The following is a 127,500-nucleotide window of genomic DNA, read 5'->3' on the forward strand; positions in this document are numbered from 1 at the left end:
ATTATACTTTGACACGCCTACATCACTGTGTGTGTGTGTGTGTGTGTGTGTGTGTGTGTGTGTGTGTGTGTGTGTGTGTGTGTGTGTGTGTGTGTGTGTGTTATCCTCGGAAACTTCACAATCAATTTCTCTCGTGTAAAAGTAGCGGGCTGAGGGTTGTCAACTGATTTGACCCCGAATGCATCACCGTGGCCTCGCTTTAGTTTCCTGTTCTGTGAGGAGAAAGAGGCTAACGCTGGGAGACAGGAGAAGCTCTTCACATGTGTTTAAGAGCAGAGTGCTGAGCTGGCTGTGATAGTAGCCATTATAAGTTGAATAAAAAATAGCTTTTCTTTTTGTAGTGGGAGTTGAAGATTATGCACTGCAGCTCCAGTCACTTGGCGAAGGTAAGAAATCCCATATGATGCCTTTTTACAAAGAGACATAATCAGTGAGAATGACACCTGGCTTTTCCTTAATTCTAGCATTTAACATACAACACATCTTAAACTGTCCGTGTTTGCTGATTCTTCAGGAAACACGTTCCCTCATGGGTTAATAAATGCATGTATGAATAACTCTTCTCCTCACATCTCTACAGATTCTTGTTCTAATGACCACAGCCTTTATCTCCCTCATACCATCTGAAGGAAACAACTTTCTCAAGGGCAGCTGTGTTTTTATGCCTAAGGCGACATGAAACCTGCATGTGTGGGAAAACATTCCTTCGCGTCAATAGCATAAGTTTCCATGGATATAATTTCCTCCATGTTGTTGCTGATGGAGTGTGTTTCCCATGCGTAAGTGGTACTGTGAACCCCCCCGGTGTGCTGAGTGGACACCTGTCATCCACAGCTGAATCTGCAGTCTGGAGCTTTAAGTCTTTATCTCTGCCTTTCCCTGTAATATTTAGCAGCTTGGAGCTTTTAGTTTACAACCCGTCATCCAGCTAAACCCATAAAACAATCCAATCAAACGCCCAGCACAACACTGAGGCTTAGAGAAATCCAATGGCTTTCCTGGGCTATTGATCTTGCCCTCCAGAGCAAGGCCTCTCTATTGCTCAGAGGCTTTACAAGAGAGAAAGAAACACATCTTCACTGGTAAAAACAAAATGATGTTGATTTAGCTCTTTAAGAGGCATAAATGACCTTGTGATTATTAGATCATGAAGGGTCATGTAGCTCTGTGTGGGCCTGGAGAGATCTGGATATGAGACCTTCTTAAATCTAAAGGACTTATCTGTCTGTCAAAACATGTCATTGGCACAAGGAGGAGTTCAGCCTGCAGAAACGCTATGAAGACCGACCGGCTGTCCATCTATGACTTTTGCATCCTGGATTCACTGCATGCCAAGTGACACATGCACAACCAATAAAGATGCTCTGGATGTGTCCATGTGATAGCAGCAAATTGGAATTGTAGAAAACATGTTGTGTTGTTATTCACAGGGGCCTCAGTGGTGAACACTCATTTGCATGAAATTAATATGTGGACGGGGGAAGAAAATGGCTGAGCACTCAAATTAAACTCATTAGCAAGCCCAGCAGGGGCATTTGTTCCACAGCTATCAAGGAGTCCGAGGCTGCTTTTCATTATGTATTCTCTCCTAATGCTTCCAGTCTCTGTGTGGTTGCATGCGGAGCATTTAACTGGGACAGATGGGGAGAACGAAGCTTGAGATGAAAGTTCAAACCACATGCTTTAAGTGTTTGCTACATTGCTTTGTTTTCTGGACAAGAGAAATTGATTCAGAAATTGTGTCAATTTAGTAATTAGAAAAATACAAAGTGTAATTAGTGCTTTAAATGATAAGCTCTTTAATTGCTCAGCGATAAGTAGGATGTGGACCAGTGTGAGATATTTAAAAATCCAAGTATCCTTTTCATTTATTCTGCTTCCTTTCGTCATCCTAAGGCTGTGTGCTTAAGTTATACTTCACTGACAGATCAGTAGAAAGAAATCCTAACTTCAAGGACACCCTCAGCTTTCTTTGAACTCCCAAGACAGACAGGTGGTTGCTATTTAACACAAGTAATGTATGACATAAAGTCTGAGTGCTGTTATATTTCTCCCTGCTTATAATGATGATGCATGCATTTTATGGAGACCTGAGCTGCCTCTCTGCATCACTCTGAGCACCGCAGAGGAATGTCTGTATCAAAGTGTAAAAGGATCTCGGGCTCAGTTTGACAAATGTCTTGGCAGGATGCGCCCGCACGTTCTCAGCACATTCCTGTAAGGACAATGTCACTGTGAGAAGAGGAGAGTGATGTGCAAAGACAAGCACCTCTTTGCAGGCTGTGATACTCAGGGGATCGATCAAGGGCAACGCAGTCTTTTTTTTGGCTTTGGCTGCACTCTCGTCCACAGATCAATATTTATTTGTTTATGATGCTATGAAAGAAGCATTTTAACTTAGTGGTTCTTGTGGCCAAGGACCCAGTTCATCCATTTAAACAGTTTTATTCACTGATACAAATTAAATTACATGTGAGCTGTCTCCTGAATGTTCACTTGCTATAGTTCATTATATGGTTTAATGCAGAGTATCCTTTACAGCTCTAATCCCCCAAATGTTCTAACTGGCATATCAAAAAGGTTAGGCATATGTTCTGGTACCTATACCTGCACCTTTCAACTGTATATGTTTATGGAGACGCTTGAAAAACAAGTACAATAAATGTTTTTAGTGCAATTGTTGCAATCAGTGCAATCACGTGCAGGAATCAAGTCCAGTTAAACTTTTGTGAACTTTGAGATGCACATTTGCCCCGTTGACTCCAAAACAGAGGAAGCTATCAGAGCTTATGAGCTTATTAGCTGTGTTCTATCATTTCTTTGATGTTCCCAGAGTACAAACTGAAGCTCCACTAAAGAAGCACGTTCTGCAGACCAGTCCATGCTCCAACAGAAAATAATTAACTGTATGAATGTATTGTTTCGTTAGCAACCGAGCTAATGGGACGGTGAGTTCTTGCTAGCTGACAGCTTGAATCAAGAGGGGAGCAAATGACCAACACAGAGAAAATATAAAGAGGCTTGGAGGGCTTTGTGTGACGTCTATGTGACTGTGTTAGCTGGTAGATGTTTTAGCTACATTAATCAACCAGGTACCAGTCGTCCCTACGTCACAATGTGTTGTAAGATCATGTGGATGAACTTCGCTGTGACACTTTCTGCTCTGTCTTTACTCTGAACTGTAATTGTGGATTTAAATTGTGGCTACCACGGCTGCACAGGGACTTTAATCTTAGTTTAATCAGACCAAGAGCTGCGCTCTGCACTCTCTGCAATGAGTCAAATACATTCTCAGTGTCTACAAAACCATGCTGTGCTTTTCATTAGCAAGACTTCTACTGAGAAGTGTTCACTTTGGTCGCTTCTTGGTGGCTATTTGGTGGAGTTGTTTACTGGCAAATGTAAAAGCAGTTGGCAGGAGGGATGGCACTTTAAATATGAGACTATAATAACCATTGGCCCCCAGGGGATCGCATTGGGAGTGAGTTGTGGAAGTTCACTTTAAGTATCTCAGTATTTCTTTTGTTCGGGAATGAGTGTAAGATGGAGTGCGAGACATTGAGGCAGATGGGAACAGCCACTGTAGAAGGTGTTGAAGTTAAACCATATGGTAGAGTCGAGGAAGCTGGAGCTTAAAGTGAAACTGTCCATTTACTGTACATTCCCACTCTTACCATATGGACACAACATTTGGGTAGTGGCCACAAGGAAACATCAGGGACACAAGCAGCTAAATGTATTGCTTTCCTAAAAGGCATGTTCTGTCATGGAGGAGCTCAGTTAGCAGGGAGTTCTTTAAAGTGTAAAGCTCCGGAGGTCTATTACAAAAAGTGCTATGTGCAAATTTGGCAAATATGAATGTGCAAATTCAGCGAGGGGTGGGTGGAGGGGGTCGCCCTGTACGATTAACTATGTATTGAATAATTTAACTGCGCCTGGGGACAAATGATTTCTTGTAGATATTTCTGGTGGCTCGTGGCTGTGTGACGTGTGAAGCCCTCCTGAAGGAAGCAATTCACACTGTGGGTACAATGGATGGGACGGGTCACTTGTTATATCCAGAGGTATCCAGCACATCCCTGCAACACATCTGTGGTTTTCTTATCATTGTACTTGCTGTGCTAACCTCTCTTGACACTTTCCCATGTGACCATATCATAATACATCACTTCAAGAAGATTGTGGCTCATTAAGTCATTAAGCTTCCTGCGCAGGCATAACCTTTACATAGCGAAGAACTTAGTATGTGTTATCTATGACATTAAACACATGACATTTGATTAAAATGACTCCTGAATACGATCTTAGTGTGGGAAGACCCAGAACACACAGGATGTAAAAGCTACAGAATAGCTGTGCATGATATGTGCAAGATGACTCTTATAGCCACGAGTGAATTCAGTTGTATTTATGCCTTGAATATTATACATTGTTCCCTCAAAGGTCATATTATCTCCTCTATACATTCAGTTGATCAACACTAGCCACAGCAGGAACGACACAACAGTTTCATGACAATGTTAAGTTAATCTGCTTAAAAGAGACGCCGGCGACATCAAGGTTCAACGATAAAAAGGGCCTGGGTGAAATTCAATTGGATGAGATGAGTTGAGACGGTTGATATAGAGAGCTGTTGCACTGATGAAATGGATTCACTGTGACGGTTGAAGATAATGAGCTTTACTCAATCAGCTTGAGAGGGCATCCAGCGGCTGTTTCAATCGCTACCTCGCTGACGTTCGGGGGTCTATCGGGAATATTACAGACGGGCGGAGAGCTACCACAGTGTGCTGATGATTCCTTCCCTGGGAGACACAGCGCACACAGCGCACACAGCTCCGCTCCCCTCGGTGACATTTTGATGCTGTAATTGAGAAACCTTTGTGTTAATTCATTGTGGAGACGCTCAATATGTGTACAATATCAACACACAGACAGATTCAGCTCGACATTCTAACAACTACATTTTAAATAATGCCTGAATTCTACGTCACAACCTAGAACAACCTACAGTAATGTACATTTACACGCAGTCGGTTCAGCAATAGTCAGTTCCGTATTGCTTAATCTGATTTTGCAACACAGTGGAGCTTCAGGGTAATTTATTTCAGTCACATCCACTGCTATTTGTGTCCCAAGTGTGTTTGGTAGTTTGCAGTGCTAAATACATTCATGAAAAGATACTTTTTAAACATTAGATTTAGACTTCTTTGTGTGTTATAGACGCAATTTACAACGTCTCAAGCCTATTCCACGTATAGAACAAGCACGTCATACCAACATGTAGGCCACTCGTGCTCGCTGCACAGTGTGGGTGCACAGGATTAGCAGCAAATGCAAAACCTATCAAAGTGCGTCTCAGTGTTCTGACAGTGCAGAGAGCATATCTGTCACAAACGTTCATCCATGTGTGGGATGTGCAGCATCACAACAAGCAAACACAATAACACAACCTTAAGTTTGGGAGGAGACGACACATTTGGTTACCTTGTGATGAGCCAACTGGCTGCAGAACACCCACCATCCCTGAGACAAACCCCATCAATGCACTCAAACAGACCACAGATGGGAAATGATCTGGTAGTTCAATCTGGTACAAAGCATTTTAAGTCTTTTTTGGGATTAATGTATTTTTATACACTGTCACGACTGCAAACTCATTTAATAAAGTAAACCAAACTAAATCTGTGAAGTGTTTTAAGACTCATATTTAAAGCCCTGGTTCTTGGCAAGAATACATTGTACAATACTAATAATAACAATATGTATTCAGTGTAATAAAAGACAACTTTGAATATTCTATAATATCAATAAATAGCTGCTCTGTGTAACTCTTAGCAGCCCGTAGCCATGGACACAGACACGTAAGAGAATAAAGGAACACGAGGGATGCACAACAACGACCTGAGTCGTCTCTCTGCGGACCTTCTTACTCACTTTATTGTCATTTTGTGTTACTTTGTGTTCGTTTTGTGTCTCTTTCCAACAATAAATGTTAGGAATCACTTCATACTGATGTTCTGCTCCTAACCACCTCTCACCTTCTTCCTCTAGCAGGGGCAGCAGCGGTGCACAATCAGATTTGAAGGGGGGCCTGTGCCAGCCCCGGCCTCCCCTCTGGCCCGGCCGCTCATCTGTAAAGTTATTCTGTGAGTAAATCTACTTCTTCTCAAATGATTCTTACTTCCCTGTGATACACGACACTCGTATCCAGAGTAATCAAGCCGTAATTCCAGAGAAACATTTGAAGGTAATCTAATTGTAACTAAGTTATTCATGCTGAGATAAATGCGACATTTGCTAAACGGGCACAACAAAGCTCTTTCTTTTGGGTTTGAACGCCTACATTATTTACAGCTCTGCTTTTAAAGTATTCTGTTTGCCCACGGTGGTAGCAGCAAACAATTACCCTCTAAACATCCTGCACTCCTCCACAGAGAGGTAGCTGCACCGCGGCCATGATTTATACTGCATGCGAGGAGGTCATTTAAGGTTTTGCACAGTTTAATACAAACAGGACAGAGCCTGTTGATAGAATATACACCACACTGCTAATACATGCACTTAATGTCAGGTTCTACATATGCATTACATTGATCCATAATGCTTTATTATGGAAGAGGAAGCTTATTATAAATGTGTTTCTAATGTTTATGTGTGTGTGATGAACTACAGTAAGAGTGTAATCAGCTGCTTTTATAGGGTAACAACTCTATACAGTGAGCTAGTGGCACACTATAAATATATTGTAACTGTGTTGATAGTACTTTATGATTTTAAATGAACTCCCATAATGTCAGTGGCAAAATGATAGCCTTATTTTATTATCATTTATACTCACATTCTCTATTAAAGCCTGGTTTGACCACACGAGCTCCGTGCACTAAAAGCAGACTGTGGGCTGGAAAGAGCCAGAAAGGTTGTGTGGCGGTGTGAACCAGGCACACGCGGTGAAACAGAGTTTTTTGGAGTTTGGTGAGTAAAGCCAATCTGACCTGATCCTTCCCCAAGGGACTCATTCATCTCCACTTCAATTAGATCACTTCGTAGGGATAAAAAAAGATCAGTTCATGTGTTTCGTTATCATTTTAAATAGCATTTGCAAACCAAATGATTGAATTAAATAGAATTCAGGTCACTCGCTCGTAAGACCATCGAGCAGTCCTCCACATAAACTCTTCTTCAGGAGGCTCGCGAGCACTCAGCTGTACATGCTCCACCAATCAGTGTTGGCCTGCACGCTGCTCTTTGCAGTAGTGCTGGGCTGGAAACATCCAGGCCAGGGAAGCAGACAGGATTAGCAAACTGGTGAAAAAGACATGGCTCTGTTGGAGAGCTGAGCCAGGACACCCTGGAGGATGTGAACTGAACTGAACTCCATCTCAAAGTAAATAAGATGCACATGTGCACACCAAGCACGGCTCTAAATCCACAGATTCTTGTGTGCATGAAACAATCACAGTGAGACACATCCTGTCAGCAGCGCCACATGGTACGTTGATGCTTCGTGCAACAGAAAAGGTTTGTAACTTGTGTTCCACCGACATACGGCTGGTGTGCCGCTCTTGTTTTACTGTCATATGCTGATTTTTTAGCGACTGCTGTTCGGCACATTAAATCGTTACGATCACAGCCAGCTAATGATGATATCGATAATGAAATGTTTGTTGTAGCATTCAGTTTATTGATGAATTTTAAAATGTATTTGACCTTTTTGATCTGTAATGAAATAGCGTATTTTTTTTTATATATAATATTTTGTCAGGACGTACTTATTATATAGAAATGACATCTTTGCGATTGCTGACGCCGTTGCAGCCGGGGGTAAAAATGAACCCCCTGCCGGTTCTATTAGAACCACGATCCAACCACAGGACGTTCCAGGTAATGCTGGTTCTGTTATCTCTGGATTAAAGATTAAGGCCTTCACCATACCACCTCTCAACGAAAGTGACTCTTGGTTCCTGTTACTTTTATGTTGCTCATTGTTTTGAGCTCAATGACAAATTAAGATCTATCCTTCTATCACTTAATTTCGGCTGGGTACAAGCGGCTTCTCAGACGGGTGGCGTCTCCCTTAGAGATAGGGTGAGAAGCTCAGCCATCAGGAGAGACTCGGAGTAGAGCCGCTGCTGCTTTACATTGAAAGGATCCAGTTGAGTTGGGTTCATCTAGTAAGGAGCCACCTGGGCGCCTCCCTAGGGAGGTGTTCCAGGCACGTCCAGCTGGGAAGAGACCCCGGGGAAGACCCAGGACTCTGTGGAGAGATGATATCTCCTCACTGGGAACGCCTCGGGATCCCCCAGTGGGAGCTGGAGGATGTGGCCCGGAGAAGGGAAGATTGGGGTTCCTTACTGGAGCTGCTGCCCCCGCGACCCGACCCCGGATAAGAGCTAGACGATGGATGGATATCAGTTAGTTGCTCAGTGGGACATATAAATAATAATGGTGTTTGACATTCTGTGACATTTGCTTACCTCTCCAGTCATGATCTGTTCGCCGGTCCGAACACCTGAAGAGATAAAGAAGTCCAACCAGCACAGCGAAGTTCATTGTTACTTTTCTGTCAGCCAACACATTTGTTATTTCACTATAAAATATGACAGGATAGCAGGTCACACATGGACAAATCAATTATCTGTCATTCAATTTGACTCACATAACACATGGAACCTGCAAAATTACAGTTTTACCAACTGTGAATTAAGAAAGACTAAATCAACACCTGCAGCTTGTTGACAGCTAAAATTAATTTGAATCTTTCTGCGTGAAGTTTGCCCCCATTTCATAATTATACTGGAATAAAAACACAGTAGACCGGCAGCAGCACATTACTCTGCATTCTTTGGAAGCAAGACAACCTGTTTCAGAGGACGGGAACGTGCAACAGAAACATTTACTCCAGGATGAAGCAGCGAATAACGACCTGGAAGCAGTTGAACAGTGAACAGATTAGAGTGCATCCTCCGTAGGCTGTTAATCAAACACATTGGAATTAACTTACAATTGACTTTCTCAGCCTTCCGCATAAAATAAATGCCACTGCTGAAAAATGGAGTAAGCAACCAATCTGTAGTTCAAACATGGTTTGTCAGTCTGGGTGAAAAAAGAAACAACAGAAGAAGAAGCTTCATTTGGGTTTCAAGTAATGAGAGTCCATCTGAAACTATGATGATTCTCAACAACAATGGACGGCACATACACGGGACTCAATACCAGCAAAGATTGTTTGTGATTTCCTTTCATTGACGCCCTCCTTTAATAAACCCTTTTGGGTGCTGTGTATTTCAGATACAAAATAATTAGATTTTCACGACTAAAGCAAGTAATACTTGAATACTTCAAAATTCTTCAATGGCGTTAATTTTAATGGGGTTGTAAAGCAATTGTTATTCAAGAGCTCGTGTGATGATTCTCTTATTGAGCTTTTTACCACACCTGCAAAAGTGCTACACTTTTATTAGTTAGTCAATTAGGCACTTTTAGTGCCTAATTGACTATTATTGATTGATTGATTATTATTGCTGTGCGCCCGGGGATTTAAAGCAATAGTTTGACATGTTTTTTGCTGAGAGGTAAATAATAAGATCAATATCACTCTCATATCTGTGCAGTAAATATATGGCTACAGCCAGGTCTGCTTAATTTAGCATACGATCTAGGGACGGCAGAAACAGCTAGCCTGGCTCGTTCAGGTAACAATTAACAAACCCGCCAGCATCTTCCTGAAGTCTCGTCCTGTCTGAGGTTCCCAGGAAACCAGTAGGGATTTCAAGAAGTCCCCGCTCTTGTGCAAAATATAGCCTAGCATGTAAACCCTGTAACCATTTTTAGGTCGGGTCACACCAGAAAATGCCAAAGTGAAATGTATCCCGGCACCGTTAGCCATAGTTACGTCGGGACTATTCTCAGGGCTAGAAGTTGTTGAGCTATCTGCTAACATGCTAGTTAGCTGGGATATGCTAGCGCTAGTCACTCCCAAAGCGTCTTTCTATTTGTTCTGTACTTTGTAGTGTCTCTGCATGTTTTTTCTCAGGATTATACATCAATGTAATCAATAAAGTTTCATTGAAAAGGAACAAAGCTCTGGCCTTTACACTTCAGTTTGTGTATGGATATGATGTTTTATTGAGCTTTAGAAGTGCTGGCAAGCTGTTTTCTTCCGTTTCCAGTCTTAATGCTAAACTAATGCTTGTTCATCTGTCATGGAATAATCTGAAACATTAAGTCAAGTCAGAACAACAACAATCAGGGGAAGATTTTAGAACAAGATTTGCAGAGATGATGACATATTACACAGAAACATGTCAGACAAAAGTATTCCAGTAGTACAACCTGTAACGACTTACAGTACAGTTACACCACAGTACCCAATTACCTAATGTGCAAATCACAGCACATTAGAAGTGGAATACGCAGGCAATACTATTTATTATCGTATGTTTACAATGTCTTATGTTCATTTCTAGTGCGCAACATGAAGTGCACCAGCTTTAATGTCTACTGATTCTGGCTGGATGTTGTCTGCCTGATGGATCACCATCCGACTCCACTGGCTCACTGGTTACCATCATGGATCACTATCTGGCTACATTCTCATTATGGGTACTGTCATGGACCACTATCTTGTAATGCTCCAAAGACATCCACTGACAAATCAAAGCCACGAGCACATGAAATTAGCTTCAGTGTGTGTGTTGTGATTCTACATGATGCTGATGCCAAATAGACAAATTCCTGCTCGCTGATTTAGTTTTTAGAAGATAAAAAAACTTGTAGAGTTCGGATCCACAACTGCATTATCTGCCCCTCCACACACACCCAACCCCCAACCTCACTTTCTCTCTCGTTCTCTTTTTATGCCCTCTAATCAGCCATCAGGGAGGATGTGTGTGTGTGTGTGTGTGTGTGTGTGTGTGTGTGTGTGTGTGTGAGTGTGTGTGTGTGTGTGTGTGTGTGTGTGTGTGTGTGTGTGTGTGTGTGTGTGTGTGTGTGTGAGTGTGTGTGTGTGTGTGTGTGTGTGTGTGTGTGTGAGTGTGTGTGTGTGTGTGTGAGTGTGTGTGTTGAGGGAGTAGGAATGGAGCAATGCGAAGACGAGCAATAACCCGCAGTCCTTTGCACCCTCTTCAACCTCAGCCACCGCAATCCCCTGTGGCTTCTCCTCCCTCCAGACACACCTCCGCCACCCCATGGCCTTACATTCATTCAATCACCAGCACTCCCTCCCCTCCACTATACACCCACCCACATGCCCTCTCCACTGGCAGAGCCACATAATTATTTTCTCTGGTAGACATGCGTGCGTTTCTATCTTTAATTACAATTGGGCAAAAGTGGGCTTTAAGAGGAGGGACCTGCTGTGCTGCTTTGATGTCTGTTCCCTTCACTTTCCTCTTTGTCTTTCCTGGTAAACAGCAGAATGCTTACATGTCAAACCCCATTCTGACCACACAGCATCATATTCTCTCTGGCTATGAAGGGATGTAAAGCATCCAAAGCAGCTTGCAAATGCTTAGATCCGGGGCTGGTTCTCGGGCGGCATCGTTAGCTTAACGACGGTCAGCGTGTTGTTCTGCTGCGATCCAGGCTGGCCATCTGCATGCTTTGATCCCTGCTGCCAAAGACGACTTTGTTCTTTTTGGAGTGAACACTGGCTGCAGGGTTAAGTAAGTGTGTGAGAGAGTGTGGGCGTCAGTCTGCTCACACTGTATGTTTTGAGGAGTTTCTTCACTTAATGCATGCATGCTAAATTGCATTGTCTGAATAATACAGACAGTATTATAAGATCAAAGCTGCCATTACACAACACATGTATCTTGTTTTTCTAAATGTTCATGTAAAATATTCAGTGTTTCACTTAGAATGTTCTCCTGTCAGCATATGAAACAGCAATTAGATGTTCTTGAATAACGAACTGATAAAAATCTACCATAAATGAGCCACTCATTGATTTTGTGTATGCATGGTGGCTTGTTTGTGTGTGCGTGTCTGAGCTGACTGATTAGCAGCTCGCTCTTTGATTGCTGCTACGAGCCTGTGATTAGAGCATAGATGTTGGCTGCTGGCTCTTTTTGGCAAGAAAAAGATGAAAGAAAACTGGACTGAATCAGCGGCTTTGCGTCTGCCACCTTCTAGTGAGCGAGACCGTCCGAGTTCTGTCGCCGTCTCATCCCAACGAACACTTTGTTGTGTAAATAAAGCATCATAAGTGAGAGCTGAAACTTTTATTGACATCTATAGCTATTGTGTGAGTCGTGTCATGAAAACGAGGCCCTAATATCCTCCTGGTATTGGATATGGAAACAAAACAATTGAAATGTTGTCGACTACACTGGAAATAAGAGTCATTTTCAAATTCAGTTAAAAAGAAAAGTTTTTTGGGGAATAATAAGAACACAGTAGAGTCAGGCCCTAACTGTGTCTTTGTGCTCAGCTGAGCCAACTGTTTCCTGGCATTACCTTCATATTTGGCACACAAACATGAGAGTAGTATCAATCTTCTCATCTAGCTTTCAACAAGAAAACAAATAAGCTTATTTTCCAAAATGTCAAACTACAATTGATTCAATGGAAATCATATACAGGGCTTTTAACAAGTTTCAGAATTCCAGGAAGAAAATTAGTTGTCTCTGCAGCAGAGATATGGTGCGGGAGAAGGCCTACCTTGAGATGCAACCAAACAGTCGAGAACTGAGCCGAGGATTTGCTTGTAATTACAGCTGATTCCGCTTTAAAGGGTTTAACGTTGAGAGTGTAGAAATCTTAACAACGGTTCCATCAATTCACTTTAATGCGCCGATTTAATTAGCCAACGCATAGAGCTCCATGTATTTGTTTGTGTGTGTGTGTGTGTGTGTGTGTGTGTGTGTGTGCCTCTGACTGAGCTTGAATGTATGCTTCTGGGTGCATTTTAATAACATTTCTCTATTCTTTTGTAAATCCATCAATAGCTATTTTTTTCTCAGCATGAAATATCCGCATCCATTGTCTGTCCCAGAAATGGAAAACATAAACTGGAGGAAGGCTCAGAAGCCACGGAATATCAATCAGTCTGCAAACAAGTCGGAGGTGTCAGCAGAGTAATGTCTTTTGTTCGAGAAAGAGTCCATAGCTGGTGCACACAGGGATTTAAAACAATAATCTTTCCGGCATAATGACTAGGTAATATGGATAGTCCATTTATCTTTGATTAGATTTTTTGATGCAGGGATTCAGTCCCTTGACTCCCTGTTTCATTATTCTTTCTAATTACCTGCACCGATTCGCCCATCAAGCATCGGTACACTGGCAAGATGTAATTGCTTCTGCCATAAATCAAGAAACATTTGGGGGTGTCTCTGGAGAGCTCCTTCTCCATTAAAACAAACACATTGAAAAGCCAGGCTTATGTTCATATTGATAAATCCAATCATTCATTTTGACATTTTATATTTGATGTGCTCGGTCTCCAGCCTGATGTTTGGTAGTCCTTACACTGTTTGACAACATGTGTATGGAAGCGAAGCTGCTTCTGTCTTCGTCTCATTAACATCAAGATTAGACTTGTCCCCACTTGAGAAAAAAGCACTTTGCATTTGTGATTTGGTTTCCAGTGAGTGATGCGTTACGAGTCACAGATGTCTGCCAAGGTCAAGGATCACAGTTGTGTCTCAATGAGGCCTCGGCAAAAACAAAAACATGTACCAATCTGCCCGGAGCCACATATTCCAGTTTTCAGGGTTATTATTCTAATTTAGTTAAGACATTAGGCAAATCAACAGCTCCCGCAGCAGCACAGTGGGATAAAAGTGGCTGGAGGTGGAATGTGAATGAGCTAAGTTAAGGCAGACAGAACTGGGACTTAGCTGTTAGCCTGGGGGTCAAAGTGATAATGCATGAACTTAGCTGAGGCAGGCGAGCAGACAGCACTACATTAGTGACCATTGAGTGTCTTAGAGTGGGTGGTTTCTTCTGAAAGCGACACAGCTGATCAGGCACAAACATGGATTATTATCAGCTACACGGGTACCACTGTTCCCGCTGCATCATATTTGTCAGGAAGCTTTTTCCTTTCTTTTCACAAAGTTGACAGGGACCTTGATATATCTTGTGTGAATTAGATTGTTTGTGTTTATGCCAAACCGTTATGCATATTAGGCAGTGTGAATACAAATGCAATTTTTTCTCTGAGGAACAAACAACCTTGTGTTCTTTGGATGAAAGCTGCTGCGACCAAAGGTTGCTTTTATAATAACATTTTTAGGTGTTGCATTTGTTTTTGGGCTAGCAACTCTTAGTTTGCCTTATAGCCTACTGAATAGAAATTACTTTACTTTTAAAGACACCACAAAGTCTTTTTTTCATTAGATCCAATGAACACAGGAGGACATTTTATATTCTAATAGAATGGCAAGGGCACAAGTTGGCATTCGATTGCTTGAAACTTGCATGAAATGTTAAAAGAACACGATACTACTGCAGCGAAACAACTGATGAGAAGTTATTTTGATCTCTCAGTCCGCTGATAAATGTAGTTCTGCATAGCGGTGGATGTGTGTGTGATCTGTTGACTTCTGGCTGTCCTTGCTTAATAGCATCTTGTCTGAACAAATTCACTCTGCCCGGCCACTTCGGCCTCTTGTGAACCGAACAGTGAAGAGTGGCTTCAACTGATGAGAACGCCCTGTGTACTGAAATCACTGGAGTGTAGCAAAGTAAGTGGTCCCCAAAAAAAGCACTCACTACCTTGTTTTTCTTTACAGTAGTTAATATTCTCTTTGGGGTCAAGGCTTGTCTAGGTATTCTACCTTCCTGTATTTACTGCATGTGTAGTATATCAAGTTTTAAAGCGGCACCAATCAATATTCTTCAGTGCAAACTGTGGTGAACATAGTGGAGGCTTTAGCTGCGGATGAGCCAGACATGTTTCCAAAACAGAGCCACAAGAGTGAATATTGCACATTCATCAGGTGTCCTGAAACACAACTCCAAATTAATTCATATGGTGCCCCATATCTGATCTTATGTGTAAGATGCTAACACCAGCCAATAACCCAAAAGGAGAATCTTTTATTTCCTCTCATTAATTTTCTCTTATGTGGAACAACTTCCTGAGACATCATGACTCCTTCTCCTTCTCGTCTTCTAACATGGGCCCATGTCCCGCACCTTGGCTTGCTGTCCCAGCTAGCACACATCTACTGAGCGAAAGGTTCAGTGCTAATTTGATTTTGCAGGCTACATAGCAAATACGCTAGTTAGCTAGCACATTTAGCATCTTAAAATCTTACAGAAAAATGTCAGGATGTGTTTGTCTCCATGATAAATGTAATGGTCTTTATTCTTCAATAGAAGAAGAAGACGGTACTTGTCCTTGGCTTATAAGCTACACAGTTCACGTTTGCACTCAGAGGCTGGCAAGCTAAAGGAGCGTTTTGGATTTATGTCCAAATGCCTTTCTATGATAAGAACATTTACTTATTTCTGACTGCAGAAAGGAACATATGTTATCATGATGAACAGAACTACTTTAGGTACATCTGTTAACATTATCAACACGCTCATATTTGTGGTTAATACATGGCACACTTATTCATACACACATTGTGAGTGTCTTCCACTCCAGGGTAGTCAGTGTGGAAGCTACTACTTAATGTTTCCTGCGAGCACAGATCTGGTGAACTCATGGCTGTAGATGCTGCAGCAGTACTCGACTCCCACAGTTCCATCCAGCCTGCGTCCTCCCACTGAATATGTTCAAGTGGCTTATGTGGAAACACTCAGTGGGATGACTAAGGTGCGCTGGCAGTGACCCAGGTTAATATGGTTAAAACACTTGAGTGTCTGCAGTGACAGGGGCAGGCAGCAGGGTGCTGGATGCAGAAAGCAGAACAGAAGTCTTCTGAGTGTTATAGAGGAGCGCGGTGGGGGGGCAGTGATACTGTGGCTGCTGTACAAGCAGCTGTGCTGAGGCCTGCATGGTGGCTGAGGTGGCTCTAACAGTCATTTCCCCACAGTCAGTCTGTTTCTGCAGACCTTGGATTAAATCAGCAACTTTTGTAATGGGGCTCATGTGCAGCAGGAATCCTAATTAAACACTTCACACAAAGCCACTTATTTCAAACGTAATTGTCATACAGAGCGGAGGGCTGGAGACGAGGCACATGGGCTACAATCAGTAAAACACAAAGGGTTGATGATAAATGCAGAGTATCATCACATCACAGAGAACAGTATGGTGTTTGGGTGGAACGTAAAAGTCACATTTAACCATGTGTGTGATTGCAGAGACTTTGTACAATGTTTGGACCACAGACGCTCTCAATGCTCGAGCATGTTAAGTTTGTGTTTTGATATAAATGATAGGTTTGTGCACTTTGCATGTAGCACACTCAACATCACAGTGCACTACTTCGCTCCAACAATAATAAAGACTCTTTGAACCTGCTCTCAGAAAAGCAGAATTGACTTGAAGACGTACACCATCAAGGCATTTAAAGAGATACCAGGATTCTTACAAGATCACGTTTGTACCAGACGCCCTCTGACAAAGACCTGCGCAGTCTAAAAAGGTTTTTGACAGTTACAGCCAGCGTCTGGAGCAGCAAACAAAATAAAGAGTATAAACCTGAGCTCCTCTGGTGGGTGTGAAGTGGGATCAAAGTGCTTTGGGAAGCCTGTGCCATGTCTGGGTTTGCTTAATCAAGTAAAAGTACACAGCGAGAATAAATCACTTTGTACGTGATTTATATATTTCATTTGGAATTGGAGAAGTGATTTGAAGTGGCTGCTCATGTTTTAAACTATTAGTACATGGCTATCTATGCTCTATACCTCCCATGTCCTTAAAGATATTTGCTTTTAGTTGTGGGGTTTCTGCTGCACTTCACAGAGACCAGTCACCACCAGTCACCAGCGTGGGCTGCAATGTGAGGCGGATTGTCTGTAGAAAAGTTCAACTTCTGTTCTGAAGGTGGTTCAAACAGAAATATAAAGTAATGCTTCCTCTTTTCCCAATGGGTTTGATTAAAAATAGGCTATTTAGTCAGTGCAGAATAGATTTCTTAGTTCTAATGTGATGGAGTTGAAGCTCCATCCAAGCATGTGATGAGTGAAACGATGATTACACTCCTGAGGTTGACCATGCATGTATGCAGGGCCAGTTGCACAGCATGCAAATTAAATCCTATATGCGACATACATGTGCAGCGCTAAAGCTGTAAACTGCTCCTGGCAGTGGCGTTCGAGTTGAGATGGAAACTGTTAACCTTCACATTACGGATCAAATAGCAAAGAAATATGTTAACACATTTTCACAGTTCACTAACTGATACGGGGGAGAAGGCTGCTCTACCAACTGGAAGTATTAGCTGCGTTCATAGTCGTGCTGTTTTTTTTATCCTGCCCAACACAGCTCCTGAATATTCATGATTGAGACTCTAAACGTCAGGACGCAGCGGCGGCGCTTCCTTCCCTAACAGAGAGTGGAGAGGCGGGGAGGAGAGACAGCATGCCAGAGCCCGGCTGCATCTCCGCATCTGAGGGCAAATCTGCTCTCACCATAATTAGCCAACGCATAGAGCTCCATGTATTTGTTTGTGTGTGTGTGTGTGTGTGTGTGTGTGTGTGTGCCTCTGACTGAGCTTGAATGTATGCTTCTGGGTGCATTTTAATAACATTTCTCTATTCTTTGTAAATCCATCAATAGCTATTTTTTTCTCAGCATGAAATATCCGCATCCATTGTCTGTCCCAGAAATGGAAAACATAAACTGGAGGAAGGCTCAGAAGCCACGGAATATCAATCAGTCTGCAAACAAGTCGGAGGTGTCAGCAGAGTAATGTCTTTTGTTCGAGAAAGAGTCCATAGCTGGTGCACACAGGGATTTAAAACAATAATCTTTCGGCATAATGACTAGGTAATATGGATAGTCCATTTATCTTTGATTAGATTTTTTGATGCAGGGATTCAGTCCCTTGACTCCCTGTTTCATTATTCTTTCTAATTACCTCACCATTCGCCCATCAAGCATCGGTACACTGGCAAGATGTAATTGCTTCTGCCATAAATCAAAAACATTGGGGGTGTCTCTGGAGAGCTCCTTCTCCATTAAAACAAACACATTGAAAAGCCAGGCTTATGTTCATATTGAAAATCCAATCATTCATTTTGACATTTTATATTTGATGTGCTCGGTCTCCAGCCTGATGTTTGGTAGTCCTTACACTGTTTGACAACATGTGTATGGAACGAAGCTGCTTCTGTCTTCGTCTCATTAACATCAGATTAGACTTGTCCCCACTTGAGAAAAAAGCACTTTGCATTTGTGATTTGGTTTCCAGTGAGTGATGCGTTACGAGTCACAGATGTCTGCCAAGGTCAAGGATCACGTTGTGTCTCAATGAGGCCTCGGCAAAAACAAAAACATGTACCAATCTGCCCGGAGCCACATATTCCAGTTTTCAGGGTTATTATTCTAATTTAGTTAAGACATTAGGCAAATCAACACTCCCGCAGCAGCACAGTGGGATAAAAGTGGCTGGAGGTGGAATGTGAATGAGCTAAGTTAAGGCAGACAGAACTGGGACTTAGCTGTTCCTGGGGGCAAAGTGATAATGCATGAACTTAGCTGAGGCAGGCGAGCAGCACAGCACTACATTAGTGACCATTGAGTGTGTCTTAGAGTGGTGGTTTCTTCTGAAAGCGACACAGCTGACAGGCACAAACATGGATTATTATCAGCTACACGGGTACCACTGTTCCCGCTGCATCATATTTGTCAGGAAGCTTTTTCCTTTCTTTTCACAAAGTTGACAGGGACCTTGATATATCTTGTGTGAATTAATTGTTTGTGTTTATGCCAAACCGTTATGCATATTAGGCAGTGTGAATACAAATGCAATTTTTTCTCTGAGGAACAAACAACCTTGTGTTCTTTGGATGAAAGCTGCTGCGACCAAAGTTTGTTTTTATAATAACATTTTTAGGTGTTGCATTGTTTTGGGCTAGCAACTCTTAGTTTGCCTTATAGCCTACTGAATAAAATTACTTTACTTTTAAAGACACCACAAAGTCTTTTTTTCATTAGATCCAATGAACACAGGAGGACATTTTATATTCAATAGAATGGCAAGGGCACAAGTTGGCATTCGATTGCTTGAAACTTGCATGAAATGTTAAAAGAACACGATACTACTGCAGCGAAACAACTGATGAGAATTTATTTTGATCTCTCAGTCCGCTGATAAATGTAGTCTGCATAGCGGTGGATGTGTGTGTGATCTGTTGACTTCTGGCTGTCCTTGCTTAATAGCATCTTGTCTGAACAAATTCACTCTGCCCCCACTTCGGCCTCTTGTGAACCGAACGAGTGAAGAGTGGCTTCAACTGATGAGAACGCCCTGTGTACTGAAATCACTGGAGTGTAGCAAAGTAAGTGGTCCCCAAAAAAGCACTCACTCCCTGTTTTTCTTTACAGTAGTTAATATTCTCTTTGGGGTCAAGGCTTGTCTAGGTATTCTACCTTCCTGTATTTACTGCATGTGTAGTATATCAAGTTTTAAGGCGGCACCAATCAATATTCTTCATGCAAACTGTGGTGAACATAGTGGAGGCTTTAGCTGCGGATGAGCCAGACATTTTTCCAAAACAGAGCCACAAGAGTGAATATTGCACATTCATCAGGTGTCCTGAAACACAACTCCAAATTAATTCATATGGTGCCCATATCTGATCTTATGTGAAGATGCTAACACCAGCCAATAACCCAAAAGGAGAATCTTTTAGTCAGAACAACAACAATCAGGGGAAGATTTTAGAACAAGATTTGCATAGATGATGACATATTACACAGAAACATGTCAGACAAAAGTATTCCAGTAGTACAACCTGTAACGACTTACAGTACAGTTACACCACAGTACCCAATTACCTAATGTGCAAATCACAGCACATTAGAAGTGGAATACGCAGGCAATACTATTTATTATCGTATGTTTACAATGTCTTATGTTCATTTCTAGTGCGCAACATGAAGTGCACCAGCTTTAATGTCTACTGATTCTGGCTGGATGTTGTCTGCCTGATGGATCACCATCCGACTCCACTGGCTCACTGGTTACCATCATGGATCACTATCTGGCTACATTCTCATTATGGGTACTGTCATGGACCACTATCTTGTAATGCTCCAAAGACATCCACTGACAAATCAAAGCCACGAGCACATGAAATTAGCTTCAGTGTGTGTGTTGTGATTCTACATGATGCTGATGCCAAATAGACAAATTCCTGCTCGCTGATTTAGTTTTTAGAAGATAAAAAAACTTGTAGAGTTCGGATCCACAACTGCATTATCTGCCCCTCCACACACACCCAACCCCCAACCTCACTTTCTCTCTCGTTCTCTTTTTATGCCCTCTAATCAGCCATCAGGGAGGATGTGTGTGTGTGTGTGTGTGTGTGTGTGTGTGTGTGTGTGTGAGTGTGTGTGTGTGTGTGTGTGTGTGTGTGTGTGTGTGTGTGTGTGTGTGTGTGTGTGTGTGTGTGAGTGTGTGTGTGTGTGTGTGTGTGTGTGTGTGTGAGTGTGTGTGTGTGTGTGTGAGTGTGTGTGTTGAGGGAGTAGGAATGGAGCAATGCGAAGACGAGCAATAACCCGCAGTCCTTTGCACCCCTCTTCAACCTCAGCCACCGCAATCCCCTGTGGCTTCTCCTCCCTCCAGACACACCTCCGCCACCCCATGGCCTTACATTCATTCAATCACCAGCACTCCCTCCCCTCCACTATACACCCACCCACATGCCCTCTCCACTGGCAGAGCCACATAATTATTTTCTCTGGTAGACATGCGTGCGTTTCTATCTTTAATTACAATTGGGCAAAAGTGGGCTTTAAGAGGAGGGACCTGCTGTGCTGCTTTGATGTCTGTTCCCTTCACTTTCCTCTTTGTCTTTCCTGGTAAACAGCAGAATGCTTACATGTCAAACCCCATTCTGACCACACAGCATCATATTCTCTCTGGCTATGAAGGGATGTAAAGCATCCAAAGCAGCTTGCAAATGCTTAGATCCGGGGCTGGTTCTCGGGCGGCATCGTTAGCTTAACGACGGTCAGCGTGTTGTTCTGCTGCGATCCAGGCTGGCCATCTGCATGCTTTGATCCCTGCTGCCAAAGACGACTTTGTTCTTTTTGGAGTGAACACTGGCTGCAGGGTTAAGTAAGTGTGTGAGAGAGTGTGGGCGTCAGTCTGCTCACACTGTATGTTTTGAGGAGTTTCTTCACTTAATGCATGCATGCTAAATTGCATTGTCTGAATAATACAGACAGTATTATAAGATCAAAGCTGCCATTACACAACACATGTATCTTGTTTTTCTAAATGTTCATGTAAAATATTCAGTGTTTCACTTAGAATGTTCTCCTGTCAGCATATGAAACAGCAATTAGATGTTCTTGAATAACGAACTGATAAAAATCTACCATAAATGAGCCACTCATTGATTTTGTGTATGCATGGTGGCTTGTTTGTGTGTGCGTGTCTGAGCTGACTGATTAGCAGCTCGCTCTTTGATTGCTGCTACGAGCCTGTGATTAGAGCATAGATGTTGGCTGCTGGCTCTTTTTGGCAAGAAAAAGATGAAAGAAAACTGGACTGAATCAGCGGCTTTGCGTCTGCCACCTTCTAGTGAGCGAGACCGTCCGAGTTCTGTCGCCGTCTCATCCCAACGAACACTTTGTTGTGTAAATAAAGCATCATAAGTGAGAGCTGAAACTTTTATTGACATCTATAGCTATTGTGTGAGTCGTGTCATGAAAACGAGGCCCTAATATCCTCCTGGTATTGGATATGGAAACAAAACAATTGAAATGTTGTCGACTACACTGGAAATAAGAGTCATTTTCAAATTCAGTTAAAAAGAAAAGTTTTTTGGGGAATAATAAGAACACAGTAGAGTCAGGCCCTAACTGTGTCTTTGTGCTCAGCTGAGCCAACTGTTTCCTGGCATTACCTTCATATTTGGCACACAAACATGAGAGTAGTATCAATCTTCTCATCTAGCTTTCAACAAGAAAACAAATAAGCTTATTTTCCAAAATGTCAAACTACAATTGATTCAATGGAAATCATATACAGGGCTTTTAACAAGTTTCAGAATTCCAGGAAGAAAATTAGTTGTCTCTGCAGCAGAGATATGGTGCGGGAGAAGGCCTACCTTGAGATGCAACCAAACAGTCGAGAACTGAGCCGAGGATTTGCTTGTAATTACAGCTGATTCCGCTTTAAAGGGTTTAACGTTGAGAGTGTAGAAATCTTAACAACGGTTCCATCAATTCACTTTAATGCGCCGATTTAATTAGCCAACGCATAGAGCTCCATGTATTTGTTTGTGTGTGTGTGTGTGTGTGTGTGTGTGTGTGTGTGCCTCTGACTGAGCTTGAATGTATGCTTCTGGGTGCATTTTAATAACATTTCTCTATTCTTTTGTAAATCCATCAATAGCTATTTTTTTCTCAGCATGAAATATCCGCATCCATTGTCTGTCCCAGAAATGGAAAACATAAACTGGAGGAAGGCTCAGAAGCCACGGAATATCAATCAGTCTGCAAACAAGTCGGAGGTGTCAGCAGAGTAATGTCTTTTGTTCGAGAAAGAGTCCATAGCTGGTGCACACAGGGATTTAAAACAATAATCTTTCCGGCATAATGACTAGGTAATATGGATAGTCCATTTATCTTTGATTAGATTTTTTGATGCAGGGATTCAGTCCCTTGACTCCCTGTTTCATTATTCTTTCTAATTACCTGCACCGATTCGCCCATCAAGCATCGGTACACTGGCAAGATGTAATTGCTTCTGCCATAAATCAAGAAACATTTGGGGGTGTCTCTGGAGAGCTCCTTCTCCATTAAAACAAACACATTGAAAAGCCAGGCTTATGTTCATATTGATAAATCCAATCATTCATTTTGACATTTTATATTTGATGTGCTCGGTCTCCAGCCTGATGTTTGGTAGTCCTTACACTGTTTGACAACATGTGTATGGAAGCGAAGCTGCTTCTGTCTTCGTCTCATTAACATCAAGATTAGACTTGTCCCCACTTGAGAAAAAAGCACTTTGCATTTGTGATTTGGTTTCCAGTGAGTGATGCGTTACGAGTCACAGATGTCTGCCAAGGTCAAGGATCACATTGTGTCTCAATGAGGCCTCGGCAAAAACAAAAACATGTACCAATCTGCCCGGAGCCACATATTCCAGTTTTCAGGGTTATTATTCTAATTTAGTTAAGACATTAGGCAAATCAACAGCTCCCGCAGCAGCACAGTGGGATAAAAGTGGCTGGAGGTGGAATGTGAATGAGCTAAGTTAAGGCAGACAGAACTGGGACTTAGCTGTTAGCCTGGGGGTCAAAGTGATAATGCATGAACTTAGCTGAGGCAGGCGAGCAGACAGCACTACATTAGTGACCATTGCGTGTCTTAGAGTGGGTGGTTTCTTCTGAAAGCGACACAGCTGATCAGGCACAAACATGGATTATTATCAGCTACACGGGTACCACTGTTCCCGCTGCATCATATTTGTCAGGAAGCTTTTTCCTTTCTTTTCACAAAGTTGACAGGGACCTTGATATATCTTGTGTGAATTAGATTGTTTGTGTTTATGCCAAACCGTTATGCATATTAGGCAGTGTGAATACAAATGCAATTTTTTCTCTGAGGAACAAACAACCTTGTGTTCTTTGGATGAAAGCTGCTGCGACCAAAGGTTGCTTTTATAATAACATTTTTAGGTGTTGCATTTGTTTTTGGGCTAGCAACTCTTAGTTTGCCTTATAGCCTACTGAATAGAAATTACTTTACTTTTAAAGACACCACAAAGTCTTTTTTTCATTAGATCCAATGAACACAGGAGGACATTTTATATTCTAATAGAATGGCAAGGGCACAAGTTGGCATTCGATTGCTTGAAACTTGCATGAAATGTTAAAAGAACACGATACTACTGCAGCGAAACAACTGATGAGAAGTTATTTTGATCTCTCAGTCCGCTGATAAATGTAGTTCTGCATAGCGGTGGATGTGTGTGTGATCTGTTGACTTCTGGCTGTCCTTGCTTAATAGCATCTTGTCTGAACAAATTCACTCTGCCCGGCCACTTCGGCCTCTTGTGAACCGAACAGTGAAGAGTGGCTTCAACTGATGAGAACGCCCTGTGTACTGAAATCACTGGAGTGTAGCAAAGTAAGTGGTCCCCAAAAAAAGCACTCACTACCTTGTTTTTCTTTACAGTAGTTAATATTCTCTTTGGGGTCAAGGCTTGTCTAGGTATTCTACCTTCCTGTATTTACTGCATGTGTAGTATATCAAGTTTTAAAGCGGCACCAATCAATATTCTTCAGTGCAAACTGTGGTGAACATAGTGGAGGCTTTAGCTGCGGATGAGCCAGACATGTTTCCAAAACAGAGCCACAAGAGTGAATATTGCACATTCATCAGGTGTCCTGAAACACAACTCCAAATTAATTCATATGGTGCCCCATATCTGATCTTATGTGTAAGATGCTAACACCAGCCAATAACCCAAAAGGAGAATCTTTTATTTCCTCTCATTAATTTTCTCTTATGTGGAACAACTTCCTGAGACATCATGACTCCTTCTCCTTCTCGTCTTCTAACATGGGCCCATGTCCCGCACCTTGGCTTGCTGTCCCAGCTAGCACACATCTACTGAGCGAAAGGTTCAGTGCTAATTTGATTTTGCAGGCTACATAGCAAATACGCTAGTTAGCTAGCACATTTAGCATCTTAAAATCTTACAGAAAAATGTCAGGATGTGTTTGTCTCCATGATAAATGTAATGGTCTTTATTCTTCAATAGAAGAAGAAGACGGTACTTGTCCTTGGCTTATAAGCTACACAGTTCACGTTTGCACTCAGAGGCTGGCAAGCTAAAGGAGCGTTTTGGATTTATGTCCAAATGCCTTTCTATGATAAGAACATTTACTTATTTCTGACTGCAGAAAGGAACATATGTTATCATGATGAACAGAACTACTTTAGGTACATCTGTTAACATTATCAACACGCTCATATTTGTGGTTAATACATGGCACACTTATTCATACACACATTGTGAGTGTCTTCCACTCCAGGGTAGTCAGTGTGGAAGCTACTACTTAATGTTTCCTGCGAGCACAGATCTGGTGAACTCATGGCTGTAGATGCTGCAGCAGTACTCGACTCCCACAGTTCCATCCAGCCTGCGTCCTCCCACTGAATATGTTCAAGTGGCTTATGTGGAAACACTCAGTGGGATGACTAAGGTGCGCTGGCAGTGACCCAGGTTAATATGGTTAAAACACTTGAGTGTCTGCAGTGACAGGGGCAGGCAGCAGGGTGCTGGATGCAGAAAGCAGAACAGAAGTCTTCTGAGTGTTATAGAGGAGCGCGGTGGGGGGGCAGTGATACTGTGGCTGCTGTACAAGCAGCTGTGCTGAGGCCTGCATGGTGGCTGAGGTGGCTCTAACAGTCATTTCCCCACAGTCAGTCTGTTTCTGCAGACCTTGGATTAAATCAGCAACTTTTGTAATGGGGCTCATGTGCAGCAGGAATCCTAATTAAACACTTCACACAAAGCCACTTATTTCAAACGTAATTGTCATACAGAGCGGAGGGCTGGAGACGAGGCACATGGGCTACAATCAGTAAAACACAAAGGGTTGATGATAAATGCAGAGTATCATCACATCACAGAGAACAGTATGGTGTTTGGGTGGAACGTAAAAGTCACATTTAACCATGTGTGTGATTGCAGAGACTTTGTACAATGTTTGGACCACAGACGCTCTCAATGCTCGAGCATGTTAAGTTTGTGTTTTGATATAAATGATAGGTTTGTGCACTTTGCATGTAGCACACTCAACATCACAGTGCACTACTTCGCTCCAACAATAATAAAGACTCTTTGAACCTGCTCTCAGAAAAGCAGAATTGACTTGAAGACGTACACCATCAAGGCATTTAAAGAGATACCAGGATTCTTACAAGATCACGTTTGTACCAGACGCCCTCTGACAAAGACCTGCGCAGTCTAAAAAGGTTTTTGACAGTTACAGCCAGCGTCTGGAGCAGCAAACAAAATAAAGAGTATAAACCTGAGCTCCTCTGGTGGGTGTGAAGTGGGATCAAAGTGCTTTGGGAAGCCTGTGCCATGTCTGGGTTTGCTTAATCAAGTAAAAGTACACAGCGAGAATAAATCACTTTGTACGTGATTTATATATTTCATTTGGAATTGGAGAAGTGATTTGAAGTGGCTGCTCATGTTTTAAACTATTAGTACATGGCTATCTATGCTCTATACCTCCCATGTCCTTAAAGATATTTGCTTTTAGTTGTGGGGTTTCTGCTGCACTTCACAGAGACCAGTCACCACCAGTCACCAGCGTGGGCTGCAATGTGAGGCGGATTGTCTGTAGAAAAGTTCAACTTCTGTTCTGAAGGTGGTTCAAACAGAAATATAAAGTAATGCTTCCTCTTTTCCCAATGGGTTTGATTAAAAATAGGCTATTTAGTCAGTGCAGAATAGATTTCTTAGTTCTAATGTGATGGAGTTGAAGCTCCATCCAAGCATGTGATGAGTGAAACGATGATTACACTCCTGAGGTTGACCATGCATGTATGCAGGGCCAGTTGCACAGCATGCAAATTAAATCCTATATGCGACATACATGTGCAGCGCTAAAGCTGTAAACTGCTCCTGGCAGTGGCGTTCGAGTTGAGATGGAAACTGTTAACCTTCACATTACGGATCAAATAGCAAAGAAATATGTTAACACATTTTCACAGTTCACTAACTGATACGGGGGAGAAGGCTGCTCTACCAACTGGAAGTATTAGCTGCGTTCATAGTCGTGCTGTTTTTTTTATCCTGCCCAACACAGCTCCTGAATATTCATGATTGAGACTCTAAACGTCAGGACGCAGCGGCGGCGCTTCCTTCCCTAACAGAGAGTGGAGAGGCGGGGAGGAGAGACAGCATGCCAGAGCCCGGCTGCATCTCCGCATCTGAGGGCAAATCTGCTCTCAACTCATCCTGCCCTGCACCGCCGACCAGAGAAACAACAATGGACTGACGGAACACAAACACAGCACGAGAGAGACGGAGGAAGAGAGAAAGGGAAAGAGAGAGCGAGAGAAACGCCGCCTTGTTTTTGAAGCATGCACATATTCTCTGGACATAAACTCCTCGGGTTCATATTTGCAGAGCGGGACGGATCGAGTGACCACAACGCCTTTGGAAAGGGGGATGCCACAGCAAAGCAGTGATAGCAGGAGGATGCTTCGATGCGAGCGGTTATTGCAGTGCATCTCCTGTAAGATGGACGAGACATTTTGGGGCTAAAGAACTGGCGACTTATCACGTTGCGAAGGAAATATGTTTTGCAACTGCCGTGGGCTGTTCTAGAGGATCAATCTTCCCTGGCGTCATTCCTCGCTTGTAATATGTAGCTCAAACGACCGCAGAGCGCGTGCAGCTGTTTCTCGGCTTGTGAAGCCCATAAAAACATCCCTCATCACCGGCTGGAGCAGAGCGCCGTGGCAGCCAGCAACCTTCCCCACCTTGAGTCTCGATGTGACGGGACAGATGCCCCGCTAAGAAGTGAGCGCAGCCTCGAGAGCTGTCCGTGGTGCTGAAGGGATCCGGCTGCTACTCGGGTCTCCACGAGTTGACCTTCTCTCCCGAGCAGAAAACCATCCTCCCGCAACACACAGTAAGGTGGCAAAGCAGGCCACCGCACATGGACAGTTGCTGGGCTTGACTGAGTCAGCCAGACAATATTCTCTTTCATGGCAGTGGCACGCAAAATCAAAACTTTGCTGACCGTCAACATTTTAGTGTTTGTGGGGATTATCCTGTTCTCGGCGTACTGCAGGATCGCGGACCGATCCGAGGAGCTCATCCAGATAGGGCGTATGTCCGACCAGAGGCTGCGAGCCAGGAATGGCAAAGTTTCCAACTTGGTGGACAGGCAGTCTATTCTCCAGAGGCTGGAGAGGCTGGAGGATGTGGTCTACAACCAGCTAAACGGTAGGATACGGCTTGATCATCTTAATAGCAAAATCTGCGATTTACTAGTAAGGAAGTCATCATCATAATGAAGCAAATAACGACCAATGCAACTGCAACACTATATGAATTGTGGCCATAAATAGGCAGTCTTTGTGCAATGTAGAGCACTTATGGCTTTCTTGTGTCCTCCAGAATCCAAAATGTGCTCAGGCTGCATGCACTGGGCTGGGGTGAGTTTATTTTTCCTGGACTTGAAGCATGACTCATGCATATTTTTTTCAACCTGTAGCCTCATTTCTGTGATGAAGCAGTGAAGGATCAGCTTGATTTTACTCATGAAACCCCGTCAAAGTGTTGGAGAGAGGAGGTCTGCTGTCTCCAAAGCACTAACCCTGCTTGTTAGGAAGCTAATGCAGCAGGCTGGTGTGTTACAGTGCAATACAGGATGTGCTTATTGTGTTGATAGACTTTACTGGGCTGTTACTTTAACAACATATCAGGCTGCAACACCTCTAACCCATAATTGACTTGTTGTAAACTTCACATAAACTTATGCTTTAAGTGTTGATGGTTTCTGTAGTTCTGCGTAGAATCCCACTCAGAGGAAGTCTGTATCGCAGCAGCAGCTCACTGAAACATATCCGATTTAACAAGCTGTCTGAGTTTTGAAGGAGAGTCTAATGTAATGGCTCTATAAAGGAAAGACACACAGACTTGTATTTCATTACATGGCCATTAGTCTGTGGGGCAGTTTTGGTCTCCTCAGCACAAGAGCAACCTTTAAAATCAGGTTACATCTGACAGTAAGACACTGTTGGATGTTTTCTCCTTTGGGAAATATCACACAATCCCCACTGCCGCTAAACGAATCACTCATACTGACCTGGATACAAAATGTACAACTCATTATAATGAATGTAGGGAAATTATTCACATCAGCGTTAAATATCTTTAATGAAGAAAACAAATCTTTTACATCCTCAAAATTCATTTTAAAATCACGCCAAGCACCGTATTCCCATGTATTAAATGATATTCACTCCATTACTGAACATACATCATGTGGGCCAGGCAAAGCTAGTGGCTAGTGAGTGGGATTTAAGTGGTTGTTTATATGATTATTCATATAATATCAACATAACATATCATTATTGAGTATCCTGCCAAGTATTTTCTTTTAATCAATTTTAAAATTGGGAAAATGCCAATCACAATTATCCAGGGCTCAAAGCTATATCTTCAAATCAAATCAGTCTGAAACCCCAACATGTATTATTATATATATATATATATATATATATATATATATATATATATATATATATATATATATATATATATATATATACAAGCAAAAACAAACCAGACAAGCATTTGTTCTTGAAAAAGAATGATAATCAATAATTAAAAATAGTTAATTATATAATAATAATAATTTCTGTCGAGCGAGTAAAAGTGAGAAAGCATGTCAAATATTCCACAACAGTTCTTTTTTACCAAGAATGTCTCTCATGTAACTCAAAGCACAAAGCAAAGTCATCAATGACTGACAAATAAGATGTCACATCGGCTCTCAATGACTCCTGCACAGCTCATTGCTGTAATGCAAAAAGAACCTTTCTTGAATTGAGTGTATTATTATTTGGACGGCACAGAGCCCCCACACTCAAAGGATGTTGAGGCTAAGTGGGATCGCAAAAAAACCTTTTCTCACACTGCTCTGGTGTCATTCTTCACTGTCAGTACATAATTGCTGCACTACCTTGCAGCCCACGCAGATTCTCAAGCATGTGCAGGGGGGTTGATCAGTTTGTCGATCAGCAGCAATGACTCAGTGATTGTTAATATTAAACCTTCGACCTGTTCACTCGGCGCTGATGAGGGACCGGTTTTAAACCGGAGACTGCAGAAGCTAATAATGACACATCGGGAACGTTACTCCTTAGCATGGTGTTATGATTGATTTCTAATCTATCAGTGAAGTCTATTTCTATTCACCAGTTTACTGGTCTCCTGGGAAATTGTGACTTTATCATCTGTGTAAATTAGAGGCTATAGCTCAGACTGAAGGGGAGCTGTGAGGGAGGGGGACTAGGAGGGGGAAGGAATGTATTTCATACTGGTCACCAGCAGAGGTCACAGATATCTTAATACCTCTTTAACTACAATTCAGCCCCCCGGAAGTTGTTAAAACCTTGAATTCAAATGTCAGTGTTTCCTTTTCATTGTGAATATGCAGTACCTTCATCGAACTGGTTGTAGTATTGGAAAGATCCAGAACAAAACAGTGCGACTGTGGACAGTTTCTGCATGGTCTTGTTATTACGCCCGAGCTTCGGCAGCTATTTGACTCTCACTCTGTCACTTTGAGTTATGCTTGGCATCTGGCATCCAACCAGCAGGCACTGCCTCTCAAACAGTATCCTCTCAGTCACTTAGCTCTAAATAGAGGCAATGCAACCCACATAGGACCAGTGCTGTGGGACAGAATCACACTGTGTCCGCACAACTCTTTAAGGACTGAAAGAAAAAGAAACACTGTGATTTGACGGGGTCGTCCAAGCTGAAATCAAAATATGAAATATGTCACTTTTTATTGAGCCAATTTTAAGTGGGTTGAATTCTTTATTTGGAAAAGTGTAATTGGTAATTTACTTTTTTTCCCTGAGCGTTGGCTGAAGGGCATCAACCTCCTCTAAGGCTCATTGAATGGAGTTGCATTTTGTGTCAAGTGTTTTATGTTACTGAACATCATATGAGCTTCATAGATTATTCTCAAAACCCTTTACAGGTCTTTGAAAAGTGGAGAGAGTCACAGTCGATTATGGGCTGAAGAGAGGAACAAGTAATGAACTAAGTGCAAAACTGGCACAGTAGCCTGTATTTCCAGTTAACATAGGAATACAAGAGAATAAAAGCATCTTGGACCTACTGTTGGTGTGAATCGAAAACGAATTCACTAAATTCGGTATCCGGCTGAACTAAATTCCAACTTGAGCTTCACATAACAAAAAAGCTGAATTCATTAATTCAACAAATCCAGTTTTTCAAAGTGAGCCTGGCAAATTCAAATTCAAATTTGCAAACAAACTCTACAGACACATCTCTCTTGCAACGCAATCCAAGTCTGAGACAGAAAATGAAATCAATTGCAGTTACATAATTTTTCTTTGACAGCGGCAATGTGTACCCAGGAGTGCACACAGGCTGGAAACGTTCGCTGGCTGTCACGATTCCTTCATGATTTGTCTTGAGCTCTTTAATGGTACACTTAATCATATCCTCATATCCCAGGTCACTGCCCCTTTCTCTAAATCGTGCACAGACCACAAATTGTATTCTGTGGCCATTGGGAATAACTGTGGTGAGAGGACGACTCAGTGCGCCAATAACTATTACCATGTCCGGCAGCGATATGAAGTAATTGCCCATTCCCTCTGTTGTTTATTGCCTACCAATGGCATGCCACAGGAGCTGCAGCAAGGTCCAATTAGATTTGAAGGACATAAACAAGTCGCAGAATTTTTTTATTATAGTCGTAATGGATGGTCACCAGACTCTCAACGGGAAAACAACAGTCAAGCTTTATCAGCAGCCCATTCTGCACAGAAATGAGCAACATGAGGGTTATCAGCCGCTCTGCGGTGGATGCCACCGTCCTTGGTAATCAGATGAGAGGTTTTAAGCTTGTTAACAGGCTTATGAAGCAGAGTTCTGACCTTAAGTACTGCATTAGAACCAGCAAATACCTCCTCAACGGTACTTACCTGCTGAAGCCCTGTGAGTCTGACTGGCCTAAATAAATACTAAACCCAACTAAGATAAGCTGCCATCTTTGAGAACGAAATAGAAATCCATATTTTCAGAGGTATTTTCAAAGCGCTCAGATTATTTACTAAAGTAGAAGTATTTATACCACAGTGTAGAAATACTTTGCTTCAAGTAAAAGTTCTGCATTCAAATGTTTACTTAAGTAGTAGCAAAATATTATGATGAAAAGTACTTATTATGCAAAATGGCCCATTTCAGAATAGTATGTATTCTATTACTGGATTATACATTTAAATATAAATGATCTATCTATCTATCTTATAATTATTGATTTAATAATGTGTTCATCAGTTTAATGTTGCAGCTGGTAAAGGGGGGGCCAAGGGATGAAACACTGGGCGATTAAGTTTATCTTAACCTATTGTTACGGCCCCTGCTTAACCTGTCTTGTGTCAGTCACTGTGTTGTATGTCTTTAAGGTGTCAGTGGAGCTGATGGCAGTATTACGTCAGATTTGGAGCACCTGGGCGCAGCGCACCTCAGGACCATAAAAGGCCCAGCATCCGCGATGCTGCGGTCTCTCCCTGCCTGAGCCAGGAAACCACGGGTTTTTGGCTTTGCCTTTGTTTACAAATAAATCCCTATATATTTTGCCATTTGGTGTCCTTATCGTCTGTTTATCCTGCCCTAGAGCCGGGGTTATTATGTGATTTGGCCTTAGCACGAGAACTCTTTGGGCACAGTTGTGACAGTTGTCACAACCTGGCTCGAGAGGAAGTGACAAGGAGGGAGACCACACAATCAAATAACTTTGCTATGTGGTTTAATTTCAGTAAATGATCCACAAAGCACAAACAAAATACAAATAGCAGGCAGCAGGCCAGAGGGAAGAGCCAGAGAAGATCTTGCAGGTCTCTTTATAGCCTGATCCAGCCTGCTCAGGTGTTCTGAATCAGTGACGAAGAGATGACGAGGTCTCAGCTCCACCAATCAACCTCCTGAAACACAGGTTAAACACACAACATGGGAAGGACAGGACAGGGCCACCTCTGAGGTCCGTCACACTCCCCCCCCCCCCCATAAGACAGGGTTCCTACCCTGGACCCTACCCTATAAACCACTAACCACACATTATTATTGATCTAAAAGATGCTTGGCCGAAACAACCCCCCTACCAAACACAACTTTACCGAAGTTAACACTCCTTCTCCAGACTCGGCAACTCCAGCCTCAGCAACCTTGGTGCCTGGAAGCAATTTAAAAGGAAGGGAAACCAAAACTGCAGAGGACAATGTACAAAACATGTCAGTCAAGTACAGGGTAGCTTGGTTACAAAGGTGCACGGGACAAGGCATCTACCATAACATTATCTTTGCCCTTAATATGGCGGATGTCCAGTTTGTCGTTTTCAAATTGGTTTTCCGTCGCCCACGTCAATATCATGGTCAATAAGATTTGTTTTCGAAGGCGTGTCCAAAAATAGGGATGGATAACTTCTCATCAGTTCCACCAACTCTGAATTATACATAGTCAATTATTTGTTCATTATATATTGTATTATTATCTGAATCTTCAAAGTGACCACAGTTTTCAAATCAATACATAATATATAAATGTTTTCAGATTACAAGAGTAAAAGCTTTTAGGATGAGGACCAATGCAGGTAGGTAGGCAGGTAGCTAAGAAGATAGGAAGGTAGTTAGGTAGGTAGGAAGGTAGGAAGGTAGGAAGGTAGGAAGTTAGGAAGGTAGGAAGGTAGGAAGCTAGTTAGGTAGGTAGGAAGGTAGGTAGGTAGATAAGTAGGTAGGTAGGTAGGTAGGTAGGTAGGTAGGTAGGTAGGTAGGTAGAAAGGTAGGTAGGTAGGTAGGTAGGTAGAAAGGTAGGTAGGTAGAAAGGTAGGTAGGTAGGTAGGTAGTTAAAAAGGTAGGTAGGTAGGAAGGTAGGTAGATAGATAGGAAGGTAGGTAGGTAGGTAGGAAGGTAAGTAGGTAGGTAGGAAGGTAAGCAGGTAGGAAGGTAAGTAGGTAGGTAGGTAGGTAGGTAGGTAGGAAGGTCGGTAGGCGTAGGAAGGTAGGTAGGTAGGTAGGTAGGTAGGTAGGTAGGTAGGTAGGTAGGTAGGTAGGTAGGTAGGTAGGTAGGTAGGTAGGTAGGTAGGTAGGTAGGTAGGTAGGTAGGTAGGTAGGTAGGTAGGTAGGTAGGTAGGTAGGTAGGTAGGTAGGAAGGTAGGTAGGAAGGTAGGTAGGTAGGTAGGTAGGTAGGTAGGTAGGTAGGTAGGTAGGTAGGTAGGTAGGTAGGTAGGTAGGTAGGTAGGTAGGTAGGTAGGTAGGAAGGTAGGTAGGTAGGTAGGTAGGAAGGTAGGTAGGTAGGTAGGTAGGTAGGTAGGTAGGTAGGTAGGTAGGTAGGTAGGTAGGTAGGTAGGTAGGTAGGTAGGTAGGTAGGTAGGTAGGTAGGTAGGTAGGTAGGTAAGTAGGTAGGTAGGTAGGTAGGTAGGTAGGTAGGTAGGTAGGTAGGTAGGTAGGTAGGTAGGTAGGTAAGTAGGTAGGTAGGAAAGTAGGTAGACCGAATGAAATTTCTGGACGGGTTTTTAAAGGACAGATCACATTTTTTAAATTGTTTTTGTCATAGAATTTGATTTATTGATTGCAGTCAGGAAGCAAATAGAATTTCAACAAATATAACAAAAATGTTTCAAAAGTAAATTGCCACCCCTAGTTTTAAGGTCAAAATTAAATTGGATTAGGACTCAGATGAAACTACCTGACCTTCTTTTAATTGCCTCCCTTTCTTCTACTATTCTGTCACTCAAATTAGAAATGCTCTAAAAATAAGCTTATGAAAATCAGATATTGCTAGTAGCAAGTGAATGTGCTACTATTCAGTTCTCTCCTCTGACCAGCGCTGGATGTGTCATTGGTTGAGCTCGGCTGTTGTCCCTCTGTCACGGTCCTACTGAGGCTGTTGTCATCAGCCATGCATGTCACTCCCGGCCTTCTCCCAGTGCGTAGGTGCTGATAGGATTGCAGCCTCACAGGCCCGGCTGCATCACCAGATATGCTTCTTATCTATAATGCCCAATTATGGCAAAGAAACCAACTCTGTTTATATGCTCAGCCTGCTGGGGCAAAGACTTGATGAAAGATGTCACACTCTCTCTCTTTCACAGTGACACACACTTGATTCTCTGACTGTATCTTAATGTTACACATCGCGGTGTGCCTATATGTTGTTGTGCACTGTGTAATGGAGGCGGCTGCGGGGAAGCACGGTGAAGCATGATGAAATGAAATATATTCCAATAATGATATGTAGATGAGGCTCTGGTCGACAAAACAGTTTTAGAGTCAGATAAGAATCAATTCTGCTCAGCCTTGAGGAATCATGTTAATGAATTCAGCGGCTAACCTGACAATCAGCAGTCAGCCACAGACAATAATGGCAATCTTAGATGTAGCGAGCATTCGTCCTATTTACACTGTGGCCCAGAGTCATGCCAGTGATTACATTACTAACATGTAATGATGACATCCAATGAAGGAGGGACACAGAGGCTGGATAATTGATTGTTTAAATGTTTTTCATCGCCTCTCTGCACTTTGATTGTTGTTCATCCATCTTTTTTTAGCGAATTTTGACAAAATGGAACAAAAGTGTTTACAACCAGTACCAAATAGTAACCAAATACAAATACATTATTCAGGAATGAACAGATTATGCAGTCTGAACAGATGCAAATGGAATTGGAATTTGTAATCAGATTGACCTTCAGCCACAAATTGGCTTAGAAATCACACAAGAAACCAAAAGATAATCACTTTAATATGATATAAAACAGTAAAAATCACGACATCTCCACACTGAAAACAGCATTTTCTGACATGTTTGCATGAAAAATTACTAGATTATCAAAACATTTGCAGATGATTTTTCTTACGATCAAATACTTGATTTGAGGAATAATCGTTGCAGCTGTATCAGCAAGACGTTGCACAGTGCAGATTTGGCGCTATGTTTGATATTTGGTATGTTTAGTGCATAATTATCATAACCAATTCTACCAGATGTGTTGTGCAGTGCAGGATAATGTTTGACTGACAGGTGTCATTTACACCTCGTGCTGCTATACAGACAGAAAGAAGATGAACTGAATTTCATAGACGACTTTATTTTGTCTTGACCTCCTCCCTTTGCATGCACATGCATCTTTTTTAATTAAGGCACGTAGATGTTTTGTGTGAAATGAACAGATACAGATAGCAGCTCTACATGTGTCGTGCTTGCTCCGTCATGCCAGCTCTTGCAGGGCTTACATTTTTGCAAAAAGACAACAATCCATTGTTTATAGATAATTTAGGGGTCTTGTGCTTTCAAAAGTTGTGGGTCAGAGTTGTTATCCTCATGCTGCTGTTATGAGTGCTAAAATAAATGCAACTCTCAATATTTCATAGATTTGTTTTGGCCTTTGAAGGCTTTAAACCTCTCTGGATGGAGTTATTTTCCCTCTTCTGGAAGACATCACGGAATCCCCCACCCTCCCCTCACCATCAATATTTAGAACTCCGCTGCATCACTTCGGACACACACATATCCACTTTTGCTGTTAAATCATTCATTAAAAATTGGGTCATCTTTGAATTTGAGACTATCTCATGAAGGCCAAATCAGACGCATTCTGAAGGTTGCTGTATCATTTATAGCTGCTTCGGGTTTGATGTATCATGTCACGGGGATTTGGACAAATGGATTGTGAGGAACAAGCACAGAGACAGATGCCTGCTCAGACACAATGAGATTCAAATTGACGCCTGACAATGCAAGGACACACCACATCCGGCTTTGGATGGGATTGAAGCCTGAGTGGAAGAAGCAGATGTTGTAACTGCCTTCTAGTGAGATGATGAAAGCGCCCAGGTGCCGTTTGGAGAGTGAGTCTCACATCAGGAACAGTGAATGAAAGAAAACTTCAGAGACAATTCATTTTAAAGCTGTGTGGTCAAATACTACAGCCTGTGTTTTAGTGTCTAAATCAACATTTAGAGTGTATTTGCTGTTGTCACTATCTGTTACAGCACTACAGTGAGCGGCGTGGGCCTTTAGTCATTGTCATCCTTTTCTGACCAGAACATAACAGCACACTTGCTGGATGCTTTTATACAAAGTGCCTCACAGGATCATATGTACATGCATTTTTAACTCATGCAGTCACCGCAGGGATAGAGCTTTTAATCCCCACAGTGTTAGTGCAACGCTCTGCCCACAGACGTACACGGTCCAATTCTCCCTTTCAAGAAAGGTATTAAAAGCTTCTATTTTGGTTTGTGAGCAATCCATTTTTGGAATTAAATGTTGCCGTGTAAAGGAAGCATTTTGCTGTTGATACATTTATGCATATTCACACATGTTTTTATGACTCTCTGCTTTCTTCCAAACAAATTTCACAAGATGAAAAGAGGAAATAGTGAAAACCTTCAAATCTGAGCCAGGAAGAGCAATTTAATTACCTCAAATAACCTACCAGGCATTATCAAAACAGGTCAGTAGCTACATGAAGACAGAACACTGCAAAGATGTACAAACGTTTGCAGTTAAAGCCAAACAGCATCAATTTGCTGCAGTGCTGTTTTAACAGTGCAGATATAAAAACTCTCCGTTATGGCATTGCTTCTGCAGAATCTTTAAATTGATGTTGAAGTGCGACAGACAGACACCAGTGGATTAGATGTTCTGGCTTCTTATCCCATAATGAAATTTCCTATAATCAGACATAGCAAGTGGAAGAGTGGGGGAATTCAAATGATGCAGCGACCAGAAGACAAAGATGGCAGGCATTGTCATGGTCCCAGGACTCATGCAGAGACAGAGAGGCCCTCCAGACTCGAGTCTCCGGCTCTGGAGGGTATCTGTATTAGTGTGTGACAAGGGCCGCTATGCCAGATGGCTTGTCCGTGACGTGAACCCCACCCATACTTGTCAAAATGCCACCACATTGGCTGGGGCTCGTGCAGGGTATGCTAAATCCTTCTCATGGGTGAAGCCAGTTTGCAACCATTCAGCTCCAATTACAAATCTTCAGTAGCACCCGAGGATTTGAGGCCATCCAAATATGGTGATTACGTCGCAGTTCCTGGAGGGGTGAAGCTGAGAGCTGAGCTCTTCATTGGTATTCGCTGTTTAATTACTGTCTGTGTGTCCATCTGTTGATTCGGGAGAACAGACGCAGCTCGATTATTTCTGTAGAGGCCACACTGGAAGCTTGGCTTGCACAACAATCATCTGACATTATCCTGCAGTTTCATGGAAATTTAAATAGTCAAACAATAGTCAAGCCGACAGAGACACATATGAATAAACCTGACTACAGGCTTTGGTTTTGGGGGCATGCCGGGTCAGAAACAGGGTCGGGTTATGTATTTCTCCTATTTGCTGAAGGGAGAGTCTGTAATCTTTCCATGACACAGATATTACATTTCATGTATTCCTTTTTTTTCCAAGAGTTACAGAAAAAAGCAAAAATAGTTCAGTGCAACACAACAGCATAAAGGTTTGTTTTCCCATATGTCAGGGCTTTATTTAAGTAATAACCAATACGTCCAGTAGATATAATAGTTTCTATTTCCTCTCTTGATACGTAATGTGGGTCATGTAACAATGACAACATGTTACATTTGAAATATGTTTTGAGTTGAGTACTGAGGGAGGAGGATGTTCTATTATTGTATAAGTCAAAGGGGAGAGTCCAAATCAAACACTAAGAACCCTAGGGAGGGTTTTGCTTTAAAAAGAATAAGGTGTATCCCTCATCCCAACCGAATCATTTCCGTGCAGTCTGATTCAGTGAACAGGCTTTTTTCCCCACCATCATCCAAGACTTCATTTTTGACACTTAACCACATTTTTTACTTCCTTGTTCGGAAAGAAATGACTGTCACGGTACCAAAGCAGGGCTCATTTTAATGTGAGCACAGGGGTATTTTAAGTCCGACACTTTAAATCTGGTGCTGAATTTAGTTTTGTTGGACCAAAGAAGCCCAACACGATGGGGACGGCCAAGGTCCGGCTCAAATTCCCCATTAAGCACACATGTAGGCAATCTGGCCTCTCCTCGGGGATTCCCTGTGGGATAAAAGGAGCTGCATGGCACAAGTACTGCTTGAATAACCATTTCAACGTTATGGCGCTACGACACACTGCTTCTATAATGCTATAATTAGCCCTGTAAAGCCATTAGTGGCTCAGTTAACATCTGGTGGCTCCATGCTGGACTTAAGGTCTCTATCAGACTAAATTGAAATCACATTTTAATCCAAATGGTTAAGTGTTTATCATTCTGTCTAATGCAGTCAGGTCAGGAAAAAACAAGCCTTAGATGCGGTGAAATTAATTGAGAAAATGTAACTTTTTTATTATTATCCATACTTTCCATACTTTTCCTCCTCATGAGTCGCTTACGTCTGGTATATACAGTATTTATATTCACCACGTCGCTCTGTCCCAAGCTTCATCAGGTTACATTATTTGATACAGCAAGATATTAAGTGTTATATATAAGATATATGTGTTATCTATATTTTTACCCCAGAAAAATGTAAGTAACTGAATGAATATCTTTATAACATTTACATAATCTGCTGCTAAAATAATACCTGCAGGAAAACAGTGCAGTGTGAAGTCCTTTCAACATTGGCAATGACTTGTTGGCAGCAATGTAAAGAACATATATTGATAATGTGCGTGACAGGGCAGAGGTGGGGTGCAACACTAAGGCAACCAACATAGAGATGTATAACAATATAAACTCCTCAGCAGCTACAGCTAACGCACATACAATAAGAGAGCCGACATCATTTTAACACACTACGTAGTGCACACTTACAGCTGCACGTGTCTAGGCGATGCAGTGGATGTTAACGTTCTATGTGCAGTGAGTTACATCCTTCAACGAGTGTGTTGTTGTCCTTGAAGTCCTCTTCAATCTGCTCTAGTTTCAGATAAAATAACCAGTCCACTCTGTCCCATTGTGCTGCTGGTAGTCAAAAGAAATGAGATAAATGTTCTGCCGTCAACTGTGACAAAGATTATTGTCACAAACAAGCAGAAAGGCCGAACACGCCTCGCTGAAGACTGAAGTGAGCAGAGACGTCTCCACTTGAGGATCCACCTCCTCCAACATGTTTTGTTTTATTTACATCGTTCAGCATGATGCAGGTGACTCATTAAAGTTGTTTTTTAACTATGCCGAAGTACAATAACTCCCCAATTTAATTTAATTGTTGTACATTTTCGTACCGTCCACCACCCGGCTCGGGGGTGCCCGCACCGCTCGACCGTGCTGACACCTGGCACGTGAATGTATATAATTATAAATGATCAAATGTGTCCGTGTGAGCCGGCTGCAGAGTGTCTCCTCTCTGAACATGAAGCTTTGCCCTCCCGCGGCAGCTTCTTCTCTGCTGCAGCTGCTCACATGGTAACTCTTCAGCTCCAATCTCATAAAGTTAATCAAGACTTTTTATATGACTTTGCTTCTTAATCTGTAACAGATGGGACTTCACATGTAATGAAGTAAAAGTAATATTTAAACCCCCCCCCCCCCCGACTGTGTTACAGTAACAAAAGTATACATACTTCCTTCCACCGCTGCCGAGCTGTGAACTGTAAATTGTCTGTAGTCTGTAGGGTTGACCCTTTCACCACTGTGTCTCTCCGCTCCTGCTCTGCCTCCTTGACTTGAGATAATGTGGGTGTTATGCAGCTTTTTCATTGACAGGCAGTGTTTTGATGCTCTATGGATGATCACCTCTGGGTCTCGGAGCTGCCATACAGCAGTCTCTTCACACTGCTGGAGAATGTCAGTCATCTGCCCCTCTGCATCTCACCTGTCTCTCCCTGTTCTGCGTGTGTGTCCGCCTCCACACATGGTCCTGTACGTCTGTATGATTGTCTCTCTGTTTTGTCATTTTCTTGGCAGGTTTGGCGAAGCCCATGGGGCTCGTTGAGGGACCCGGAGGCCTTGGCCAAGGGGGAGCTGCCGCTACTCTGGGAGAGGACAGTCATGATATCGAGGGGAAATACGAGGAGTACGGCTACAACGCTCAGCTCAGTGACCGCATCTCCCTGGACAGGAGCATCCCCGACTACAGGCCTAAAAAGTATGTCCACCTCTCATTCCCTGTCATGTACAGCCTCCTTTCAACTACACCTGTCCCCCCCCCCCTCCTGGCAGGGTTTTGTAATGTTAGAGAGACTTGAAGGTTTGCCAGTTTAATCCCTGCTGCAGTTGATAGGCTCTATTTGTGTGAAGGCACACCGTGTGCAGCAGGACTTTTTGCCAGGAATATAGCTTTTTCATCAAGTGCACTTCTTTTCCCCTTCTTCTGCTTTTTGATATTTATTTGTATTTCGGTGAATCTCCAGAGCTGCGTTACAAGGTGTGTCAGAAACAATACGCTGTGTAGTTCAATCCTAGTGTTGAGGATTATTGGAATTTACAAAAACGTCCTGCAAACTCAGACCAGGTCAAAGGCGCAAGTGGCCCACTCGTGGCAACGAAGTCTGAAAAGCTTCATTTCCTCAGTTCACCAACTGGGTTTAAGTCAGTGTCAGTGAGACTTTGTTCTACATATGCCCCACAAAGAACAGTGCATGGACCAAAGCAACCAACTTTTTAAGTTTAACTCCAGGTGCTGCACCAACAATATATCTCCTAATGTTTTAATCTTTATCTTTATCACTAAGACTTACTACCAAACCACTGGACCAAGTCGCTGCTGTCAGAATGCTGATGAGATGCATGGAATGTCCTTTGGACCAGAAACTGTGTCTCATTGGTTTCCACAGAAAAATGCAAATGTCACACTTGTAAATGTAATGGCTTCCAGCGGGGGATGTTCCCGTACACCTGCTGGTTTATGACATTAATTTTGCACAGGCCGCCCCCAGTTTCCCAGTTGCACCAACCCAAAATGACATACTGTAAGTCACAGCATTCAAGAAGCATGAATTCATTAGTTTGTTGCTAAAAACACAATTTAAACAACAACACTTCCATCACAGTTAATGTTGTTAGCAGGGTAACGTCAGCATTTACAGAATTGTCTGTGATCCCTGCGCTGTTCAATAGAGCAGCCTTTGTGCTCCATCACCCCTGTGAAGCATATTTAATATGCAAAGCTGTCAACTTCCCCTCCACTTCTCAGACATCGCTAGACCTCTGTGCCTCCTCATCAGGGAGACTCTCGAGGGACTGCTACGACCTGCCGGTCATTTTAGAATTGGCTGGCATGTTTATTGCTAGCTGACCACTATTTCCTGTGCAAGAAGAATTACACAAGAGATACATTTTATTAAGAATAGATTTGAGGTTGTCTACTACAAACGCATTTGACTGTACCAGCTTCAACATCAGACATTTTGGACAGATCTGGGCGACAGACACACACATTAAAGCATAGGTCTTCAACATCGTAATGGTCCTTCAAGAGTCTCCCCCTGCACGAGCCGTCCTTACTTCCTGTTTGATACTTTTCATGTTCTTCGTCTGTCTCAGAGCCTTACCACAGGGCATCTCGGGGCCTTTGCTATGGGGAGACACACAAGAGAAAACGACTTTGGCACGCCTGATCCCTACATGAAAGGACATGGGCAAGATGATGTGATGGTTGAGGAGCTATAATGTTGAAATAAAGGGAATCTCGAATGGCTTTATGTTTTATGAAAAGACACCCAGTGGACTCCCAGAAAGCAGCCTAAATGCTCGTGTAAGATAAAATAAAATAAATGTTATATTTAGAAAGTGAACTACAGCTGTGATCCAGTGAGTGCTGCAGGAGATGGATTGGGGAGTGGGGGCGTGGGGGGGTAATCAGGGCTGCCAGGGGCGTTCATATCACACAGTGTCAAAGAAGAATGGCGACAGGCAGACACACTGAGAGGAAATCTGACGGCCAAGAGAGGTTTCTGAGGGCTTTAGTGGGGATAACAATTCATTTCATCCACGCTGCTTTGTTCCGAGCTCTTTTCACGCCCAGAAAAATGAGACAAGAGTGGAACGAGGGAGGAGGAGGGCGAGTGAAAAGGAGCTTGCTAATTAATAAAGTCAGCTGAGAGTGCCTCTGGAATGGAGGGTTTTTAGGAAATTCCTTTTTTTAATCAACTTATTCAGCAAAAAATGGGACAAAAGACAAACGGTAAGAAAGTGTTGGACGTTGTTCCCAGTTTGAAAAGAGGCTGTGTGTTTGTGTATTGATTCAGTGCTGCAGTAGCTTCACAGCTTGTGACTAGATTCTGCAGGCTTGTCACTTCTTGATCTGTGTTTCCAGTGTCCAGGCGTGTGTTTCTGATAAATAGAATATGTTTCGTAACCATGTACAGAAGCACATGTTGTGTCAAACAAGGTATAGCTTCAGCCCGTGACAGCTTTCCAATAGGTTCACTCTGTGATAAAGACTTGCTACATTTGTTTTGAAGCTCAATGGAAATCAATAAAGTGCAACGTGCAAACATAGTTCTCTTTGCTTTTCTGTTTGCGTCACTGAAGCAGCATTTTAAAGAGAAACATCAAAGCACTGCTCGTTGAAGAAAATGTATGTACGTACAGCCAGAGCATCACCGTTACTGATACTGTTAGGCTTTTACGCCCAACATGTTTGGTCGAGTTTAAAGCAGTTCTCTGCCTCACGCAGTATGAACGACTGTGACATATTTCTGTAATTATGTCCTGCGGGCAAAAGGTGATTGCAGCGCTGCAGAAGTGAGGCTAAATGCAGGAAGCAGTCACCTCCTGCCTAATGGGCTTTTAATTGAGCAGGAGTCATTGAGCAGAGGACTTTGATGACTGCAGGGAAGCAAAGTCCATCGCCATGACTGAACACTCCACACGTTCTCAAGTCTCTCGCTGTTTTAAACCTGCCAATCTGCAGCAAAACCGATTCCACCATAATTACAGTTGCAATTGTCTTTCGGACAAAAACCTGTAATCCCCTTTCACCATCCGCCAGCCTGTAGTTCTCTCTTCTGCCCTTCACTTCAGCAAGTGACATTCTTAACTGAGATACCCAGGGACTTAAGTAGGCTCTATATTATGGTGACTCCGAGCCTGCCATTCGCTGTCCTTGGGAGGCTTAACGTATGATAACATCTCATTGGGCTGTGGAGAGAAAAACAACAAAGGCAGGCGAGCTGGCGAGATTACTGATGCCATGAAAACAAACACAGAGAAGGTAAATGTAACTTGTGTCACTCGTAAATAGAAAAATGCAATTCAAGGCATCAAACCTGCTTTTCACCCTCCAGTTTTCAATATTTTATCAAAACAGTTAAACCCAAAACTATATGGAAGCCCAAAGGATCCATCGTCTTGTGCTTGTTTGCCTGTGGGAGGGTGATAACCAGAGAGGGAAGCTGAAGAAACAAGCTTACCTCATCTCCTAAGCATCTGATACTGCAGAATGGGATCGTAAGGTCTCCGCGGTGCCGGAGCTGCTGCTGCAAATTGTTGGGGGGGTGGAGGTGGAGAAATGACAAAGTAAACGATTATCTTTCAGAGAGGAGTGCTCCCGGATTGGAAAGTTGCTTTGGTGATGCTTGTACTGCGTGGGTTAGGGGAGGTTAATGTGAAATTTCACGGCGAATATGAGCGGCCGGCGGGGAAAAAGTCCGAGATGCGACACGGGGGACCATGCTGGTGGAGGAGGAGAAGAGGGAGGTGTGATTGGAATACATCTTAATCTGGCGCTCTGTTTCTGTCAAAGCTTGTTCCGGGTCAAATTATGAGCGCTGGCCGGTGAGCTCAGTCCCATTACAAACAGATGAGTCGATCGCTCATCCTGTTACGGCTTTACAAGGCTCCCCCCTACTGCAGACAGGTACACATTTAAGGCTGAGCGATGCCCTGAATTGGATCCAGTAACTAGGGCAATGGAACTACAATATCACTTTACGACACTGAAATCCAGCCTGGCACCACATCTCAACTAGAAGCGATGAGGCTGCTCTGCCCCCTCTGACACTTTCAAGATATTACTCTGGTAATATTCATTAAACGTAGCCTCTCCTCTAGTCGTATAACTGAACAGGAGTGCAATACATTACTTTGTTTTGCAAAGTTGCCATGTCGGAAGGAGTGCTTCTGGAAAAAAGATCTCCCCTCAAACTCACTGCCAGATTTGTCATTGTATTTATAGACCTGGCAAGGCTGATTGAGAGAGGCAATAGAGAAAGCTGTGAGAGGGAACAAAGGAGTTGCTGAGGGAAAGCATAAATGCACGGGGAAGGACTGAAATGATACAGTGGAGGGGGTTATCAATCAAAACACTTGTACATTTACTCTTACGAATAGGCGCGAGAGCAGGGCTTAAAGTATAGATATAGACCCTGCTTGCTCCATCACAAACACTCTCTGTGGCTTAGTTTCCCTTTTATTACCTCTGCTGTCAAATGCATGTGGGCTGCGGTAATGAAAGTGATTGATAACGGTGCATGAAATTAAGCTTTCCCCGTCCAGAACAGTGAGACTATAGGCGGTAGATTGTCATTTCTACGCATGAATCAATGCCAATATTAAGTTAAGGAGTCATGGAAGAAGTTAAATGAATGAGTGCTTCTCAGGCATTATATTGCAACCACCTTAACATCAAAGAGTTGTGTGAATATCTGCGCTGAGCTCGTAGTGTCGCAGGAAGCAGAGAAAAGATACAAGATAACAAGTAGCTAGTTAATGAACGAGTCAATCTTACCTGGTTAACACTATGCTCACTGTGTGCCCGTGTCTGCACTGTACACTTGGCCAATGATAGTGTTGTGGAAGTAGAGAGCAGCAAGCATGCATGAGTAGAATAAGTTTAAACTCTGAGAACATTAATATTAAAAGCAAACAGCTCAAATTACAAGGGATTCATTTACAATGCAAGTTGATGTGACAACCTTCCCCAGTTATGGATTGTTAGATAGATGTGCAAAGTAATTGTAATTGTAAGGTAAAGTCCAGAAGGAAAGAGGAAGTATTATTTTATGGTGATATGCAATTAATTTACTTTATCATTTCACAAGTAAATAAGACACCATCTGCTGTGTCATCCTTCATAATTGCATAGTTCCTCTCTTGCCAATTCTCATTGTTGAAAGGTGAGAACCTGCTAACACATGCTCGCCACACACACACACACACACACACACACACACACACACACACACACACACACACACACACACAGCAGTGGCTGTGGAGTACGAGGAGGGTTCCAATGGGTGGAGAGAGGAGGATGTAACTTTAGCACCATGCTGGGATCCATCTGCTGTGTGGCCGTCCCCCTGCGGCCTGACCCCATGGATGCTGCTGACTCAAGTTGACATCACAGTTCACTGGGGTATCAGGGCAGTGAGCACCAGTAGAGCTCAGATGGCTCACAGCAAGGGTGGAAGAGCAGCAAATGTGCCGTCTCTGAAAAAAAAAAAAAAGAAATATTCAAGGTAGACCAACACGATCACATTTTGCATCTAAAGATATGACTCCCACATTGAACAATAAAAAAAACATCAGCAGGGTCATAACCGCCGTTACATTTAAATAAAGACGAGGTTTTAATTAGAGAAATAACTGAGTGATCGTATGCAGCGCCACTGTTCCATTTGGACATTTAGAAAAGGTTGCTGTGTCTTATGAGTTGAGATTATGGATGCTCTTTTCTCTAGCAGCCCTAATTTGTGATTCAGGATGACAAGACATTCATTTTTAAATAACGGGCCAAGTGCAGTTCCAGCCTCACTCGTCGCCTCTATCGCTTCTAATAACCTGTGATAGCCCGTGAGACTGATGCATTCTGACAAATCAATATATTGTCTCATTAATCTTTCGAGCGTGAACGGTATTTTACCTGGCAAATGCAATGTGTCAGTGTCTCTACCGCTACTCTGCACTGATGTTTGGCAAAATACTTCAAGAGCTTAACAGGATTTACTGAAGCTAAACGAAACACATAGATTTGTTTACACTACAGTTGATTAATGTCAATTTGATATTCTAATAAAGAACAATATAACAAGTGTTTCATTACTGCCAAAATCTCTTGTAAATAATTCAACCACAACAATTACAATAGCCACCTCATTATCCCTTCATAATGAGGCAGCACTGCTGAATAAGATATGTGGAAATATGGAGAAACAAAGGCAGAAGTGAAATGCGTTTGTCAGCTGTTGCGTTTGGAGCCTAATTGGAGCGGCGAGGAAAGATGCTGGCTGTGTGTGTGTGTGTGTGTGTGTGTGTGTGTGTGTGTTCACAGTTGCCATAGGAATCAGCTAAGTGCTTCCGTCCAGTCAACAGTCATTTTAGACTTCAAAGCCCCAGTACGCCTGTGAGGAAATACTGGATTTTACTTGAAGTGACACGGACGTTTGACACACTTGAGATTATCAGCGGATGAGAGGAGCAGGATTATGGTGACAGACTGAGTTTGTAAGGGAGATGCTCTGGCACACAAAGTGAATGTAATGTATATTCACAGCGTAGTGTACAGTTCATTAAATAAACAAAACATTGGCTGCATTTAAAAGGACATTTCAAAGGATGGTTCTGATCGTATCGTCAACATGTTACATAGAGAAACCTGCGTTCACCTCCCTGTAAGTGATTCCAAGTATTATTATCCAAGTTTCTGATCGTCTGTGTCAGCAGAGGCCCGTGTTTGAACGCTCCACATTCAGCCGCACGCTTTAAGTTCTGTACTGAATGAATTACAAGAATTGGGTGAAGATTTTTGGATGAACCCAGTTCGGCTTTTGGCTTCCTGTTGTCTGCTGCATCTCACACTGTGATGTGGCTTCTCTGCGTGACCATTAGCAATGGAAGACAATGCAGTTTATCCTTGACATTGCCAAAGTCAGTCTTTATTTAAGCTTGTAGATCATCATTCAGATAGCATTGTTTGTTTTTAGCCGTGCTAGCTGCATTGCTCCAGGGGTGGACATGCTGCTGTGTCCCCCTCCGGAGGAATTGTAATCACTTCCTCTGACCTTTGATCGATTGCCATCTTGATATTTGGCCGATGCCATTTGTTTTTTTGCTACCAGAAGTGACATGAGATGGTGTAGCTAAGTACAATCGAACTTTGTAAAATACATTTTAGAGCATAGGTCTTCAACAGGGGGTCCTTGGCCCGAAAAACGTTGAAGACCCCTGTTTTAGACGATGTGAAAGAGTGTAAATCGGAGAGCACTCCGTGGTAACGACACCATACACTGCTTTATAATCTATTTGACTCTAAATTGGACCTGTGTTTACTGTTAGCATTATATGGTCTCCTATTCTTCATCTTTATAATGGTAAGTACTATATAGTGCGCTAACAAAGATTACTTGGTCATGAACCTGTCAAGCCAAGTATATACATACATTGTTCTGCTGGAGAAATGTACTTTTTACTGCATGTGGTTTCAGTATGCTAGCTATACTGCAGTACAGTACAGTAGAATCCAAGCCTGGGAGCTGCAGCTTCACCTTCAAATGGATGTGGGCCTTCAAATGATATCTTAGAAGATGTATTTTTTGTCTTTGTTGGTTTGGTGCACTGAGGAAAATATTATCCAGGATAAGTCCCTTTGTTTTGTAGATAAATATAAGGCTGTATGCACCATGGGGATACCCTGGGAATGTGATACTGAATGTTTTATTCAGCTCTTAAGAGGAAAAAGCATCTTAACCTCTAACCAGTGGAAGGAACTATGAGGCTTCTCAATATAATAAACAGGTGTAATCTCAATAATTACTGTATGTCTGCATTTACTGCTGGAGTGCTCACCGGTACACCTACATGGTTCATGGTCACATAGAGGTCCTTGAGGAGGTATCAGAGGACCATGAGGGGGTCCTGGGGGCTATAAAGGGGTTTTATTTCAAGAGGTTTCAGGGATCTGAAACGCCATGGTGTCCTAACTGTTTTTTTTAATTTTACACAGTATAGGCTATTCTGAAGTTGGTGTCATGAGTACACACTGTATAATTATATTTACGTAGCCTATCCGGCCGCGTGTGCATGTTAGTGCATGTGAGTCCTGTGTGTGGCTAGCTAATCGTCAACTGTACTGCGCTCTTACTGTGGCTACTGACGGGGTCCCCAGGTTAGCTCTGTTAGCATTGTTTCCGTTGCTTGCACTGTAATGCTATTCGCACCATTAGCTGCTAGCCGTGTGGAGGCAATCCCTCTGCTCTGAATTTTGAATTGAGTTCCTGCCGAGAGTTAAATGAGAAGATTGATAATACTCTCCTGTCTGTACAGTGAACCTAAAGCTAGCAACTGCTATTTAGGTTTAGCATAAAGACCGGATACAGCTGATTTTCTTACCTTTGGAGAGAGCAAGGCTAGCTGTCCCCCCCTGTTTTTCAGTCTTTATGCTAAGCTAAGCTAACTGCCTCCTGGGTGTAACACATAGACTGTATAGGCTATAAGGTGTAGCCATGTTTTTTCTTAGGGATGATATGCTAAGAAAATCCAGGTAGTAATAATAATCTTAAATGTATTTTAACAGGTGCAAGCTGTTGACGTACCAAGAGGACCTTCCTCAGATCTCTGTGGTCTTCATCTTTGTGAACGAGGCCCTGTCAGTGATCCTGCGCTCCGTCCACAGTGTGGTCAACCACACACCAGCACACGTGCTCAAGGAGATCATCTTGGTGGACGACAACAGTGACAGCGGTAAGACCTTTGACAGCTTTGTATATAAGGATATATGTATAAGGATCATCGCTCTAATAATGACTTCCTCACATATGTAACAAGTCTTTATGTGATCTTACTGTATATATGCTCTGTGGGACATGGATGACAGTCGCTGTGGAGGTTTGATCCAAAGTCTTCCTGATCATTTTCTTTTTTACGTCATGTTTGTTTGTTGTTTCTCTCTCTCAGACTTAAAATCATGAAACCTGTAGAACCTGCAGAACCTCAGCTTATCATTGTCTGTCACCCTCTTTATTATCTCGCCTGGTTCAATGTGAACGACATACACAAATGAGTTGGAGTGATGTTTTTGCACGAGCCTACTGCCAGAGTAGTCAGTCTCGTTATGCTACACTTCCTCATGTGTGTCGTTAGTGTGTGTGACGCAGTTGTCTGCGTGTGTTTGGTTTTGTGAGTAACAGTTGAAGGGATAGAGAACTCCTGAGGGTGGACTCTTGAACACCAGGCTTTAAAATAGCTTAAACAAAAGAGGAAAGAAAAGAGGATGGGATTTGTCGCGCCCTTTTTCTAAACTGCTGCGTACTACCGTCTCCATGGCAATGTGGGCAAATGCTTCCGTTGCCTCCACAACATGACGCCTACAGCGGCTGACGATGCTCGGCTCCATATCCAAAGATATTGGATTTGAAGAGGAAGGGACAATGAACTAGATTCCAGCCGACACTTGGCCCTCCTTCACTTGGCACAGAGGCCTGCCTCTCCCAGGCTGGCAGTGGAAAAGGGCACAGGAATAACATACTGAAAGACGGCCGAGCAGGAGTCACCACTGGCACATCTCCGCTCCCCGCTGAGGCTCTAACGGCCTAGCATTAAACAGGCAGCCGTTAAAAGCCAGTGAACAGACACAAATGGAAGCCAAGCCCTCCTCTCATGATGTCAGTCAGTCTGTCCCACACATTTAGTCTCACAAGGGTTTCCCGAAAACAGATATTTGAAGGACATCCTGATTTTCACTATAAAGACTGACACATTTTCTGACAGTATTTAATTTGATCATATTTTACTTCTCCTCGCTCTCATAAAATGCTTTTATTACAAGGATGTAAAAGGAAACAGCAGTTAGATTCTCGTAACAAAGACTCTCACTGAAATCCATAATGAAATTAGTTTAGTACATGATGTAACTCCATAACTGATGCTGTAATCACTAATTATTTTAAACAAAAACAAAACTGTCATAAGCATAGAATCTGAGATTAAAAAAAGTTGACTATAGATGAATAATGTAAAGGAAATAGACACCTTCACAGATCCTGTAACATGCAGCATCCTAGCACTACTGTGAGAGGGCACATCAATGAGAAAGATGCATGTAAAATATTAATTAAAAGGCGTTACAGTATCATTAAAACATAATATCATGATACAATACTGTTTTCATGTTTTCCTACATCCCTAGACATGACATGTCTAATATCCTGATATTTAAACCACTAAGTTGGCATCCGATTCCCGCTAATTAAACCCTGGAGATTCAACTAATTTGCCACAATCCCTCCTCAGGCTTGGAAACTCAGAGCTGTTAGAACAAAGTTGTCACCAGCCTGAGGAAGTAACACATTGAAACTGTTGTACAAGCTGCTAGCAAATCAGAAAGCTAAACTCACGTTACAACTTCTGCCTCTGTCACTTGTTTGTAACCTTTGCTGTTAAGCATCACACACTGACATTCAGGTCACTCGCTGTGAACAGACGCATCCGTCAGCGGCTCTAACTGTATGTTTACCCACAGTGATGATGATTTGTGCGGAAGTGTGAGACGTTTCTTGGAAGCCGCTCTGCTGTGACATTAGACAATTAACATGCAGGCTGGACTGCTTGACCTTTTCTGGATGGCTCTGTCTGTCCCCTCTCGTTTAAACAAGGCACCGTGAGATGAGTGGAGGTACAGCCACACTCAATCCTGGCATAATAAATCAAGCACAGGAGGCATGTTTGCCTCGTCGCCATTCACATTTCCTTAGCCGGGACCGCCGCTGACATTTATTAGTGGTTGAGAGGTTTAGTCCCAGCACTGGTTCCATCAGTCTGAAAGAAAAGTCACATTCCCAGTGATGAGTTGTGTGTGTGTGTGTGTGTGTGTGTGTGTGTGTGTGTGTGTGTGTGTGTGTGTGTGTGTGTGTGTGTGTGTGTGTGTTTGCTATCAGAACGGAAAGACTTAATGAGCCCTACAGGATTCAATTCCAGCAAATACCACCACCAAATTGATAACTTAATGATTCATATAATGAAAACAGGATATAAACTGAGGACCAGTTGCATACAGCGTGTAGTCTTAATTACAAGTGGAGCTGGATTACTTTAAACATTGCATACATTAAATGTGATTAGATAATGGAGGATTTGCTCATTAACATACTGAGTGTGTGTGTCTGACAGTTTCTATATAGAATAAACTCATTTAGCTCCGTTTTGTTAGAGTTCTTTGACTTTACTTTCCATTCAAAACTTAATCTGCGATCTGAGTTACATCCTTACAGCAGGCTACACAATGGATTAAAACAACGAGGAGGTGAGATGAGAAGAGAGCTGTGAGACAGAAGGTTATTCAGGTTAGAGAGTGTGTCCCTGACGGATGCTTTCATAATTCATCTGTCAGTGATTCTGAGAACAATCAAGCATATTGTTGCCAAAGCAGAATTTTAAATGGACTGGATGAGGCAATGTTAATAATAATAATAATAATAATAATAATAATAATAATAATAATAAATTGTATTTGTAAAGCGCCTTTCAAAGCTAAAAGCAATCTCAAGGCGCTAAAAAAGAGTAGGTCAAGGATGGAGGAGTCTAAAAACATGAACCAATTTACCATCGTGCTGTTTCCAATAAATGTGTGCGAGGTGGATAACCTCCGTATTCCTAACATGCCGCTGCACAGATTATTTCCGGTCTACTGCCAGAACATTCCCCACTTACAGTGAAGTATTGTACTGTCGCACTGCATTTGGATATTATGCCACGATGGGGAGTGCCATTTTACTTTAGGCTACAATGCTTTTGAATATTTAATGAACATCACATTACTTGTGGTGAGCCGGTTCACCCGCTGGATAACTTCACTAGTCTGCTTGTGATCGATCAAAGCGATCACTCTCAGGCCTGTTTCTGTATGAGGGTTTGAGACAAGTCCATAACTCCACCGGTAGAAGAAGAGTGTGGCCTGTGGTTTGTGTAAACACACAGTAAAACACAGCTGACTGGTGTTCTGAGGCTGATCTCACTGGATCGGAAACAGAACATCCTGGGGCTTATGTTAAACACAGGTGTAGTGCTAGTGAGTGAGCACATAGGAGGCAGTATGTGGGAGGGAATATTTCAGGCTTTGCGGCATGCAAGTGAATTCTGATGCTTCAGTTTAAATAATCAAAAGCATGTTCAATACCTCTCCACCATCTATTCTTAACAGCGGCTTCTATAATCTCCCATGTCTCCAAAGGAATTCATGGTGCCGCTTGTGCTACTAAGCATTCATTTTAAATTCATAGAATGAGGGATAGTTATTTATCCTCAGCTATGTTTCACTGCTAGTCCTTTAAAATGTATTCCCTGCTCCATAACTCTCCCCCCATGGACGCAGTCCAATGTTTTATTTGCTAGGATCAGAGGGAGGCCTATAACTTTTCTCCTTACCAGCAAAGCCCAGTAATTATTACACTCTAATAGCTTTTATCATATTGTAGCTGTAGGGGAGGCCGATGATAAAGGACACCCGCTGCACAGGTTAGAAAAACCTTCAACAGTGCAAAGGAAACAAACTGCAAAGCTCTCTGGACCTTCAGAGAGGAGCGATGCAGCTTCTGACAGTGAGCCATCCAGATGGGAAGGCAGCAAAGTTGCCTCATTATTTCTAAATAATCGTACTTGACATTAGTACGATATGCTAACAGCGTGCTCATGTGTACCCACGGGCTCTGAGGGGCTGTTTTTACCAAAGCATACCAAAGACATGAGAGGCTGAGGAAATGTGTATATCTCTGGATGGAGTGTGATCTGCCATTTAGGGGAATATTAGTATTTAAAACGTTTTGCTTTTGTTTTTGATTTGTAACTTCTTGTGGGTGGAAGAGGTCACCCAACACCAGGTTCACTTTGGATCATCTCAGTGTGTGAGTATGAAATGCTCCGAAGGCATCACTTCATATTAGACGGTGGTGGAAATACTTACTTAAACTTAAGAACCAATAAGTAAAATTACAACAAGAAATCCTCAGCACAATGTATTTAGCTTAGAAGAAGATGCCCCTATCTTATATGATAGCTTTATTATATTCTTGATACAGATGCATTGCAGCAGCACTGTTGTAGCAGATGGAGATGAACCTCTTAATGTACAGCTCAGTAGTTCAATCTACTGATTTAATGTACACTTTGAATCTGTAAAGTACCTACAACTCAAATATAGGGGAGTAGAGGTTTAAAGTAGCATACAGGGAAATGAAAACCAAGTACCTAAACAGAAAAAGCTGAACTTAGAATAGTACTTAAGTAAATGTACTTAGATACTTTCCACTAGTGATATTAGACACATTACATCTACGGGCAGTGTGTCTTTGAACATGTGACATCCACAAAGTGCTGCAGCCTGCTTGCAGTCACACACAGTGGTAACCACGCAGCCACCCTGCTGCACATGTGTTCATGTTGAACATACGAGTATCACAGAAATGGAAAACAACACATCCACAGACACAAACAGTCTTCCATGAGTGTTTGCTTCAATTTGGTGTTAAATGCTAACACCACCGCTATGTGTTAAGACCTTCAGCTGGAGACGCCTGACTATGCCTTCACTCACTGCGCCCCCTCAGTCACACAGACAGGGGATTAGACATGTTCCTACTCTCACTGGCTGATTTATGTTGCGAGCCACTGTCACAAGCTAGCTATGGATGCTGTTCAGAGCCACGTGCATCCTTATTAATCTCTCCCTCAGAAAGTGGAACCCTCAGCCGTAACCCAGAGGAGAAGCTCAACCAGCCATCTATCCTGCAATGAAACACACGCAGCAATTTGTGCAACTGGTTTTTTATCCAGAAGTCTTTGTTGTCCCGGTGATGAGACGTCACACTGTACAGCAGCCTGTAGGCTAACCTGAAACATTGTCTTTGGGATCAAATGAAAGCTGCTTTTCTTGATTTAGTTGGATTTGATACAATTTATGAGTCAGCGTCTAAACCTGAGCTCTCGTTAGATCTTTTAGCCAACATTATGTTTTCTCTCACTAATTGGAGGTGTTGGGCTAACGTTAAGCTAGGTATGGACGATCAGTCAACACTGCTTGTTAAACGATCTCATCTACTTCCACACGTGTTGAATACCGAAGACGTGCGTTCGGAGTTGTCTCTGAAGTGACTCCGCTGAGGATTCATTTACAAGCTGGCTACTTATGTGACACATTTGTTTGTGAATTATAATTAAAGTGATGTAATTACTTTTTCAATGAGTAACTGATTGCATTTTTCAAGCAGCTTTCCTCACGCTGGTTTGCGTCACTATACACTGTTTTAGCTGAAGAAGGGGGGAAAAAGAAAAAGCACTCCACTCCAGTCCTGACTTGATGACTTAAAGCAAGTTGGACCAAAACCATGCAGGGAACACATTATCATGTGTTAATGTCACACTGTCATTTGTCATTTAAAGAACAAGTTTCTCTCATCTGCCCTCTTTCAGTGGAGCTGAAATTCAACTTGGACCAGTATGTGAACAAACGCTACCCGGGCCTGGTGAAGATCGTGAGGAACAGCAAGCGGGAGGGCCTGATCCGAGCCAGAATACACGGCTGGAACGCGGCCACTGCTCCTGTCGTCGGCTTCTTTGATGCCCACGTGGAGTTCAACACCGGCTGGTAAGAAAAGGTCATGTTTAACACGGGGAGGTCTGAGCGCTTTCTCTTGTCCTTTCTCACCTTTACCTCGTGCGCTTGGCTTTTCATGTTTTCAGCACAGAAGGATGTCATGTACAATTATGATCGTTGAAATATGCAGTTCAGTCTGCTCAAAGCATTTTGTGTCATGTCAAGTCTTACTGACACGGCACTCTTCGTCAGAACCACCATTCTTATTATTAGTAAGGGTTTATGGTTAATAACCTCTCTTGCGTCTCCTTTTATAAATTGTAAGTAATGTTAGAGCGGAATAGAAAGACAGCACCATTTCAATGACACTAGCTGTCCAGAAAACACACACTTATGACAAGATCCAGAGACAGACACTGACTTTAATTCAAAAGAGAGAACAAATGTTGAGCATGTCGACATGATCTTACCTGCAGGCTCTGGTCTTATTTTGCAATATGAAATTACTTCTGGGGGTCTCAGTCCAATGTCTGCCTGCTGCTTAAGTTTACCAGCAAACAAGTCGCTCAAATAGATGTAATTGGCACCTAATTTGAGCTTGTCGTGCTGTCAGTATTTATAGATGAAGTGTAGCTTTTGTCTGGCAGGCAGGTAGGGGGGGGCTCGAAGGGATGATGGAAGAGGAGGAGGGATGGAGGAGGATAGCAGAGAGACACTGTATGTTCTGCTCATAAATTGTTTACAGTGTCCCGAGATGCAGCTCAGCTTTTTTGGCTAACTAGATACCAGGAATATAAATGGAAATCATGCACACACTGCTCCAACACAGCGGTGACAGGAAGGCGCTCCTTATAACCTCCGGTAGTAGAAGTAATCCAGCTAGATGTAGTGTGAACACACTACTAGCTGAAGCAGGATGACTTTCCATGATGCCGATTTGCCAACAAAACAAAAAGCTAGATGTTAAAAACAAGGAGGTGTGGGTAGAAAGTGTATGCACATCTGGAGTGAGATACAGTGTCACATCTCATATTATTATATTGGCCCCATAGATGTTTTATACACAGACAACATCTGGACCTCCTCCTTCTGCCTGCAACCTCTGTTTTGAAATAATGCAATTTGACCAAATTGTGGCTCATGTTGGATAAATAATGACAGAAACAAATGAAATCATACATTAAGGCCTGATACAATATGTGTTTACTGGCTACATTATTTAATTTCAAATACAAATCATAATGAATTATTTGATTAATTGAGGCTATTATGTATGTTTAGTGAGCAGCTTAATATATAGATATATGTATGAGGAGTCTACGTGGCAGTAGACAAACAATATGTCGGTGTAGGCTTGGCTCACTTCCGGACATACAGATGTTTATGTGAAATAAAAAGCATTGTGTGACACGTCTGCCAAATACTGCCATGCTCAAATATCCTGCCTCATGAAAACAGGGTTCCGACATGAAGGTTAAAAGCTTCCTGTGCATTTGAATAACTAAATGATATTACTAAAGAAGGTCTCTGTCTCTCTCGTGCTTTGTGAAGAAGCACGAGAGGTCAGGGAGAGCGTGACCTTGTTAAGAAAATACTGTCTACCATGTATTATTCAGCCATTTCCCACCAAACACATCAACCTTGTAACCCTTGCAGTGATGTAGTAAACCTTGATCAGTGCTGTTTTGTAGCATGATTGTGAACCTGATGCCCGGCGGCTGTGCACGGCGGGCCGCCCAGCCAACAAACGGCACTCGGGGAGAAAGTTGCATCATTGCCTCGGTGCAATACTGATGATAATTGATACCCTGGTGGAGCCTACGCCTGTTTCCCATCTGTTCTTGCTCAAAAATAGACGTACCTGTCATGCCCTCACGTAACCCATTCACCTCCATATAGGTTTCCTCCTCCTCAGTTCTGGCGCTATGCAATCACCACCCCCCTGTTCTGCATGCTGGGGCTGAGTTCCTTTTGAGCTAGTTCACCTGCTGCCATCGTGTACATTTTACACAACCTCACGCTTTCACCCACGTACCCTCCATCTTTCTTTAATAACCTGCTGCCTTTTAGTTTTGATTTATTTGCTACAGATTTGCTTTTGCATGTTTTATTTACGGTAGAGCAGCGTCTCTGTGATTTCTTTACAATGTAGATGCTGGGTGAAGGCACATAGCTATGGAGGAGATGACAGGCATCTTCAAGAACCTCCTCTGTGCTGCTTAGATATATTGTGTGAGTGTGTTTGTATAGTGTGTGTGTGTATTTATTATCTCCTGTATATCTGCTCATCTTTCTGTGCTGCTCCTTATATTCAGATAGATTCACTTGTGGTATGTACACTATCTATTTGCTACAATGGAAGCCCCCCCTATTTATCATAATATGATTATTCACCATTGCACATTCAGTGATAAGTGAGATGGATGGTTCCTCTAGATGTTGTGGTGATTCTCCCTCAATGACCTTGTACACTGTTCATACTGAGCCAGAGACAACGCTGCCAGCTCTCCGCTGCAGTGCTGTGATTCATCGGCATGGCGCTCCACCTGGGGTGTCGTACGTTTGGAGCTGAAATGTATTGCTGGTTCGCATTATTGTTAAAGCAGACATAATTATAACATACCGTACAGTGCACTTGACAGCTGTTTCCCATCCCTCACACCATGTTGGTTTATGAGGATTTAAGAAGCGAGCAGTGATGGAATCAGATTTCCACGGCTTTGCTCTGCTTTAATATGAGGATATGAAATAGTTGCCTATCATTAAGACGGTATTGCATCAGCTAAATGTTCATAATCCTTCTTCTCTCACGCTTTATGTGCATCCATCCTTCAGACAACAGTCAGTCCATTCTGCTCCGAACAGGACCCGTTTCCCTCGGCATGCTCTGTAAATAAACAGGATTAATAGCAGGAAATGGGAACGTGTTGTAATTAGGACTCTCTGTATGCTGCCATGCCGCCGCTGCAGAGGGGAAGCGCAGGGAAATTGATATTTATTTGGTTTTTGAAGTCCCTGCACAGTTGCAATCTCAGGTTATTAACGATTAATGATTAGAAGTGTAGCAGCCGCTTCCCACAGAGTGTGTGCTGGAGATAAGATTGTCATTGCACGGAGGTTGTAATGAAATAGATGCTTCAGAAAGCAACACTTTGATGAATCTTCAATGCTACACTGCTATGTGACCTGGTGAGTTTATCTTAGAATAAGACAAACTGGTGAATTTCATAGAAGTAAGAAAGTGATAAAACCAACCTCCGCCTCCTGTAATTATAATATATATATATATATATATATGTATATATATGTCACATCCATAGTTATCCGTGCATGCAGGAAAATGTAATATAATAATATTAAATTCAATGGTACATAAATTCAGAGTTCTTGGAGGCTGAGGAAATGTTTTTTTAGCAAAAGTAAATGATGTTTTTACTCCGTCTGCCGGTCGCTCAGTGTTTGTATCTGTCTGTTCTTAGTGCTTCACAGAGCACAGGACAAGCAGACTTGCGAAACCGCAGAAAAGACAGATATTTGTATCATAACAAGCACTTCCTGAGCAATGCTCATGCTTCTGCATCTCACTGACGTCATAATGAATTGAGATTCTGCGTGGATACCTTTCACTTTCTTTAGACTCTGTATATTTTATGGGAGGCAGGAGACTGGCCTATATTAATATGTGCTCTACATGTGCATGTCTGAGCTGCTCTGTGGAACAGCCAGGCAGGAGGACTGTGAACGGCCTCACATTTAAAGAGATTTAATGCCCTTAAAGATGGTTCGAGGCACTGCAGGCTTAGATACTTCTCAAAGACGTGCACCACACTGTCATGTGCAGATGCATCACATGCACACGGCAAACATAAAGGAACTCTTTCAGAGTTAGTTCATTTGTGTTGGTATTTAAACACACTAATTATTGACTCTTTGTGTAGTTGTGTAGATTTATTTGATAATTCAAACCTATATAAAAAAATCAATTCATGCATATGATCATAAATTTAGTGACGGTTTCACTTTAAGTAAAAGATCCTGAAACCAATGTGTTGAACTCATCGCTCTGTGGAATTTGGATGTGCAATTTCTTTCTGCATCATTCCTCCAAACTCGGCTTTAGACGGCATCACCTCTATGCTTTCAGAGCAGGGGTCTTCAGGCCAGGGACCCCCAAACTGGTGTAGCATTGAGCAGGCACCCCCTACTGCAGCAGGCACCCCCGACTGCATAATGAGCAATGATATAATGAGCAAGTTGTGCAAACTATCAAACTTCAAAATATCCAGAATGACTTGATAATAGAGTCAGAAAGTGTAAAGAACTGCATGTCATAGATAAGGCTGTTAGCAGTAAGCTAGCAGAGGAGGATGCCCTTTAGTGAGCTACAGCCGGCATCGGCTTTAAATCACACCAAGCCAGATAAAGAGAGTGTGCATGTGAAGGTCTTGTCATAACATAACACAACGTTAACACTCACAAGACTTTAAGGTGGTGTCGCAGCCAGGTGAGGAGTTAAACTTCCTCATGGTCACACTGTCAGATTCAACTTAGAGAAACTTAAGGTACTGGAATGAAATCAAACCGCAGTAAAATTAACTTTTCATGAAGTGAGATTTGTGAAGGTTCTCCTAAACACCAGAAATATAACTCACCTCAGTCTGCTGTGCTATTCCTGTGCATGCTCTCACATCAATTATTTGTGTCATCCATGAAAGCTACTGTACACCAAACTTGCATTTTCTCCTGCATGAGTAGCTCACTTTCTGCTGCGTAAAGTCTAATGCAGATTTAAAGGGGATCTTATGTCAGCCACTGACGGCCCTGCTGCTCTTGTCTGATCATTCCCAGCTTCAGAATCATTAACTATTTGAGATCTGTTGATCTGGAATTTCTAAATAAAAAAATGTAATCTCAAAGCGGAGAGCTGCGAGGTTTTCCCATCAGCACTGGACACAGGTATGTCTGAGGGTGAAACCATCTCTGAGGTTGAGTAAAGCAGATATAAATTGCGATTGCACAGTGATATATATATCCTGACTTGTAACACGCCATACTGTTTGTTTAATTCTGCGAAATGTGTGCGCAGCCTGATGCGAAGCTCCGCAAAGGTGCCGGTTATTATGAAAGACAAATAGTAATCCATGAAGAGTTGATAAATCGGAGTGAGCTCCTGCTTCAATATGAACCGCTACAAGAAATGGCATGGTGGAGCGGACGGCAATGGAGGTTGTCTGTATGTATTCGTGATATTGAATGAGTCATCGCTGGAAGGGGGAGAAATCATATTGTAGCAGGAACAGAGCATGATTTGGGTCAATGTGGATGAATAACCCTCTCAGTGTTATGCAGATGAAATGGCAGATACAGGAAGAGAAATGACATGAGGCTCGTCTGTCAAAACCAGATGTGTCCTCATTTCCAGAGCATCTCTGTCTTATCAGCCTCCCGGATCCCTGAGGTGCAGGAGCTGCTGGCTGGCTCTGGGCTTTCTGAGCGGTTCTCAAGGACGCAGGGAGATGAATGGCAGAGAGAGCTGCTGAAGGTTAGGGAGTGGAGAAGAACATTCAGTGACAGCAACACCACAGCTAACCACGACAAACTAACCATGTCAGGAACACTGCTTCATTAAACAATCCTCTAAAGGTTTAAAGCCAGTTCTTTATTGCAGCACGTACTCGCATGCTGCACAAGAAAGCATGCTTTGCCTGTACTGTCTTTCTCAAACACTGAAATAACTCATTGAGTTGAATAACTGTTTGTCAGGCGGCTTTGAAACATCAAAGGTTTCAAAACCTGCAGCATTAGAAACGCAGAAGAAAATAATTTAGGCAATTTATCCTCAGACAGTTTTTAACCGTCAGATCTATCAGAGAATACCTGGCAGACATTGACACATCTGTACATCTTCTATATGTTAATGTGTGAATACGGATACTTTTTCATTTGCTTTGTTTTCTTTATATATTAATGTTTTTATCGGCTAATTTATGTCTTGTGCTGTGAATGTGTGTTTGATCACAGTCTGCTATTCAGTCTCAAAACATTAGTGGGACATCTGTTATGACACAAGCTGTGGAGAATGTGAAAGTCCTGTGTAACCATGGATGTGTTACAGTAAGAGAGCTGAACATGGTGCCGTCATTCAGCCTGCTCCCAATATGTGCAAAGTCGACTGGGAGCAGGAGGCCAGCACTAATGTGCATGTGCAGTGGACCACACAACACCAACCGACGGTTTTTATTAACAGTGAATGAGTGCAACTTTACAGTCTTGAATAAACTGTTCTAATGCTGCATTGTCTGCACATACATCCCCGGGTGTGATGACATCACGTGCTGGCTCATGAGCATCAACAAGTTTGCAATCCATTTTTCATTTGATAAAACTAGGGCTGTCGAATTAGCGCCTTAATTTCGATTAATTAATCACAGAAGAAATAACGCAGATTAATCGCGCTCTTAGATGTAACTGTTGATGCTCCGTTCTGTGAGATTCCTGCAGCAAAGAATGTTCGAACCATGAGAGAACTTCAAGATTAAATATATATCTATAGATCTATATTTAGATCTATAGATATCAGCTCAACACAAAGCACTTAGCAGCTAGCTCGGAGCTAGCTAGCACCGCCGTTGATGCTAAAGTGAGCGACCCGTCTCGTCATCTCTCGATCAGGCGTTCAGACGCAGCATGAGTCGGTCTACCTGAGACACAATAACATCGGTCTACCTGAGACACGTTAACATCGGTCTACCTGAGACACGTTAACATCGGTCTACCTGAGACACGTTAACATTGGTCTACCTGAGACACGTTAACATCGAGTCTACCTGAGACACATTAACATCGGTCTACCTGAGACACGTTAACATCGGTCTACCTGAGACACGTTAACATCGGTCTACCTGAGACACGTTAACATCGGTCTACCTGAGACACGTTAACATCGAGTCTACCTGAGACACGTTAACATCGGTCTACCTGAGACACGTTAACATCGAGTCTACCTGAGACACGTTAACATCGGTCTACCTGAGACACATTAACATCGGTCTGCCTGAGACACATTGACATCGGTCTACCTGAGACACGTTAACATCGGTCTACCTGAGACACATTAACATCGGTCTACCTGAGACACATTAACATCGAGTCTACCTGAGACACGTTAACATCGGTCTACCGGAGACACGTTAACATCGGTCTACCTGAGACACGTTAACATCGAGTCTACCTGAGACACATTAACATCGGTCTACCTGAGACACGTTAACATCGGTCTACCTGAGACACGTTAACATCGGTCTACCTGAGACACGTTAACATCGGTCTACCTGAGACACATTAACATCGAGTCTACCTGAGACACGTTAACATCGGTCTACCTGAGACACGTTAACATCGGTCTACCTGAGACACGTTAACATCGGTCTACCTGAGACACGTTAACATCGGTCTACCTGAGACACATTAACATCGAGTCTACCTGAGACACATTAACATCGGTCTACCTGAGACACATTAACATCGAGTCTACCTGAGACACGTTAACATCGGTCTACCTGAGACACGTTGACATCGGTCTACCTGAGACACGTTGACATCGGTCTACCTGAGACACGTTGACATCGGTCTACCTGAGACACGTTAACATCGGTCTACCTGAGACACGTTAACATCGGTCTACCTGAGACACGTTGACATCGGTCTACCTGAGACACGTTAACATCGGTCTACCTGAGACACGTTAACATCGGTCTACCTGAGACACGTTAACATCGGTCTACCTGAGACACGTTAACATCGGTCTACCTGAGACACGTTAACATCGGTCTACCTGAGACACGTTAACATCGGTCTACCTGAGACACACTAACAACTCCATCAGAGATGTATTGCAATGTACTGCAGGTGGTGGAGGACAGGGGGCTAACGGAGGCGTTACACATGGCGTCAAAGACACAAATTTTAAACATATTGTTTATTGTGCAATGAAAGATGTTATGCCTGATTTTAAATTGCAGTTTATGTCAAACAGTTTGTCAGTGTTGTCTAAGATAAATGTAGCAAACAAGATATTGGAGAAAGAGTATTGAAATAAAAGACATGTTGACAGTTTATAATGCTACTCATGGATTCATCTTCCAAAATCCATTTGAATATTTTGAAATGCTTCTCACAGCAAATATTGATACATGCGATTAATCTAGATGAATTAATCACAAAGCTTGTAATTACTTAGATTAATTTTTTTTAATCGCTTGACAGCCCTAGATAAAACACAAAAATAAAATTGCAAAAGTGCAAAAATTGTTCAGCCAGGAAACATCTGCAGTGAGAACCCAGAGCAGCTAGCAAGAGATGAGCTGCAGTCTCTGGTGTGTGCGTGTGTGTGTGTGTTGCTGCTGCTGACATTCAGAAAGCACACGTGATGTTAAAGGTGAATCAAAGTGAAATTCATTTGTTGCAGCAGCTGACAGCTGCACACAACAGTGAGTGTGCTTTTGGTGATTAGCACTCTGTACAAGCTGATGCAAACCAATTCAACTGTCTACTTGTATTTGTATTTTTTTGACACTGTCATGGAGGTTAAGTTAATTATATGTTTTAGCAAAGAGGTGATAGTTAGTGACGGTGTTGTACTGAACTGCATTTTATTCAGAGGTGTCGTTTGTAAATGGAAAGACAAAACATTTATATAACGTAATAAACATAATTAAATTCACACATTCTGACAATGTCAATAAAAACTGAACATTATGCTCTTTGTCAAAGTAGAATTCATGGCAGAGCTGTTGCATTGATTATTTAGATTACTAATAAGTTAATATGAAGCTGAAACTAGCAGGCTGTTAGCTTAGCTTAGCATAAAGACTGGAAACAGTAGGAAACAGCTAGCCTGGCTCTCTCTAAAGGTTTTTATTTAACAGCACCTCAAGCTCAATAAATAACACATCGTATATGTTTGTTTAATCCTTACAAAACCCAAAAATATCCCAAAATGTCTAAACTAATGATGGCGTGTGTGCTATAATGACCACTGACTGGAGGTTACAGTCACCCACAGTATTGGACATCAACAATGCGACAGATTAACGTAGAAACTCTGAAACATGTCTATAGCATTTAATATACTTTAGAGTAAAGTCAGAAGGAGCAATCTGCCAGCCTGTGGTACTTTAACCAAACACTCTCACGTTATTTAATAATGGCTTTTTATAAGTACTGCTTCATATTTCACTGACATCCCATATTGTTCAATTTGGATCCATTCCCTCTGTACTCTCTGTCCCCTACCTTCATGTGATAAGTAGTAATTTAGCTTTTGGAAGATAAATGGGTATCACTTTTTGAAGAGAAGTAGATGGGGGTGGGGGGATGGGGGGGTTAGAAGTTTATCATGTGACAAATTGAGCGTATGAAGAGTTGCTTTGAAGATATGTTGGAGATCATCTCTCAGCATGAGAAGATTATACAAATGTAGGCAGTGCCAGCAGCCTTTCGGCATCACTCTGCACCATATGGATCTCAAGTCCACGCTGCCCTTGGCCAAGGCTTTAAATAGCAGAGGGAGTTGTGTGGCATCGAAAAAAAGCATTCTAGCAACCACGAGACAAAGGCAGCAAAACTCTAGAAGTCCTCCTAAATGGCACTAAGTTCCTACAGTAGCTAAGTGTTGCTTCTTAAGACCTAATACCACCACTGCTGAGGCAGCCTTTACTGAAGGGAGAGAACTTATATTTATAGAAGAAGTGTTTTGCTTTGGATGATATCACATCTTTACATCTTGATGGTTTGGTTTGTTTTAGTGGAATGGTAAACCCTAACCCCTAACCCTAACCCCTAACCCTAACCCTAACCCTAACCCTAACCCTAACCCTCCCCAAACAAGACACTCAGAACTCAACAAAGAAACGGAACTGAATTGGTATCGCCTTTTTATTTCCTAAAAATCTCTGAAATATCAAACTAGAGAATATCACCAGCCTTTAAGGTTACGGTCATTCAGAAAGATTGCCTCATAGTTAAAAGTATAGTTTGACATTTTGGAAAATAATGTTCCCTTGAGTTGGATGAGAAGATCGATATTCTGCCAAACCTTTATTATGTTGAATATGTAGCTGGAGCCTGGAGGGCGTTTTATATATATTTATATATATATATATATATATATATATATATATATATATATATATATATATATATATATATATATATATTATCTCAGCATTCAGAGAGGAAGCAGGAGGAAAGTGCTCGCTCTGTCGATCTTAGCCACTGATGTCTGAAGTTACAAAAACCATCAATAATAAATGATAAATTGATAGTTAATTAAACTTCAGTTGTGGTTATTCTACTGTTAAGAAACAATGACATTATAACTGATGTTTACTAATGTATTAGTTATGCTAAAACTTATGTTATTTTAACAGTTTATTGTTCCACACATTATAACTTTGTGTATATACTATATTAAGTATTTGTTAACCAAGCCATTTTTAAACCTTAAGAAATTGTGTGTAAAACATTCATAAACATTAAATAGAGGGATGGACCAGATATATATTTACGATATTATAAATACATGATTTGTAAACCGTCTATAAACATTGTTTGGATGGCTGTTATTAAGAAGCATCTGATAATAATACCTTGTTCAATGGTTAAACAATACTTTGACAACATGAATGTTTTTAGATGCTTAACAAGCACACGTCCGGTAATTTTGAACATGTTCAAAACATCAGCGTTCAACAACGCACCCCAGTGTGTCACCGCCTGCTCTTAACGAACACTATTTATACCTTACCTTATATCAACGTACACCAACGTGTTGCCGATATTTTGTATACGTTATGCATTCGTTGGGTATTCGTCTGATACATTTTGTATAAGTAAGTGATACGATATCAACAGGTTAGACATGCGTATCTGTATATGTTCACTTTTCCGATCCGATCCGATGAAAAGTTGGACGTATTTGGACTCTGACAAATTGTCGTATGCGCCGGTGTACGTTTCTGTTATGCGGAGATGTGTGACAGGGCCTTAAAGTGTGGCATTCAGAGAGGGATGTAAAGTCTAATTCTACTCATACTATAACTAACTCTTCTCTCACCAACATAATCTAGTAAAGATTGAAAGATGCAGTAAGTAGACTGGCAGCAGCGGCCACTTTCAGGACTGTTTGGCTTGTTGTTAGATACTTACTCTTCATTACCTCTAACCATCAAGTACGGACTGACAAACCCATAATTTTCTGATGTTTTTTCTCAAATTGGCTTTTTAAGAGCTACTTTTAGCCTTAAGAGGTTTTGTGAATATGAACCCTGCTCTCTACTTGATGTGTTCTAAAAGAATGTGTCCCAGCCAGAGCTGCCTGAGAGTAAAAGCCCTGCGATGAAGAGTCAGAGTCAGAGCGAGGCCTTTTTCAGAAACTAACTTGCAACCCTTCACATAGAGGGATCAGGTTTTACCTGTTATCCAGTCTTATCGGGATAAGTGTCACATTTTGACATTTCGTTTTCATGAGCAGGAGATATCAAATATGGTATAATATCTGTCGTTCTGCAAGACTTTCACCTCATAAACAGTGGAGGGAAGCGGATCCCGAATGTCGAATAACTGCTGATTCGACAGACTGCATCATCGCTGAAATCCCGTGTAAATGTAGCGCAGGAGTGAAAGTCAGGATGACATCTGTAGCCATCCATAGCTGCTCCTGGCATCCTCTTATGGAATCAGGATCTACAGTAAACACCTCTTTGTTCAGTATTCGGGTTGATTTCCTGCACATCATTTCTAGGAAACCAAATTCACATTACTTCACTTTACATTTACATTCAGTTCCATCATCCATCTGGTCATCCATGAAGAGATTTATTAATTCTAACATTGTTGCAATATTAATACTTCCAACCTCTTCAGGGCAGAATGAAAATATGCACGCCTTTATTATTTTTGCTGAAGCAGAGTGTTCTCCTCTGTCTGTCGTCACCTTTTGTAACTGTCCAATGAAGCTCCTGCATACTGATCTCTGAAATCCTGCTCTTAACTTGGACCTTTTTTCTTGTCCAAAGGGCTGAACCTATTCTGACCCGGATGAAGGAGGATCACACCCGCATCATCCTGCCCGCCATAGACAACATCAAGTACAACACGTTTGAGGTGCAGCAGTACGCCAACGCCGCCCATGGCTACAACTGGGGGCTTTGGTGTATGTACATCATCCCCCCGCAGGAGTGGCTGGACAAGGGCGATGAGACAGCCCCTATCAGGTGAGGGCCGCGGCCGGCGAACAGCCTCCATTATAGATGAGGATGTTTAATGAAATATGGATAGCCTCAGCACATGACTTATTCATGTGAGGAACCATCAAACTAAGGTGCTCTGTATTCCGATGTGCCACCCAAACGCACAAATAAAGCCTCTCTGTGCAAAGCTGTCTAATTACCGTGATGAATCTCTTTTATTATGATGCAGGATCACGAGGCCACAGCGATACAGTGTCATTAGTGTAATTATGTGTTGAATATAAGGCAGGCATTCCACCATTCACTTCCCAAATCAATCAATCAATTCACGTAATTCAAGTAATTTCTTCTACTTTTCATTGAATCTCAACACGTCCTGCAAAGGTTTCATATTAAAAGTCTAGCAGAAAGTGTTGACCTGAATATGCACATTAATAGATGTTCACCTGCTAAAGCCAAAAGAGTCGGGTGTCTTATTGCCATTCCATATTTTGGAGCCTGGAGACTTTTAGAAGTCACGTCTTGGATGTGTGATACAACATCAGATCCTGGAACACGCAGTGCACCAGTATCTTCTCTTTGAGTACTAAAATCAGAATTGGTCAGCTCTGCCATAGCGATAAGAAAATCTTATATTGCACGGCAGCGTCTGAGCCTCCATGAACATGAAGGCACAACAACAGAGAGACGGGGAGGCAGCAATAATGTGTTCACAACCAGTAAGAGAGGTGTAGCAGCAACAATTTATTTTATTGATACTATTCCATATCTCTGGCTGTGCTCCATTCTACAATGTTCTAAACGAGCAAAATATGAGAGCGAAAGAAATAGGTGCAGTTTACACAAACCTAATGTGATCCTGCATAATAAAACGACCTTTAACTAAACATTGCAGCTCTCATGTGCAACACTGCCAGGTGTCCCTGAGCTCGCATCTATCTGGTGGAATGACTAAATGCATGAATCTCAGTGGACGCTGCAAGGAAACAATTGGCACTGGGAAAATACATGAAATATAAAGACTGAATAGTCTCATGATATGGGTGTTTGAAAACTCTTGAAGGACACATTGAACATTTCAGATGCTGCTTTATGTGGAAGGCTATATCTTTTTGTTTTAATGTTGTTAGGACAAAGCTGGTACAAGGTCAAGCCAGAGCCGGCACGAAGGAGCTCAGCTATTTTTTGTTTAATATTTCCAAATGAAGGGCACTGCTGGATTACACACGTGGCTGAGGGCTTGATGCGCTGCCAATGCCGTTTTAGTGCTCTAAAATCTTGAGGTCAGATCTGAAGTTAAAAAAGGCACGTACAAATATTCACACCACAATGAAAAAAGGTGACAATATAGTGACCTTGAATGTGATACTTGAAGTGTGAGTGATGGCACACAAGTCTCCAACAGCCCTTTCAGCTTGACTTGTGAGGACACCAGGAACCATGGATAATAACAAACATAGTGCAACACATAACAGGAACACAGCTCATATAGGGAAACATGCAATAACATGGAGGCAGCGGAAACAAGTTGTGAACACAAAACTGAGTTGAACAGTTGCTTCTTTACACATCCAGCAGTTACGGAGCAACATTATCATTTGTGAGGAGTTGTGTTTAAGTCTACCTGTGTAAGATGCTCCAATATGTTCGCTGACTAGCTGCTAACCTTTCTTTTGAGCAGCTGTGACCGAAAGCGCCGCAATGAGTGTGAATTAAAAAAACTTAAAGTTGTGAGCAGAACAGCTGAACAGCGGAGCTGCAGATGTTCTCTGTCGGTGCATCACAACAAGCGACCGCTCTCACATAGGAAGATAGATTATAGCTGCTTCAAAGTAAAGACTGTCTACGTGCCAGCTGCAAACACACTAATGCTTACTGTCAGAATCTCTTCTAATGTCCCAAACGTGAAAAGTCTCAACCTCGGGCGCTGCAGAGTAGGCAAAGCGATAACGGTTTCATTTGATACACTTGGTCTCATACAAAGAAACAATGTGATAACATTTTATACTGTGGACCTAAATAGAGCTGTCTTATCAATGCGCCATGAAAATAATGTATTATTGAGCATTAAGTGGCGGACTTGAGATAGAAGAAGGATAGAACAGCCTCAGACGCCGCAGAGCTGCTGGTTCCCCATCGACACTGTGCCGCAAATGGACAGATCGCCTGAAGGGCCAGCTGAAGTGTGTCGGCTGTGTGGATTTCTATTGGAAATCTTTCTCCCACTTGTTTCCTCAAGGTTCCTGCCCATCAACAACAGAAGCCTTGTGGCCATACAGAGCTCAGTCTCAAAGCCGTTCCTGGCTGTTTGGACACAATCAACTAAAAAGTTCACATAAAGACACAAAACTGCCTCTTTCTGAGAGTGCAGAGGGTTGCAAACACTTTTAGAGATTTGAAAAGATGAGGTTTTCTTTGGCAGCTACAGCGATTATTACCAGGACAGAATAGGAAGATGGTGGACATGGCTGCAAGTGGTATGAATATGTGTACAGAAACCTGACATGTTTAACGGAAAGTGCAGAGAGACTGTTGTTCCTAAGTGGGAAGCCATATATTTACAGTACAATAATCACAGTGTTGATGTAAGTGAGTGTGAAGTAGCATTAAAAATAGTATGAAATAGCAGAATTAAAATAGTATAAATAGCAGAATTAAAATAGTATAAATAGCAGAATTAAAATATTATAAAATAGCAGAATTAAAATAGTATAAAGTAGCAGAATTGAAATAATATAAAGTAGCAGAATTAAAATAAATTAAAATAGGAGAATTAAAATAGTATAAAATAGCAGAATTAAAATAGTATAAAGTAGCAGAATTAAAATAAATTAAAATAGGAGAATTAAAATAATATAAAATAGCAGAATTAAAATAGTATAAAATAACATTGGAGATCATGCCTAGTTTCTGTATCTGTGCCGTACTGAACGACCTCCTGAAACCACGTTCATCACCATTCTTGTAGATGTTTGAAACGATCAGAGCCACATGTTGAAAGCATGAGATCCACAATGGGCCCCTGTGGCCCTTCAGCTGGTTTACTCCCTTTGCTACACATTCTTCAGAGTCTTCCCGTTTCATAAACAAACCCCAGTGTGTTAAGTTTCATGAAATCTATCGGTTAAAGCCAATAATGTTCTTTAATCTTTCACTTTTCCACTAATTGTGTAAAGAACATGCAAACACATTTATCAGAGGAGCTTCCTCTTGTTCCCGTGGTAACACCGTCTCTACTTGATCTCAGGCTTTTCAAGAATACACACTCGAATCAAAGTTACCTTTACACATTCATAAACCAGTTATATACAGAATGAAATCATTTAAATGAGTTTAAAGTGGCATAGAGTAGCAGCATTACAGATGATATGTATATGAGGTATATGAGTAGTGCTTTCAAAGTAGGACCATACTTCAAATCTGTGTACTTTCTTGAGATTGTCATTTGCTGTGGAGGCACTTTAAATCACTTTGAAGCAAAGAAAATATGAGAATCAGACATAAGTAAGCAGCACTTACAATACTTCCTGCAATTACTGTAAACAAAATACTCCAATCTAAACATCTTGCTTAAACAGATGCTTGCAAGGAAAGATTTAAAAGGTGTAAATGCATCTGACTGCACAAACAGGGCGAATAAGCTTTGTGTCGATAAAACCAAGTTCAATATGAACCACAAAAGGACTGATTATAGCCACCACTGCACTTTCTACAGGAGTAATCATAAATAATGAGCACAATTATAAAAATGAGCACACAGACTTACACAAGAATAGAAGACATGTCATTATGCAGCATTATATTCCAGTGAGGTAGTTTCATCAGGCCTTTCTATGTGTATAAATAATGGCTTTGATGCACATGTTCTTTAAAAGATTCAACCTATTACTTAATAAAACAAACATTACTGAATGTTTCTTACATGTTCCTCTCACACCTGAAGCATCAGGGTTGTCATACACGTTGAGATGAGAGGTCACAGATGTTCAAACAGCAGAGTCTTAATCTGGGTGAGAAGTATGCAATCTTAAATGAGTCTTTATCTTGCCAAATCGCTTACATGTATCAGATGTTCATACTGCCGACTGCTAGCAAATGATCTGGGGGTAAAGTTGAGGGGTGTGAGGGGTGGATGAGCACTGCAGGCCGACCATCTGCACACTAAAAATATCTGAGAAACACGCAGGAAGATCCAACCACCAATCTGTGATGTCTGAAGCAGTCCAGAAGTTGTTCTGTGACTAAATTCCCTCTTATTTTATTCCCACGAAAACACTTTCTCTCATGTTGCCGTTTGAAGCGACTTCTTTGTGCTGAATACATGTAAGTACAAAAAGCCAGAACAACAGTGCGACAGGGAGAGAACAATGGCTGGGTGTATTATTCCCATTGACTAAATATTCCAAAAGAACAAGTCTTTGTTGTATTTCAGACACACCACTGATGGACCGGTGGAAAGCATCAAAGCGTAATCAGCGTTCTGGTCGATGGAGAAGCTGGAACCTCTGGCTCTTCTGTCATTGATTTCTCTTTGTTTGATTGTTGAACACTCCAGGAAAATTGCGAGTCAATGTGTGATTCTGGAAACCAAAAGTGGACATTTATTTATTTCAGACCTGTGACAAATACATAACAAATACGCAGCATCTCTATTTTCAGCATTTCCAGAGGAACAGCTGGCTCCACTTATTCATTCAAATCTCTTCCGTTAATTGGCTCTAGTGGGGGAATTACTTGTTCACGCCTTAACATTGCATGCTTTTTCACCCTGCACACCAAAACAAATGAGAGAAGCACCAAACTTTGCTTTTTTCTTTTCTCAAAAAATATTACCAGCACATAAGCCACTGAAGTTGTGACTATAACCAATGTGAGGATGTTCCTTCTGCAGCATTACATCACAAACATAACACATGTGGTCAGCCGGAGGTTTCTAGCTTCATCATCACATGCATCTCACTGAAGGTGCTGAGTCTGGACTTAAAACACAGAAGCAGTGTTTACATTGAGGAAGCTTATTCTAAAGAGAACGCTCAAAGAGAGCTGCACAAAGTTTGCACTGTACAGACAAGCAAGGTAGGTCACTTGTCAAGAGAGGAGAAAGGATGAGGTGAACGAGGCTGAATGTGTGCTGCGTCTGTCTTTTTATCTGCACAGTGAGTGCTAATAATGGCACTTGAAAGCCTCCCTGTCACCGCCTTATAATTTAAACAAAGACTTTATGAGGCTACGTCGGAACAAAAGAGCATAGAAGTCGGCAAGCATGGGTCGTTTTAACAAAAGTCACTTTTCAGTGTGGAGCAAAGGTATTTGGAATAATTAGCTAGCAAAGACATTGTCCAAATATTACTTTTAATCAGCAAAACGCTAGCAGATCAGTCACCGTCACACTTTAATTTGTCTTATTTTGAGCAGCTTGCATTAATTTGTCACTACTCATAAAATACATACTGTGAATACCAAGCCACAAAGATTGAAAGATTTATTTAAAGGAAAGCTTTTCTTGGATATATAACGGTCCGGTGATATAACGGTGATCTACTGATGACGTATCACTGCACGGTGAAGGTCCAGACATGTAATATATTTATACCCTAAAAACACCATTTCTTTGGCTCACACATGATGTGGCTCAGAGTCAATGAATCTTAATGCAGCTTTCCTTTTAGCTTATTCTACTGCCATGTCTCTCATGACTCTGTGTGTAAAAGAATATATGGTGAGTTCGCTCCGGGCGTCATTCCAGAAAGAAGAATGAAACCACTCGTTGGTCACTTTAGAGAGAGCACTTAAGACCTGACAGATAATAGTAGTGAAAAGCAGCCCTGGGGGGACAGCAGCTAAAGTGGGACCATTTCTTTTAGTAAGCACTTCTTGTTGTGACAAACACTGCCTATCTCTTCCTCTACCAGCTCAACCTTTGCGCTCGTTTTGAAAGTATTTGTACGTTTTTTTTTTCCTAAAACATAATGAAATCTGACAATTACGGTTTTATATAAATAGATTTATCAGACAAATTCATTTTAAAATAAACAACAGCACAGCCGGGGCAGCAAGTGCTTACAGTAAAAGAAAAGTCGGGATGACACCATAAAGGCCTGAGGCTTCTTTCCATTGTGGTCCCTTAAGATCCTGGTCAGGGACGGGGACGGGGACGGGGGGGGACGGGGGGGGTAGGGCTGGTGTCATGTTTTATTTCCTTCTCCATCTTACTTTTCATTTCATCTAAATATTAAAGCTGCACTTATCAATATTATATGTTAACAATGTTACTCATTAATATGTGTTGTATGAATGATGGGTCTGCAGTTTCCCCCTCAGTGATACACAGCATTTTATCCTCTTTCAGCTCATTGTTTTGGTTTTTCAGGCAGCAGTGTATAAATATATGTATAGATAGATAAAGACCAATGTGTGCTACCTGCCCAGCACCAAACAGCCAACATAGAGGATCATTTAGCAGCTAGAGAGACGTGTTCTTCCCCGGAGATGATGGAGACCAATCTAAAAAAGAGTGATAATGGAATTGCATTTGTCTGGTGATCAGAAACACAACTCCAATTTAATGTAAACCAACATATGTCAAAGCTGCATCACATCTTAGCATACCCAAATGACAACAAGCGCTGACTTTATACACAGAAATCTAGTCGCCCTCCCAACATATTGTGAAATTCTAATAATAATATTATTCTATGTCCATATTGAGCCACTGTATAAAAGTGTGATAGCTGGATTATCAACATATTGTGTCTCTTGTCGCTCATCCAGAACTCCAGCTATGATTGGCTGCTCCTTTGTGGTCGATCGAGAATACTTTGGCGAGATTGGTCTTCTGGATCCTGGCATGGAGGTCTATGGAGGCGAGAACATCGAGCTCGGCATGCGGGTAAGGACGTCACATTGTCACCCAATCTGCTGGGAAAATGCATTGAAATTGGAACGAGTCTTTCATAAATAATCGTTTTCTTTTCTTTTTTTTTACTGAATTGAAAGTGTGTGTGTTAAGCAGAAGATGGAATTGCTGCAGGAAAAGTAGATTTTTAATGAGGAATTCCTTCATAGCGTGAGTTTCTTGTGTGCGCACACCAGTAATGCCACACAGAAAGAGATAATTACATATCCAATATTTGAGGGGGTAATTTCTAGATGTGGTGGGAATGTTTTGTGAAATCCATATTCAAACTTTGTAACAGCTTATGATGAAGTTTTCTTATGTTTCCCAGCCTGGGGGAAACTGCTTAAGATACAAAACCCAGGGGCATCAACAGAAGTCATGATTAAACTTTGCAAAGTACCTTCAATGAGAGTGAAGGAGGGAAAAAAAAAAAACCCTTAATGCAAATCTTCAACCAACCCAAAGGCTCTAAAGCCTGTGCACGGAAAATGTAAATCTCTTTAGCTGCTGCTTTGAGTTGAATTTAACGCTTCATATGAGCGAAGGGCTTGCTGAAGAATTGGTTAGCGTTTAAATTCAGAAAATGTTTCTCTCCAGCCGAGCGGAACCATTCTGAATCTAAACGCACTTCTTCGGCTTATTGGAATGAGATATGCTTGAAAGATCCCACTCCTTCATTTAACGTCATCTCCAAATCCATTTCAAAATCTCAAGACGGCTCCAACGACACCTCTGAAGTGTCGGCCGCCTTCGAAAAACCACTTGAGCGGAGGCCGGAGAATGGATCGTGATTCCAGATTGCTGCTGTGCTTTATGAAAGCCAGAGTTGTTGCTGACCATTTTTGAGTCATTAGGTCACACAGAGTGGCTTCCCCCCCCCACCCTTTTTTTACCATCCACACTAATAACAGAGTCCTCTAGCTTCTTGTGTCTGTATCTGATAGTTGTTGTTGAGTGATAACTCAGCATTATGTATAATGTGCCAACTGCCAACAGCGTCCTCCAAGGTTATACAGTGTTTTGTGATTCAGTCGAGCTGCGTATATATGTACCTAACAAACCATGCAACGGAGTTAGATGCAGTTTGTGGGGGGGAGATCAATTCAGCTACAGCAGCTAAATAAAATAACAACAACTCTATACAGGCTCTGACACACACACACACACACACACACACACACACACACACACACACACACACACACACACACACACACACACACACACACCTCCTCATTGACTCTGTCTGTTTTCACTCTGAATATTTACTCCAGCTTTTTGATTCCTGAAGTATATATATATATGAATATATGTTTCTCTGCTTGTGAACACAATGCAATCACCAATGTAATTCCCTCTCCTCCTGTTTGGCCTGTCCATGTGGAAACAAAACACATGCCACAGAAAAGGGTTTCTTCAGAACATATACCAGCTTAAACAGATCTGCAGCCACCAACCAGCTTCAACCATTCATATTATACAGCTGCTAATGGAACCGAGATGGGCTTCTGGCCAGTGGACGGCAATTACTCCTTTAAGGCTACTGCAGCTCAGGCAGGTCATTGTAGTGCCGGCTGAGGAGTTGTCATTTCATACAGGCTTGATTGACAAGAACATGTTTAGCAATTAGCCAGGGCAGCTCACAACAGCTGAGCTTGCCAGGGACCATCTGACTGCAGGGGGCTGATGAAAGGCAGAGTTCACACAGAAAGGTTATGGCGTATTTATAATTTACTGTGAGTTCCAGCTTCTGTAAATTGCTCTGTGTCGAAAAAAGGCTTCCAGGATCTAAAGAAAACTGGCTTCTTTATAAGCAGTATGACTGTGTTGTGCTCAGGCTGATTATACAGTACATCGCACTGCATGTGGTGTTGATTCTGTGAGGAGAAGAATACAATTCAACCATAGGAAGAGGAAACAAATCATAGATCTTTGCTGTTTGTTTAGATGTGGAATAATTTACAGGGTAGGACAGAGAGAGGATGACACCACAAAGACAATAGATATGTAAATAATGCTCCCAGCATGATGCGGTGACAGATTCATCTGCAGCCAAACATTTTTGTAAGTTACGTAATCAATGTATTTTTGCCGGATCGGCGTCTAATGCTGCTCAACACATATGTTCCCATTTACTCGCTACATAGGAAGTTGAGCTCTTCACCTATTAAATAATGGTAAATGTCTGAACATCCTGCTCTTCCACAAGGCTCCGTTTGCAAACAGAGAAAAATGGTCGGGGACAGAAATGATGAATTCTGCCAGAAGTGTCAATATGAGTTTATCCTGTAATGCGTCTCCTGCCCCCTCCTGCATTGCTGAGTCTTTGCTGATATAGCATCTCGGGAGACCGGGAAATTGCCTTTCATTTCAAAGTTCCTATGGGCACAACGATTATACTGTGGTAAATCTGTCCGTAAATGTAGTACTACATCAACTCTATCAAGGGTCATCCCTGCTGCTGCTGCTGCTGCTGCTGCTGCTGCCACTAAGTCCTGATGTGGACTAAAACCTTCTACACACTTTAATTGTCTTAATGTATATTCTTTAGCAAAGGAAACAACTAAAATCTACTGAATCAGTGCGTTACTGAGTAAACATCCACTGGGGTTTGACAACAAGTGATACTATTATACTTGTTTTAACGGCCAGGTGCCGTTGTTTGTACTATATTGCATATTCTCTTATTTTCTATCATAAAGTAAACGTTTTCCGAAGCCTCTGAAACAGCATTTAGATCATTTAAAAACCTCTCAGGTGAAACCGGGATACGTACCGCGTGTCACTATTCATTGGAAGGAAAGCAATTTAACCTTCAAAATAATCATTTGGAGGCTCCATACAGTTGATAACTTATTAAATAATAATTTCCTCCGTTTGATAATTAGAATAGGAAACACCAATCTACCAGCTCATTTGTATTTTTGAATCATGACAGTTGGATAAATAAGAAATTAATTAAATGAGTTTAAATGAGTAAAAGCTTGTCTACACATGTGGTGTTTTAGCCACATTCTTCATCAACACAACCCTAACACTATGTACCGATGTTGTTAATGAATAATTGTTCTGCCACTCTGAGTTTAGTCGGGTTTACCTGGTCTCGTTCCCAGGGCATCGATTGCCAACGTGTCACATGTGCAATAAGGGAAGGACCCAAACGCAGGACACAGACTTGGAGCAATAGGTGGGAGGTTTATTGAAGGGGTTTTCAGGGAAAGGGGATGATGGACGGAGAACATCCGGCTCATGGAGGCAGAGGGTGCAGAGGGTGCAGAGGGTGCACAGGGTGCAGAGGGTGCAGAGGGTGCAGAGGGTGCATAGTGTGCAGAGGGTGCACAGTGTGCACAGGGTGCACAGGGTGCACAGGGTGCACAGGGTGCACAGGGTGCAGAGAGTGCAGAGGGTGCAGAAGGTGCAGAGGGTTCAGAAGGTTCAGAGGGTGCAGAGGGTAATGGGTAGCAGGCAGGCGGGACAGGCGACAGGAAGCCAGGGATCACAAACTACCACTGTAGTTGAGTAGACGATCTAGCAACGAGTGGCTGAAGACTGGGGTTGATATACTGCTGGGTTGATGAGTTAATGGATGGCAGGAGTGAGGCTTAGAGCAGGTGAGTTGACTGAACTGCAATCAAGGGAGAGTGCGGGGTCGACACACCCACAACACAGACACAGAGAGAGGAACAAGCAGGCGACACAGGGGAAAGGGAAAACACTAGAAACACAAGAAATGACAGGAGGCGTGGCCGTGACACAACGTTTCTCTGATACCGACGCAAAAGGCCCCCTTAGGCGTAGCTGGGCTTTTTAAGTAACTCTAATGTAAACCCATCCGCGGCAATATTAGACGCTCACAACAAGTCTTCCGTAAGTCAGGTGAGGCAGTAAAAAGAGCAACAAAGTCTTCACCTGGAGGAGGACGGGGTGGATGGATGAATGGGGTTCTTGTCCCGGGTGAAACCCAAGGTCAACGTTGAGTGACACTACTGAACCTACGTATCAAACATACCTATTTTAACCTAAACCTTGATCTTTTACTAAACCTAACCGAGTAGTTTTATTTGAATCAACCACGTGTTCACTGTGAGCATCACAGTTTGACACGTAGGGCTGCCCAGCTCACTAGGACGTGACGCCGACGAGTTCTGTCCAAGCGTCCGTATGTGATGAGTTGGGAATGAGAACGATTTTGTTTCTCCCCACACAATATGCCCATGTGCTAACGCTGACATCCGGAAATTGATGTCAAAAAACTCATCTATAAATCCAAGAATCTCAAGTGTGATCTCGTGGGGTCGCCTGCTTGTCTCCATGGCATTTATTACAGGAACTTTCCAAAGTAATGAACCCAAAAAAATGTTTTTTCATAACCACCTGGGCCAGGCCTTGAGGCATCTGGTCATAATCTCGCTGCAGTGAGTAGAATGGAACTAATTAAAGTCTAGCAGAACCAGCAGCTAGACAGGAGTGGGACATAATTGCACTTCACTTGGTCCCTTCTGCATCCCGAGCAGAGTTATTACAGTGTGCTGACAGGTTACAGTACAACAGTCAGTGCATTTATTATTTTGGTTTCAGACTAGATTTCTCATCAGTTTTATCTATTAACATTTTAACTAAAATATACCACTATATGCAAAAGTTAATTTCAAGAGTGTTTATGGTGCAGCGGCTTGAGAGATACTGCGTGAGGTAAAGGAGACGAGTACATGGGGATGTTCTGAGCTGCTCTGTTGCACCACTGAACAACAGGAAGTTCATTATTGTAGTTTGACTCGACGCCACGGTCAACAGTTGGAGCTGCAGCCGTGGCTATGATTCACAACTCACGGAGAATTAAGGTTCTTTAAAACCCTTAGTGACCAATTGTCACAAATATTCAATCATAACTGTCAAATTTGAATAAATGAACACAATTCACACACCTTTAGATTCAGTGAGACTTAAACTCCCCGGGGATATTCTTATCTCAGATGTCCATTGAATTAACGTCTATAAAACTGCGAAGAAAAAGTCATTCAAGAACTTGCCAAGTTTTATTTCCAGTGTCACAGTTTGACAGCAGTCCAGTGATCGCTGTCTGTACAGTGCAAACACTGATTGTGACTAGGTAGTACACAAAGCATTTTCAGTATTTACAATATTTCTTCCCAACACACCTTTAGTCAACCCGGGTACACCCCATCCCATCGGCCCCTTCCTCCAGGGAAACAATTATAGTATTGTAGTGTAAATAACAAATATATTAGGGGAAGTAAATAAATAAGATCAAATTAAATGGCATTGAAATTTGGTTAAAAAAATTGAGATTAATTAAAATATCTTCCATCCATCCATCGTCTACCTCTTATCCGGGTCGGGTCGCGGGGGCAGCAGCTCCAGTAGTGAACCCCAAACTTCCCTTCTTCTCCGGGTCACATCCTCCAGCTCCAACTGGGGGATCCCGAGGCCTTCCCAGTGAGGAGATATCATCTCTCCACCGAGTCCTGGGTCTTCCCCGGGGTCTCCTCCCAGCTGGACGTGCCTGGAACACCTCCCTAGGGAGGCGCCCAGGTGGCTCCTTACTAGATGAACCACCTCAACTGGCTCCTTTCAACGCAAAGCAGCAGCGAGTCTCTCCTGATGGCTGAGCTTCTCACCCTATCTCTAAGGGAGACGCCACCCGCCTGCTTGTACCCGCGATCTCGTTCTTTCAAATATCTTAATAAATTATAATTATGAAAGAGAGAATTTGTTTTACATAGAAATGATGTCATTAATGGCACCATAGTACTATATATAGTCCAACACTAAGAATATGGGATAAGTTCATATTTGTACATGACTGTATGATTCTTTTAACTATGCCAATGTAGCTAAATGTATTCAAACATAGTTTAAATAATGTGTGCTCATGCTGAAGCCCACAGTGGCAAGTTATACTTCCTGTTTACATCCCTCAGTTGTGTTGATTTTGTCAGAGGGGCCCCACAGTGTCAGACTCTAAAACCCGCAGCTATAGGGAAATGATTATGTTCAATATATGCACGTTACCATCCGAGCAGCACGGGGCGGATATTCCCTCTGCTTTTGTTGGTGATGGATGTGCTGCAGTGCAGACCGACGGTGCTTTGCTGAACAGCTTATATTCATCTTCTAAGAAGTTCACTTTATTCCAAATCAATTGGAAAAGGAAAAACTTTCCAAATGATTATTGTGATGCATTATATCGCAATGAACATTTATTCACGGTCACATAGTTTAGATTATTCTTGGATGTGCATCATCTTTTACCTGAAAGATGGATTATCTGTTGACTAAGATGCATCACTTACCAGTCAACCAGAGAATAAACCCCCGAGCCCATCCAACTGTGTGCTGCATCTCGTGCTACCCTCTACTCCAATATCACAGTCTATCTATTTATTTACCAGATGGTAACTTTGCTCAATGAAAAAAATAGATAAATAAACAAGCCGAAGCGAAGATGAGCCAGTAAGCATTATTTCAGGCGGCACAATAACAGGTGCTGCTTCAAAGCAGTTGGATGCAGTCAGATGTTGCTTTTAGTTTATTCTGAGAACAGCTGCCCCACTGATACAAATGAAACCTGGATACTTTAGCACAGTTGATTAACCTCACAAGCCACCTGGATTTGTACATGCAAATAGATTAAAAAGGGAGTTGACGCACTCCAGATGTGTTGCTTTCTTAAACGTGAATACTTGAATATTCCCAGCTCCGCTCACGGTACTGGGATACAGGCATTAATACTATAGTGGAGTTAAACTTGATGTTTTGAGACACTTGATGGCGTCACTGTCCTGTGATGTTGTGCGCAGGCTATGCTGCCTACTTCTTGAAAGAATGCAGCAACATGACGGTAATGCAGGCCTTAACACGTCTCCTTTACCACAACTCACAGAGAAAATGTTCATGTCATCTGCAGGCTACACTGAGTTATCAGGGGCTGTTACAATGAGCCCAGAGGAAGCTGCTTCCTGATAACGCCATCCTTTTGGGAACAGCAGAGCTATGTGTGCTCTCTCTTCCCATTCATAACATACCGCACCAAGAATTCTGCTGTGTGTGTGTGTGTGTGTGTGCTTCAGTGGGTTTTCTTGTAGTACATACATTCAGATCATACAGATTGTACCATAAACATTTTTGACATACACCCTATTAGAACAGCTGACCAAACCTCTGGAGTGCTCGCCTCCGGCTCCTACAGGCTGCAGCCGTCCACAGTGAAAGAAGTCACCTTGAAAAGGGCAGAAACGTCGTTATGAGGCGGCATTAAGCATCAGCCATCTGTGAACACCGGCCATTCTGGCAGCTTCAAAATCACTGGCGTGCCCATGTCCATCGAGCAGAAAATGACAGTGGGCGCTGAACATATGTGAGCCCTTTCCAACAAACTGAGTCATTCCAAAGATGAGAACAAATCTTAGGCCTCTGAGGAATCCTAATAATACACTTTATCAAATGGAGGAAACAAATAGTGAGAATTATACCATCTTGTGAAGGGCATGTGCTGAATGTGGCCTCAAGAACAGGTGAAAAGTCGAGTCTTCTTCACAAATGAACCAAGGCATACTGAAAATGCTTTTATCTTATGCTGATGTTCTCAGAGGATCCTGCGTTGGTCATTTTAAATAGATAATTGCCTTCATCTTGAATAAATGTAAGATGAAGGCAATTATCTATTTAAAATGTGCTTCTGACAGAGAAGCATGACCACATTCCAGCCACGCAATGAGCTCAAGCACAAAATGGGAGAAGTACACCCAGAAGCCAAACAGCATTTATGTATATGATCACCACAAAGACGCAGCAGCGCTTCTACTCCATTGTCTCCACAAATAAGGAGAATTATTGGATTCATGCCACACAAAGGGAAGCTGTATGAGCCTCTGGACCAGGCAACATATATCAAAGCATCTGCTGGTTACATATTATGCAGTAGAGCTTCCTTTATTGACCTCTGCATGCATAACTCATGTGTCTGTTACAGGGCCGTGTTTTTTCCTTTTATAATAAAGAAACACAATTGAATGGCTGCTGGTTAAACTTCAAGTTGGGAGAGGAATAGTCCTAAAGTGTGTTTGTTCTTAACTGCAGATTATTTTCTCAATGAATCGTTTGGTCTGTAAAATGTCTGAAAATAGTGAAACATTTCCATCCCAGTCAAAAGTCCAAGGTGATGTCTTCAACTGTCTTGTTTTGTCAGTTTAAAGATATTCAGTTTATAATGAAGAAACAGAGAACAACAAGAAATCTCCATATTTGAGACAAACAGCTTTTTCTGACTTTAACAATAATTGATTATCAAAATAAGAACGAGATCACGGGTACAAGCGACCGAACTGTGTTTTCTCAGTTCTCCCTTAGAGATAGGGTGAGAAGCTCAGCCATCAGGAGAGACTCGGAGTAGAGCCGCTGCTGCTTTGCGTTGAAAGTATCCAGTTGAGGTGGTTCATCTAGTAAGGAGCCACCTGGGCGCCTCCCTAGGGAGGTGTTCCAGGCACGTCCAGCTGGGAGGAGACCCCGGGGAAGACCCAGGACTCGGTGGAGAGATTATATCTCCTCACTGGGAACGCCTCGGGATCCCCCAGTCGGAGCTGGAGGATGTGGCCCGGAGAAGGGAAGTCTGGGGTTCCTTACTGGAGCTGCTGCCCCCGCGACCCGACCCCGGATAAGCGGTAGACGATGGATGGATTATCAAAATCGACGCCCATTATTTTTTCATCGACGAGTCAACTAATCGCTGCAGCTCTAGACTCGGTGTTGCTTTTGTCTCGACTGTGTTTTATCTTGACTTGCAGTAGGTAGTCTTAACAACAGCCCGGCTCTGTTTGCTCGTCCCATCCCTGGTACATGACTGCTTCATTCTCTCACAACACAGTAGAGCGGCAACATGGGAGGAACCATCCGCTCTCTATCAACACAGCTTGCAAACAATAGCATTGGATATTGATTGGGCATTTGTCTTTTTCAATGCATTATTTAGTGGCTGAATCAATCCGTTCGGGCTTAATGGACTCAGGTTTACTTACTCCATGGTTCATCACTGTATGTTCCAGCCTGCATCCGTCTCAGGCAGGAGAGACAAGTGAGAATAGATGCAGCTGTAAAAGCTGCGTGTACAAGACCGAGATGAGGTCGTGTCTCAGAGGAATGATGGCGGCTATTGAAGGACTTACTGCGACATATGGCGAAGTGAAGCAGCTCTGCATATGCTTTGCCTTGTTGTGGAATTTACCATAGGGTTTGCATTCAATCAGCTGACATTTTAAAGAATGATCATGATTTTCATGCATGCATCTGTGCATCCCTGCTTAGATAATGTTTTTACTGCAGGTCTTGCTGATCCAGGCTATATCCAACTCAACGGATTGTGTGTTTGGAAAGTATTCTTCATGTTTGTCGTTTGACGGTGACATGGAGTATATACTCCTCTTCTTGTAATGACTTTGGAAATATGACATGGCTTCCTGAGCTTCAGCATACGTCAGAGAGCTGCTGCTTTGGTGTTCAGGGCCATAGGGATAAGTAATTAGACAGACCTTGTCAGCTTGTCTATTATCCATGTGAATCATAAACTTCATTAAAAACCTCTTTCAAGAGTGACTGCGGATACTCCCACCTTAACTTGAGCACATTTTGACAAGGTAATTAAGATCATTTCAGATGGATCGTGCATTTCACTTCCTCCTTTTTGATACAATTGAATTAAATAGAGAAGCATCAAAAGCTCTCTCTGTGGACAGGACCATCACCAGGAAATACAGTAACGCTTAACAAGCGCAGATCGGCTCGTTCATTATCTGAACATAACACGTATCTGTTATCTGTTAGATGTCTCAGACTCAGGTTGAAATCTTGATCTGACAAGTATTTGAAGAGTACGAGCACGCACTGATTTGGTCGCACCAGTGAATCGGCGGGCATATCAAAGACGAAGGGCAGGAACTGGATGAAATTTGCTTTTGACAGGCACAGTTAAAAGGGCCTCTGCATCTACGTATCTCTCCATCAGCATCCTCCGTTTTATGGACGTATGAGGAGAGGCAGGAATAGAAGGCATGCAATGAAGTGATGGGCCATGGGGAGTGGCTCATATCCAGCCTCTCAATGGAGGAGGGAGCGTTCAGTTCCCGACGCTTTGAAACATCACTCATCATTATGCAAGACTTGATAAAAAGGGATGGGGGGGAGGCTAGCATGGCAGCGATTCTGTCCAGTGTGAGATATGAACTAACAGGGGAAAATGTCCGCGGGAAATTAAAAACAACAGGCGGTGTATAAATGTTTTAAAAAACCAGAGCACTCAGTGGAATCTGGGATGGGAATCAAAAAGAATAGAATAGGAAATATCCTTATTTTCTCCTATTCAATACCTCTATCGTTTCTGTACGCTATATATGTAGCTAGCACCTGTGGCGAGTTAGCTTAGCCAAGACTGAAAACAGCAAGCCTCTCCAAAGGTGAAACTAATCTGCCTAGCAGCACCTCTAAAGCTCACTAACTACAAATATGTGTTGATCCATGCCAAAACAGATGTGTCCAAACATCCCTCTGTGTCCTGGGATAGGATATGCAATCTTAATAATGAGCTTTAGATGTGCTGGTAGGCAGATTTAGTTACCTCTTAGTTTCCCCGCTGGATGTAGCTTCACATTTAGCGTAGCCTAAAGACATGAGCGTGGTATCAATCCTCTCACCTAACTCTCTGCAAGAAAACAAATATGTGACTGCAGTGCAATATGTGAATGAATTATTTATGGTAATTAAAGACCACTGTAAGCGGTGCCAGAAACCTGTCAATGTTGCATTTCCTCCTTTGCTGATGGTCCATAAGTCATAAATGATCTTCTTTAAGTTATAATTCACAAAATAAATGCACTGAAATTCCAGTTTGAAGAGTAATTTATGCAGAGGGATATATTTCAGTTAATAAATCAGGCTGTTTGTAGTCCTCCACATTATAATGATACCTCTGTATTCTCTGTTTATGTTTTTCTCACTCACGCAACACATTTGAAAATTGACCTGCTACCATGTGATATTCACAGCTTTCAGAACTGAAATCATTGTCTGTGTGAATAAATATTGCATAGATAATGACACCAGAGCTGATTATAAATCAGGAAAGAGCTGAGCTCCGTGATTGTTTTGATGTATTCTGATTCTCTGTGTGTGTGTGTGTGAACAGTTTTGCTGGCACAGGATGGTTCAACACATCACAGGGAACTCCGATTACGTCCACTGTACCCCATTAAATATCTTTCTTTTACATGATTTTTGGTGCAATGTCTTAATGTCTCTCTTCCCGTAACCTTAACAAACGATGAGAGTAGATCTATTGGGATATTATCCTGCAAAACGACATCCCTTGGGTACAGAGATTGCAGAGTGGAGAGCATTTCAATTAAAAACAGGAACATGTGATGTTCCTCAGATGAAACCGAGCGCACTTAACTCGTTATCTCAAGTGGATAAAGCAGGTCTGTGGATTGTGTTAAGAAATTTTGGATCAGCTGGACCAGTTTCCATAACTGTTGTTAGTACACACATGTCGATATGCTCAAACCCTAATGCAGGTACATGTTTGGAGATGTGACTGTTTCTTATGGCAGAGCACATACAAATCGTCTTTAGGTCAAAGGTCAGCCCACAGAATGTTCCTCCTCAGGTCGGGCTGTTCCCAGAACAATCCTGAGCTGACCCTGGGACACAACAAACCCCAGCTGTGAAGATAAGGATGCAGGCGCAGTGTATTCAGACTGGGTGCGTCAGGGAGCTGCTGTGACGCTCTCACTCACAATGTGTTGACTAGGATTCGAGGAGCCATCTATGTGATCCATCTTTAGGTAAACAATTGATGGAAGGCCTTGTTTAGGATTAACGTGCAGACAAAGTGTCTGTTCTCCAGAATGAATGGTGGCGTACGATGTGACTGCTTCTCTGTGTTCGCTGGTTTTGTTCATCATCTATTCTCCTTGATCGAGATCTAATAAACCCTCAGAGTGAGACGTCACTTCGGTCTCCATCCGCTCCTTTGGTTTCCAGTACTCGTTAAGACGTTCCTTCTCAGATGGCTTTCGTACAAATTAAGCTTCACATTCAGATTGTGGACATGAAAACAATCACACTGCATTCTCATATTTGTGTCATCCGCTGTTTGGTATTGATAATGCAGTGGCTCTCAATCTTCATCTTCAAGTTTAGCAGTTCATCTGGTTTCCTTGCCGTTTAGCCAGGCACCAACTTTAAACCTGGGATTTCAGATGAATGTTCTTTAGAAGCTGATAGGACAGCATGTGTACTCAAGCAGCAGGACTGAGAGCTGCTGGATTAATGCATGTGCACAATCAATTTTGAATGCAGCAGCCACACTTCAGGAAGATCATCCGTTCAGGTTTTGAAATGTCACTTTCCTGCAAAACGATCCCGTTGAATATTTAGATTTATTTTCTTTACGGTGACATTATTTATAATGTTTTTAGAGTTGCACTTAGAGTTGCCTAAAGTTTCCATAATCACAAGACACCACAGTAGCTGAGAGGAATACTAAATAACTGAAGCTGTTTGAAAGTGAAGAGTTATATAAAGTGAATTCCCGGCGTTGCTCCAACAGTGCAGTAATGACACAGTAGTAATTATCTTCTGCTCCATATGGAGAGGAACAAATGGCAGGAGAAATGAATGTGTTTTTATGATGTTTTGTGAAGAAAACTTCAAGCAGGCAGGTAGATTGGCAGTCAATGAATGAACCCCAGTGAACCAGAGCTGCTGCGACATTTCACTCTGCGATATGACACCTACAATAAAGAGTCTTCTTCTTTTGTTAAATTGTGAATAGTTCTCAAAGTGTTTCACCAGAATAAGTAAAGTTCCGTTCTGTATGGTATCTGCTCGTGGCTCGTTCGTGTGTGCTGCCCGGTCCCGCCGTACACTTGGTTGATTGGCGAGTACTCGTTGTCTCGGCGCGTGATTGGATGCTATCTGCAATTATGAGTGACAACTTTACTCTGCTCGTTTTCTGTAACTAGCTAACTAGCCAGCCGCTAAATAAGTCAAATTGAACACCTTAATGCTTCCGCCACACACTCATTGTCACAGTAGCGCATTAAGCTCATTCCTTTTGCCAGATGCGTGACAACGATGTTCAGCTCATGTTCTGTAACCAGTGTCGCATGTTAACTGCAGTTATATAGCACTCTTGCATATATCACTCAAAGCACTTTACAACACATTCACACACACATTCAGACTACCCCATGCACATTCAGCAGTGATAACCATTCACACACACACACACACAGCAAATTGGGGTTCAGTATTTTGCCCAGGGACACTTCGACATGCTGACTGCAGGGGCTGGGGATCGAAACACAGACTCTTTGACTCCTGGACGACCTCCTGAGCCACAGCCGCCCACAGCATGGAGGCATTTGCTAGTCAGCCGATAAATGAGTAAATTTAACAACTTAATGCTTCATCCACACACTCTTGTCACAGCGTAAGAAAGCACATTGCTATCGACTGATTATAAAGCCTTGAAATAAAGCCATCAGCACACTACAAAAACCTATGAATCAGGGATAAAGACTGATTATGAGGCTACAGAAACGTACTTTCCTATAATGTGACAAGAGTCAGTGTGTGGATGAAGCATAGCATCCGATCACAAGGACGCATCGAGGCAACGAGTACTAGCCAATCACAGCACAGTCGAGCGAGACAAGGTGGGAAAAAATCGCTTTTGTGGCGAAGCCGTTTCAGTCATGCCCACAGAATAGTGGAGAAAGATGAACTCAGGTTGACCCCAGGCTCCTGCTACACAACCTGGGGGCCTGTGTTTGTTGCTGCAGGGTAAATGTTCTCCCTATCTGTCAAATATGTCAGCTATGTGGCAAGAAGAGGCATTATAATAATTCTGCATGACCTCAGCACTCCCTTTCATCACCTCTGGGTTCTTAGCTACTCACCCGTCTCATCTGCACTATTTTCCATTTTGACCACTGACGAAGAAAAAGCCTAATTGCTAATATCCTGCTTTCAGTTCCAGTAAAGTTTCACTGGTGGGAATAACAATCAGGAGCTATTTTCCACAGAAGCGCTCGTCACATTGTCAAACAGCACCTGAAACCTTCACCTCCAGACCTTTCTCACGTCCTGTCGGCTGCGTCACACTACTTTGGTAACTTATAACCAACAATCCGACATTCACACACACTTCAAATAATGATTAATAGAAGAACAGAAAGGAGGCTGTCCTCGTTGTAAACAAAACTATTTCTGTCGCTATATAAAACTATGTGAAAATGTGTGCTGTTATATATTTAAAGGATTATCGGATCTCACACCTCTCTGTGATGTAGCAGATGTTGTAGGATTCACTCTTAACTTTATTATTAACCCTAACCCTTCAAGTGTGTCAGAAACAGCTGTTTTGCCTTCAGGGTTGATGAGCTGGGGACCTATTTATATGTCTGGTCAAAGGCCTGGAATAAATACATAAATAAATAGCACGAATATCTGATTTCTTTGTATTTATTAAACCAGATAAAACCAAAAACATATTTTTTTACAATGGCAATCTGGCCAAGAAGGCAGCAAAGTCATACGCCGTGCACATTTCGATCACATGCACACAATAACATATAAAACACTTCATACAAAAGGTACACAGTACATGCTAATGTCCACGCGTCAAGAGAAGCGGTTAAGTGCATGACACAAACACACAAAGGGACAACAAGACATGCAGAGTTTCATTGACTCTCACTAATATTTCCATCTCTCTTTGTTTGGTGTTGTCAGCCGTCGGCAGCACTGTCCAGTATTTGGAATTTGAATGAACAGCAATGTTTCCGTTTGAGTTCTGACTGTTAAAAGGTTGATTCAATCCCTTGCAAAGTAATTCCTATCTGGACACACTGATGATTGTTATTGTTTGAATTATTATCCAGTTTTAACGGACAGTTTTTATGCCCATGACGGAGTAAACGCTGGTTCAGTGTATTCTTCACCCACATGTAAATATTGCCATGAAAACGCCCGTCATAAACCTCTGCGTGCTACATTTTCCCAGTTTATTGATTGTATTGTGTAATGGCGCTTATGGAAACCTGTTTACTGCTGTTAATAGCTTTTATGCTTTTTATGGCTGATGTTTTCTGCTGCCCCGTAGAGCTTATGCTTATGTAGAGCTCACGCAAATGGTCCAGCTGCAATTAACTAACTGCATGTACAGAGACAATTAAATCAAATTAGCAATTACATTACTGTTACATCAAAGTGCTTTGTTAAGTGTTTCCTCTTAATGATGCAGGCTGCAATTTTATGATGGGTCAGTGCCAAATGTATCAAATACAGTCCTGATGTCCTGTGTAAAGAGGTAAAAGATTAAATCATCTTATTTGGTATTTAGATTTGAATATATTAAAACATTTAAAGGCACAACTGCAGCATGTCTTCACCCTTTTCTGAAGCTCTGTTTCACCTGTACAATAGCATCTTATTGAACTATTTTCATGTTCGTATTAAATGTGTTTGAAGAATTACTTTTTTGTTTTTGTTAATTTATTTAATAACAAGGTTTCCAATGTTATCAGTAAGTTATGGAAGTTATGTTAAGAATCTGCAGGCAACAGGACAAGATGTTGGTGTCGGAAGCATTCTGGTTTCTGCTTGTAGTCTAGTAGTACTGAACTATCGCGTCGGAGGGCTTTGGTTGGATGCAGTTAAACAGTTCATGTGGAGAGCAAAAGAGGGCGAATGCATTTGGCAAAATTGAATCTCAGCACCGTTGGAGACGATTTAGCCTTTTATTATCTTTAAATGTGCTTATAAATTGGCTTCTTGTGAAACAATACAGCGCGGACGTCTTCTTTTACCTCCATTCTCGTGCCTGAACTTGCTAATCGGACTCTAAACAATGACTGGTGCATTGGAGGAAGTGTTGGCCCAGATATCAGCTGGCTACACCGGAATTTCGTCGACTGATAGTCGATGGGTGGATTGAGAATAGAACAACTCAGATTAATTAATCCACCTATAGTTCAATACAATAAAACAACATAAAGTGAGCCCTTGTCATTAGCAGAGGTGCTCTCAGCATGACGTCAGTACGTTTTACAACGTAAACACAACATCCTTATTATGTCTTTTATGTCAAAGGGAAAACCACAAATCAGACATTTGGTCTAGTTTGTTTTGTTATGCTTTGCAGCCCAAGTTATGAAGATACAGTCTGCAGTCATGAGCAGTGCTGCAATGTAAGTCACACTGTGGGAGCCAGCAATCTGCTATCCTTTTTTACTTCTCAAAATCATCAGATTGGTGATTCTCTCACAAGTTGAACGGGATCACATCAGCACTGATGATCCTTGAAGGCAGAGTTGACTCCATGCAGAGGTCTTGTTCCAGGTTATTTGCTATTAAATCAAAGAATACATTTACGTCAGCCCCCATCTTCACTCCATGTTGAATAGTTAGTGGTTTGTGATTAGCTTTTCACATTACCAGATAGTCTCTTAACTGAGAGAATAAAGGTTACAATGTAACCAGATGTTCTCTTTCCACTCTGTTCCACATTCCACATGTACAGTACAGGGAAGCTGTCAGATACACTGTGGGGAGATGGTGCAGCCCTATAAATAGTGTACGTTGCATACGCCAAGTCTACGACAATGAACTATGTACAAATGATACACTATTGGCATGTCAAGCAGCTGAGAAGCCCTGCCAGGCCTGCATCCAGAGGTGGAGGAAGAACTCAGTTCCTATTACCGCATAAAAAAACATGCAGAGACCATGCAGAGACCATGTAGTGACCATGTAGTGACCATGCAGAGACCATGTAGTGACCATGTAGTGACCATGCAGTGACCATGCAGTGACCATGCAGAGACCATGTAGTGACCATGTAGTGACCATGCAGAGACCATGTAGTGACCATGTAGTGACCATGCAGAGACCATGTAGTGACCATGCAGAGACCATGTAGTGACCATGTAGTGACCATGCAGAGACCATGTAGTGACCATGTAGTGACCATGCAGAGACCATGTAGTGACCATGTAGTGACCATGTAGTGACCATGCAGTGACCATGTAGTGACCATGTAGTGACCATGTAGTGACCATGCAGTGACCATGCAGTGACCATGCAGAGACCATGCAGAGACCATGTAGTGACCATGTAGTGACCATGTAGTGACCATGCAGTGACCATGCAGTGACCATGCAGAGACCATGTAGTGACTATGTAGTGACCATGCAGAGACCATGCAGAGACCATGCAGAGACCATGTAGTGACCATGTAGTGACCATGCAGTGACCATGTAGTGACCATGCAGAGACCATGCAGAGACCATGCAGAGACCATGCAGAGACCATGTAGTGACCATGCAGAGACCATGTAGTGACCATGCAGAGACCATGCAGTGACCATGTAGTGACCATGCAGAGACCATGTAGTGACCATGCAGAGACCATGCAGAGACCATGCAGTGACCATGTAGTGAACATGTAGTGACCATGCAGTGACCATGTAGTGACCATGCAGTGACCATGTAGTGACCATGTAGTGACCATGCAGAGACCATGCGGAGATCATGTAGTGACCATGCAGAGACCATGCAGAGACCATGTAGTGACCATGCAGAGACCATGCAGAGACCATGCAGAGACCATGCAGAGACCATGTAGTGACCATGCAGAGACCATGTAGTGACCATGCAGAGACCATGTAGTGACCATGCAGAGACCATGCAGAGATCATGTAGTGACCATGCAGAGACCATGTAGTGACCATGCAGAGACCATGTAGTGGCCATGCAGAGACCATGTAGTGACCATGCAGAGACCATGTAGTGGCCATGCAGAGACCATGCAGTGACCATGTAGTGACCATGCAGAGACCATGCAGAGACCATGCAGAGACCATGTAGTGACCATGCAGTGACCATGTAGTGACCATGCAGAGACCATGTAGTGACCATGCAGAGACCATGCAGAGATCATGTAGTGACCATGCAGAGACCATGCAGAGACCATGTAGTGACCATGCAGAGACCATGTAGTGGCCATGCAGAGACCATGCAGTGACCATGTAGTGACCATGCAGAGACCATGTAGTGACCATGCAGAGACCATGCAGAGACCATGCAGTGACCATGTAGTGAACATGTAGTGACCATGCAGTGACCATGTAGTGACCATGCAGTGACCATGTAGTGACCATGTAGTGACCATGTAGTGACCATGCAGAGACCATGCAGAGATCATGCAGTGACCATGTAGTGACCATGCAGTGACCATGTAGTGACCATGTAGTGACCATGCAGTGACCATGTAGTGACCATGCAGAGACCATGCAGAGATCATGCAGTGACCATGTAGTGACCATGCAGTGACCATGTAGTGACCATGTAGTGACCATGCAGTGACCATGTAGTGACCATGCAGAGACCATGTAGTGACCATGCAGAGACCATGCAGAGACCATGTAGTGACCATGCAGAGACCATGTAGTGACCATGCAGAGACCATGCAGAGACCATGCAGAGACCATGCAGAGACCATGTAGTGACCATGTAGTGACCATGCGGAGACCATGCAGAGACCATGTAGTGACCATGCAGAGACCATGTAGAGACCATGTAGTGACCATGCGGAGACCATGTAGTGACCATGCAGAGACCATGTAGTGACCATGCAGTGGCCATGTAGTGACCATGCAGAGACCATGTAGAGACCATGCAGAGACCATGTAGTGACCATGCAGAGACCATGTAGTGACCATGCAGAGACCATGTAGTGACCATGCAGATACCATGCAGATACCATGCAGTGACCATGCAGAGACCATGCAGATACCATGCAGTGACCATGCAGAGACCATGCAGATACCATGCAGTGACCATGTAGATGCAAATGCAGTGGACTGATGTTAATCTCAGCGACTTTCAGGAGAGAGTCATAAACCCTAATAGAATGTAAAATACTGTCAACACTGTAAGCTCCACTACATCCCTGTAACTGCCATCTCTGATTGGATTTACTATTTTATTGGGCTTTATTTTATCAAAGGATGAAGTTCCCAAGGAGGAATAAAAAAAATATTTGTTTTGTTTTTACAATTGGTTTTTTCAAAGGTGCTCCCAGGTCCACAATCGTGCAGCATATGTTTAAAAAATACTTTATTTTAATGTAAATGTTTGGACTTACTACTTCCTTGACATGATGTGATTTTAGCATTTGCACTCGTCACTGTCACGCATCACACATTGTGCAAACACACATGATCAGTCTCTCTAACTGTAATGAGGGATATTAACGCACAAGGTAAACGGCGTAGATACAACACATACAGTTGGCTTCTAGACAGTCTCTCAGACTCTGCCCTGCTCCCCAGAGGTGAACAGAGCTTAGTATGTAAGAAGCTACAGCAGTTCAATTTATTCAGTAATGCTATCTTTTTCCAGCACTGGAATACTCTTGGAATAGCTTTTCTTTATCTGGATCTCCGAACACCTACAGCTACCACAATTGACAGATAATAAGGCTTTCTGCTTTGTTGGATATCTTATTAAATAGTTTCTTGCAATTAACTTAGCATGTGGCTTGTTGCACAACATGCTGGGATATATAATTAAATGAAATGATGCTTATTGATATGATCACAGCCACACAGTATTCTGCCTGGAGGTACAGTGGTAACAATGTGCAGTGAACTGCTGCATGAGAAAAAGTATATAATATATATAAATAATTATTTTCCTCATTACTGAAAGAAACCCTTTGTGTTGCTTCCTGCGACTGACACGATGTGAAGCTTAATGTGATTCAGAAAAACTCAAGCCTGTTTCACAAGCCCAGTTAGCTATTAGGTTTGTGACCTTCTGGAAATGGTGGTTGACAAAATATCGATCTTCAATTCGCTTTTAGTGCCGGGCAAACTGCTAACTGCAATTACACATATACACATTTTCAATTCTCCTCAAGCACATAACACACACACAGAGATCATTTCACACACATACATACACACACTATTGATTTTAAACAGGAAACCTGGATAAAGAAACCAAAGAAAGACAGCATTACCCAGAGCGTATTATAATACAAAAGGTGATGGGTGGAATCAAGGTTTAAAGACTCACCATTAAGTTGGTATTGCACTTACACACACATAAATGCACCAACCATGAAGTGGAAATGCAGCACTCGTCATGGACAGCAGCAAAGCAGGTAAAGCCTACTCTAAAGTACTAATGGATTCTTTAGGCCAGGGTCACTGGATCAACAGCCATAAAGATGAGGGGTCAGCCAGTCAATGGAGGTGTTTAAGCTCAGGTCAGACTCGGTGAACTACTCGACCAGTGATACAGCTGGGGCAATTAAGGGCTTCAGGGTAAGAGAGAATTACAGAGGACGGATGCCTTTATTAAGGTACGACTAAACATAAGCTTTCATACACCCTTGAGCATTAGAGAAACATGTAAATTATGTTAAGTGGGACTTGGGTAAATGTTTGATAGTGTCTCATTTCCATGAAAGCGGCACACTCTGCCACATGGCTCAAGGCTTACTGATTCAGACGTCTTGCCTGCCCACAGGAGCTTACTGTGGTGAGTTGATTGGGCTGTTTGTTATCTATTCAAATACTTGCTTCAACACTGCGAGGTAACAAAGTTGGATGAGGATTTTGTCATCATTTTGGTATTGTAATCAAAATAAAAACACAAAAAAACAGAGTAGTTACTAAGGAAATATGAAAAAACAAATCAGTAATGACCTAAAATGAGTGAATCACTAATAAGTAGCTTCTGAATAACTGAATCAAGGGCACTGTTTCCCTGGGAGACATCTTCTTTCATTGCCATGAATATTGGCACAGTAGTTTATTTTGAGGCAGTCGTACACCTTTCTGCTGCCAACAAAACCCTCACTCCAGTACCAAATATATATTAATCCACTGCTGAAAATAGTCCCCAATAAATACACGATTTACTCCCTTTTTGAGTAACGTTTGCTAAAAACTACAGTAAATATTCATGACACGTTATTACGGCACTTTCTTAATAACAAACCAGAGAGACCAACATACTTTAAAAAGATTTAAAATCATCTTTTGAGCTTTTGCATCCACATGCTCAGTTTGATATTCTCTCTCGGCGAAGTAGAACTGCACAGATGGGGGGAGGATCAAAATGCTCACTCCTGAGATTCACATGTGTTGCTATACGTTCAATGTTATTGTTGTAGCCTGGCCAAAGCTACATGATTGTTGTGAGCATGCCCTAACGCAGAAGAAGCTGTATTTACTTGCTTGGCATTAAATAAACATGGTCAGCTCAGCACCTTCTTCACCCCTGCTCTAGACTTAATTGAGAAAATAGTTTTTCAGCAGTAGTTTCCTTCGACACCATGCAGGGGGCATCGTTTTGGGTTCAGAGAGAAGTTAATGGATCAGAACATCTGGTACGCATTGTGGTGATCATCATTAAGAGACTGTGGGAGGTGGTGGCTCTGCAGTTTGTAGAAGAACATTACCATATGCTGTGGCATTCGGGTGGTGTTGCGCGGGATTGTAACTGCTGTGCCACTTTCCCACAGCATGACATAGATTTGCAGATTTGCAGATTTGCATACTGTATATGAATGGAGCGTGTCATTTTGGAGTTTTACAATTCTAATCTTTTGCTGCACTCAAAAGACATTGCTATTTCTTTGCAAGCATGTGTCACCGAGTATGTCGGACGTGTGTGTCACAACATCCTTGAGTCTACAATCAATAAATACTTTCTACTGTGATGGATGCTTTTCAAGATGACAAATATTTACTGCCCAGATTTATATATCACTCTTTATGCCACACGCTCAGCACTCGTGGTGTCGGGGTTTTCTGCTTGTCGTAGGCAACTCTCCGAGGACTTTTGTATTTATGGGCCATAAGCTTAGAGAGCCGTTTCTCACACATTCTCTCCCTCACTTCAGCGGACAATAACAGAAGGTAACACCTGGTTTCAGCATGAAGCACTTGAGCGTCATGTTCGAGAAAGCGTAGCGAGCTAAAAGGAGAAGTTAGAGAAATGAACTCCACTGAAACTGTAACGAAGGATTTGTGTTGATCTGTTCCCCGTGTAGTGGTCACTGTGCATGCTGCACTCTCCTCCCATGTCTGTGTATTGCACTTTGTGTTTTGTATATTTGGGATATTTAATAGCAGATTTCTGTGTGTCCATGCATACATCTTAAATGTTAATCAGTAAGCTGCATAAGAAAGCAGAGCACTACAGCAAATCCACTTCCAGACATGTTAAAGATGCATGGAAGACCTTTGTCCCTGTATTTAAATTTGCTTTCAATTTTAATTTATTTATGTGTAAGAGACAAGTACAGAGACACATCGACACATGCAGAAGCAGTGTTCTACGTACAATACACGTGTGTGTACCTAAATGCAACTTCCAACACTAGTCCATTGATCGGTGTTTCAGGTAATCATTCAAATTCCATGTTTTAAGTTTAAAATCTTAAAATCAGTGCATATAATAATCAGAAACCAAGAACAAACATCTATGACAATATACACACAACAAAACATTCAAAGGGACTAATGAAGCAAACAAAACAAAACATAAAACATAGAATTGGTGTCATGATTGCAGTTCTGACCCGGTTCTAACCAGGACTTGACTTTTGCAGATTGTTTTAAAATCCTGAATCTGCGTTGAGCTGGCAGGTCGGGAAGAGCAGGAGGGTTTTACAGTGTCTAACTCTACAATCTGTATGTATTCATTTATATATATACATAAGTCTAGTTAGGAAAGGGTTAAAGGTGGGTGGAGACATTTAGATGTAAGTGTAAGGCTGTAATATCTAACTGAACTGAAACTGAGAAGATGGACGTGATGGAAGAGCTGCTGAGTGAAAGTTAAAAGTTACGCTTTCTAAACTGTGCAAAGAAGTTTATCTTGGCTTAGTTCTGACCCTTCTCATCCTCAACATTACATCGCACTCACAAATGTGTAAGATCTTGAAATGTGTTGAGGTTGCTAAAAAGGTTGCAAACATCCATCACTGTTTACAGACCCGTCAACATTGACCTTCAGCATTTTCCGTATTCGTGGCCGAACACACCCTGTGCAAGGATATTGCTTTTGTTGGGTTTGACCCCAGAATACGGTGGTGTGGATAATCCAGCTAGACTGTTGCCTTGTTTGCAATTCATCAGATTTTCTGACAGCTCTTTCTTGTCACGAGTAACTTTGTTGTAGCACAACAATTAAAGTAATAATGGCCCAAACTTTAAAAGTAAGAACTAAATTGCAATGAAGCAGAAATATCCTTTAATCCCTGTGCTGCCTGATATTAAGGTATGTTTCTTCTTCAGAGGACTGCAACAGTTGTTAGTTTAACTACGTGTCAATACGTCCATAGAAACGTCTTACGCCGGAAACACACAAATTATAATGACTTGTTTGTGCGGCCGGGAGGCATGTTCAGGTGTTTCAGGCAGGAAGATGCTTCTCAAAAGTTCACAGGAGTCAAAGGTTCCCTGATTGGCTGCAGGTATTCTCAGGCCGCAATCCGCATTGCATGGCAGCTCGTGGCGCACTTTGCCGCTGCTTGGTGTGTTTCCTGCATTAAACCACTCCTGCAGTATAATCCTCATATAGATCCTGTTGATTAGTGTTCTACAAAGCGTCATATGTTAGCCAAAATATGATAAAGACATTGCAATTGTTTTTTGCTAACAGACCGACATGTATGACTCGTGAGAAAAAGAAGACATTTCATTGGCAGAACAATAAACTAGAGTCCAAGTGAAGTCCTCAGTGGGAGACCGTTTTTGACGTTGGGATGTTGAGTATGAAGTCATCACATTTGGACTTTAGTTTCCACTTCATCCTCCATTCCTATTATGTTGATGTATATTTAAAAATTCCTGTGTGAATCCACATTTGATTGAACCGTGGACTCTCTTTCCTGCGGCCGTCTAGGTGTGGCAGTGTGGAGGGAGTATGGAAGTCCTGCCGTGTGCCAGAGTGGCTCACATCGAGCGCACCAAGAAGCCCTACAACAATGACATAGATTACTACGCTAAGCGCAATGCCTTGCGGGCCGCTGAGGTGTGGATGGATGAATACAAATCGCACGTCTACATGGCCTGGAACATACCCATGAACGTAAGTTTTTGTCCGTCTGAGTGCATTCCCTCAAATGAACCCTGAGTTCCCTTTGCTCCCTCTCTTCTCAATTGCTTATTCAGATGTGCAGCCCAGTTCTCCGGAGACACAAGTCAATAGAAATTCAAAATTCCGATTTCATCCCATTTGACCTTCACACTGGCAGCAGAGAAAAGGCAGAGCGAGGAAGCAGTGGAGTCTCACTCCAAACACATGAGAGAGGTGCACCGAGTGAATGAGAGGAGCCTCATGTCTAATCAGTCTATTTTCATACACATCAATTTAGTTTAATTGCTTTCAAGGGTCTTTGAGATGTGCTGCAAAATAATAAACAGCTACTTTCATTAATAAAGAGTTTAATTTTGAATCCTAATTGCCCCTTCAGCCATGCAGAATGAGATGAGTGTTGGTGAAGGCCATCAGCGCAGGCCTCTGAACGCAACGTAAACAACACACTGCTGTTCATCACAAAACAATAGCCGGCTGTGTAGCCGTCGCATGGCGCTGATGCCTGCATGTCTGCATGTCGTCTAGAAATTTGGCACAAACATTATTACATGAGAACTCACTGAGTGCAGGTAGGAAGTACCATCTGGGGAAATGTTGTAACCATTGTGTGAGTGCAGAATGGAGGATCTGTTGAGGAGGAGAAGAGGGGCGGCAACTTTGACAAACTAGCCAATCAGACCACAGCACTTCTCCAGTGTAATTACAAACACAGTGGCACGGCACATTATTACCCCAGCTGTCCTGTGGCGCAGAGTTATTTTGTGTACCGTACAAAGACCTAACGCTACGATTATTCCATCTACCCCCCTCCCTCTCCCCCCTCCCCCCTCCCAACACGCCCATACACACAATCACAGATTCTTGTTATTGTGTGAGGTACCCGCTGAGAGCACAATTACTTTTGTGGGGGAAGGCTTTATGACTCACCACAGTGGGCAGCCCCAATGCCAAATACCAAACAACATCTCGCTGAAAATGTTCGTGTCACTTTGTGGTAGAAAAGAAATTAGACATATTTCCATCTAGAATTTGTTATTAACAGATGTTAAAAGCAAGTTCAGCAGCTGGCTGTAGTGTGTGTGTGAGTGTGTGTGTGTGTGTGTGTGTGTGTGTGTGTGTGTGTGTGTGTGTGTGTGTGTGTGTGTGTGTGTGTGTGTGTGTGTGTGTGTGTGTGTGTTTCACATCAATTTCTATAGGAAGACTATCATGGACAAGTCCTTTCATATGTATTTATGCTCATGTTAGCGGTGCACTGTACATGCACATACTGATATGGTGTGTGTGTGTGTGTGTGTGTGTGTGTGTGTGTGTGTGTGTGTGTGTGTGTGTGTGTGTGTGTGTGTGTGTGTGTGTGTGTGTGTGTGTGTGCATGGCCAGGCAGTGCAGCTATTAGGCATTCCCCTAATCAATCAATCTGGAAGCCACCTCCATAAGGCAGGCAGGGCCGTGAGGGCTCATAATTAAGCAGCTGATTAGAATTTACTCAGCACAGATCATGTTCAATGAAAGAACAATAAAGGTCCCACATGACAGGTGCATCTATCCATCTCTTCACTAAATGCTTGTTGCATCCTCTCAGCACCTCAACACTCTTGCATCTCCCATTTCACCAGCAGCTAGTACGCTCACTTGGTTCCTGAGTAAAGTGCCCGCTGGCTAAGAGCTTCTTTCCGTCTTTGTGTTGTGCCATTTGTTGACAGAACCCTGGGGTTGACTTTGGGGATGTCTCGGAGCGCTTGGCCTTAAGGAAGAGGCTGCAATGTCGGAGTTTCCGCTGGTACCTTGAACACGTCTACCCAGAGATGCGGATCTACAACAACACCATCACCTACGGCGAGGTGAGATACATGCTAACGGGATTATTGGAACTATGATACATGTTAACTTTGATATATTATCATCTGTAATTCTATGACAGAGCCGTAGTTTTAAGAGGATGCATACACTGAGACAGCTTCTTCCCCAGATGATAAATACAGACAATGAATGTGTGAGCTGTTTTTTGGGAAAGATTTTCCTGCAACACAGTCGTCAGCAGTCAGTTGATATCTGTTGTAGTGTGTACAAAACTCTTTGCAAATAAGCAAAGTATGTGCAGATAAACAGTCATGCATGATGACAGGCTCACACCCTCCACTTCAAAGAAAATAAATATGAATTCACTGTAGCCAGTCAAAGATAAAGGTATCTCGTTGCTATGGCAATACAGCATCACCACACAGGATTAGATGCAATTTCCTCAGAATGAGTTTTAATTAAACACTTATTAGTTTTCCATTTGAACTTGATTGTTTTGGGCTTCACTGCGCACTCAGCACAGTGGGGGAAGAAAACAGGATTATGGATTATGGTTGAAGAATTGAACGAGTCAGACGCTGTTTGCTGTAATTCACTATTTCTCATCATATCAATTTCAACAATGGCAAAACAGTATTAAATCAATATGCTCTGGAAATGCAATGTCAGAATACATCAAAATAACCTCTAGATTCATCAAAGCCCCCCTTTTGTTTCCCCTGCTGGGGGCTCTGGCACCCAGCAAATGCATTCCTCAGAGTGGCGGCCTCTTAAGTGGCACTATTTCAGATCTGTCGACAAGCCTTGTGTTGCAGAAGTGAGTCTCATCTGTCACTGAGCATCAGCGCCCCGCTCGGCCATGCTGACCAGACCAGCAGAGTGGAACCTTCCCTGACAACAGCACATGATAGATGTGTCACAACCTGGAAATGAAGCCATATGCACAGAACCAAAGCTCATGCTCAATGCACACCAACCATCTGCAGGCCTGGAGGAGAGTGAGACAGGAGTGGGACTGCTCACTGCATGATATCCTGTCATGGCCAGGTCATCACTTGGAGATGATATAAGACTTAGCTGTGTGAACAAGCCACTGTGGATCTGATAGACAGGAGGCGCTCTAACATGCACACTGGAATTAAATAATAGATCACATTCAAAGGAATTAAACAAATAATTAATTGGCAGTTGATTTACTTTCAGATTCACTTATGTGACAAATGTAACCACAGCAGCCGGTAGGCAGGAAGTACTTATTCAGCAGCTAAATCCTTGTTATCTCCAACGCCATGCTAATGTACAATAAGCTTTGCCTTTATTTCTTATCTATCGCAGGATGTTTAAAATGCAAACAGTGGTGTTATTGTTGTTTCCTTCAGAGCCTAGAAAACACCACAAACACCACAGGACACACTGCATTTTGTTTTCCACAGTTACTTTGGCTGTTTCATCGTCTGCCATTTCCGCGACCACTAAAGGCTCAGTCACACACTCACACACATTCAGAGACATTTGGGGTTCAGTATGCTGTGTTGACATGTAGACTGTAAGATCGAGGATCAAACCACCTTCCGATTGTTGCTCCGGTGGACGTCCGCTCTACCTCCTGAGCCACAGCCGGCCCCACCGTTAGCTACAACACAAACATGCTATCCTCTTCCTGTTTTAGTTGCATGACGATTGTTGCACGTCCTTTGTAGCATAAATCAAGCCTTCGTTTTCTCGACAGATCGAATCCGTTGGCCATAATAACAGAAAGCGTGTCTACTGCTGTTAGAAATAAGAGTATTACTTGGCTGGGCAGTGACTTCCTAGAGACTTAAGATAAAGCTGTTCATGTAGCTTCACACAGTATTTAATAAAGGGGGAGGGGGTCTCAATCTTCTCATCGAACTCTCGGTAAGACAACTAAGCACATTTCCTAAAATGTCTGTGTGATGTAAACTGTTCCTGTCGGGAAAAACAATCGTTAATTCAAGCATCTGCCGTCTACCGTACGTCTTCTCTCTGGTCTCTTCCTAACTTCTACCATAATATCTTCGACCTGCGCTTCCTGTGTTGTCTTCCAGGTGAGGAACAGCAAAGCTAGCGGCTACTGCCTGGACCAGGGCGCTGAGGACGACGACAAAGCCATCCTCTACCCCTGCCACGGCATGTCCTCCCAGGTCAGACTCATGTGTCAGTGTGTCCACGTTCATTAAGCACTCAATAATGCAGGTAGCTAAGCTGTCAGTCAGTATGTATTGTGCAGACAAATGTAAATTCTCATTCTTAGATTGAAGAAACACGTGTGTGTTTGATAAGTGGTGGTAGCAACAGTGCAATAGAGAGAACTGTGTTTGCTTGAGTGCTTCTCATTTAGCAGAACTTCACTTCACTTCACTCCACATTCAGTCTTGCTCCTGTGTGGGTGCAGCCTGTGTGTGCGACCTCTGATAGATGTCACTACAGAAACATAGCTTAAGACATGAGATTGAAAGACAGAAATATATTTACAATCTGGAAAAGCATTTGCTAAAGCTGCAGATCTCAATTGAATTACTCAGAGACTGCAATTATGGATGGATCCAGATATTAAATCAAACAGAAGAACTCAATCTTGCTGCCTTTATCTGACGATATGTGAAAACTACTAAACTACTATTGCATTTAATCTAGAAGACGTTTGTTTAATCAGCATTAACTAAAAGCTTCCACCCTTTGTTTAATCCATATTACTGCTGACCTTCTGAAAACCAAGATCTCTTCATGCTTCACATACAGTAAACACACTGCATGTGAAGGAGGTGACCCACGTTGAGGCTTCCTCGTGCATCCTGTCTTGTTTAATTAGCACTTAAACCTACTGCAGAGCCCGTAAACATTCAAAACAGACGGACGGTATTACAGTTAGAGAATGAAGGAAATGAGACTGCAAATGCACGCAGATGATACGTTAGCACTTCAAGTCAACATGCTCACTTACACTATCACTTACGTACATGGACAAAATACGGAACTACAGTCTGCATTTAAATATACAGTGTCAGGCTCACACACATAAATACATATACATGTGGCTGGATTGATCTCAGCAATTGTTACTGGATGTTATTTTCAGTGATTAAAACTTGGAAACAATGAAATGTCTCAAATCAGCCTCAACATTTCTCTGAATTCTGATCAATCAGAGCTCGAGCTGCACATAGATTGTGACAGTACAAGCGAGCCAAATGTTATATATTATACGTTATATAATATATTGGTAGTGGGAAAGTGGGAAAGTTATTTTGCGGACGCTGTCTTCGTGCCCATTTAATCTATCCCTACTCCTCACGTGTGGGCGAGTGCATGTCTCACAACAATGCTCCTCCAAAAATACTTTGTTACAATTGCAACCCACTTAAATCCTCGCACCTCGTCATGTCCTCTTCTTTTTCCATGGAACTCAACTTTCTTAAGTTTTACAGTATGTTCTTTTAGATGCAAGATACAAAGAAGTCTTTCATCTTCCCAAACATCATCATGTCGAGTCACATGCAACTCTTTTTCTCGTTCAGTCAGAATTACATCACAGACTTCTTTATGACATATATATATGTTGACTGTGTTTTACATTACAGTATACATATATATACAGTATAATTCTTCTGTATTTGTTTTTGATTTAACAGTAAAAGAATCAAATGACCTTGGTTTGGTGTTACAGTGATCTTTACAATGTTTCATGATTAGTTCAAATGTTTGACCTACTATATGTCAGCATGTAGGTAGTTCAGTCAAAGCGTCACCACAGCTCTATCGGAGTGGACCACTGGGACACTCCCAGGTGGGATCGCATGTAGTTTTATGAATATGCAGGCGCATGCAGCCGAAGAAGAGAACATGTGTGCTCAGCATAACCTTTGCTTGAGTTGATAGCAGAACAAACGGCACAGCGGGCGAGAGGCTGTTGTCCTGTGTGTTGTGATGTGAGACAAAAGCTATTCCTGAAGACACATCATGCAAATGCTATTCATGCATAATATTTCTTTACATTTCCCACCTTTCCTAACGGCTTCACACGCTGGTGAGTGACATGTTCATTATCTGTGACGGGAGGGTGCAGTGTGAGGAGGCCGGCAGCTCACCAGCCTCCTCTACAGAGAGCTCAGTGGGGTCCAGTAATGTGAATTTTAATCCGGATCCCCGGGGGAAACAAACAAATGGAGATCCATTTTGTGTCTCTGTATCATTAGATTACAACGGTGGCCGAACGTACTGTGAGCGGGCCCAAATTCAATTTGGTGGCACACTGATTGTGCATTGCTTTTTACCATTGCTCCATTTACTTATGAAAAAATATAATTGACCAGAATAATTCTTCATTGTGCTTCTGAGGAAAGAGTCTCTCTGTCGGCTCTCCAGTGGACATCTAAATCAGGGATAATGCCTCACCTTTGTCTCATGCAGTGCAATGCAGTGAAAAGCACAGTGGAGGGACTACAAAGCCTGCGTCATTGCTGTTTATACACACACACACACACACACACACACACACACACACACCAAGTAGTAGTCTCTCAACATAAGTCAAGCATCTTTTTCTATAGATGTTCTGTTGATGAGATTTGAGTGGAGCTCTTGTCTGTTAAGCCGTATGGCCTTTAATATTCAAGGTAGCTGCTTTTATTGATTTATTAATATCACGTTATTACAAAGGTTTGAAAGAGGCTGTGACAGAATCCCGTGTTTCCTGCACAGTCTGATGCGTCTCCAGGTGCGTGTGTTTAGTCTCTCGCAGCCTGCTGTCATGTAATCGTGGATGGCCGTGCATTATCGCACTGCACTCTGGCACGGCTCAAAAATATCAACACTTCTTTACCAACATTCCTACTCAAACCACATTACAAGAGTTTAATTAAAGTTGAATTTTAAATAACTGTTAAGCTTTATTTTATTATTGCTGCATATTTTAATCAAGTATTTATAATGCTGTAATTTAGGACCCAATTTCCACCTAAATAAAAAAAAAAACAGAGCGCTGCTTGCACTGGTCATTGTGCCGCCATGAAAATCCAACCTATCCCAGCGATGTGTCGTGCACACGGGTCTGCATGGTTCTGATGAACACTTATGCTGTTGGGCCTCTTAAGAGGTTTGTGCAGAGGTTAGACGCTCATCCATTGCCAAGCCCTTCTTAAAATGTTTGTTATAATCTTTAGCATAAACCTACTCATAACCTCCTGGTGGAGCAAGGTACAGGAAAGGTAAAAATGTGGAGATTACAACCCAACACAATGTACAAACACTCGTACACACACATTGTCACAGAGTTGCACCATTAATGAGCTAATTAGGAAACGTGTGATTAGCTTGACCTCCAGAATGTGGCTGCAGAACTTTTACGATGGCAGAAGGCATTGCAGCGTGTCGTGTTGCTGCGTGAGGCACAGGTTAATTGGCTTGGCAGAATAATTTCCTTGCGTTAATTATTTGTTATGGTCCCTATTTAAATGCATTAGCATATAAAGGACTGCCAGACTGAGCTGTAAACAGGTATTAGTAGGGATTATATGGGGCTTTCCTTTTGCCCAGTCATAGCTGACACCATGGATAAACCTGCTTAGAGCGTTGTAACCTGGAAAGACCCAAGTCAGCAATCCAAATGACATGAAGAATTCTCAATCAAAATGCCTGTAATAAGAAAAACTGTGAAAAACAGCAGAAATTCACAGCGTAATGTGTCTTGCATTAGACTGAGAGTTTGAAATATGTTTATGTAAATGTCTGACATTCTTTAGTCCAAAGAATTATCCCTTAGAAACAATCCAACCGGCTCCGTTGATCTTTGAGTGACACAAGTGGCGCTTCATTGTTTTCCTATTTGTTCGAAGTGTCTCTTTAGGGCAGAACGTTGGATTAAAAAACACCTGCATGCTCTCTTATCACAGGGAGCAACGCCCACACAGGACATGTTCTGCAGTGTCTCCGTCCAAGAGCCAAAAATCCCGCAGTCAGAGAAATTCTGGAGAGATTTTTACATGCTGAAATTGATTGACAAAAGTACTTGAAGAGGACATGACAACAATAATATGTTTTCATACTACTTTGCAGAGGTGGTAGGAGTCACAATGACCTCCTTTTGCAATTGGGTCAAAATGTGCTTAGATTTAATCTAATTATTTTCTGCCAGATCCTCAGAAAATGTGCTGGATATGTTATGTTTCTATAAAAAGGTGGAAGACATATTGTTCAATAAGTCGTCCCTTCAGCAGTCTGGATTCAGAGGCATTACTTGATTCTTCCAGGACTGTGAATAACACAACATAGCTACGTACCCTGTGCGTTATTAGCAGACAGTGTGTGTTTGATTCAGACATGTGTGCATGTTCCCCTCAAAGCAGAGCTGCCGTCGTTCTGAAGACCTTCCTATCGTTGGCATCTCATTTTTCAGAGAGGATCACTCACATAAATAATAAATGCTATCTCTACTGTACCCTTACGTAACAGATACATATCATCACAGAGCCTTTCATGTGTAGGATTAAACAGTCAGGGATCAAGTTTTGGTTTGGGGAAATGTTGTGACATTAATAAGCTGTGCACTGTAGTTTCCATGGAGTGCTGTACAATCAAATATTTATCAAAACCACATGTAACAGCCTTGAATTTTTGAAACTAGAAGGTTTTCCAGTCTATAAAATAAAAGATAAAGACAAAACACAGTAACTACATATGTTAGTTAAGACCTAAATCTGACTTAGACATATTTTCTACCATAAAAACTAATATTGCACCAGAGAAGTGTATAATTTATATGTATAATGTATAACAGAGAAAACTACAGAACTAAAACATGAGAGCTACCTTGTGAGGCAGCCACAGCTAGCCTTAGCTAAAGCTAACACTAGATTTACTTATTGATATTTCCCACCTATAATAGAAAGATATCAATAATTTGGATAAAATGGCATCTTGGTAATTCATTTTGTTATTCCACACACAACTAAATGAGGCAGTAGCTAAACCCAGGTACAGAGAAAACACCTCAGATAAACCTGCTAAGGCTAACTAGCGTAGCACATCTCAGTAGCTGCCATCTTAGTTTTGGAGGGTAGTGGAAGTCATGTGATGTCCTTCAGTTAAGCACATAACATCTAAATGTATGAAATTATAAAAAAGAAGTGATCCCACCTTCCTGGGACCAAAACCATCTTCCAACTCTGATCTCCACTGCGCGCCTGTAAAGGTTTGTGACTGCATCTTGCACGCTGGTGACGGTGCTGCGGTGATGAAACGTCTGTCCACAGACCTGGCTAAGAACTCAAAATATTCTGTGCTAGTTCCCTCTACAGCAGGTGTTACCATGATGACACACACAGACTCACAAGGTGAAAACAATACCAGCGTAAAGGTTACAGGCCTACATTCATTTCAATAGACGGACAGACAACAGAGATATATTCTTAAGACTTGGGCTTTAAATAATACTTAATAGATACTGCAGTAAACCACACTCTCATCGAAGCCCGTTCACAGCTTGTGACTCCAGCAGTGTGACACTTTGGTTTTCTTTGTGTTGCAGCTCGCCCGCTACGCTACTGAGGGGCTTCTACAACTAGGACCCCTGGGGTCGACCACCTTCCTGCCTGACACAAAATGCCTCGTCGATGATGGCAGAGGACGCACTCCCAGACTGAAAAAATGTGACATTGTCTCAAGGACTTCACAGAGGCTTTGGGACTTTACACAGGTGAAAAGAAAACACATGATCTTTTGACACTGACCATTTCACACACATCAAATGTAGTAAAACAAGACAGCGACGCATATGTCACTGGATACGTAACAACTTAAATGTTCATGTGTTTGGTTGCAGAACGGCCCGATCATCAGCAGGGACACCGGTCGATGCTTGGAGGTAGAAATGTCCAAAGATGCCAACTTTGGCCTTCGCCTGGTTGTCCAGAGATGCTCCGGTCAGAAGTGGATGATACGAAACTGGATTAAGCATCCCAGACACTGAAGCCAGAGAACAACCTCTGAGACAGTTTGTGCAGTGTTTCAAGTTGCAGTTGGATCTCAAACTGTGGACGGTTCAGAGAGGAGCAGGGGTTGGTGCTGCTAGTGTGTAGTATTTCACACTACAGACTGCACAGCACACTAAGCTTTCCTCAGGCCACAGAGCTTAGTCTCCAACACCCAGTGTTAAAGAAGAATCAGATCAATCCATGTGTTCACAGAGACCTTATGGCAAGCTGCGCTGTTTGAAATGGCCCACATTTCTGACATTCAGCTACATGTATAGAACAGAGTTACAAGACACCTGAGTGCAGCCCCTGAAGGTGGGTCAAGATCCTAGTCATTATTTTGTTTCTACTGTAAAACTATCAGATCAGATGAGAAAGAGTGTGTGTGAGCGTGTGAGTGTTTAGTTCAGAGAGTGAATTAGAGCAAATCAAATGCTGTCAAATGCCACATTAAAGTGATTGTTTTGGGTTGTGATTTGGAAGATTGCTTTGGACATATTGTGCTGCACTGGCAGGACATGTAACAGGCTTCACTGGGGCTGCCCATCACCTGAGCGGGGGGCATCTCACCTGCACTCACACAAACAGTTCTTTGTTTCTTTGGACTGTATTGCTCACTGAGACCAGGAGCAATCATGTGCCTTTTTTTCTCATTTCTCTGCTTAATCTGACAAGGGAATGTCAGTCCCAAAAGCATGTACAAAATTATTTGAAAAAGTATTAATATATAAAACAATGTATAAAACAGTGTAATGATAGTAATATATTGTAAAAAGTGAAGAATTGATATCCGTCCGATGATAACAGTTAGGATAATAAAATCGTTTTTTTGATGAGCCACCTCTTCGTCTTCGTCAATTCAAAGAATTCAGCATATTATAATAAATTGACTGGGCTCCAGTGACGTCCAATCATTGCTTGGCAACCGTAGTGAGGCACGTGTGTGCCTGCATTGTTTAGAGAGTGGTGTGTTTATGGTCCTTTCACACCTACCTTGATTAGTCTGGACTTTCGTATTACAGGTGTGAGACCTCCCCCACAACCAGACAGCCAAACCTCGTATCATATCATATTTTTTGGATAGTTCAGACCTATTACAGGAAGTTCTGGCAGGCTATCGCCGTGAGAGAGAGAGAGAGAGAGAGAGAGCGAGAGAGAGCGAGAGAGAGAGAGAGAGGAGAGAGAGAGAGAGGAGAGAGAGAGAGAGACAGAGAGAGAGACAGAGAGAGAGAGAGAGAGAGAGAGAGACAGAGAGAGACAGAGACAGAGAGAGAGAGAGAGAGACAGAGAGAGAGAGAGAGAGACACACACACACAGAGAGACACAGAGAGAGAGGGAGAGAGAGAGAGAGAGAGAGAGAGAGAGAGAGAGAGAGCGAGAGAGACAAACACACAGAGAGACACAGAGAGAGAGGGAGAGAGGGGAATTAATGTCCACTCAATTAGCCAGCTAGCTACAGCTGAAACTAGTTGTCATTTAAAATAGAAAATATAATGGTGGCTGGCTAGAAATGAAAAGCCCCTGTCTACCTCTGTTTCAAATCAAAGAAGAGACATAGCAGCAATAACTAATAACTAAAGAAGGTGGGGCTAAGTAAACTGGCAACTGGAGCGTCCTTTCCCCGATAGGGTCAATAATAATAATCTTCCAGCAGCATGCAGCTGAATCAAGATCCAGTTTTAGTTTTATTTGGAGTACAAGATGCAGAAACTTGACTTCGTTCCCTTTAACACAGACATCACACACAGCAGGAAGCTAGAAAAGTGCTGTCTGTCCTGAAACCACTGGACGCATTTGTTGCGTTCACAAAAGGCTGCCTCGTGTGTCCAATTTATTTCTCCACTCTCCTCAAGCCCAGATATACTGAGCATTTTAGGACGCAATGGAAAGTTAAAGTCCTTTTTACTAGGGTAAGCCATCCTATCAAACCTACATGTTCCAAAGGCCTATTTCAATTTGGTTTCCAGCTGGTTTACCCTGAGAGATTGCCTGCTCTTGCCACCATGTCATGCTTCTTTGCCTCTAATCATTTCATACAAGCGATGCATCATCTGTGTGTCCTCTAAGCGAAGACCGCTCCAGCCCTTCCAAGGTAATATCTTATTCTGGTCTCAGACCAGGTTTACAAAACACAGCCCCAGTGCAATGTTTCAGGAAATAGCCTCAACCGGAAAATTATTATTCTAGCAATATGGGTTTCCCTGGACTTAACACCTGCAGAATAATGTTACCCCACCTGTTATAAATGGATGGATTCAGTGGGCTTCAGCTCTGTGCCACAGTGGCTCGCCTGCCGAGTGGATTTACAGAGAAGGAAGTGAGCTGCAGGTGGAAAACAGCAGAGGCTGAGAGCCACTGAACTGTGTGTGCTTAGGTGTGTGGTTTGTGTGCATGCATGTGTATGATCAAAGGAACAAATGTCTTCAGAAGAGTATTTGAATGTATGGTTAAAATGACTGTTGAAGGGTAGTGGAACTGCTGCACCTACACTCGACCCACTCACTTTGTAGACCTACAACTTAGTGCTTTTCAAGTCCTGAATACACAACAGTCACAATGATTCTTTGAATCCATTGCTCCGTTATGTGTGAAGAAGCAAAGCGTGAGTGACAGTTTCATACTCAAAGAAAACACTTTAGCTGTATTATCATTTGAAATTTGGATTAAGCTTTATGTAACTAACAGAAGTCGCAGTTGCGTGTGCACGTGTGTGTTAGTGCTGCACACTTGAGCATCAGACAAAAGCCACTGAGCTCGTTGCAGCAGGTGAAAGCGAAGGTTAGTCGACATTATAGGTTTCATTTTCCCTCAGTTTGCATGACATAGTGACAATGAGTGATGGGCTGGTGGAGGATGAGATGTGAGTGTGACAGCGGGCTGGAGGGGGGGATGTAGTGCTTTGGGGGTGTTGGATGGACAAGGACATCACATCCGGCTCATGAGCAGGGGACCCTCGTTCTCTCTCACTGTGATACTGACAATACTCCTTTTACGCCTGGGCTGCAGCCAAAAGGGAGAGGTGACTCCATTATTCAGGCAGCTGCGGGCTGGGGGGGGGGGGGGTTAAGGTGTGTAGAATATGGGTTGGTGGGTTTGCTTTCAATAGAAATGTCTGATAGAAGTGTTGCAAAAGCCAGCACTTCTATTGTGAGACTAAACCGATGCTAATTCTCTGGACCGCCAGGAAGGGATACTGTTTGCACATTTATTCATAACTATGAGAGAGCCAGGAGAGCAATCGGAGGTTTATTTATCTGCACAGAAACTGACAGCAATTACTGCTGTGTTTGGAAAGCACAGAGACCTGGACAGAGAGCCAGCTCAATAAGCAAAAAAAGACACAGTTTTAATGAGCAAAGTTTTGCACAAACCTGTAATTATAGATGATCTAAGATATTAATGTAGATTCCTCTCTTAGGCGATGATATGCATGTGTGCAGACATTATCTCTGGAGGGGCAGATATACTTTGGATGACTATAGTCTTCAAAAGTTCTTTCAATTCGGTAACAAAAGAAAGAAAATACCTGATGATTTGTTACAGAATAGAGTTAAATTGACCTTTTGGCTCCGTCGGCTCAAATCCATCAGTGGGGATTATAAAAAAAAGAAACTCACATATTTTCCTGTGGTCTGGATAACAGCCAGGCTTTATGGGGACTGTGAGTGGGTCACAGATTAATGTCACACAGTTTATGAGCCCTTCTTGAGGTAAAGATCGTTTCTCTATTCAATATTTCACCACTTTAACCGTACCCATCCAAGACTTTCATTCTGGGCGGACATTACGTGAAAGATTCTTCCGTCTAATAGTGTGCGATTTACACTGACACAAAATGGGAATATAAATATCATATATAATATATATAACAATAACTATATATAATATAAGGGTATCGAATATAAAAACAGCACTTGGCTGGGCAGGATACCAACTTTTAAGAGAGAATTGTTTGGTGCTACTCATGTAACAGGTTTACATCCTGTGTCCTCGAGCAACGTACTGGATCCCAACGATTTGCTGAAATCTTGAAATGTTCGTGCTGTTTATGTAAAAATGTAATGAAATAATTTGTGGTTTGAGAGCAAGTTACGTCGTGTAATTATTTATTTGTATCCATCGAGCTAGCATTTTGATGCATCGTCGCAGCACTGGTCAGCAACAGCATGTGACTCCATCTAAAACCACACATTTTAAACAAAGCAGATACAACTAGTAAGCTTTCGAGGTGCTGGTTGGTGTTTTGTTAACTAGAGATAGACTGCTTCCTGTTTGTATGCTACGTTTAGGTAAGTCCCCTCCTAACTCCAGGTCCGTGCTGTAGAGTGGCATCTTTACATTTCACATGCGGAAACAGGGCAAATAAGCGTCCATCCATCCATCCATCGTCTACCGCTTATCCGGGGTCGGATCGCGGGGGCAGCAGCTCCAGTAAGGAACCCCAAACTTCCCTTCTCCGGGCCACATCCTCCAGCGCCCACTGGGGGATCCCGAGGCGTTCCCAGGCCAGTGTGGAGATATAATCTCTCCACCGAGTCCTGGACGTGCCTGGAACACCTCCCTAGGGAGGCGGCCAGGTGGCTCCTTACTAGATGAACCACCTCAACTGGCTCCTTTCAACGCAAAGGAGCAGTGGCTCTACTCCGAGTCTCTCCTGATGGCTGAGCTTCTCACCCTATCTCTAAGGGAGACGCCAGCCGTCTGAGAAAACACATTTTGGCCGCTTGTACCCGTGATCTCGTTCTTTCGGTCATGACCCAGCCTTCATGACCATAGGTGAGGGTAGGAACGAAGATCGCTTTTCGTCACAACAGTGCGGTAAAGCGACTGCAGTACCGCCCCCTCTGCTCCGATTCTCCGGCCAATCTCTCGCTCCATCATCCCCTCACTCACTCACAAGACCCCGAGGTACTTGAACTCCTTCACTTCACTTCAAATAAGCATATTTGCTAAAAACCTTTTAACGGCTTGGCCTGCTTAAACATCTCCCAAGTATTACTGTCGGTGTGACCTGCATCTTCTAGCACCTTCAGTTTGAAACAGAAGTTTACAGCTGTGGTAAAACTTCTCTTTTGAACCTGGAGTAGTTTTATGTTGTGAAAAAGTTGTACATGCTTGAGTTGATGTTAATTTGGCAGTACACAAGAAGGTACTGGTATGATTGTCAGAGTCCAACAGAGCAACAGCTCACAAGAGTCACACACAAATGATGTAATATATATATATTTTAGTGGAAGAGAAAATAGAGTGGGATGAAGGCGTGAAAAGAGTCTGAGAGCATGGCACCCGAGCAGCCTTGTGAAAAAGTCCTGCGTTTCAACACCCATCTCTGCTGTCAAATGGACAAAACTTTTAGAAGACTTTGAAACCTGTATCACTCTCACAGCTTGGATCAGAGATACTAACTAGACACTGACTATTGACTGCTAACGGTGAGATCAAACACCTCGCAGAGCAGTTTATCTCTCTGTCTCTATGTGTCTCTCTTTAGGTGCACCGTGCAATTTTCTAATCAACAATAATTGTTTTTATTCTGTCAATACTGCAAAGGAGCGATGGAGATTTCATGCAGTTCTGATGTACAAGCTGATGGGATGAGAGTGAGAAGAGAGTGGATACGTGCCTGAACAGCTTGTGGATCTTATAATGAGATCTCCAGAGATGAGCAGCACAGTAGCTCCAAGACACAATTAGGCCCAGCGTTGCTCTGCCTCCAAGATAGAAGTGTATAGGCAGCACCGAGGTGGTGTGTGTGGGCATGTGGGGTTTTGAGTGTGTGTGCAAGTCCTCCTGGTATTTTTTTATATTCAAGCAATGCAACAAATAATAGACCATTTTTCGAGGGCTAACTATAGCATCCACACAACATGACCGGTTTCCTCTGAATGGACTATATGATAGGTCTTCATCAGAGGGTCCGCGACCCCCAGGTTGCACATTCACATCCCCCCCGTCGCACAGAACTCGGACAGCCTCTCCCCTTCCGCACAGAACTGCGACAGCTAACCCCCCCCCCCCCTAGTCCTAGGACCTAGGGGGTCCTTGCTCCATGCTACACCAATTTGGGGGTCCTTCGCCTGAAAAACGTTGAAGACCCCTATGATAGGAAATGTCCATGTATGTTGCTTTCAAACTTGGTTTGGGGTTTGCTTAGGTTTCACAAGTCATATCTAGTGACGCAATGAATTTATATATTGATGATTGTACTTTCTGTAGCTAGTCGGATCACATTCTTTCTCCAGACGAAGCGCCGGGCTGGTTTAGAAACCTAAAGAGGAACCAGCCTCTCAACAAAGTCTCTGGCCAATTGGTTGAGACTGCAGCGCTCCCTAAGGCTCAAATAAACCCAACTGAGGAAGAAAGTGCTCCAGGGTTCAAAATAACTGCTGTAAACCAATAAAGTCTGAAGATGCCTTTAGGCCCTGATTTGGCAAACGAATAGAAAAACAGGTTTGATCTGTTTAGTGGGCTTACATTTAATATGATAGAGAACAAAAAGTTATCTGCAGGGACAAACAGGAGGAATGTCTGGTTTTTATAATGTGAAGTTGTTCCATCATTTAATTGGATCATAAAAGGAGAATAAAATACATTCAGAGGCCACGCTAAATAATCCATGACCTTTACGGGACCAGGAGAAGTTACATCAACATCGATACACGCTGTCTTCTCCTGCACACGTCCCTGGCATGCAAGTCTGATGTGTGGGGAGCATTGATTCTACCACGGGTTCAAGCTGGAAAGCATCTGTCCACATAAATAATAAGTCTCTGGTATTGATCAGCAACTCTTCCCTGGCTCTAACAGCAACAAAAAACGTACCCAGAGCTTCACACATTTACAAGCCAGGAAGTTTCAAATAATCCTGGTCCTTATTTTCCCTGCGTAGTGTAAAGCAAACACACAGCCTAAAGAAGACACAAAAGAGCTGAATTTGAAAAAGAAAGGTAACTGTACTCGTAGTAGCATTGTGAGCTCTGATAAATCCACTGTATGCTCCCTGCAAGCAAACATAAAGTGGATATGGCACTTAAATGTATTGGATGAACAAAATCACCACCTAGTGTCTCGTTTCCTGCTGGATGTGTTAAGTCGGTGTTGTGTTTTCTGCTTTTCTTCTGCAGTTTTCAAATGGCCAGAGAAATCAATGAAAGCAGCTTTAATTAAGCACAAAAATCAACAATGTGATGTCAATACTGCCGGAACACTTTCCCTCCAAGTCTCCTCAGTGAAACCAAGTGAAACCATCACAGCTAACAAAGACTTATTATATCTAATTTCTACTAAGAGCGTCCAATTACGATGGAAAGTGTTCACCTCAAGTTGTTTACAATTACAGGGGATATACCAGTATTAACGATAACCGTGATATATAAAAAAAAGAGTTATTAATATCATATTTATAATACACACATACGATAACCGTGTAGTGAGAGGACCGTGGTGTGTAAATATATGTGATTTCTAATGCTATTTCACATTTACATCCACACTGTGATTATTGTACTCTAAATGCTCTGTATCATTTTGTACTAATGTTTTATGTCTTTGCTGTGAAGCACTTTGGGCTGCAACTTTTGTATGAAAGGTGCTCTACAAATAAAGCTTATTATTATTATTAGTATTATTAGTGAAAAGCTGATATTGTGACAGCCCTACGGCATTTGTCTAAACTGTTGTTTTGTCGTTATATTACAGCAATCCTGTTAATTACTATAATAACTATTCTATAATCTGTTACTCTCCAGTTCAGAGTTATAGATACAGTACGCAGTGAATACAAGAAAGATTTAATGCTCTTTTAATTGTATAGGTTTCTATAATACAAGGTTACAGGAAGCAGCTGGCAGAGCTGACTGCAGATCACACACACACACACACATACCATCACCACCCAGTATGGGGGGCCCAAAGGGCTGCTTTATGCTAATAAGCTCCATCAAGGTCAGCCAGTCTTATTGCTGCTCCCACATCTCTGTGTTCTTTCCACATCGTACACAGTGATGACTTTAATGGCGTCATTTCCCAAAACAGCACGATGGCTTGAGGGGGACGCATTACCCACGGCAACATTTGAGGTTATTTGCCAGAGAAAGGTTCCCTCAGCTCCAGAAATTGTTCTGCAGCTGCATCCAACCACAGTGTGATGATCTCTGATCTCTGATCTCTCATAGTTTCCTGCTCTGCTTTATTACACGCTTTACATATTAACACATAGCCTTGCAGAAATGGCTCAGTGCATCATGGTCTGTAAACATTGATGAAATACTGATGCTCCATATTATTAAGAAGCAGCTCATGCATTAAAGCTACTGAGCATGTTCTAAATCCAAAGAAATCAGAAAGTGAGTTAAAGCTTTTCCAAGTGATGAAAGTTGAAATGCTGTTTTCGGCTCAGACAAGCTCAGGGCCGTTTTAAGTTACGTACTGTGTGATGGATTCTTGTGGAGTGCATGATATTTGCTGTGAACTGCACACTGATGTGGGAGGAGAAGCACAGCGAGAGCCAGTAATGATCCAGAACTGCGGTCCAATTTTGGTGTCGAGGATTATTGGGATTGGTGTTTATGTCACTTGCCTAAAACCCTGGCACACGGCGTGAGGCACAGTGCTGCTGTGGTTTCACCAAGTAATGTGCACATGAACACATCCTATTCAAATGCTTATCAGCTCTGGCTGTTGCCAATTTCACTTTGACATAATTCCCTCAAGCAGAAAAGAGTGAAATATACTACAGTATACACACACACACACACACACACACACACACACACACACACACACACACACACACGCACACACACGCACACACACACACACTTGTGACTTTACGTGTGAATGTCTGTCGTCCAAATTGGAACCATGATGAATATCGCACAGCCCGCTTTGTCCTCTATAGATGTCAAAGACCGGCTGCTAGATGGACCCCCCTCTAAGACAAAAATGGTCCCTGCTGCTCCCTGTTGACTTGTTTGGCTCTGTGCCTGATATCACTGAACTGGCTCCTGCATTGGCATCTATGCTAATCTTATGCTGCCATATTAATACATGTTATTTCTACACTTCAAGGACATCCACTATCTTTTAGTAAAGCTTTTACATTAAATCCACTCTGGACTTTTCTGTGCAGATTGTTCAGAGATCTGTAGGACTGGGTAAGAAAAGAGAGGATTTGATTTATACATTTAGTCTAAATGAATTCCTCTGTCTGTTTGCTTACTTTAGAAACAGTTGTGTCAACTTAGTTTCAGACGTTATGATCGTTACGTCAAACTTGTATATCTGTCATGATCCTGGCTTTTAGTTTTTCTGTTTCCTGTCCCCTTGTGTCATGTCTCGTTTTACTTCCTGTCTTTGTGTGTTTTCCCTCCCTCTTGTGATTGACAGACAGCTGGAATAATGTCAAACCATGGCAGGACTCTGCAGATGTAACTGTTCCTTTTGTAATACTACATTTAGGTTATTTAAGATGATCAAATGCCCTTCATCATTTCTGTAGCAGCTCGTAAGGCGATAACCGCATTCATTAATGACATTTCACGCGGATATTACTTATGTTTTTAATTAATCTGCTATAACTGTGACATGATCTTTACAAGTGCAAACAGCTGCTTACGTGCAGAAGGGGACAGCTGTGTATATCATATATATCACTCAGTCATATGTATATATTATATGTCACTGAATACTTTTTATACAAACATGTGTAGTGTTATTCTGTGTGTGTGTGTGTGTGTGTGTGTGTGTGTGTGTGTGTGTGTGTGTGTGTGTGTGTGTGTGTGTGTGTGTGTGTGTGTGTGTGTGTGTGTGTATGTTTAAAAAAGCATGAAATCCAAACCCCCTCAGTTGTATATTTTGCTGACTCTCTCTAAGCTTTAGAAAATAATTGCAAAAACAACACAATTATTGACTGAGAAACATGTGACTATTGCTCTCTGTTGTTTCAGGACAGAGCTGTTTGTTAAGTGTGTGTAGGTGTGTGTGTGTGTGTGTGTGTGTGTGTGTGTGTGTGTGTGTGTGTGTGTGTGTGTGTGTGTGTGCAGGTGCAGATCGATAGACAGACAGAACATGTTAGTTCGGGTTGTTTTCCCTTCTTGCTTTTTATGGCTGTAAATAGAAACTGTCGACCCTGATTCCATTTCTCCCGTTGTAGCAACACAGACAGGGAAATTCAAAATGTATTTAGTCTCTGAAGCTGCTACGTTCTTATATGACTGCTCTGATTAATACATGTGTCGTTTGATTTTAAAACTGTAGCCTTATGTTGTTGTTATTTACCATTTCTGAGGATAATCCATGGTTTAATCTTTTATTTTATTTTATGAATTCATCCGAGTGCCTACATTCTTGTCACATGAAACCACGTTGTGAATTGAATTAAAAGTAAAAATATAAGTGGTCATAAACAATGTTATGCATCTCTGACAGAGATCATAAAATACTGAGGTATACGGTATATGATGCAGCTGTGCCTCGCGTTCTTATTAGATGGTTTGTCTTACTTCTTGTACATTAAGCTATAAAGAGTTGTTTCTGGTACCACAGTGTTTATAATCACACGACTTCTGCATGTAATCAGAGATTATCTTCAGTCTGTAGAGCGAGTCTATATTATATGTATTGGATAGTATTGTCATCAAGTAGCTACACTGACACATATCCAATAAAACATTAATCAGCTAAGAACAGTGTTCACAGTATTTGAACCCCCCCCCCCCCACGCTTATCACCTGTTTAATGTGCTTCTCCAATTACATGGTGAACACCAACAGCAGCATTGGTTGGTGATGAAGTGAGCAACTGGCAAATAATCACTCAGCAGTCACAGATAATTAAAAGCATTTCAACATCTCAAGGCTTGAATTGATTTCCCATAAATATGGTAAGTGACAGAGTAAATGTAGGCGACTGTATACACACATATGAGCCAAGGTCAATCAGCCAACCTGGAAAGAGCACACAGTAAGCTGCTTTACAATATTCAGCAGAAATGAGCTGCGAGTTAAGCATAACACACAAACCCAGAAATGAAATTACAGGTTATAAGTGCAGTACTGCAGCTGAAAGTTACATAATTATAGTCATTGATGGCACACTAGTCGCATTCTGATAGAATAGAGGAGAGAGCTGTAATTTCAATGTGCTTTTGTGTATTCTCAAATTGAACCATTGCTGATTTTCTACAGCTATTACGTGAAATCAATCTCTGAGCTGAAAAAGGAGAAGGAGAAGTGCCCTCCATCCATCCCATTGACCTGACGTTCTCTCCACCAATCGGCATGTTGGTTACGCTGCGGCACAACCCATGGATGCTATCACTTTTCTGAGGTTGATCGTCAGCAAAAACTACCGGCACAGGTCATGTGGAGGTGGTGCAAAGTTGGAGGCAGCTAATTTAATTGTCCGCGTAGCTCCGCTGTGCAATATTGTACTCTCTTCATCGCCTGCCCTCCAGGCCAGGTCTCTAATAATACGGATGAATGGAATTAATCTGACCATACAGTGAAGTGTTAATGGACACTCAGAAATTCATGAATCTACATCTGCAGTGGGCTGAGAAGAGTTAAATGCCGGCCAATGAAGCGGATGCAACCGACCAGGTGATCTGTGTCATCATGTGCTCTCTCCTCAATGAGGAAGTTTCTCTTTTCTAAACTCTGTATTCCCAACTTTAACTTGTTTTAGCTGACGCTTTAGTCCAAAGCGACTTACAATAAGTGCAAACAATCATGAGGATACAACTCCGAACAGCAAGAATCTTGCAAGTACATTAACTTCAAATAGGTGAAATCATTTAAGTGCAGAACAACAAATAAGCCAACAAAAGTGCAACATACAGAAACAATAGAATATGAATTCAACCATTAGCTACAAATAAGCCAAACCAGTGCATTTATTATATTCATCGAAACAGGTGAGTGTTCAGTCTGCAGAAGGTGTGACGACTGTCTTCAGACCTGACATCAATGGGGAGGTCGTTCCACCATGTTGGAGCAGGATAGCAAACAGGCGGGTTTTGTTTGAGGGGAATCTGGGTCTAACTCGCAGTGATGGAGCAGTGAGCCGATTGGCCGACGCAGAGCGAAGTGAACGCGCTGGGGTGTATGGTTTGACCGTGGCCTGGATGTAGGAAGGGGCTGATCCATTCACAGCACGGTGGACCAGCACCAGAGTCTTGAAGCAGATTCGGGCCGCCACTGGTAGCCAGTGAAGGGAGCGGAGAAGTGGTGCATTGTGGGAGAACTTGGGTAGATTGAAGACCAGTTGGGCTGACCAGTTTTCCTGGAGATGCCTGGTGAATGACCTTCAGACCTTTTTAAATCAGAATATCAGCCCACGCAGGCAGAGACGATGCCATCACATACATGTATACTGTACATATCATCCATGCAGAGAGGTGAGGAAGCATGGAGTCATCATCAGACATAGTTGGGGAATAGCCGATGAACAAAGTGGAGCATTTAGCAGCATGAGAGCCAGATCTTCCTCTCAGGAGTTGGTCAAGGCAAAACAAGAATTAAAAGGAAAGTGGATATTGGAAGTGGAAAATGCTTTTAAAGTTGCTGCTTGCCTGCTGGATGTTGAAATAAGCCACTGTAGTGAACACTTTAACTACAACAAATGTAATAAAGTGTGTGTCGAGGTTGTGTTTACGGCTTGTTGCATTGTGTCCAACTGGTTTAAGTTTTGAAGATCAGGTGCGATTACTCAAACCTGTTTTTACCTTTTGGGATCTTTATCCAACATATGTCCTTTTTATTATTATTATCAGGCAACTCAAGCTGATTTTAAATGCTGCAGCAAAACATTTAACAAACAATGTTTATGATATTTCTTGCATTTTAAGCACCGGCTTTTTAAGAATCTGATTTCAAGTTATTGCAGATTGCTCACAATGCCCTGTCTACATCCTTATGTCTCTACATCAAGTGTCAATCTTAGGTCCTGTCATTAGACTCACCTGAGCATGCGCTCTGAGAGCTCTAAACCTTACACACTGTGTTGTTTTATAACCTGTGTTTATACTAACACGAAGCCAGCCACTAAATACAATTAGTATCATCATTGGAAGTAATAGAAGTAGTAAGCTAGTTGTTGCACAGCTACAAACTGTGAAATGTTTCCCTTCTGTGTTGTTGCTGCAGGAACTTGTCAGTCACACTGGTGGTTAATAATACATAAAAAAGAAAATACTAAATATTCCAGCAGCTGAGACTCCCGGTTGAATTAAAAGGCCAAGCTTGTGTCAATACGAGCACGTATTGGGTCGAGATAGCGAAAGCATCAATAACACAGAACAAATAACACAGACACACAGTCCCTCCAAAGTCAGGAAATTGAAACCTGTTCACTTAGGTTACAGGTCGGTTTTCCAGTATGTGGCAAAAAACACAGAGGTGGAGGTGTTGAGTTCATCGAGGAATGGTTTGTCATTCCAAATGTGCAGAGGCGCCAGGAAATAAATCGCAACTCAAATGTCAACCCTCTGCAGGATGCTACAAGCTTTGTCTAAATGCCAATCAGAGATTGGCTGAGGAGAAAATGGAAATCAAAGCTTAGAGACCAAATCTCAACAGATGTGCCTCAGACTCAGAAGTGAATTTAGAATATTTATTCAAATATTCATGCTACAGGTTCTCCTTTGCATTGTTCTTCCATTTGAACTCCTAGGAGAGGACGCAGTAGGAGAGACGAGTAGTGTGTGTTTGTGCGTGTTCTGCAGTTTCTATACTGTGGCCGCCCATTGCATCATTGAGTTGGTAAGTGTTATTAAATATATAAATGGCCTTGGTATGCACTTTACAGTATTATCCTAGACACAGTATTGATTTGACCTATGGGTTGCATTCATTTGCAAGTATCGGCCCTCCCAGGCGTGATGCACACACCTCCTCCTCTTTACTCATCTCTGAATACAAATGAGCCTCCTTTTATCTCAGTAGTCAGCCATGTCTGTTCAAATGTGGGCAGTCGCTGATGCCCTTGATATAGTTCTCAAAGAGGACATTTTGCACAACAAACATAAGTGACAAAGCTAGTCCTTACCTCTGCCGAGAAGGACATTTAATGCACACGCCTTATGAAAGCAAACTCAGTTTTAGACTTTTGAGAGACATTTCAAAGAGTAGTCTTGCAAATTGAGGGCCAATCTGTGCAAGGTTGTTCTCAGAAGAGAGGAGAGCTTTTATCTTACTCCTAGATAACCTTTGCAATCAGTCGGTGAGTCGCCGTAATCGGGAACAGTGGGGTAAAATACATCACTTGCTCTGATGGACAATCACCAATTAATCACTGTGGCTGTGCTCTGCTGCAGATGATTATCATCAATGGGAAGTGTATTGCCATCCAAACAGAGCCGAGGACTGAAACGTACCAATTTATTACCTGCGCTCTCTGGAGCAAAAATATGCCAAGGACAAACTGTACCAGGAAAATCATACTGTTCCACGATGGATCTGCGGGCTTCTAAGATATGAATGAAAGCAAATCATGTTTGAGTATCAAACTCTGGAAGGAATCTACGTTTAATCCACTTTTGCTCTTGTGGTTTTGGTTTAAATGCTCAGTATCTCTCTTCCCACCGCTCCATGCGTCCCGCTTCAACAACTGCAGGCATCCACAGCTCGATGCTGTTCGGGGGGAGAGTTTATCGAACAATCAAATAGAAAAACTTTAGGTTGATATCTTAGCTTTAATTCATAAACCTAAACAATTCATTTAGATTTCTCTCAGGAAAGTTCTGCTCCACTGAATAAATGTCGTCCCTACAGATAACAGATAACAGAGTCTATGTTTGATCTCTCCCACGATCACTATAATCACAGACTATAATAACTCTGGCATTCACATTCCAAAGCTTTACTTACTCTGATATTTACCTCACTAATGATCATCTTGGTGCTCTTGCACCAGATGTGGTGAAGCCCGTGGCGTCCACATTGTCCAATCAGTAGTGATTTATGGTTTGTTTGTTTCATGAGACAGAAAAGGGTCGCCTTTGATACCCGCAAACAATTGTGGCGCCCGTTGTTCTTGCTTTAAATTGATTCTCCGCTGTATCTGCTTTGGAAAATGCACTTGCTCAACCTCGGAGATCAATTGCTTTTCAGCCTTATGGTCTTCAGACAAAAATGGAAAGGAAAAAGCCTGTGGATAAAAAAACAATTACAGCGACAACAGAGTGTGTACTGAATCATATTTCCAATGTATTAGTTTTTTTCTTACGTGTGCAACGCTATTTAATGCATGGGTAACTTTAAGGATAAGAGCAGTAGGACAGGAGATGATGATTTGAAGACGGCAGCACCAACACAAACACATCATTTGTGTGTATTTAACAAACACGGAAAGCTCAAACAACCTACTGAAAACGGACACAGAGTTAGAGTATCAAGTTTAATTAAGCCAAACATCTTCTAAATAAAGTGTGTTTAAGCTGCGAGCACGACGCCTCACGTTCACCCAGACACAAACGCTGACACAGCAACATGGCAGCATAGTGTTGCCTGACTCACAAAGGTGAAACATTTAATATAAGTCAAGGATCACTGGCAGGGCGAGATGCACACTGAACAGGGTTCTTGCCGATTTGAAATATTATCACAGATATAAATCAAGACTTGTGGAACCATCTCTAAAAACAACTGTACCAATGTGGCAGCTCTGACATTTAGAAACGTCTTGAGTCCCGGGTGAATGCACAAAGTCACATAATACAATTTAGAGCACAAAAGATCTGGAAAGAAGTAGCATGGACCGGTTGTTCAGACAACTATTACAGTAGACATAAGGGTGGATTGCTAATGGCAGCCACAAGGAGCCATGAGGCACGACCAGATCTCAGGAGCATGTTAGCACAAAGTTTCACTGCCGCACAACGTCAAGAGTGGTTTTAATAAATCCAGGATGTTCCACAGCCAGATCAAAACGTCTCTTGAGTGTTTAATATTGAAAAAGTTCCTCCTTGAGTAGAAGATAAGCATTACTGTAACTCATTTAATTCCAGCTGAAAGCAGCGTTTCACTGCCATATTGGAGTTTCCCGCCTGACTGCACCTGCAGCCTCAGTAATGGGTGTGTTTGGTTGTGGTCGGACATCACTGTTTTACCTGTAACCACATCCAACAGTGATGCACTCACACACCCTGGAGTACACTTCTACATCCCTGCAGGAGGAGGGAGGTATTTGAAGTTGCTCATTGAAGCATGGTTGTTTAGTATTCCCATGCTGATGTTGGTGCTGCAGGATACAATGCAACCGTGTAATAGAAACCAAGGGTCTGCGGAACCAGTCTTGTTCAGAGGTCACAACTAAAGCAAAATACAGAGAAATATCATTGAGGTTTTTAAATTAAACAAATCCCAGATACTTCGGGAAGATTGACAGGTTTCCAGCAGCGTCTCGCTGCCACCCTGTCAGCACGGACTCACCCGCGGTACAATATGACACTGTGACTGTGCACAACAGGACAACTTCATACACTGGTGGCTCATCGTGTAACGTGTCATCGATGAACCACACACAGTGTTGTCTGTGTTTTCTACTGCAGCTGAAAGCAAAAAGAGATCAAAGACTCAACAATCATGTTAGTGCAGTTGGCTACGTCCGGCTTTCAAGGTGGATTGAAGGAATGAACTTCTCTTTCAAGACTCCTCACACAACAACAAACAAATGTCTCATTCTAAATAAGCGTTAAAAGAAAAGATGGGACAACCCTTTCTGCTGGCAGCCCTACTTCCTCCTCAGTATTACAGCTGTATCTCTACAAGAAATCTTGCCAAATATTGAAGCAAGATTTAGGGTGACGTCAAGCAAACTGAAATCTCGCTCGGCCTCTGCCTACATTTTGGCTACGCGCCTACAAACGCCTTCCCCTCCCATTCACCAAAGACCTCTCAATGTTATTTGCCTTCCTGTATCGACAGCCTTTAGATTGCTTTCCATGCTTGATTGATGAGGAGGTGAAACAAGCACACTCTATCCACTCTCTTAGCGAGCTCTATCTCCTGTGTGAGACACTCCATAATTTATTCAGGTTGCTCTAAAGAAGCTGTGCCGTTCCATAAGTCCCCATGAAGTAAATCATTGCTGTGCTGTCCTTGTTGCCTTCTTGACTGTATGTTCTCCCTCTAGCTGCTCGTCTCCCACTTAAAAATGGGATCAAAAGTGCTATGTTCTAGTTTGAGGAGCGAGTAACTGAGCCAGCAGTTCGGTGGATGCCAAGTTATGCTCCCTTGACCTGCTGGCACTCCACCAATAAAGTCATCAATTAAAAAAGCAGTGACTTTCATTAATGGAAGCTATGACTTGATGTGCATGTACAGTAATCATGATGTTTCTGAGCACAATTGAATGTGTGCTGGTAATTAATTATCCCCTGTCAGGATTATACGTAAAGCAATGCTATTTTAATTTCAGGTCCTCGGGAACACTCATTAATCTCTCTGAGATACTGCTCTGTGCCCGAGGACATGCTATTTATTCTTCGCTGTATCACGATGTGTTGTTTTCTTACTTTGCCTCCACATTTTCATGTTTTTCTTCTTTGAGTTCAAGGAAACATATACAGCTGTCCTAACTGCATTGTGAGCATGTAAGAACATGAAGTAAGTTGTTCTGTAACAAGCCTCAGTGCTGCTCATGTATGTTCAGGAAGTAGGACACGTTTATAAACATGCTGATGTGCAAATAAGACACGAGAACCTGCTCAGTTTGGTTCTGAGAGTCAAAGTGCTTTTTGTCCCTCTTTCTCTCAGTCTGTTCTTCTCTCCGTGACCAGATTCATTTTGACAGTCCTGTGCCGAGTGTTTGATCTGCGGACTCACGGAGAATAAGCGAGGGCCCCGGGGTTTGACAGCGAGGGTGCTGCAGAACCCATAGGGACCGAGCATCAGCCAGCGCTCTCAGAGCATTTTCTCCCTCCAACATCAGGCCAAACGTTCCCCAGACCTCAGCACGCTGACAAACACAATGCACAGGGCTGTATGCACTGTCAGGAAGGAACAAGAGGATTCCTTTGTGCTTCCCGTGTGGCACGACTTATTCTAACCACTGAAGACAAGGCCGAGGCACGCAGGCTCTGCTGTTGCTTGTTATGCAGTTGCTTTAGTTGGAAATGCAGATTTGATTTCATTGATTTCCACTGTGTGTCTTGTTTGTCAGTGCTGGCTGGGGATAATCATTTACATGGAAGTACATCCTGTAAGCATGAAATGTGTCATTGACACGACACAAAAGTGACTTTCTGTATAATAGCAGATTAAATAGTCTAAAAGACATTTTCCACATCAGTATTGGCAGCCAAATGACTTGTGATGTCACAAAACCTATTTGCATGTGCACATCGCTTTAAGGTGACAGCAGAATGATGTGAAAACAGGCTTCTAGCATCAGACTCTGCACATAGCATCCCAGTGGAACAATAATATGTGGAACACATGTTTGAGACAAAGGGGAGCTGCCTAAAAGCAGACTCCAGAGCTCCTGTCAGTAACTGAGCCTGTCATGTTGTAATCCAGATGTCATCCTGGTTGTTGAAGTGTTTTGACCATTCATTTGTGTCAGCCAGATTTGAAAACATCTGCCTTCCATATGGTGCTCATCACTTATTGATAAAAGCGTTTACAGTGCTGTAGTCATTTACTAAATTGAACTCAAAAATCATTACGTTGCGTGTATGCAGCTGTTACTCAGTTTTGGAGGCATTTGTGCCGGCTCTCTATAATAACAATGTGTTTCAGATTATAAACACTTTCTCCCATCAACAAGGACACTAGAGCAGTTAGTGAGTGGCTCAAGTCAACACTGAGGAAAGCGAGATACCTGCATGCAGTCAAACTATACTACTATTGTAGCGTAAGCTGCGGCTGCAGGTCACCTCAACATGTTCTCATAATATGACTGATCTGGAGTCAGCGATCTGGGGATTATAGTAGGTATCATCAATCATCAATTTATACTGGACATATAGATCTTTGTTACAGGAGGTCCAAAGTTTAAATCCTGTACGATTGTTACGTCCA

At 42.3% G+C, this 127,500-nt stretch overlaps 1 protein-coding gene across 1 annotated transcript; it reads left to right on the forward strand.

Annotated features, from left to right (window-relative positions):
• Positions 1 to 27,014: 27,014 nt before the first annotated feature.
• Positions 27,015 to 109,314, forward strand: galnt9 (polypeptide N-acetylgalactosaminyltransferase 9). The gene is made up of 11 exons (XM_029440743.1): positions 27,015 to 28,067; positions 40,785 to 40,965; positions 49,336 to 49,502; positions 55,221 to 55,395; positions 67,422 to 67,619; positions 74,367 to 74,484; positions 98,496 to 98,681; positions 100,391 to 100,528; positions 102,557 to 102,652; positions 108,034 to 108,201; positions 108,328 to 109,314. Exons 1-11 carry the CDS (start codon positions 27,827 to 27,829, stop codon positions 108,472 to 108,474), a joined length of 1,815 nt encoding a protein of 604 aa, XP_029296603.1. The 5' UTR covers positions 27,015 to 27,826; the 3' UTR covers positions 108,475 to 109,314.
• Positions 109,315 to 127,500: the final 18,186 nt, after the last annotated feature.

This window comes from Cottoperca gobio, chromosome 9 (genome assembly GCF_900634415.1).
Source record: "Cottoperca gobio chromosome 9, fCotGob3.1, whole genome shotgun sequence".
Classification (NCBI taxonomy): Eukaryota; Metazoa; Chordata; class Actinopteri; order Perciformes; family Bovichtidae; genus Cottoperca; species Cottoperca gobio.

What these genes read in the sequence shown, in the direction of transcription:
- galnt9 (XM_029440743.1), top strand. Translation starts at nt 27,827, where the DNA reads ATGGCAGTGGCACGCAAAATCAAAACTTTGCTGACCGTCAACATTTTA. An exon ending in GATGAGACAGCCCCTATCAG is followed by an intron (nt 67,620 to 74,366) that starts GTGAGGGCCGCG and finishes TCGCTCATCCAG; the next exon opens with AACTCCAGCTATGATTGGCT. An exon ending in ACATCGAGCTCGGCATGCGG is followed by an intron (nt 74,485 to 98,495) that starts GTAAGGACGTCA and finishes GCGGCCGTCTAG; the next exon opens with GTGTGGCAGTGTGGAGGGAG.